Source organism: Eupeodes corollae, chromosome 3, assembly GCF_945859685.1.
Source record: "Eupeodes corollae chromosome 3, idEupCoro1.1, whole genome shotgun sequence".
Taxonomy (NCBI): domain Eukaryota; kingdom Metazoa; phylum Arthropoda; class Insecta; order Diptera; family Syrphidae; genus Eupeodes; species Eupeodes corollae.
In genome coordinates this window covers 16,157,451-16,301,629 of record NC_079149.1, presented here as the reverse complement: position 1 = coordinate 16,301,629, position 144,179 = coordinate 16,157,451, and the positions used below count along the sequence as shown (strand labels likewise).

The 144,179-nt window shown below is 35.1% G+C and overlaps 9 protein-coding genes and 1 non-coding gene across 14 annotated transcripts; 3 read left to right on the top strand and 7 right to left on the bottom strand.

Annotated features, from left to right (window-relative positions):
* The first annotated feature begins 424 nt into the window (after nucleotides 1–424).
* On the top strand, nucleotides 425–11,240 carry LOC129952944 (glutathione S-transferase 1). Its single transcript, XM_056065926.1, has 6 exons — nucleotides 425–651; nucleotides 744–792; nucleotides 6,077–6,135; nucleotides 6,196–6,337; nucleotides 10,763–10,956; nucleotides 11,014–11,240. Exons 1-6 carry the CDS (start codon nucleotides 557–559, stop codon nucleotides 11,144–11,146), a joined length of 672 nt encoding a protein of 223 aa, XP_055921901.1. The 5' UTR covers nucleotides 425–556; the 3' UTR covers nucleotides 11,147–11,240.
* Nucleotides 11,241–17,192: 5,952 nt separating this feature from the next.
* Nucleotides 17,193–17,751, bottom strand: LOC129952954 (uncharacterized). Its single transcript, XM_056065936.1, has 3 exons — nucleotides 17,642–17,751; nucleotides 17,445–17,586; nucleotides 17,193–17,380 (listed from the first exon to the last, which is right to left on the bottom strand). Exons 1-3 carry the CDS (start codon nucleotides 17,645–17,647, stop codon nucleotides 17,265–17,267), a joined length of 264 nt encoding a protein of 87 aa, XP_055921911.1. The 5' UTR covers nucleotides 17,648–17,751; the 3' UTR covers nucleotides 17,193–17,264.
* A 506-nt stretch (nucleotides 17,752–18,257) lies between these two features.
* On the bottom strand, nucleotides 18,258–20,108 carry LOC129949185 (uncharacterized). The gene has a single exon (XM_056060468.1). The coding sequence runs from the start codon at nucleotides 20,106–20,108 to the stop codon at nucleotides 18,258–18,260; it is 1,851 nt and encodes a 616-aa protein (XP_055916443.1).
* Nucleotides 20,109–20,281: 173 nt separating this feature from the next.
* Nucleotides 20,282–23,384, bottom strand: LOC129949183 (uncharacterized). Its single transcript, XM_056060467.1, has 2 exons — nucleotides 20,352–23,384; nucleotides 20,282–20,293 (listed from the first exon to the last, which is right to left on the bottom strand). The coding sequence occupies exons 1-2, from the start codon at nucleotides 23,382–23,384 to the stop codon at nucleotides 20,282–20,284; spliced, it is 3,045 nt and encodes a 1,014-aa protein (XP_055916442.1).
* A 5,044-nt stretch (nucleotides 23,385–28,428) lies between these two features.
* LOC129952932 (DENN domain-containing protein 1B) lies at nucleotides 28,429–75,821 on the bottom strand. 5 transcript variants are annotated; one of them, XM_056065909.1, is made up of 11 exons: nucleotides 75,459–75,821; nucleotides 74,982–75,146; nucleotides 66,346–66,610; nucleotides 66,234–66,287; nucleotides 65,918–66,178; nucleotides 65,387–65,851; nucleotides 55,411–55,449; nucleotides 44,924–44,956; nucleotides 44,306–44,755; nucleotides 43,496–44,011; nucleotides 28,429–29,100 (listed from the first exon to the last, which is right to left on the bottom strand). In XM_056065909.1, exons 1-11 carry the CDS (start codon nucleotides 75,473–75,475, stop codon nucleotides 28,576–28,578), a joined length of 2,790 nt encoding a protein of 929 aa, XP_055921884.1. In that variant the 5' UTR covers nucleotides 75,476–75,821; the 3' UTR covers nucleotides 28,429–28,575. The 5 variants fall into 5 exon arrangements, with proteins under 5 accessions (XP_055921884.1, XP_055921885.1, XP_055921887.1 ...); XM_056065910.1 differs by lacking the exon at nucleotides 55,411–55,449 and having other exon boundaries at nucleotides 75,459–75,820; XM_056065912.1 differs by lacking the exon at nucleotides 43,496–44,011 and having other exon boundaries at nucleotides 75,459–75,819.
* Nucleotides 75,822–82,412: 6,591 nt separating this feature from the next.
* On the top strand, nucleotides 82,413–83,416 carry LOC129952941 (probable palmitoyltransferase ZDHHC24). Its single transcript, XM_056065923.1, has 2 exons — nucleotides 82,413–82,710; nucleotides 82,777–83,416. Exons 1-2 carry the CDS (start codon nucleotides 82,476–82,478, stop codon nucleotides 83,385–83,387), a joined length of 846 nt encoding a protein of 281 aa, XP_055921898.1. The 5' UTR covers nucleotides 82,413–82,475; the 3' UTR covers nucleotides 83,388–83,416.
* Nucleotides 83,417–88,225: 4,809 nt separating this feature from the next.
* On the top strand, nucleotides 88,226–89,508 carry LOC129952940 (probable palmitoyltransferase ZDHHC24). The gene is made up of 2 exons (XM_056065922.1): nucleotides 88,226–88,714; nucleotides 88,779–89,508. Exons 1-2 carry the CDS (start codon nucleotides 88,483–88,485, stop codon nucleotides 89,390–89,392), a joined length of 846 nt encoding a protein of 281 aa, XP_055921897.1. The 5' UTR covers nucleotides 88,226–88,482; the 3' UTR covers nucleotides 89,393–89,508.
* Nucleotides 89,509–89,512: 4 nt separating this feature from the next.
* On the bottom strand, nucleotides 89,513–91,746 carry LOC129952934 (protein PTCD3 homolog, mitochondrial). The gene is made up of 2 exons (XM_056065914.1): nucleotides 91,260–91,746; nucleotides 89,513–91,204 (listed from the first exon to the last, which is right to left on the bottom strand). Exons 1-2 carry the CDS (start codon nucleotides 91,626–91,628, stop codon nucleotides 89,564–89,566), a joined length of 2,010 nt encoding a protein of 669 aa, XP_055921889.1. The 5' UTR covers nucleotides 91,629–91,746; the 3' UTR covers nucleotides 89,513–89,563.
* Nucleotides 91,747–99,997: 8,251 nt separating this feature from the next.
* On the bottom strand, nucleotides 99,998–107,030 carry LOC129952943 (glutathione S-transferase E14). Its single transcript, XM_056065925.1, has 4 exons — nucleotides 106,854–107,030; nucleotides 106,561–106,761; nucleotides 101,083–101,205; nucleotides 99,998–100,351 (listed from the first exon to the last, which is right to left on the bottom strand). Exons 1-4 carry the CDS (start codon nucleotides 106,992–106,994, stop codon nucleotides 100,130–100,132), a joined length of 687 nt encoding a protein of 228 aa, XP_055921900.1. The 5' UTR covers nucleotides 106,995–107,030; the 3' UTR covers nucleotides 99,998–100,129.
* Trnaa-agc (transfer RNA alanine (anticodon AGC)) lies at nucleotides 106,097–106,169 on the bottom strand. Its single transcript has one exon. It is a non-coding gene; the product is annotated as a tRNA-Ala (tRNA).
* Nucleotides 107,031–144,179: the final 37,149 nt, after the last annotated feature.

Genomic DNA, 144,179 nt, shown 5'->3' with positions numbered 1-144,179 from the left:
CCTGTGGACGCTTGTGTCCTCTTGAATGCACATGTCTACCATTTGAACATCGATTTTTTCAATTAATATGGATTATATACAGACTGATTAAAATCGCTTTTGATTCAAAGTGATAACCTTAAAACTAGACAAGAGTCATACTTTTACAGCTTAGATTAGTATTCATAAAAATAAATATTGAAAGTCTATGAATTTGAGTATTTATAGAATTCAACCACTTAGATTTTTAATAATAATTAATCGCTAAGATTTTGATAGAAACCGCAACAACTTATATTTAAAAAAATATTCTTGTACAGCTTTGAAAGCAATATGCACAAGTACCCTATTCAAGTTTATTATTATACAAAATATGCAAAGCTTTTAATGTCCACAGCTTAATTGTAAAGTTCAGCACATGGCAATATGACATAAAATAAAACAGCTGTAGTAACGATTTGTGATTCTTGGTGCTTAAACCGTCATCAACTTTATCAGTTGTTTTTGTTATTAAAAAATATCAATTTTTATTTCCTATAATTTGATAATTCTAGAATTGTATTCAACTTTTAACGGAATGACGAAACCTACACTTTATTATGCATTGTTTAGCCCTCCAGCAAGAGCTTGTATGATAACTGCTAAATTAATTGGTCTAGACATAGACCTAAGGTACGGTATTTATGTGCATAAATTAAAAATATACATCTTGTGACTTATCTTATGCAAATGCATTTTCTGTTTTTGTTTCACTTTTAATATAGATTTGTTGATTTTGCTAAGAAAGAACACCTGAGTGAAGAATTCATCAAGGTTAGTAGCCATAATTTCGCATGCATTTTCCTATAAAAATGAAAGTATCATTTTGTAATCAGTTCAAAAATATTAATCAACAATCGAACGACCCTGATTTGTTGTGGTCTAGATTCTAGAACTCCATCAACGAGAAAAACCTCTGTTTAAACACGCACCTGCTGTATGTCAATTTTTTATAATTAATATTTGTTTGCAATTTTTTAATTACATTGTTGGACTCGAGAAGCAAATTTTAAGGTGGTAAAATCTTGAAAATTACTCGAAAATTATAGATTTAAAAAGAAAAATTGGCTCAACTTTCCACTACCCTAGCACGAATTTCGACGTGTGGTTTTATTTATTTGATAGATATGTGCAAATAAATAATAATTATAGCAATTTTATAGGAGGAAACATTGGTCGCATTCACAAAGCTAGTGACTTCATAGTCAAGGGATTCTGATTGGCTAAATCTAACTATAAAAATAGTTGAAATTTCCCCTTCGACGCACGTAGTGTAACAAATTCGGCTACAAAGTTAGTGGGGAATGATTTTGACGTTTCAGAATCAGCTGCTCGGTAAAGTAACACGAATTCAAAATGAAATAAATCGTTCAGTAATTAAATACAAATATAAATCCAAATCATTCAAATTGTGTCTTAAATTTTACTTTATTGAATTTAAAAACACAAAAGATAAGTAAAGTTATCAAATCAAAAATGTTTCTTATTTTATAAATCTGCATTTGTCAAAATTATGATAGTTCCAGATTGACTAGCTTTGTAGTGTAGTTTCGCATTTACAAAGCTAAGTAGTTGAATTTTGTCTACGTAGCCACTAGTTTTGTGAATGCAACCATTTATTTCTATTTTAAATTAATTTTCAAAGTTCACTTTTTCACATACAAAACACGCAAAAATTGTTGATTTTGGAATTTCTCCCCTGTTTTTTGTTCAGTATTAACATACTTGATTTTTATTTTAAGGATTTCTTTGATTTTAGAGCTCAAATGCAAAAAGTACTTTGCATATACCCAAACTCGCACCCACCTCAAATCCTAAGGCTACGTTCAGACGACCATATTTTTCTCGTACACCGTATACGGGATTTTATCGAATAGAGTAGTGGCAGCAAGTGTTATATTTGTTCGTTCACAAGAAACCCAAGCGGGAAAATCCCGTATTAGTGAAATATTTTTGTCACTACTTTTCGATAAATCTCGAATGTATTTTTATTAATAGCGCTTATCTTTATATTATGTCGTTCACATGAACAAAATTTCATCGAATTCGTTCATTACGTGGAGGAGTAGAATCCTTTTCTAGTCTTAATAATAGATTGTCAAAACTAGCCATAGACATACGAAAATAATTATAAAATTTCTGTTCGTCATTTCTCAGGCTTAGGTAAAATTTTTAACTTCCCATAGGAAGTTACTGTAATGGGTCCGATTTGTCAAATTGAAAATTTTGACATTTCTCTTTGACATGTCTGTGCGTGCGTGTGTACGTACGTTTGTACGTCCGTACGTCCGTACGTTCGCGACGTTTTTTTCGTCGTCCATAGCTCAAGAAACAGAAGAGATATCGACTTCAAATAAATTTTGTTATACAGATAATAAGGCAGAAAGATGCAGAAAGGGCTCTCAAGAAAATTGAGTGGGTGGTTTTTTACCATAGCAGTTTGAAAAAAAGGTGAAAATTTTGGTTAACCTTAAATATCTTACGAACCAAAGACACTAGAGACTTGAATTAAATTTTATATAATTTATTGTAACGTGATACCAAACAGGTATATTTTTTGAAAAAAAATCAATATAACGGTTTTTTTATAAATCAATAAAACTGAAAAAAAAATGTGTCGCCTCCAAAATTTTACGAAAATTTTTTGTGCAACGAAGAATAATGTTTTTGACATCTGATAAAATTTTGAGAAAAATCTAATTGACAGTTTTTTTATAAAAAATAAAAATCTAAAAAAAAACTTTACTCAAAGTTGGTAAAAATTGAATATCGATTCAAATATCTTTTCAAAAACTTGAAATTTAGACTTCAAGCTTATTTTATCTTATAAGAAATATTGTTTTCAACATTTTGAAAAATGTTGAGAAAAATCGAATTGACAGTTTTTTTTTACAAAAAATAAAAACCTAAAAAAATTTATAAAAGTTGTTAAAAGTTGATTTTCGACTCAAATATCTTTTCAAAACTTTGAGATATTGGCTTTAAATTACTTTTATCTTTCAAAGATCTTGTTGTCAACATTCAGTTAAAGTTTGAAAAAAATATATAAAAGTTGGTAAAAATTGATTTTCGACTCAAATATCTCTTCAAAAATTTTAAATATTGGCTTCAAACTAATTTTATCTTATAAGAAATATTGTTTTCAACATTTGGTAAAATTTAAAAAAAATTCGAATTGACAGTTTTTTTACAAAAAATAAAACTCTAAAAAAATACTAAAACTTGGTAAAAATTTACTTTTGGCTCAAATAGCTTTTCAAAACTTAAAAATATTGGCTTTAAACTTATTTTATTTCAAAGAAAATATTGTTTTTGATATTCAGTAATTTTTATAAAAAAAATCCAACAGTCCGTTAAAAAAAATTGATACGAGTACATATAGACAAACTTTTAAGCAAGACAAATCGACAGACGGGATGGAAAGTTATCAGTGTGGGTCGCATCCCAGCCTCTTTTTTTCTATTTTAAATTAATTCTCAAAGTTCATTTTTTCACATGTAAAACACGCAAAAATGGTTGGGCTCATCAGAAGATAACCATTACACCTTGTCTTGACACATATTCTCTCAAATAAATCGAGATTCCATATAATCCGAACTACATAGAGCAACTGCGAATTATATAGTAGATAGTTGCTAGCTGTAGCTTGGATTATATGAATCTCGATTTATTCGAGAAAATTTGCGTTAAGACAAGGTGTAATGGTCATCTTCTGATGAGCCCAACCATTACATCGGTACGAAACGCATATATAGTCGTGCCATAAATACTGTTGCAACTATTTAAACCAGTATAATTTGACATTCAGCTGCATACAACAAGTCACATTAATTGTTTTGTATGTAGGTTTAAAATAAAGTATAGTCTTAGTTCTACTTTACAAGTGCAAAGATGGAGTCCTCAACAGATGAAAAGAGAATTGCAGTTGTTGCGCTGCATAAAGCTGAAAAATCCAATTCTTTTATTTGCAAGTTGTTAAAAAACCTCGGTATTGATCGAATGTTTGTGTGGCGTACAATTAAACGTTATATGGATACTTTAAGCTTAAAAGATAAGCCTCGACCCGGTGGTCCACTAAGTGTGAGGTCAAAATATGCCGTTCGGGCAGTGGCAGCTCGAATACGCCGAAATCCCCTTCGTAAGCAGAAAATCATGTCACGAGAGATGGATATTTCAAGAAGAACTATGTCGCGGCTAATTAAAAATGACCTTGGGATGGGTGCCTACCGCCGAGTGACTGGGTAGAGATTGAACAATGCCTTGAAAAAAATTAGGCTGGAAAGAGCAAAAGCATTGCTCAGACGTTACGGTGATGGAAGGTATCGCAAAATCATTTTTCCGATGAGAAAATGTTCACTATTGAAGAAAAATATAATCGCCAAAATGACAAAGTCTTTGCTCGGAGTTCACTGGAGGCAAAAGATAAAATTGGTAGAGTCGAAAGGAGCCATCATCCAAGTTCGGTCATGGTTTGATGGGGAGTGAGTTACGAAGTCACCACAAAGTTGCATTTTTGTGAACAAGGTGTAAAAACAAAAGCAAAAAACTACCAAGAAGACGTTTTAGAGAAAGTGGTGAAACCACTCAACAATACTCTATTCAATAAAAAACAGCGACCAAGCCAAATCGACCCAGTTGTGGCTTGAAAAGAGTTCATCAAGGCATCAGGTTGGCCCTCAGGCAGTCCCGATCTCAATCCTCTAGATTATTCTTTTTGAACAGAGCTAGAGCTAATGACTTGCCACAGAGGACATCCGGATTTGAAAAGTCTGAAATCAAGTCTTGTCCGAGCAGTGGGGAATTTTCCTGAGGAAAAGGTGAGTGCTGCCATAGACGATTGGCCGAAGCGACTCAAGGCATGTGTAAAGACTTTGAGTAGCAAGTCAAAAATATTATTAAAATGAGTGTTCCTTAACGCAAACGTTGCGCGCATTGCGCCCATTTTACAATAGACGTGGTGGCCCTTTACAGTCGACTCTTCAACGTTTGGTGGCCAAATGTGAGACGACGACTGGTCCAGTAAACAATCAGTTAACAGCAATACGTTCAAGGAACTCAAGATTGGCCGAAAACATCGCAGCGGTCCGTTAAAGTGTACAGCAGAACCCGAGGCAGTCTACTCCTCACCATGCTCAAGAACTGGGCCTTTCGCAGACTTCAGCTTAGCGAAGGTTCGTCGGGACTTGGGCCTACACCCGTACAAAATCCAACTTTCCTAGAACGTCAAAGTTCATGACCATAAACAACGTCGTTTGTTCGCTGACTTGGCTTCGAATCGTTTAAAAGAGGATCAAAATTTTGGCCGAAAAATCATCTTTAGTGACGAGGTGCATTCTTAGACGAATAGTTGTGTTAAGAAGCAAAATTGTTGTATATGGGACGAAACCAACCCAAAAGAGGATCGCCAGGTGATAATGCACCCTCAAAAGGTTGTATATGGGACGACACCAACCCAAAAGAGGTTCGCCAGGTGATAATGCACCCTCAAAAGGTTACCGTTTGGTGTGGATTTTGGGCCGGGCAGCGTAATTGGTCCGTACTTTTTTGAAAACAACGTTAGTGAGGCGGTGAGGCATCGTCAACAGCGAGCGCTACATGACGATGTTAACTAATTTCTATATGGACCTAGACGACATGTGGGTTCAGCAGGACGGCGGCGGCGCTACGTGCCTCACAACAAACGCCACGACATCTACATACAACATCTAAAATAAAAGACGTCTAGCGCGATGACAGTTTTTGGGGCAAATATTCCGAGAGTACTTCTTGGAAATTATTTTTCAAGGACTTTAAGTTTCTGAGAGATTTGATTTTTCTTTAAATACTCCAAATCTACCGTTATAAGAAAAAGTAAAACAGTATTAGGGTTACCAACCTTCGTCGATGTAAACAAGATTTTCACAGGGTTTTTAAAATTTAAATTTCAATTTCTCAAACGGGAAAAATAACCATTATTTTCTTTTAAAAAGTTGATCTTTTTGAACGATTCCTGCACAAAATATCCTTTTAAGTGAAGTTTGTCAACCTCTGTAACATCTTTTTTAAATATTTTTTACAGTTAAACCCACAACATCAGATACCAGTTTTGGTCGATGAAAATGAACCATATTGGGATAGGTAACAAATAGTTTATATTATTTTTTTTGTTTATTAATAAATTTAACTTTTTATTCAAAGTCATGCAATAATGGCATACATCGTTTCGAAATATGCCAAAACTGATAGTCTTTATCCTAAGGACTTATCGAAACGGGCTCGAGTTGATCAAAGGATGCATTATGAGAACGGTGTTCTCTTTCAAGTGATAAAAGATTTGGTGGTAAGTTCCTATGTTTAAAAATGTTATTACTATTAGTTAGTAGCAAAGGTGCCCGAAGAAAACGAACGACTTAAAATAAATTTAAAGGGCGTGTTCATACATACAGTTGTGTTCATAAAAATAGCAGTGCTCTCCAAATTAAACCAAAAGGCCTTCAATTTCAACGTTTTAATATATTTCATTAAACTTCTAACAACAAACTAAAATATTTTATTCATAATAACAGAACATAAGTACTATCGATTTTTTACCGTTCGCTTTGTCCTATAAAAAAACGTTTTTTAAATAAACGGCGATTTTTTAAGAGCTTGAGAACTTTAAAAAAAAAACGCATAAAATTTGCAAAATCTCATCGATTCTTTATTTGAAACGTTGGATTCATTGACATTTACTTTTTGAAGATAATTTCATTTAAATGTTGACCGCGGCTGCGTCTTAGGTGGTCCATTCGGAAAGTCCAATTTTGGGTAACTTTTTCGAGCATTTCGGCCGGAATAGCCCGAATTTCTTCGGAAATGTTGTCTTCCAAAGCTGGAATAGTTGCTGGCTTATTTGTGTAGACTTTAGACTTGACGTAGCCCCACAAAAAATAGTCTAAAGGCGTCAAATCGCATGATCTTGGTGGCCAACTTACCGGTCCATTCCTTGAGATGAATTGTTCTCCGAAGTTTTCCCTCAAAATGGCCATAGAATCGGGAGCTGTGTGGCATGTAGCGCCATCTTGTTGAAACCACATGTCAACCAAGTTCAGTTCTTCCATTTTTGGCAACAAAAAGTTTGTTAGCATTGAACGATAGCGATCGCCATTCACCGTAACGTTGCGTCCAACAGCATCTTTGAAAAAATACGGTCCAATGATTCCACCAGCGTACAAACCACACCAAACAGTGCATTTTTCGGGATGCATGGGCAGTTCTTGAACGGCTTCTGGTTGCTCTTGACTCCAAATGCGGCAATTTTGCTTATTTACGTAGCCATTCAACCAGAAATGAGCCTCATCGCTGAACAAAATTTGTCGATAAAAAAGCGGATTTTCTGCCAACTTTTCTAGGGCACATTCACTGAAAATTCGACGTTGTGGCAGATCGTTCGGCTTCAGTTCTTGCACGAGCTGTATTTTATACGGTTTTACACCAAGATCTTTGCGTAAAATCTTCCATGTGGTCGAATAACACAAACCCAATTGCTGCGAACGGCGACGAATCGACATTTCACGGTCTTCAGCAACACTCTCAGAAACAGACGCAATATTCTCTTCTGTACGCACTTTACGCATTCGTGTGGTTGGTTTAATGTCCAATAAAGTAAACTGAGTGCGAAACTTGGTAACAATCGCATTAATTGTTTGCTCACTTGGTCGATTATGTAGACCATAAATCGGACGTAAAGCGCGGAACACATTTCGAACCGAACACTGATTTTGGTAATAAAATTCAATGATTTGCAAGCGTTGCTCGTTAGTAAGTCTATTCATGATGAAATGTCAAAGCATATTGAGCATCTTTCTCTTTGACACCATGTCTGAAATCCCGCGTGATCTGTCAAATACTAATGCATGAAAATTCTAACCTCAAAAAAATCACCCTTTATAATTTTTTATAATGAATTAAGCGCAGGCACTAAAAACGTTTCCGAACTTAAAGAGTTTATGGAATGGTGCAATGAGGAATGGTCCGAGCTTTTGAGACACATCCTTCTCGTTGGTTGTCATTAGTTCCTGCCGTCGACAGGCTTCTTAAACATTACAGTTCAGTTAAATGTTATTTTCCTTCACACAAAAAAGTTCGACCATACTTAAAGAAGTTTTTTGAATTCGAAACAGACGAAGCTTTTTGGCATTTATATCCAATGTCGGTGGAATTTTTAATAATGCAATAATAGTTCTTGAGAGCGAAGACACATCTTTTGTTTTTATATGAGATAATGAATGATCTAAGAAATTTACTAAAACAGAAAGAGAACATACGTTTTTTGAAGCCTTAGATCGCTCTGTGTTACTGAAATGCAACAATGATCGAATTGTAAAACAATTTGTCAAAGAAATTGATGCATTTTATGGGAACGCTTTCGAATATTTAGAGAATAAATTAGATTTTTGTTATAAGATAAAATGTTTGTCAGGGTTAAGTTTTAAAAACAAACCCGATTTTGATAATTACTTAAAAATTGTTGACTGCTTTAAACTGAAAAATAAAGACGTTGATTTGCTTTTTCATGAATTCGTAAGCCTCGAAAATGTTTATGAAAAAGGATATGATAATGATATTAAAATTTGTGATTTTGTTTTTTCTTTGTCAATCTCCTAAGCTCTGAAAGATACTCTTGATGTTTATAGTATTGAAAAATCCGTTCATACTTGGGTAAACTTTTTTAAGAAAAACAAGGCCTCAAATTTAAAAAAAAATTGTGATTTTGTTTGTTCTTTGCGGGAAGAAATAAATAAAATATTAATGTCTGTGTTAGAAGTAAAGCTTATGATAGCAAAATTTCGATATGTCTTTTTAAGAATTTAAAGAATTCAGTTTAAGGAAATACGGCTTTTAAACGAAATAATTAAAAAAATTGTTATATTTTACAGTTTCAACTAACTGTTTTTTTTTCTGAAGAATGCTAATCTTTATTTATTTATTTAATTACAATAAGGAAGTAAATCAACACATATTTTTAAACTAAAAAACAATTTTGTTTTTCATTCACTGAAATATTTGTTTGTCCCGCGCAGACATTTTTCAAATCTGGCATCTCTAATCTGTATAGGCATGGGCTTTAACATAGCCTCACAAAAAATAGTCTTAAGGCGTTAAATCGCACGATCTAGCCGGAAAATTGAACGGTCCCGAACGTGAAATTAAATGTTCACCGAACTCGCCTCTCAATAAGTCCATTGTTGCGCGTGCTGTTTGGCATGTGGCACGGTCTTGCTGAAACCACATGTCATGCAAGTCAAACTCTTGAATTTTGCATCATCTAGGAAGAAGTACGGTCCAATGATGCCACCAGCCCATAAACCGCACCAAACTGTGACTTTTTTGTGGATGCATTGGTAGCTTTTGCAATGCTTCTGGCTGATATTCACTCCAAAATCGACAATTTTGCATATTTGAGACAAAAAAGAGCTCCGTCGCTGAATACAATTTTTCGGTAAAAAAGTGGATCTTCGGCCAACTTTCCAAGGCATCACACCTAAATCCTTCCGCAAAATTGTCTACGTTGTTGAGTAATGGAGGCCCAATTGCTGCGATAGGCGACTTATCGATAATTGATGGTCGTCATTAACACTGGCCGATACAGCTGGATATTTTCTTCAGGTTTAATGTCCAACAATGTAAATTTGGTGCGAAATTTAGTCACAATAGCCCAAATAGCCGCTTCAGTGGGTCGATTAAACAGGCCATAAAATGGAAGAAGAACGCGATAAACTTTGATGTTTGACATTGCATAAAAACACGAAACGTGAATCAGCTGTTTAATCCAGTATTACAAAAAAAAATAACAGCTAAAAAATTACCCTCCATTTTCTTTTTTTCTCTTTTCATTGGAAAAAAAATAAGTTGATTAACATATTTTTGATTCAAAACCAGATTTTGAAGGTCTTAATTTTTGTAAGTATGTATCCTTCCAATACACATGGAAGCAGTGTTTTTATTCCAATGAAAATTTGACACCCTTACGGTCACGAAAAAATCATTTGCCAAAGAAAATTTTATAAAATTTTTAGATCGTTAAAATTAGTATACCTTGTCCCGAATTTTAAGTCAATACTCTTTTGTTAAAATTAAATAAATTGAGGGCCGCAACAGTCCGTTGTGAACCAGGGCGTAGTGACTTACAACTCTCAACCATTCCTGTGTGCGAGTACTGTTGTGAGGAATGGAAGGGACCTACAATTTTTTAGGCCGAATCCGAACGGCTAATTTTAGAAAGCACTTTTTCATGACAAGAATTACTTTTGAAGGATTTGTCAATTCCTCGCTAGAGGCAGTACCCGCGAAAATTAATTTTTTTTAAATTAAGGTGGCACAGGCAGGGATTGAACCCAAGACCCCTTGCATGATAGTCCAACGCACTTTTTTTCTTTTTTTAAATTCATTTTTATTAGTTTATTCTTAAACCTGTCTTAAAGCTAGACAAAAATTCATAAAACTAGCCTAATTATTCATAACTTACAACTAACTTAATGGTCCCATAGTCCAACGCACTTACCATCATGCTACGGGTACTTCAATACTCTTTTGTAGTAAATGTAAGAACCAAAGTGGTAACATTCAAAAAAGTTAGTTTCCACCTTCACATTTTAAACAAAGTTTTAAAAAAATGTGATTTTAGTTTTTAAAAACCTGTTTTTAATATATTGTTACAATAAAAATTTTATGTGACTGTAAATCGAATCAATTGCCTTAATCCTAAGTTTTACATCTTCCACAGGCTCGTATTATTTATGGTGGCGAAACTGAATACAATGAGAAGACAATTCAAAATTGTCACACGGCTTATGACTTTTTAGAAAAATTCCTCGAAAATCAAAACTATGTTGTTGGATCTGAATTGACAATAGCCGATGTATCAATCAATACAACTCTTATCACCCTTCATCGTTTGATTCCGGTTGAGAAGGAAAAGTTAGTATTTTAGTTTGTTTTTCGTTCACAATTAAAAATATGTTATTTTACTTTCAGATATCCCAAAATAACTGCATGGATGGAACGTTTAAAATCACTTCCAGATTATGATGAAGTCAACGAAAAAGGTGCTGAACAATTGGCTATTCGTATAAAAACTTGCCTCGCTGATAATCAGGCCAAAGCTTAGTGTAATCATGGTTTTATAATTTTAATTTGAGGCTTGTTGAAATAATTTTTAAGGGATACAAAAATATATATGTATTTGGTTTTAAAGAATTAAAGATTGAGAGGTAATTTTTTTAGGACTTGACCATTTAAAAAATGGACAGGTTCAGGTGACATAATGGACTTGAAAATAAGGTTTCTAATATTTGATTGGCCAGCTGCCAAAACTTACCTTCCAACTTCTTTCAGAATGACAGTTGATTATGTTTTTTCACTCAACTGAAAGCTGAACTTTATTACTCTAGGATTCATTTATTTTCTGCAAAACATCATTTATTGCTTTCTGTAAAAGGGTTCCTTGTCAATTTGGAAAAGAAATAACTAATTTTTCTTTACAATACAAAATTCAAATCGTGATGGAGTCGTAGCTTGCCTGAGGAGTGTTTTGTAGACTTAATTTATTTTGTTGGTACTTTTTGTACTATAAACTTAAAGTAGAGGTTTGCGAAGTGAAGTTCTGGATTTGAAATGTATAACTAGTTTCCTTGGTGAAAATTTACGTTCTAAGAATAAAGTTGACTGCAAATGAAGTCCTTTATGTTCCATTCCTTTCCAGTAGCAAATAGAAAATACTGTCCTTAATAGTATCCTACAACTTGACGAATGTTTTAGTCCTTGTCCCGACGATGTACCATCATTCATTAAAAAGAAATGGGCTGCGTATTTAGCACACCCGTTATGTTTTCTTTTCAACACGTCTCTAAGTAGCTCGCTGTTTCCTTTTATCTGAAAGAGCTCCTTCATAATACCAGTACAAAAAAAGGTCCTAAAAACGAAATAATGAACTACCGACCTGTGATAACCAGCATGGTTTTGTTAAAAATTCAACTGTTACTAATCTATTTTACTTTATGTCCTTTTGTTTAGATGTATTTGAAAAACGTAAACAAGTAGATTGTATCTTTACTGAGTTCAGCAAGTCCTTTGACAAATTGTGTCATGTATCATTACTTTTAAAACTATCACAGCGAGGTTTTAACGACTGTTTCATAAACTGGATCTTCTCGTATTTGACGTTATAGTGTTAAATTTAGTAATGAGTGTTTAAGTTGATTTGTTGTGAATTCTGGTGTCCCCCAGGGTAGTCACCTTGGTCCTATTCTATTTGTTTGATTTATAAATGACTTGGTTTCGATTATACAAAATTCGTCTGTCCTAATATACATATATGCTGATGAAATTAAAATTAAAAACAAATTTAACTCTACATTTGACTATCGTCTCTTGCAAAAAGACTGAATATTTTTCAGGGAATGGTGAAATAATAATCGTCTTGTTTAAAATGTAAAACCATGAGTTATACACACAAAAAAGTTCCAATCGTTTTTAGTTACATGACTTTCTGACTTGAGTGTTCTCTTAGATCCTAAACTAACATTTAATGAACATACTCGTATTAACTTCATAGTTAAAAAAGCAAATAGAGTTCTGGGTTTCATAAAGAGATTTAGACGTGATTTCCGTGACCCATATGTTTTAAAACTACTTTTCGTTTCATTTGTGAGACCAGTCGTTGGATATGCCTGTACACGTACAGTCAGTATGGTCATCTTACTACACCTCACACGTCACAAGATTCGAAGCCATTCAGAAAAGATTTTTGCGTTTTTGCTACGATCCCATCGATTGAGAAAATTATTGCTATATGTGCGATTTTCAAGTTTTGATGCGGTTTTGACAAACAAAAAATAATCTTTCAAGTGCTGTTTTGCATGTTTTAATATGTATTTTAATTACAGAGATAATTTATATTAATTTTGTCGTATGTGCAAGGTCGAATGCGTTTGGGTATTTCTTTTGTCGTATTTGTTTAATTTTGGCAGATACGACATTTTTAAAATTAAAAATCCTGCACATACCACAGTAAGAATCGTTTTGTGGGACAAGAATCTCCGTAGAAACATAAGCTGTCAAAAACATATGTTGTCAATTGTAGTTTTTGATGTGAATTTTTATTTTTTTTTATTGATAATTCTTTGTTACTTTTGGAAAAAAAAGTATTAAAATGGACAACAAACAAGAACAATTTTTGCGTCAAATTTTAAGGATACTGAAAAAAAAACTGGAACCACAAACACGAAATACCTATACCAAGAAGCAAACAAAAAGTACAAAACGCTGTGTGAACAAAAACAAAAAGCATACATTCTCACACTAGCATTGAAACTAAAGGATGTTAACGATAGCAGATCCTTCTGGAAGATTGTGAAGACAATAAACGGCACAACTCTTGGGCAGAATATAAAAGTTGATGCTTCTATGCAAAAATACTCCATTTACTAATGGAGTATTTTTGCTTCTATGTTAGCAACCCATTTCGAAAAACTCCTGAAAAACAATATCAATATGAACGAATTTCACTTTGCGCTGCCATTTTTGAAAGTAGAAGAGCTAGATCGCTCAATAATTGCACAAGATGTAAGCAGAGTCATTTCCCGCTGCAACACTAACAAAGCTCCTGGTGAAGATCGTATTCCATATGAATTCTTCATAAATTCAACCGAAACTTTTCTAGAAGAGCTTACAAAGGCTAACAGATCTATTTTTAATTTTGGAAAGGCACCGGAAAGCTTCAAGAAAAGTATAATATTTCCTTTACTAAAGAAGAGTGACCGAAAAGATCCAAGCAATTACAAAAACAGAAGTCAAGCAGAGATACCTTCTGAGCCCAATACTCTTATCAATTTTTCTTAATGATCTCAAAGATTCCCTACTTGGTGGTATAATGTTTGATGGTCTTGCAATAAAGCTACTACTATATGCTGATGACATTGTCATGATAGCAGGGAGCCCCAACATGATGCAGTTGATGATCAACAAACTACAGCAATACCTATTGCTACTTATGGAATCTTCAACTCAATACGAACAAATCGAAAATCATGATTTTTCGCAACGGACGAGGACGATTTGCTGGAAACGAAAAATGGACTTGGAACAATGAAGAGGTGTACTTATGACACCACAACTGTCCGAGCAACCCTCTCCCTCACAAAGTACTGAAGTATCTCCAAAGGGGAAATCTGCAATTTTTTAATGAAAGTGCTAGGCTAAGCAGCGTCCACAGCGACATTTTGGAATACAATAACGAGATGCCCTCAAGGAGTAAGATACAAGATCTAATATCAAAAATATAAGAGTCTACACGAAACAAATACATTGTCGAACTTCCTTTTCGCCAAAAGGACATCGTTTTTAGTAACACCCTCTCCGGAGCTTTATCCAGATTGTTCTCAATGGAACGCCGTTTTGCTCGTCAGCCAAATCTACAATTTGAATATTGTTGTTTAATGAGGGCATATTTGCAATTAGGTCATATGGAGAAAATTCCGGAAGCTGAAATTGAACCATCTTCGGGGAAGATTTATTATTTGCCGCATCATGCATTGGTTACAAACAAGCTACGCGTTGTCTTTGATGGGTCTCATTGAGAAGCAAAGGGTGTCAGTCTAAATGAGGTCCTCCATGTAGGACCTCCTCTCCAGCGGAACCTCATCAACGTTTGATTGCGGTTTAGGGTGCACAGATATGTTTTTGGAACTAATATCGTAAAGATGTTCAGGCAAATTTGGATTGACCCAAATAATAGGGATTTTCAGCGTATTGTGTGGAGAGAGAATTCTACGGAACCAGTTAGTCATTACCGATTGCGTACCGATATTTACGGTACTTCACCTGTTCCTTTTTGGCAATGAGAGTTTTGAAACAGCTTGCCTTGGAATACAAGAAACAGTTTCCTATTGCTTCACTCTCTATTTGCATGATTATGTTGATGACATGACCGGGGCAGAATCGGTTACTAAAATGTTGGAGCTTAAAAATGATTGAACCATCTTCGGCTTGTGGCGGCTAAGAGTTAAGCAAATGGAGTTCTAATTGATGGCCAGTCTTAGAAGGAACTAGTTCCGAACCCACAATTTCTCTTGACCGTGACTCCTCTAATAATTGGACAAAAGTACTTGGATTAATTTGGAATCCTCATCGGGACATTTTCTCTTACAAAATCTCTATTAATGATTCGTCGTCAACGCCCACAAAGAGGAAACTGTTGTCAGAGATTTCCAAAATCTTTGATCCACTTGGCTTTCTGGCTCCTTCTACAATTTTGTTAAAAGTGCTATTCCAGGAGTTATGGGCACATTCAATGAAAATTGGATGGGATGATCCCCTTCCTATTGAGGTAGCCGAAAAATGGATTTTGCCAGCGACCACCAACGAGTTAACAGCTCATCCTCTCTACATAAATTTTGTCATACATATTAGCTATTGAAAGTACATTTTGTCTTGGTCTATAATAGAAATAGTTTTTTTAAAGTCTAATAAATAAAAATTATTATAACGTTGATGAAAATTTTGAGTTTTTTTATTATTGCTAATCACACCGAATTAATTTTTTCTATGTATTTTATCAATATTTTTAATTAGGGCCGTATTATCACTCGCGAGTCGCCTATTCAAATAAGCGAATGTGATTTTTTCGCATTACTGTTTGCGATTCGCCAAGTTGACGTTCGCCTTAAACTTCAAAAATTTGGCGAATTGAAATGTCGTTCTATTACAATTGGCGAATGCTCGCCTTTATCTGTCATAATCGGTCGAACTGTAATTCTTGGTGACTTTGAAAAAAACACAGTTTTTTTTTGAATTCGAAATACATACATACATACATTTTTTGTTGCGACATAAAAAAAATGAGTGAAAATCGACAAAGGTAAGAACAAATTAAATAATTATTAAACAAATTATAATTACAACTTTTATTAGTATAGCATTAAAAGAACCAACAACGCCCAGTTCTCAAAGTTGGTGGAGGTAATGGAGGCAAACCCCGACATTGCCAAGGGTGTCGGGACGTTTGGATCATCCAAAAAAAACCAAGCCCAATATTGGGATTCGTTTGCCCTTGAGCTAAACGCATTGGGACCTCCTATACGAGAGGGTAAAGAGTGGCATAAGGCACGTAACAAAGAATATTACAAAACGGTTTTATAAAATAAAATATTATAGGTTTGGCTAGACTATAAATTGAAATTGAAGAAGAAAATCGCGACAAATAAAAAGGATGTAGTCGCAACAGTTGGAGGACCTTTTCGGCAGTTGACTTTGTCACCTTTGGAACAGGCAGTTGACAATTTGCTAAGTTTGCAGCAAGCTGTAAATCCAATGGGTAATACATTTGGAACAAATTCAACTGCAACAGTGGAACAACCCGACTCAAATAATGCAGACGTTGAAGTTGAAGATGCTCCCATGGCAATGACATCAGCCCAGTCAACAAAAATCAACGAATGTCGTAGAAGCAGGGGAAAGTTTGTGGATGAACGAGTCAAACTCCTCAAAAACAAACGGAGACTCAAGAAAAACTTCTTGTTGCGTCGGATTCAATTCAAAAATCTCTTTCCGAAATGGCAAGATATTCAAGAAAGAATTATGAAGTAAACAAGGAACATGTTGAGATACTGAAAGCAAAGGAAAAACGGAAGGAGAGAGAAAATGTGCAGAAGGCGCAACAACATAAAGATCTTCTGGATTTGAAAATAAAAAAACTGGAATGTAAATTACAATACCACCCAAAATAGTATAAGAAAGTAGAATTAGAACAAATGTATATAAATGTATGAAATCGTTTTTTTTTTCACTAAACTAAATTCTTTATTTATTTTCATTATTATTTTCATTTTATTAATATTTATCATCTGTGTATATATTATGAATTTTTTAATAGATTTTTTTAACTTCTTTACTTCATTATTCTACTGTATCTTATTATTAGCTTTAAGTATAAAATAGAAAAATAAAAAAAAAACATTTCCTAAAGAGAAAATAATATTTCATTTCTTATTCGGGTACCTTCTGATGATAAATTAGCAGTGTCCAATTCCGTTGGTTCATTTTCAATCTCATTGGATTGCAAGGTTTCTTCTTCCACTGCCTCTGGATCTGGAATGTTGTACTTTCTACAAATATTATGCAGTGCACAAGAAGCGTTAACTATTTTGATGGCTTTCTGTGGACTGTAGTGCAGTTTTCGCTCATTCAAAACTGACCTGAATCTACTTTTTAAAACGCCAATTGTTCTCTCAATAATGTTTCTTGCCTTCGCATGTTTTTTTATTGAATAGTCCTTCTCTAGACCCTGAGGAGGCATTTCTAAATGGAACGATTAAATACGGCAGTAGAGGATAACCTGAATCTCCTAGAATTTTTAAAAACAAAAAATTGTTTAAACATATGCTAATATAAGAGTATGATTCACATACCAAGATATCTTGACCGCTCTCCATTTATCCAATACCTTTCCAACAAATCCTTTAACGCACTATGATTCCACACAAACGAGTCATGCGTAGAACCAGGATATCTAGCATCAATAAATCGTATTACTCCATTATTGTCACAAGCCTTAAAAAGAAAAAGTTTTACCTAAACATCAAGATTCAATTTTGAAGTACTTTACCACCATCGCATTTAAGCTGTAAAAACCTTTTCTATTTAAATATTGGTGTTGTAACTGAGCAGGAGCTATGATACCAATGTGAGTTCCGTCTACACATCCAACTATCCCTGGTAAGCCTGCTCTTTGAAAAAAATAGTTTCTCGCTTTGAACGATCAAATGAAACTGACCGTCAACCCGGGATCTCTATATGTGTTCTTTTCGATACAAAAGATAGATTAGATCCTGATTGATGCGTTAACTAATTAACGGTAGCGAAATATGCGAAATTGACAAGTCTTTATAGCGAGCGACGTTTAAAAGTAAAAGACAGTGATTTCCCAGTAGGGTTTAATACAAGAAGGAGCTTTTATTTCATTTATAAGCTTCTATTTATACACACATTTTTCAAGAGAGAAGTTACGTTAAATTTAAAAATACAATTTTTAGGGCGAATTCAAATGTAAAAATTATGGCGATTGGTATAATTTAGGCGCTTAATTTGAATGAAAATAAAAGCAAGTTTATAGTAATTGAATGGTTTAAGTACAAATACAAATTAAGATAGTTATTAATAGTAAATATTTTTTGATGATTTGATTGGCTCCAACATTCCGCCTCCTTTGAAAGGACTTCCTTTTAAGACGGTATCGCTGCTAGTTTTCGAATTGGCCTTCGAAACTCTCCTCGTGACGTTTTAACATCGGCTACACGTACATGACCATCAGGACCCTTGATTAGTTTTACGACTTTTCCCATAAGCCACTTTTGGGGTGGCAAGTTATCTTCATGGATTATGACGAGACTACCAATTTCGAGGTTTGGAGTTGAAGTTGTCCATTTGGCACGATTTTGGAGTTCTAGGACGTATTCCGATGACCACCGCTTCCAGAAGTGGGTTTTTACGGCATTGATTCGACGCCACCTTTCCAGATGGCTTATGTCAGACACTTCGTGACTTGGTTCCGGAATCGCTCTGAGAGAAGACCCAACTAGGAAATGAGCTGGCGTTAACGCTTCCAGATCGTTGGGATCAGGAGACATTGGAGTAATTGGCCTGGAGTTCATTATGGCCTCGATCTCTACCAGTGCCGTTGTCAGCTCTTCAAAGTTCAGTTTTGCACCGCCGAGACTGCGATAAAGATGGCCTTTTGCTGTTTTTACGGCCGCTTCCCAAATTCCACCGAAATTAGGTGCCCTGGGGGGTATAAAATGAAAGTTTATGGAAGCATTAGAACAGAAATTTATAATATTTTCTTGAATAGAACGTTTGAACAACATATCGCGCAGTTCTTTTAATTTTGACTGCGCGCCAACAAAATTTGTGGCATTGTCACAATGAATGGTTTTAGGGAGACCTCTACGACCTATCATCCTTTTTAAGGCAGCTATAAAGGCATCCGCTGAAAGGTCAGACACAGCTTCTAAATGGACTGCTTTTGACGAAAAACAAACAAAGACAGCCACATATGTTTTGTATGGCACCTTGCCACGAATTTTGTAATAAGTGTATATTGGACCACAAAAGTCCACCCCGCAACATAAAAATGGGCGAGATTGGGTTAATCTAGCTGCAGGCAAATCTCCCATTACCTGCTCGAATAGTTTTGGCCTGTACCTGGCACAGTGTGGGCACTTTCGGACGACCCATCGTGCTACCTCACGAACATTAACAATCCAAAAGGTTTGTCTCGACAAAGCAACAAGAGCCTTTGGACCAGCATGGTAATTTAAGTGATGAAGATGTCTGACGAGAGTTTTGGTGAAATTGCAATCCTTTGGCAGTAAAAGTGGATGTTTGCTTTCCTCTGGGATATTCGCATGCTTTAATCGGCCTCCGACTCTTAACAAACGAATCCCCCTTAACTCTTCATCCTCGATGAACGGACTTAAGGATTTAATAGAACCTTTTAGTGATTTATTTGCATTGATTGCTGCAATTTCTTGCGAAAAATACTTCTTTTGTATTAAATAAACGATAATTTTAAGCGAGTTTTCTAGCTCGTAAGCTGTCAGGTATTCACTTGGAAATGGCATTCTCCATACTCGAAGATTGAGATATCTATTGACGTATGCGAAGATTCGTATAAGTTTTGTATACGAGCTTACTCTTTCTATCAGGTCGAGATAATAGTTTGGTTTGAGCTGTTGACAGCTCAGCGCTGTTTTTCTTTTCTCTAATGAAACTTCTTCTGGAGAAAGAACGATTTCTGCTGTGGATGGCCATTCTTCTTCTGCTTTGGCCAGAAATGATGGACCCTCAATCCAAATGGAATTTCTTATTTCATCTACCGTGCATCCTCGCGAAACTACATCTGCAGGATTGTCGTGTGTTGGAACATGTCTCCAAACCACCTCTTTTGTCGTATCCTGGATTTCCGCTACTCGATTTCCAACAAACGTGTTTAATTTCGACGAATGTGTAGAAATCCAATGCAACACGATTGTCGAATCAGTCCAAAAGTACGCCTTCGAGTAGTTTGTATCCATTATTTTTTGAATTTTGACCCAGAGTTTCGATAAAAGGTGTGCTGCACAAAGTTCAAGTCTGGGAAGTTGTTTCTTTTTTGCGGGTGCAACTCGAGATTTTGCGACTAACAGCTTCACATTTACTGACCCGTAGGAATCTAAACTTCGCAAATATATACAACACCCATAAGCCTTCATTGACGCGTCTGCAAAACCATGGACTTCACAACTTATTTTGTTTTCAAAAAAAACATATCGAGGAACATTCAAATTTTGTAGTGAGTGAAGATCATTGATGAATTGACGCCATTCTGCTTCGATTGCTTCTGGAATGGAGTCATCCCAATCCAGCTTTTCTATCCAAAGCTGCTGGAGAACTATCTTTGCTCGAATGATGATGGGACTAAGCAAACCCATTGGATCAAAAAGTGAAGACGCAAGTGAGAGAATCGATCTTTTAGTATACCTCGTATATGTTTGGTTCGGTTTGTACGAAAAACTGAACTGATCAGTACTAGGATTCCAAGCTATACCTAAAGTACTTGTAAGGTTTGATTCGGTAAGCTTAAATTCTTTTCTTGTAGCTTCTTGAATCAAGGAACAATGATTGCTGTTCCATTTTGACAGCTCTAATCCAGCAGAATTCAAGATGGCGACTACTTCGTTCCTTTTGCGAGTTAACGTTTCTAAATCGTCTGCCCCAGTTAGCATATCGTCCACATAAAAGTCTGTTCTAAGACATGAAGCACCTAAACTGAAGCGATCTTGGTTGGTATCTGCCAAGAATTTCAAACAACGAATTGCCAGGAACGGAGCCGATGAAGTACCATATGTGATGGTGTTTAATTGGTATGTTTTTATAGGAGTTTGTGGATTTTCTCTCCACAAAATGTATTGCAAACTTCTATGCGATGGATGAACCAAGACTTGTCGATACATTTTGACTATGTCTGCAGTCAAGGCATATCTGTATAATCGAAAACGAAGTAGTGTGATGAGAAGTTCATCCTGTATTGTAGGACCGACCATGAGGATTCCGTTTAAGGAAATTTGCGAAGAAGTGCGACAAGACGCGTCGAAAACTACGCGTAATTTTGTAGACACGCTATCAGGACGTACTACACATTGATGTGGCAAATAATAATGAGTTTGTTCAAGATTTGGATTGGATACCAGCGACATATGACCTAAAGACTCATATTCTTTCATGAAGTCGACATATTGTGTTTTCAAAGCTGTATTTTTAGATAATCTGCGCTCAAGAGATAAAAACCTTCGAAATGCGATGTCATAAGAAGCTCCAAGACAAGAAGGATCTTTCTTCAAAGGCAGTTGAACCATAAGACGACCACTTGGAAGAACCTCCACAGTATTTCTGAAATGATATTCACATTCAGTTTGCTCCTCAGACCATTTGCATTTAAGATCCTGAATCTCTTCTAGTTCAAAGAATTTTTCAACGTATCTATGAAGTGAATCTTCTTTTGAATTGATGAAGCATGATTTTCTCTTGTTGTTGAGTTCTGTCCTGTATCTTCCCGATACAATCCATCCTAGAGCTGTTTTTTGCAATGACGGCAGTCCATCGCCCAGTTTAACTTGACCTGATTCGAGTAATTCAAAAAATGCTTCTGCCCCTAACAACAAATCTATTTGACCAGGTTGATTAAAACTCTCATCGGCAAGCTCTGAGTTCAGCGGAAGATTCCAATTGCTAACATTAAGCGCTGCTTCAGGCTGATATCCAGTAATTGATGGAGCGACTAAAAATTCAAGAGTTATTTCAAAATTGGAATATCTTGAGCGAATTGTAGTTTGTGTTTGATGTTTTGTTTTTGTTTCTGTTGTACCAATTCCTATGATGTCCACTACCTTTTTGTCCTTTTGTAGTCCAAGTGAGTTAGCGAATTTCTCATTTATAAAATTTACCTGAGAACCTGAATCAAGTAGAGTCCTACCCAACTGAAAACCTCCTGATGCATCTTTTACGAGAACTAAAGCAGTTGCCAGTATGACTTGCCCTTCAGGAATACGCTCCCTTTGCAGTGCCGAGTGCACTGCAGCTGACGAAGTTGGCTGAGGTGTGTGTTGTTGAGCATCAGTACCAACAATAACAGGATCTGTTTTATTTCTATGTAAAAGACTATGATGTGGTTGTTTACAAACTTGGCACTTAAAATGCGATGGACACCTAGAAACATTATGCCCTTTAACTAAGCAATTCAAACATAGACCTAATTTTTTGGATTTCCAAAAGCGATCCATGACCGACAGCTCGAGAAAAGTTTTACAACTTGTAATCAAATGGGTCTTGTCTCCGCAATGAGTGCAGGATCGTTGGCTAACAGCTAGCGAAGTTTGAGGTCGATGATGGTTCACGAAAGTTGGCCTTGATTTGATGGCTGGTTTTAAAGTTGAATCCGAACGACTTTGTTTACTATCTCTAGCCTCCAGGAACTGACACCGTTTGTTGAGCACGCTTGCACATTCCTTCCATTCAGGCAACTTCCTGTAGTCAAGTTGCTCATCCCATTTAGACTGTGTGTCTTGGTCCACCTTTGATATGGCAATGTGGATTATAATTGCATTGCATATATTTTCGTATGAACCTATCGAAAGCAAGGAACTGAATAGTGCAGAAATATCGTCCACTAAACTCCGTAACGAAACTGAAGAAGCCTTTGAAACCTTTGGTAATTCAATAAGTTGCGAAATGTATTCTAAGAAGATCAGACAGTCATTATCATAACGATCCTTTAAACTTTGAAGCGCTTTCGAATAATTATCTTCTGTAACTTGATAGGCCTTAACCGTACCAAGAGCTTGATCGGTCAGACACGACAACAAATAATTAAATTTCTCAATTTTTGTTAAACTTGAATCGTTTTCTACAAGATTGTTAAAAGAATTTATAAAATTCTTGTAATCCGAATATTTCCCACTGAACCTTGGTAAACGTTGTTTCGGAAGATGGCTAGTTGAATGTGGAATACCTAAAGTCATATCTGCAACACTACTCCGCCTATTTGTTCCCAAAAGTGAAAGAATTTTTGTTTTTGCTGTGATATATAAATCTTCTATTTCGCCTCTGCTAGTGTCATTAGGAACTAAAACTTCAATTTTTGTTTGATAAACTAAAATTTGTTTGAAATAGGATTCTAAAATCCCAAGGCGGCACTCCAGTTCAGTTGCAGTTAAGACGTTTGAACTGGATTCCACGATATTTTTAATACGGGTAATGCTTCCCCTGGTTGAAGCACGTTGTTGTTTCAATTCATCGAGAGTTGGTTCAGTCATTTTAAAATATAACTATTTCTCGAAGAGCGACAGTAGAAATTAAAACGATTTAATTTTAAATAAAAATCAATTAAATTCGTTCTTCCCTATTAAAAAACACTAGCTGGCAACCCTGCTCAAGACTAGTTTCTCCCAACAAAATCTGTCTGAACAATTTAAATCCCGTCGCGAATCAACTTCAAAAGATTGATTGTGGAAGTTAAAAATATTTTCGTTGAGTTATAGCAAGTAGCGAATTTATTTTAAAATAAACGTTAAGTTCAAGCGAATCAAATTTTATTGCAATCAGCGACAAAAATCCAATTTGACCAAAAGCACTTTCAGTGCATTGATCATGAAGCAAGATCTCCCGCGACGACGACGACGTTGACGATGTTGACAACAAAGTTCAATGGGTGATGATGTGTGGGCGAAATGAAGATCGATGCACTGAGAGCAAGTTGTAATCGAATAAGGTGTGTATACTATGGACCGAAATTGTGGATGAAAGCTTATGACTGCTGCAACAGGTAAGCGCGAATTTAAGATCGAATAGAGCGAAACGACGATAAATGAATGGTGTGGTGGTGGGTAGGCGGCGATTAAAAAGAATTTTGAATTTCGAAAGTGAGAGAAAGCTTATCCACTTTTAAATTATGTTGTGGATCGTGTATTTTTCTTGTGGATTATATCAAGTTTAATCCAATGAAAGCACTAACGAATGTGCAGCAAAATTACGAAATTAAAAGACTATTTGATGTTAAATGATTTGTAGATTTAATTTTGAATTTGTATTTTAAATAAATTTGCGATATGTTGTTCGATAAATATGTATATGTATGTAGAATATATTTATATATATGTAGTTTAAATATGTAGGTATTTAGTTTAAATATAAGCAATTTTTCTGTCCTTTTTATATCGAAGGTGCGTTTTTGTTTTAATTAGTTTAGGATAGACGTTTTATGTGTTTGATTTTTAGATTTTTGTCAAGCAGCAACGCACATTAGAATAAAATTGGACAAACGTACCTTGGTGGAAGATGTAATACTTATCTTCCACAATTTTTTTTTTTTTTTTTTTTTTTTTTTTTTTTGTAGCTTCTCTTATGGTTTCTTCCTTCTGGGGATGTTGCTGGGATTTTTCCTGGACTTTGCTTCTCGTTTGTCCTTGCAATTTTCACCTGCACCATGCACTCACGAAACCGAAACCGAAACCGAAGCGCGACGATAAAATGTTCAATGTCTTTTTATATGTATAGTTTTTAATGAAGTTTATAGTTTTTTAACACTCTTTTGTCTTTTGTCTATATATATATATAAATGGACGATTTTTCAAATAACACTAGTATAATGTCTTATACTGTTTTTTACGTGGATTTCGACTTTTTAACACGTTGGGCGCCAAAAAATGAACGATCAAATGAAACTGACCGTCAACCCGGGATCTCTATATGTGTTCTTTTCGATACAAAAGATAGATTAGATCCTGATTGATGCGTTAACTAATTAACGGTAGCGAAATATGCGAAATTGACAAGTCTTTATAGCGAGCGACGTTTAAAAGTAAAAGACAGTGATTTCCCAGTAGGGTTTAATACAAGAAGGAGCTTTTATTTCATTTATAAGCTTCTATTTATACACACATTTTTCAAGAGAGAAGTTACGTTAAATTTAAAAATACAATTTTTAGGGCGAATTCAAATGTAAAAATTATGGCGATTGGTATAATTTAGGCGCTTAATTTGAATGAAAATAAAAGCAAGTTTATAGTAATTGAATGGTTTAAGTACAAATACAAATTAAGATAGTTATTAATAGTAAATATTTTTTGATGATTTGATTGGCTCCAACACGCTTCTTGCTTTTCATTAGTGGACATATCTGCATTAATCCAAACTGGGCAGATTCTTGCTTCAAGCAAATTAAGAACTTCGCTTAAAACTTTTGAAACCGTAGGTTGGGAGAAACCTAGCTCAAAGTCATTTCCTACACTGTTTTGATAACTTCCACATCCGAGAAATCGTAGTGCGCACGCAAGTTTTAAAATTGGTGGAATTGCAGAAATTTGAGTCGTTTAAAATCCTGAACTTATCTGACTTAAAACATATTGAAATGCGTGTTTGCTAAGCCGAAAGTATAACACAAATCTATGAAAAAAAATTGTTAAATTTTATCAAAGTAATTGCTAATTTTATTACAAATTATCTGGTACTTCCAGTGGGTTGGAAGCATCTCTTAAACTTCTCCTCAATCTGCAGATCATGATTTTTTCTTCTTTATTTGTTACTTCTTCATTTTCATTCTCGAAAAACAGTTCAACGCTGCTAATCATCTTTATTTTTATTTACTTTTTTTTCACAAAAAACAATGTTCTTCAATCTGACTTTATAAATATTTATGACAATGAATGACATTTCACTTTCAGTTTTTAATGTTTTCAGTTTTGTTTTGAAAGAGGAACTACGGAGTTCGCCATTGGTAATACCACCAAACTTTTAATTCGCCAAAACATTCGACTTTAAGCGAATTTTCGACTCGCGAGTGATAATACGCCCCTTAATATCATTTTAAGAATAAGAATTTATTTATTTAAAATTTTTATTTTGAATCGATTTCGAATTTGTTTCAAGTGGATGTGAAATGCACAATCTAGTTTATAGTATAGGGCATTTAGGTTTTTTAAACATTCATAAAGAATATTCGATCTACAAAACAAAAAAATAGAAATACAATTTGAAAAGCGTTGTTTTCTCTCTTGACAAGTCGATCAAATAGTGGCAAAAGTTTAAAACACTTAACCCTCTATCTTTATTCTTTTTTAAGCTCAACGTATTTTGTTTAAAAAAAGGTAATACTTTGTTGTTTTTGAAATATTTTATTATTTTCTCTATATAGTTATTTTTGTTTGTTCGTTTTCGACACCATATATGACATGATTGTGAGTCTTAGTAGCTAAACATTAAAATAAAAATCTAATGTGCCTGCTTTAAAGAAATGTTAAAAGATTAAATGTGATTTATTTAATTTTGAATTTTTTTTAGACATTATTTAGTTTTTCATTTTCTTTTCATTTAAATATTAAAATACATATTTGTTTTGTTTTTTTACAGAACGCATAAATATGCGCATATATATGATACATATATAAATGTGAATGTATCTAATGTATATAATGTATGTTTATTATTTATATTTTATGTATAATATATAGAATATATATATATATAAATAGTGATTGATTATCTACAATTAGTTAACAAATTCTCGAGCAATTTAATTTCTGTTTGTGTGGTTTACCTACATTATGTAATGTATTAGGAGTACATTTAAAAATTTAAACTAATAAAAGCGAATTTAATATTTTTAAATTTGTCAGTATTTATATATATATGTGTGTATGTAATAAATTATTTCGATTGATTTTAATAATCTTTGATTTATGTTTTGTTTTTAGGTTTTTTTTTATTATAGTATCAAATATGACTGAAAATTCACATTCATTTTTATTGTATCATGAAATTTAAACTATTTTTTAATGTAAACTACTTTATTTCCATGATGCTTTTTTGATTATTAAGTTTAGCTAAAACGTTTGCTTGAAAATATTGAATATAAAGATTGGATGTAAATTTTAACTATAATTTTTTGTTCGAAATGTTTTTTTTTTCTTTATTTCAAGCAAACTTGTACTTTTTTTCTAATTGCTGGGAAAATGAGAAGCAAAGGGTTGGGATAATTTGAGATATTCATATTTAGTTTAATTTATTGGGGGATGGAAGAGGGGTTGATTAGTTTAAAGCATTTTTTGAAGATCAGGTTAAACACATTTCTAGCACAATCCTACAGTTTCCTTTTATTTATAAACACTACATACCTCAAATAGCGTAGAAATAATAATTTTTTAATTTATTCAAGCCTTGAATTTTTTTTTCAATATTCATTAATTTTAAACGAAAATCAAAATTATTTAATATTTCATTTGTTTTAATTTCAAAAATTAAAATATCTTCACAATTCTTTAGCACGCGATTTTCTCATTCGATCACCAAGTTACATACAAACATGCATCCATTAAATTATGTACATTATTTAACTTAAATTGCTAAACAAAAATATAAATGAAATATCAGTTTACTTTAACGGAATTGAAAATTGTCTAGTCTAAAAGCTCATAGCTAGTTTTTTGGTGTGGAAATTAAAATTTTAGCCAACACTGTTAAAGTCAAAATGTTATCGCATCAGAATCAGAAAAATATTTAAAAAATTAGTGGAATCATTAATTCAATTAAATGAAGATTAAGAAGTAGTTTGCTGTTGTTGGTAGTTGAATAAAAGAATTAATCATTACTGAAATGAAAACTTAAACAAATATTTACTCTTATCGTTGAATCCAATTAAAAATAATTGTAAAATCTTTTACAATCGTGGTCGAGAAACTTTCAACATACTTTATTTTATATAACATAGTTAGTGTTTGTAAGCCACAATTTTATTTAAAAAAACTCAATGAGGCTTACATTTACAACGACCTTCTAACTAACCGACGAACGGTCAAAAATAACTTAAAAAAAAAAATTAAATGCAATATTTGGAATTTTTGTTTGTTTGTCGAATTTCAAGAGAAGAGGAATTTTACAAAGAAAACATATCACAACCCTAATAACTTGTGTTCCATCAAATAATTTCATTCTGTATGAAGTTTTTGGATTATAAAGGACAATAATTTATTAAGCATGTTTTATAGCCACTTTAAAAACTTATCACCTCTTCGGTAGGATACTGCTACATTAATAGGTATACTTTATTATTTGTTGAATCAATATCAAACTATTTGCTATTTAAAAACTAAAATTAAGTTTTTGGGTTATTATTATTATTTTTGTTCAATAACATAATTTTATATTTGAAAAGCATAATAATAATAATAATAATAATTTAATTCAACGGTAATTAATATAAACAGCAGACTTCTAAAATCAATCTTCTTCTACTAAGCAAATTCTCGTCACAAATAGCAAACAATATATATTTTTGTATACATTTTTCTTTTTCTATTTTTTCGATTTAAATAACTTTTTTTTGAAACAAAAAAAAATATATATATTATATAATTACAGATAATTTAACAAGAACATTGTTTAAAGCATTATGGTTTTTTTGTTGTTTTTAATCTATCTTACACACACAGTCATACTAAATAATAATTTGAATTATTCAAAAGTTGTCCAATTATTCATACTGGCGGCGGCGGTAGCCGTTGCCTGTGGCATTCTATTCAAAGTTGAGCTACTCAATCCACTTGAAGTGCTGGGTTCGCTTGTAAAGGAAAACTGATCAAGACCATATTTGCGTAAGAGTTCGAAATCATCATCCCTGGCGTTGTTGGTGCCATTCATGTCCGATGGCAGGGTACTTCGATGTTGTGGTGTAAAGTAGGGATAGAGAGGATTGCTTACACCGGATATATTCGAGGCTGATGAAGCTGGAAGCGTTGTGGATTTTGTACTCTGGCCAGCAGGCGAAGCATGTGGCGGCGGTGGTGGTGCTAGAAAACGTGTTTTCAATGCCATCGTTGATGATGCTGTTGATGTTGGCAATGGTTTGGCATTTTGATTCAGTGGATCGAAGTCTTCCAGATCAAAACTTGTGCTACTGCTATCGTCCAGCGATATAAGATCATTCATCACAGCTGTGTGGCTGGCTGAATGGGTGATGGGATATCCTTGCCTTTGTTTCTATTCAGAATCAATAGTTTAAATAAAATCAGATTAATTATTTTGTTTAAATTAAAGATTCAGAAAAATAATAATAAATAGTAAATAAAAACATCAAGCATTTAAGGATTAGGAGAGGCTAAGGTCACAGAACATTTAGTACATAAGTAAATGCAAAATATCAAGATAAACTTAAAATTTAAATTATGAGTTCCAGATAAGAATTTTTAAGTAAGTTATTGAGACAGAGGAAATTTGTTTAAAATATAGAGAGAGACATAGAGGGAGATAGGCAGAGAAAAAGAGAGAGAGAGATAGACAGTTTTAAGGAAGCATGATGAGTAGGAGGAAAAAGTGTGTGCTTTTGAAATCGAGTTACATTATCGAGTTTTTACAAAGATTCAACCACACATCATGTTAATGCAACGAAACGGACCAAAGTAAAATATGATGACATGATTGGATTGTTATTGCGAATAAAATTTTGTTTTTCGTTTAAACATAAAATAAAAAGAAATATTAAGAACAAAAAAGAAACAGTTAAAATTTAACAATTTTGTGTGCAATATGCGATGATTTTGAATGTTTTTTTCAATGTATGTAGGTAAGTTGGAGTATGGAGAATTATTTCTTAGGAGAATATTTCATGCTTAACCAATTTTCAAGGAGTTGAAGATAATGTTACCCTTTATACAAAACAAGACAGCTATGGCCAAAATCTTATGAACGCTTAATACTTTTGTGCTTAACCATATTTTTTACTAACCAGAGCTAACACGTCATGAAAAAGCTTTTGATTTAGTATCTTATGAGTACAGAAACGATATGTACCATACACTACTGCGCACTTAAGGGCCTATTATTCAAGATAACTCAATTTGAAGACAACTACAAACAAAATTCGTATTATGGGAGACAACGGGCAGGTTCAGACAACATTAGAACTTCATTTGCAGTCAACTGCATTCTCTGAACGTAAATTTTGACCAAGGCAACTAGTTAGTTTTTCAACTGTCATAATCTTCAAACTTGGAACTTTACTTCACTAACCTCATCTTTCAGTTTATTGTACAAAAACTATCAAAAACATTATTGTCTACAAAACACTTCTCAGGCAAGATACAAATCTATCACGATTTGTATTTTGTATTGTAGAGAAATATTACTTATTTCTCTTCCAATTTGACATTTATGGAGTGATAAAGTTCAACTTTAAGTTGAATTAAAAAATATCATCAATTGTCATTGTGACATAAATTCAATTGACTTGATTGTTAGGGAGATTTTTTTGGACTAAATTTCCAGTCGACTTTCCAATAAAGTTTCCTTAATTGGAAGGCAATTTTTTGGCAGCTGGCCAATCAGATACTAGAAACTTGCCTTACTTTCAATTCCTTTATGTCGCCTGACCATGCCCAACTTTTTCTAGTTGAGTTGACCAAATACATTGCCTACTTTTATGTGATTGTTTTTGTCAAAATCAGCTGTGTAAAGTAAAATACGTACATAGGTATTTCAAAGTTTTGTTTTTAGTGCAAAATTTTATAAAAGAGACAAAATAATACAAAATGGAGAGTTCTATTGATTTGTTTCTTGTAAATTAGGAAGAAGAAAATCCCCTCAATGTTGCGCTGCTGGTGAGAAAAAATATTCGAGATCACTAAAATCCATTGGAACTTCCAAACAAAAATTATAATTTGTAAACAAATTCTTTGATGAGAAGTGTTGATTTAATGTCTTCGTTTTGTTGCAGACTTATAAGATATTTTAGACTTAACGAAGACGCATTTATTTATGTGCTAAACGAAACCAAAGATTATTTGAAACAATCACAGCATTCGGCCGCAATCCCACAAATTCTCAAGCTCTGCACTACGTTTCATGGTGGTAGAAGGAAGTTACCAAAAGTGCAGTGGTAATGATTTTAATTTAGGACTTGCTCAGCCAGCAGTTTCGGCAGTATTAAAAGAAGTGCTAGATTTAGTAGAAGAACGTATCTGTCCACAATGGATTAAGGCTCATATGACAAATGACGAGATGAATTTATAGAAGATTAATTTTTACCAGAAAACCAGATTTACTTGAGTATAAGGATGCATCGATGTTCTAATCATAGAACCAACAAAAATAATCTTCAACATCTCTCTTTAAATAGAAAAGGTTACTATAATCTCAATGTCATGATTATAAGTGTATATCCCATCTTTAGAAATATTTTTATAAGAACATTTATGATCGACAGGTTTGTGACTACAAAATTTATGTGCGTTCCATAGATTCCAGATATTACGGTGCTAATCACGATTCATTCGTTGATAATTTAAGTGAACGTAAGGGAATGTTTAATGAATTGGATGAGAACACTTTTGTTTTGGGAGATGCTGGATATCCTTTAGAGAAAGTGAGAGTCCAAAATCATGTTTCACGAAACATTATTGAAAAAACGAACGAATTGGCGTGATCAAAAGTAAATTCAGGTGCCTTCTATCTGCTCGAGGACTGCATTACAGACTTGAAAGAGCTGCGAAATTTGTCAATGCAAGTTGTGGCTTACATAACATAAGTCAACATTTTAAAGTATTATATCAATTCAAATGATCATGATGTCAATGATTTTGTCCATGGAGTTACTGAATCAGGAGCAAGAGAAATCAGAAACAACATAATGAATTAATTTTAGTTAACGTATTTTTAATTTACATACAAATTTTTGTAAATATCAGTTGGTGAATTTTGACAACAATCACAACAGAGAGACAACTCAACGTGGCTTACATAATACCCCGAACACACCTAAAAAGTCAACCATTTTTTAGTTGACTACTGGTTGACTTGTGACAGTCAACTAGATGTGATGGTAATACCGATTGCCGGGTTACAACTCAACTTTTAGTTGCCTTACATAATAGGCCCATTAATTTAAAGAGATTAATAATAATGCTTATCGGTATAATAGGGACACTTGAAGAAAAATCTCATAAAATAGACTATATTGGTTAAAAGACAAAATTGTTGGTAGAATTTTTAATCTGGTATCGATTTTACAATTAGTGAAACTCTTTCCACTAAACACGTCTTGTGTTTGTGTTCATAATAATAATGAAAATAGTAGAGACATATTTTTAAGTAAGATTGTGAATAAAGACCTAAATTTTGTAACAATGTTTTGCTGGTCATACAAATGGAAAAAATCTAAGGAAAATATCGATTTAAATAAAGAACTTTTAAAGACATAACAACTTTAATAAAAATACCTAAAACGAATCTATTTTTGTCATCAAAAAATTGCAGCTAGATGTTGACACCCAGCTCAATCTTATAACGGTTCTACGACGAACACTTCGACCTAACTTTTATCATAAGATTCCTGTTGTAATAAAATGGAAAGACCTTAAAATGTAACTAAATTTCTTACAAATAAAAGGTCTGAATCACGTAACTTATACTACAGTTCATGTCGGATTGAATTTCTATAAATTTTTGAATTAAATTTTGGAAAAGATCGTCAACTTAAAAAACTAATAATTCGAAAACAACAATTTAAGTAATTATGTTCTCGAGACAAATCAGTGGAAGGATTCGTTTCACTTTTGAACATAAAAGTATCAGGAGGGTCATTCCGTAAAACGATAATCGTTAGACGATATCGTTTAGACGATAGTCTCACTTCACGTAAGACGATAATCGTCAAAGTGATATCGTCAAAACGATAGCATTTGCACGATAGCTAAGTAGGTATCGTCTGCTATTAATTTCCATTGATAACTAAGCAAATTGAAGTAAAAAAGTTTCGGTGTAGTTTAGTTTTTTGTTAGCATTTTTTTTTATATATTTAACCTTTGGGCGGAGGAAAATTGGTATATTCGAAGGGCAACAATTTTAGTATCGCTCTTGCACAAAGCACTAATCCAAAGAAGTTTTGGAAACAACAAATATTTTTGAAGCCAAGTAATGTTCTCTGTGGATAAAATGGAGTCTTCACTTTCTTCCCTGGCACAAAATTGGGATTATTACTGCAGCTGAACAAAATTTTTGATATTATAGTTTATTCTTCGGTGGCAAAAAAATAAAACACAAAAAGTGACAATAACAATAAACATCACAAAATAGTTGGCATGTTTATTAACAATACATATTTTATAAATTTTCAAATTTTTCCATAGAGAAAAACCAAGTTTAATAACATTTTCAAGTTATTGAACAAGCTTATCTTTCGTTGAGTTCATTTTGAATATACTCAACGAACTTATACTGAACACGATTGAACGAGACGATAGTGATAAAGTTACGTGAAGCAAATTATTGACGATATCGTTAATGATAATCGTTTTGACAATTATCGTTTTAAAAATTACGGAATGACTACTCAGGTGTTCAAGGAAATGAATTCCTGTCCAGAAAATAGAACGCACAATAACAATGCAGGGAAAAACTGCACCAACAATATCTTGAAGTATTTTATAAGATAGTAGTGCATAATGGAGACATACATATTTATAAGTGTGCTTGAGAAAGTAGACAAAGTTTTGCAACAATGAAGAACACTTTTTGTATAAGAACATCTAAACCTTTAATCTTTTTATGCAATTAACATCTTTTTATGAAAACAATTGTCGCATTCACAAAGCTAGTGGCTACGTAGTCAAGGGATTCTGATTGGCTTAATCTAACTACAAAAGTAGTTGAAATTTCCCTTCCGACGTAATGTACAAATTTCGGCTACAAAATTAGTGCACACTGATTTTGACGTTTCACAATCAGCTGCTCGGTAAGGACACAAGAATTCAAATTGAAATGAATGGGCCAGTGGCGATTCCTCTCAGTTGGCTAGGTTGGCTGCGCCAACCCTAACATTTCAGCTTAAATAGACACACAAATTATTTCTATAAAGATTGAATGCATAAAACAAAAAAACATAACTTCCCAATGTGCTTAAATCATTATAAAACCAGCAAAACCTATATAAATAGAGCCATTTACTGCAACCCGTACGTGCTATATTAATCCCATACAAAGTTACTTTTTAATGTTTTTAATTTCAGTCTAGAGTTGGCGATACAATTTGTCGCCATCAAATGACATTCAAAACTATATTATTATTCCCGATGTGCCGATATGCTATCTCATTCTATCTTTAAGAACAGACCAAAAAAATATTCACAAAAGTTGGCGCTACTAATATGCGCCAACGCAACAAGTAGAAAAATGCGAGAAGAAAATGTGTGTTTCTGCTTGGTCGTTTGTAGCGAGACAGTCTCAGTGCGAAAATCATAAAAACTAGGCATGCTGCTAGGTTGCCAGAGTCCAAATTACATCCTTTTTTTAGTGCGATATAGGCTTATAAAAATCTGGCAAGCCTGAACCTGTGGAGAAAAACATAAGAAAACAATGCATTGGGACTGTAGCTGTGGGATATGGTTTTCTCTATTTGGGTAGAAAAACCCGAGAAAAAAATTGATGGTGTGTGCTTACTGCTTACTGCTTGGTCGTTTAACCTAAACCTAATTTTCAGTTAATGAATGTTCTGTTTGAATGAATTTATCTTGAAACTTAATTGTAGTTTTCTTTTCAGTGGCGGAATTATTTAACTGTCATAAATTAAATTATACGTATTAACATTTTCGGTACATTTCTCAATATTTACAAGCATTTTAAAGGCAAAAAAAGTGGTCAATGAATCTGTTTAATTTTATTTTTTTCATTTTTTTTTTGATAGTACGTTATTTAAAAGTTCTTATTAGCGTGGCGATTTAATGTGGCAGTACTTTATAGGCGAATTTGAACTTTCCTTTTAAATTTATTATCAAAAACTTTTTTCTTAAAATAAATAAGCTTTATAGGTATAGATAAAACCTACGTGTTTTAAAACATAATTCAATTGTTACAAAAAAATGGGTGTCAATGTGTTTCATGTAAGTTTTTTAACATATACAATTTAGTCCAGCAAAATAAGGGTTCTTATATTAATAAAAAAAAATGTATAGGTACCTACCAACCGAGCATAGATTTCATAATTTTATTTCGATGATTCTTTTTACTTTTGATAACCTACACTACATAGGTACATAGATACAGTGCGATTTTCATACAAATAATCTATCCAAAACGATGTGTATGGGCGGGTGGGGTATGTGTTAGTAGCGTAGGGCTGTATTTTTCTTTGGGGTTATGCAATCTTGTACATTACTGCTCTAAAATAAGAAAATATCATTTGATCTTGCTGGGTTTCACAGATTATTCGGCATAGATAGTCCAGTCAACGAAATAATTTTGCTTGCAAGAAATAATGTTCTCTTGGTTATTTTTGTATATGCTAAGCGTTACCTCCAGGTATGCATAACATTCCTAAACTCTTCAGCCCAGGGGCCGGAAACTGGACCTAAGAGTGGGGTAAATGTCGCCCTTTTTAACTTGTTGTAAATGCTTGTTAAACGAATCATATGAGTGGAAAAGTTAAAAGCAAGTTACTAGCAAATTAAATTGCCTTTAAAAAGGATATTTTTATATTTTAGCTAGAATCATTTATAAGGGAGATGCGGGAAGTAGAAATGTCAATAAATCTGAAAAAACATGTTAAGGGTATCTACATAACCTTTTTTATAGGAAATTTATTTTACTCTAATTTTGTAATTTAATCTTTTCAGCTCAATGTGCAAATATTCACAAAAATATAAAAAGAGGTATATCAAACCCCCCTCCTGTACTAAGCTCGTGGCCCTTGACTTTTGGTATGTTATACCTGTGACATTTAGAACACTATTTTTTGGCTTGTCGTTGACTGGACTATTAGAAAGTGAAGCCTAAGCGGGAACACAGAAAACCACCATTTTAAGGCTATTGAACATTAAAACAACTGTATTTTACTATGTATTGTAAAGAAAAAACATTTGTTTTTTTTTTACCTATGCAAAAGCTAGGGGGTAATCTCTGAGTTTCTGAATGTACCTATTCTTAAAATTCTCTCGCTATTTAAAAGCCACAATGTCCACGCTTAGATACAAATATGCTTAAGAGCGTCCTTTTTCTCACACATAGAACAAAAGAACATCAAAAAAGAATATCTTGGACACTTGCCTATTTGCAAGGACATTTCTCATGTTTTATTTTTATATTTCTAAATCTTAAGAAGAAAAATGGATTTTGCTACAGCTGAAGAACATTTACGGAAAAACTATTAATAATTAAAATTTGCGTCCTTGTCCTAAATCGGGGAGTTTAAAAACAACGTATAAAGACTCTAAAAGAGAGTGTATACGAAGTTTTAATATACAACTCAATATTCACTTTATCCGTGGTTAGCAGGGTGTGAAAACAAAATTGCACTGTTCTGTTGGCCTTGTTTACTTTTTTCCTCTCTTTGAATCGAGGAAACTACGAGTATGTTGAAACTCTCAACCTGTTGAAACGTAACGACTCTATCATAGCTCAACACTTTGAAACTGCTACAGTTTTTAAAGGAACATCAATGGCGATTCAGAATGATTAAATCAAAGCGGTTGGAGAGGTACTCAGTTCAGCTCAAATATAACGAAACAATTACAGCAAGCAACATTTGTTGCCATAATGCTCGATGAGTCATCTGACATCTAAGATAAAAGTAATGCGAGACGGGTTTGATCAATTTTGGCAGTATACCATCGAAATTCTTCCATTAAACGCTGAAAAAGGAGCGGTTCCAAACGAAGATTTGTGTTCAAACGAAATTAAATCCAAGAAATTATTTTTCGAAGTAATTGACAACCTAAGCATGCAGGTTTCAGAGAGATTTTCATCTTTTGAAAAATTGAAGTTTTTCAATCTGATGAACGGCAAAAAAATATTAGAATATCGCCAAAATCAATATTTTCCTGATGATTTGATAACAAAACTGATTGAATTCTACCCAGAAAAATTTGAATTCAGTTAACTGATAAATGAATTGACCGTATTATATGCCAACTATACCGAAATTAAACTGCCGGAAAATACATCAACAACAGCGAAAACTTTGAATCCATATGACGTTCTTCTCTGGTTGGAGTCCAAAAATATTTCTGGAAGCTTTGAACAAGTTTATTCACTTTCAAAACTTATCTATACCATTCCAGCTACAACCGCTTCAGTCGAACGTATTTTTTCTGCGTTGAAAAGAATAAAGATGTATCTTAGAAGCACACAAGGCCAGGAAAGATTGAGCAACTTAGCTCTTATTTCAATAGAAAAACAAATTTTGTCAGAGTTAAGAAAAAATGAAAGCTTTTATGAGCAAGTTCTTGAAAAATTTTTGAAAATAGAGCAACGACTTGATTTTTTATATAAATAAATAAGTTTTTAATCAAAATAAAAATAACTTAAAAAATAAATAAAATTGTTTGTTTTTATTACGTTTAGCTTTGATCAAAGTAGCCAACCCAGAACTGAAGACCAGGAACCGCCACTGGAATGGGCAGGTTTAGACAACATAAGGGACTTCATTTGCAGTCAACTGCATTTCTTGAACGTACAGTTTGACCAAGTCAGTTAGGTAGTTTTTCAAGTGTCATAAACTTTAAACTCAAAACTTTACTTCCCTAACTTCTACCTTCAGTTTATACGGTAAAAGGAAAAACTATGAAATACATTATTGTCTACAAAACACTCCTCAATCAAACTACAAGTCCATCCCATATTACTTACATATTTCTTTTCCAATTTGACGAGAATCCCTTTTACACAAAATATTAAATGAAATTGTGCGAAAAATAAATAAATCGTAGAGGAATAAAGTTCCACTTTCAGTTAATTAAAAAAAATGATCGATTGACATTTACATAAGTTTACCTGTCTTGAAGTGAGGGAGATTTTTCTTGACTACCTTTCCAGTCAAGTTTCCAATAAAGTTGCCTTAATTGGAAAGCAATTTTTGGCAGCTGGCCAATCAGATGCTAGAAACTTGCCTTTCTTTCAAGTCTCTTATGTCGCCTGAATCTGCCCAATCTTTCGGTATTTAAATACAAATATAAATCAATTATATCTTCTATTTGGTTTTATTGAATTTAAAGTTCTGAAAGCACATATATTCCTGATTTTATATTGTATTTGCTTTAATATTACAGTTCCGAATTGACTAGCTTTGTAGTGCAATTTTGCATTTAGTCTTTGAGTCTTTTAGGGGCCAGGTATAGCTAACTATGATTTTCCCATAGTGAAACCAATCATTGGAATTTGATTGGCAGGTCGTTTATAGCGATTTTAAAAATGTCTATCATTGAAAAACATTTCCTGACTAAAATGCACCGAGAAATGTTGAGGGACCAGTTATAGCTATCATTAGGCAGGTTCAGACAACATAAGGGACTTCATTTGCAGCAAATGCTTTCTTTAAACGCACATGCTAAAAAACTCCAATAATTGCTTTCAATATTGAAAACCAATCATAGCTTTATTTCTTTTCGCAATGAGAAGTAAAAACATTCAACATTTGGTTTTTGTAGATCGAGATTAAAAAGAAATTGATTTTTTTTCCCATGGAAAATCCAATTATTTGTTAGGGAGATTTTTCTTGGCTAACGTTCCAATAAGTTGGCTTAATTGGAAGAACATTTTTCGGCAGCTGACTAATCACATACTAGAAACTTGTTTTATCGTCACGTCCCTTATGTCGTCTGAACCTGCTCAAGATTAGTAAATGTCCGAAGAAACCAGAAGATATGACCTAAAACCATCAAGGTGCAGAATTGGCTTTGCTAGCAATTTAATGTCTTAAATCTTGAATTAATGAAGGAAAAAAAATAAAATACTAAAACTAACGTCTTTCATGTGTCCATCAAAAAATATAAATTATTAATAAACTAAATCTTAAATAAAATCAATATACACCCATAGAAAATCATTTCGGGAACGCATCCTAATGTACAATCTTCAACAACAACAAGTCCAAAATGTAATTGAAAAACTTAAGGTATTTAACCCCGGTCATTACCTAATACACCTTTTTTTTATACAAAATCTAGGTTTAGAAAGTCTACTAAAAGATTATTTATTTTTAACTATAAAAATGTAAAAATTGTTTGTCTACATATTATTTCAGTGAACATATCGATAATCGATAAAAATAATTTTAAGTAAATGCACCCAATCGCACAGTGGGACGACTCATAGCAATAAATAAAAAAATAAAATGTTATAGCGGTACTTTTGAGTGATTGGTAAGTCATCACAAATATTTATAGGTTCTAACTGCATCAAAATTTTTTGCATTGACCAATTAGTGCAAAAGTTATACGGAGACAAAGAAGGTCAAGTTTATTTTTTTTTTGTGGTGAAAAAATCAAGTGGTTTAAAATTCAATTTTGTTTTGCTCGTAACATTTTTTGTGCGCTGATAAATTAATTCAATTATGGATAATAACACTGTTCAAGGTATTTTAATTAATATTAAACAATAGAAACATCTTTTATTTTTGTTCTATTTTTTTTATTCGTAATTTTCCAAGTGAGGGTGGAAGTTAAAAAAAAAAAAAAAAATGACTTTGATTAAGCTTTTCTTTTTTAGGCCTAAAAGGCCCTCTGAGGTTTTTATGGTTTTGTACTCAGTAAAGTGTCCTTTAAGTGAATCAAGAAAAAAATCTTGCTACAATTTTGCTCCAAGTACTTAAAATCACGTTTTTTAGGTTCAACTCCCTGTATCAAAAATGCTGACATTTTTGAAACGTGGCTGGATAGTGATAGAACCAGGAAATTTGACAATGTTTGTCAACAAATTCAGAAACTTCTTGGCTTAAAAGAGCCAATGGAAGAGTTGGACAGGCAAATTAAGGAAGTTGCTAAATTTTATTGCCTCAAGGTAAAGCAGAAGTGGGAGCAGTCTTGTAGAAGACTTAATCGGTTCATGACCGCTAATGAAACATGGCTTAATTCCAATCTGAGTTTACCTAAAGCTTTACTTGATTGCGTAAGTGATAAAATCCTATTTGATCCAATAATTTCAAAAAAAACTTCAAAAAGCATACTGAACATTGTGAAAGAAAATGAAAAGGCACATGAAAATACAAGCCAATCTTTTAATCTTGTTTGTAAGTGGGGCTTTGATGGCAGCTCCGGACACAGCAACTACAAACAAACTTTTGAAAATGCTCGAACCGATACAGATAGCTTTTTATTTGTTACAGCTCTAGTGCCACTTAAATTATTGGATTCTGTAGATGGCAAAGAAATTTGGGTGAATTCTCGTCCAGGCTCGACCCTTTTCTGCAGGCCAATAAAATTAATCTTTGCAAAAGAAAATAGCGCGCTTGTTAGATCTGAGCAAAGTAAAATGGAAAAGGCTATTTCAGAACTTGAAAACTTTGAAACCTTAATTGATAACAAACATATTTCGGTTTCCTTTAAAATGTTGTTGACAATGCTTGATGGAAGTGCCATAAATGCATTGAGTGGAGCAAATGCAGCTCAAAACTGTTGTGGAGCAAAACCCTCTCAAATGAACTTGTCTTCAATTGCAGAACGAGCGCCAAATGCCCAAAATTACAAATACGGCCTATCTTCTCTTCATTCCTGGATAAGATGCTTTGAGTGTTTGCTGCACATCTCGTACAGATTACCAATTCAAACTTGGGCAGTTCGTGGCAAAGAAAATAAATTGATATTTGATGAGAGGAAAAAGAAGATTCAAGAAAATTTCAGGGAAAAAATGGGGCTCCTTGTCGACATTCCAAAGCCTAGATATGGAACAACCAATGACGGAAATACTGCGAGAAGGTTTTTCTCAAACCCAAGGCTTAGTTTTGAAATTACTGGTGTGGACAAAGACCTGATTTTTAATTTTGGAATTATTCTTCGAACAGTTGCATCTGGTCGTCAGATAAACATGGACAATTTTGTTAAGCTGTTGGAAGAAACAAAAAGCATATACTTAACAAAATACAGTTGGTATTACATGCCAAGCAGCGTGCACAAGCTTCTTATTCATGCAAAGGACATAATAAGCTTCTTCGAATTACCAATTGGCGTTCTTTCCGAAGAAGCCTTAGAAGCAAACCATAAGGAAATCAGAAAAGCTAGACTTGATCACACTAGAAAAACGAAGAGAAATCATACAATGAGTGATTTAATTAATCATTTACTGATTTCATCTGATCCGCAGCTTTCGAATTTGCGGTCAAAAAATTGCAATATATCAAAATATGACCAAGATATATTCCCATATTTATCATTAGATGAAACAAATATAAGTTTTCTCGATGAATCTAACCCGGAAGACTTAAATTATATATCCGAAACCGACACCGAATAATAAGTATTGTATATATGTATATAATAAGTTTAGAAATAGTTTTTTTTTTATTTTCGTATTCAAATGAAATTGTTATTTATTGTTCCATTCAAGAAATTTAATTATTTGTTATTAAAAGAATATATAAAATTAATAATAAAATGAAAATCCTAAAAAAAAAGTTCGCTGCTCAACTCTTTTGATGAAATTAACTTTAATTTCATTGCTAAAACTTTTCCATTTACTTGGTTTTCATGTTTAATTCATAGATTTAGGTCTAAAAAGACGTCCCAATGCAACTTTACGTGATTTCAATAACTTAAACAAAAGATATGATTTTTGCCGATTTCCCCATACATTCGTCCCACTGTGAATCGGTGTCAAACGTCAGTCGAGTAAGAGAACAATAACAAAGCCGGCTGTCAGAGTATTTAACGTCAAATAAATTATATCTTAATGGTAGATACCTTTCTATTCATTATTCATAGAGCGTACATCAATAGTCTGTCAATTCGTGAACGTATTTAATACAATTATTGATGAAATTCTTTTTACTACACGAAATAACAAAGTTACCTCAAATATTTTCCTGTTGACAAAGTCAGATCGCATTGAAGATGGCCACTGTATAATCAAAGGGCGTTCTTATTTGAAATCGTCATTTCGTGAACGGTCATTTCGGGAACGTTCCCGAACATGATTTGACGTATTTTACTTGTAGAAGATTTTGTATGTATAAAAAAAAATTAATTAGTCATGGCAAAAGGAAAAAAGAAGTTTGATCTTGAAAATGAAGTCAAAACGGCGGACGGTAACAGACATTTTTAAGTTGTTAGAATGCTCCAGGAAGCTGGTTTATAATGCCCTTCGTCATTTCAAAATGTTTGGAGTGATTGAAAACGTTAAACAAAACCCCCGGACCAGAAAGACAACTACAAATGAAGATAGAATTATTTATAGGTTATCGACCAAGGATACCATTAAGAGGGTGAAACACGGTGGAGGCAACATTATGGTCTGGGCTGCTTTTTCATGGCACGGCGTTGGCCTCATCGTAAAAATTGACACCAAAATGGACCAGAACCTGTACAAAGATAACCTCTTGGATCATACGATACCCTAAGCAGAAGACAATTTGCCATTATTGTGGCGCTTCATGCCCGACAATGACCCTAAACACACTTTAAACTTAGTGAAGTCTACTTAGAGGTGAATAAAATCGACGTTTGGAAGTGTCCAGGTCTATCACCCGATTTTAACCCGATCGAGAATGTGTGGAATGATGTTAAACATCACATTAATCAAAATAAAAAAAAAAACAATTCAACACAATTGTGGCCTCACGATGTGAGGCTTTGATTGAAAGTTTGCCAAGAAGAATTGCTTCTGTACTGCAAAATAAAGGATTCCCTACCAAATACTAAGAAAAACTTAGAATTGATAGCGGTAAGTAAAATTTTATCAAGAAACTGTTGAATTCGTGTCCAGGCGAAAAATTGATGTTTCAACATTCCATGCTTTTTTCTTCTTACATATGTTAAACATATTTGATAAAGTACTATGAAAAAATAGTGATATGTTTATGTAATGTAAATAAAATATAACTAATTTCATAATAAGAAAAAAATTGAAAATCAAATGGTTTTTATTTTCTCCACCACTGTATTTGTACATTAGCTTTAAAAACAAGAGAAAGAGTTATGCATTTTTTAGGATTTAAAAGGAGATGTGTTTTTAAAACTCAGCATGATAGAAAACCTTTGTAAATTTAAATTATATTCTACTTTTTGCAACATAAATAAAGCCTTATTTGGTTGAATAGGGTTTTTAGACGTCTGTTTAAGAATTTTTGATTTGGGAAATTATGTTATGTTGTAAGACAAAAATGACACCATATTTTTCCACTTCTCTGACTAGGATCTTCCAATCAATGTTAAACTCAAGGGTAAGATCAATTTGTAGTACGGAAAGGAGGTTGTAAGCTAAGCAAAGCATCAAATCGTTCATAGGAGAAAACATTAATATTCTAAATAGGGAAAGTCAGAAAACACACATCGAAGACACAGTAAAAACTCGACAATGTAAGCCTCCGATTTTGTTTGGATGTTTGAAAGAAAAATAAGTAAAGAATTTTCCGATTCGCGTCCATGCGATTTGGTGAATGTGTGAGCGTGTTGTGTAGTACCTCTTTTTTAAGTCGCGGTGCCGGAACTGGCGGCTGACCATTTGCCGGACCATCGAATCCAATCCAAGTGCGTTCGGTCCGCGACGATGTGTGCCTACGGAGTCCCACACCCCCATTCCGACGTGGCGGCACCGGTGGTGACATCATATTTGGCGGACTATCAAACGCAGAATCTGTTGTCACAAATTTACACACCACCGATTGCCGTTCCTCTTGAATTGTGTTGTTTGTGTTGTTGTTATATTTTTGTCCACCAACAACAACTGATCGATGACTATTTGGTTGGTTGGGAGTTTGTGCTTGTGCCACTTGTTGTTGACTGCTTGTGGTGGTAGTCGTAGAAGTACTAGTCATGATTGGGGGTGCTGGCGCCTGCTGCGCCGGTGAATGGGAATAATGGTTGTGGTATTGATGGTAATGATGATTGTTATGTGGAGGCAGTGTACGAACAATTGGAGCACCACTTTTAACAGCACTTGATCGGTAGTTAAGATCTAGACTGCTACTGGGCTTTAGCTATTTTTGTTTGTTGAAACAATATGTATGAATGTAAAAATATGTGATGTTTTGTGTTTAATGCGTGTGCAGTAACGAAATAAAAAACATATAATACATAATGTAACACAAAAAGTGTAAATAGGCTAACAAATACAAAAAAAAACTAAATAAATAAACACAAGTACAAAGGACTCGCAAAAAATCTTTCTAAAAATTTAAACAGAAAGAAACCATCCAATACGATGTCTCCGTCTGGTTTTCGGTTTTCTTAACAACAAAAATCAAACTCAAAATCAAATTGATCAGACTTACACTTCTATCGACCGTTGGACTCTTGAAGAGCGGATGATTCTGCAGCTCTTGGGAGAGATTCATCTCCGACGAACACATCGAACCAGCCGGACTTATTGTTGGACTCGTATCGAGGTGATTATTGTAGACAGGAGCACTGTTCGCATAGTTGGCGAAACCATTCTGTGTGATTTTCGAATTTGAACTTGACATGGCCAGTGGTTTTCGAATGGCAGTGGCTGCTCCGCTGATTACATCGGGCGTAGCATAGGCGAAACCACTTCGCTTATTGAAGATCGGCGAACTTGGCGCCGAATGGGGCCCAGCCTTTCTGCCACTGAGGCCATCGATACCGTCGTGATGTGAACTCGATACGTGCGATTGGAAATTCGTATTCGGTGGTGTTATGTCACGGAATTTCGACTTGAGATCTTTGTAAGCTGTCTTCACTCCCCGAGAGCCTTCTTTCACCTACAACAAAATTCATATTAATATATGTACAATGTGAATATTAAATTTAATTAACATCTACTTCTAAATATTCTACTGTGAGCATATTATTAATTGCAAATAATATAATTATGCTTTCGCTAAAACAACAACAAGAACAACAACAAAAACAGAAATAACACCACTCACCGATTTCACAGCAGATTTAACAGCTGGATTAGTCTGTAAAATAACAACAACAACCCAAATGAGATAAATCAATGAATTTGTTATAAATGTATGTAAAAAGCATAATGAATGATATAAAACTAATATTTATAATTTATTTATGTATGTACAATACTTGATATCAAAAAATGTGTATGAAATAGGTTTGCAGAATGTTTTCCAGTTGAACTTCAATAAATATTTTACAAAAACCAAAATGAAAGCAACGAATACAAAATAGCGAATTTCTAACTTATGTTTTGCATAGTGTGAATGAGGCGTGTGTTTGTGTTGGCAGAAGGTTAAAAAATAAGCTGTAGGAACTCTAAAGGTAATTTACACTAAATTGCTTGGTAAACATGGCTACGTCTTTAAATATACGAAGAGCGAAGAGAAAAAGAAAGTGTTACTTTTATTTTTTTTAGTGAGCTGTTTCTTGAAGCTTTACTAAAATTCACCATTGAACATTTGGAACAGAAATGCTATTTTAAATGTTAGTACCAAACAAAAGATTCTGTCCAGAATTATCATTCATAATTTTTTGTTCCTAAGGTTTAAGTTCAAAACCGACTTCAATATCGATCTTTAGCGTCAGGTTTCAGAGAATTTTCAAAAATCGGAAGTAAACTTTAATGATTTTCTAAATCTATAATCTTCATCTTCAACATTCTGTTTGAATATTTGCAGTAGTTAATTACTCTTTTAAAAAATTCTCATTACTTTTAAGTCTTCGCTTGTCCTCCATTCATTTTAAAAAAAGGTTGGACTATTTACTCTTAAACGGTTTTAAAGAGTAAAAAGCAAAACAATGTGAAAGTAATTTTTGTTTTTTTGAACAAATCCTACTAAACAAGGTTAAGGTTTTGAAATAAATTGAACAAATATAAAACTAATATTGAAAATGGGTAGAAGAACCTAATTGACGGGTCTCCATCTTGCAGTGGTAAGGGGGCTTACGTTTGCATCCCAATCAAATAGAAGACCCTCGGCTATGCGGCGAAGAACACAAACAACTAAGAGGGATCTTACCAATGATAGTGGAATTTAACAAAAGCAATACCTATGGTGGCGGGGTAGAAATTACAGCTGCCAGCATTGGCATAGGCTCTCGATCTTAACATCGACAGGAGAAGTCGCGAGTGACGAAGCGATATTTTCAATGGATATTTTTTAAAAATATTAAAACTATAGAAAATAAAAAATCTTTTTAACTTCATTTTAAGGTATTAAGATTTGCGTTTTAATTGATAAAATAGCAAAATTTAAAAGAATGAATTGGTCGTCACGAATTGCAATGGTCGCATTTACAAAGCTAGTGGCTATGTAGTCAAGGGATTCTGATTGGTTAAATCTAACTACAAAAGTAGTTGAAATTTCCCCTCCGACGTAGTATAAAATATTCGGCTACAAAGTTAGTGGTGAATAATTTTGACGTTTCACAATCAGCTGCTCGGTAAAGTTACACGAATTCAAAATGAAATAAATTGTTCAATATTTAAATACACACATAAATCATTCAAATTGTGTCTTAAATTTGATTTTATTGAATTTAAAAACACAAAAGATAAGTTAAAGTTTTCAAATCAAAAATGTTTCTTATTTTATATATTTGCATTTGTCAATAACATGACAGTTCTACATTGACTAGCTTTGTAGTGCAGTTTTGCATTCACAAAGCTAGTTCAATTCTGACTACGTAGCCACTAGCTTTGTGAATGCGACCAATCTGATTGTTACGAACTGTCAAACTTTATTCGCTAGCGAATAACCTCAAAATCGTACATGTTTTTGTTTACTTGGTGATTGGTCATGGCTCAAACACACATGGATAAAAATGTATTTTACATTCAATAAAAACTTATAAAAATGTTTAAGAATATTTTGAACACTGAAATAATGTTAATAATTCTAGAAATTTGATGGAAGATTAATTTTGGAAGTAAAAGCAAATCCATCATTCTACAACAAGGTCGATCGTCCTTATTCAGATAGGTGAAAAAAGAAGAAGGATGACAAAATATTGCTTTTATTTTAAATACTGACGGTAACATAAACATATTTTGTTAAATGTATTCAGTTTTGTAAACACTTTTTAAAATTATTTCGAAACTTATCAAGTAAATTGTCAAAGTAAAACGTTATTTGCGACGAATAAAAAAATGTCATGTGAACAAAATGTCAAAATGAATGATGTTCCTTCATTCGCCGGTCGTTTGTCGCTCTCATGTGAATAGCCCTTAACACAACTACTTTTCTGAACCCGACATACGAGGGGCGTTCAATATATTCTCGGTATCGGGGTGAAGCTGTGGTTATATATATAAAATGACTTATTTATCAAGTAATACTATTATTTTAGTGCATTCATGTAAAATTTCATATAAATGTGATTATTATTTACCGTTAAATCTCTATTTAAACAGAATCATAATGGCAACTGAGACGATGATGGTGAAAATTGAGCATCGCGCTGTAATTAAATTTCTCACTAAGCAAGGAAAAAGTCAAAAAACTATTCATGAAGAAATGGTGGCAGTTTACCAGGGTTCCGCACCTTTATTATCAACTGTGCAAAAGTGGTCAAGTGATTTCAAGAGAGGCAGAGAGAGCATTGAAGACGACCCCCGCTCCGGCGCCACGGCTAGTGCATGTACGGGAGAAAGCATCAAAGAAGTCGAAAAACTTGTTCTCGAGGATGCCCGAATAAAGGTGAAAATGATGGCAGAGATCACCAAGATTTCGACTGGTACCATTTACACCATCCTTCATGACCATCTTAACCTTTCAAAGGTCAGTGCAAGGTGGGTGCCACGAATGCTCACAGCGCCTCAGAAAAAAGTGAGAATCGCATGCTGTAGAGAGCTTTTGGAGATGTGTAGTGAGAACGCGGACGGTGTTATGCATCGGATTGTTACTGGGGACGAAACATGGGTTCACCACTATGACCCTGAAAGAAACAAGAGTCCATGCAGTGGCATAAAAAAGGAACAGACCCCCCGAAGAAGTTCAAAGTCACTCCGTCTGCCGGGAAGCTCATGGCCACAATTTTTTGGGACTCAAAGGGAATCTTACTCATTGAGTACAAAAAAAAGGTGAAACCATCAACGCCAAATCCTACGCTTCCACTTTGCATAATTTGCGGGAGGAAATTAAAAAGAAAAGACGGGGTAAACTCGCAGCGGTGTGTTGCTTCTTCATGACAACGCTTCTGTTCACACGGCGCGAGTTTCCAAGGCTGCTGTGCGAGATTGTGGTTTTGAAGAAATTCAACATCCACCCTATAGTCCAGACCTTGCCCCTAGTGATTACTTCCTGTTTCCGGATTTGAAAAAATGTCATCGTGGAAAATGATTTTCGGATGATGAAGAACTCAAGTCGGCAATAAATGGGTATTTTGCAGGGAAAGAGGAAATTTATTTTTTTGAGGGTTTAAAAAAGCTTATCTAAAGATGTAACAAATGCATTGAGGGAGATTATATTGAAAAATAAAAACAATTTAAATTGAATTCGTATTTTCCTTCATATCGATACCGAGAATATATTGAACGCCTCTCGTAAGAGATGAGGCTAGCATAGGAGCAATTGAGGTTGTCAGTGTCAGTGACCACTGACCATTGCTAGCTCTAACCACTCTGGTGTATCAACCACATCTAAACGGAGCAAGATCACAAACTAAAAGAGAACGCTGAGCAGGTTGGGTTAGTTGAACGGCGACAACATGAGAGAACTGGAACTGAAACGACTGCACTATGCTAGGGCCTGCCTTGACAGAGAATGCCCGGGATTCAGTTCGTTCTCGGCCACATGCTCTTCCAATGGAGGTTCCTGGCAAGATTAAGAAATGACTGTATTATGATAGGGCCTGCCTTGACAGAGAATGCCCGGGGTTCAGTTCGTTTTCGGCCACATGCTCCTCCAATGGAGTTCCCTGGCAAGATATTGATATTGCCACCACTATTTACAGCTGGTTTTCAGTTAAGAAAAAGGTTCAACATATGAATGGCTAGTGCTATCTTGACAAATAGCACGAACTAACCACCGGACCCTTTAACTCTACTACCCAGCTTGGAGCCTACCACACTATCTTGCAAGGAAGTAAAGACAAGGGATAAGACGGGGGAGGAATTGTTCTGACATCACTAAGTACATTACTACGGTACAAATCCAAACACCAACTAGCTCGGCAACTGGCACAATCATGGGGTGTCCCTTCGATTATGCACCTGGAAAAGTTGCTAAAAGATTTGTATTCTTATTTTAAATATTTCCAAGATCGCATGAAATTGAAACTGTGATAACTTTTTTGAAACATTATAGTTGAAATAAATAAGGCTTAAACGTGTCAACTAGACTCAAAAGAAGGAGGCTTAATGATATGAAACCGAAAAAAAGACGCTTTCAGGCAAAATAATTTGAGATCACATAACATTTGCTAAAAGCGTTTAATCAAAAACATATATTTTTGGAAAAGAGAACTCTGGTGTGACCAAAAAAATGTTAACCGTATGGAAGCGATAGCAAAACATTTGTTAATGGACTTAAATGTGAAACATACTTAGTATATTCTGAAGACGGTGAAAAATCAAGGAAGAAGTTTCATGGTCGGTGTTTTCTTGGCGTGGAGTGGGGAATACTACAAAACCATATTCCCTTGAATTTATTCCTCTTTATTTTTTATGCATACATGATTGTCAAACCTCCATCAAATTTCGTAAAAAATGCTAAAAATATAATTGAAGTTCTCACCTGAGCTGATCACCTGGCCAGCTCAAAGTCACCATCTTCAACCCATATAATAAATTTTGAAATCTTAAGAATTATTGGCTGAGAACTTGTTTTTTTAACGATTATAACCTTTTGGCCTATCAGATCATCACTTCGAAATATATATTTTGTTTAAAAGCATAAAATCAAATTTACGTCTTGAAATGGGAAAACAATTACTTAATCTTAAAAGTCAAAAATGCATGAATTAAATAATTTAAACTTTGCTATTTCTTTGTCGATACCTGTACATTTTTGATGCAAACTAATTGTAAAATGGGAGGTATAGAGGTACAGCAGTGTTCAAAATAATAGGAGTGCTTTTACAAAATTTGCTCAAGTGTTTTTTACCATGTGTAATGTGTATACTGGTAATCAGCCCATTTCTCTACCGGTAAGTATAACGGGACATTAAAGATGATAAAACAATGAACTGGTTTGCAGTTCATAAAGGAGGGACTATCTGTTACTAGATCAATTCTGCCTCCTCAAGTTAAATTAAAGCTGGTTAAATCACTTATCATACCAATAGTAACGTATGGGTGTGAGATATTTGCAGATCCTGACTCCAACTCGCTTCGTAAGCTAAAGGTAGCATTGAATGCCATTGCTCGGTTTGTTTTCAACCTCCGAAGATAAGATCACGTTTCGTTTCAGGCTCGTTGATATAATGCTGCCTTATGCGAGTTAGAATATGCCGGTTAAATGGGTATTTCAACAAGACAATGACCCGAAGCACACCAGTAAGTCTGCCAAGGAATGGTTTCGGGTCAATGGGGTTGAGGTCATGGAGTGGCCAGCTCAGTCGCCTGACCTCAATCCCATAGAAAATTCATGGGTGAAAAAGGGTGTTTCTCGACGAAGACCCTTGAATTCGAGGCAGTTGTGGGACGTAGTCGAGGAAACATGGAACCAAATTCCAGTTGAGCGTTGTCAGGCCCTTGTGAACTCTATGCCACGCAGATGTGCAGCAATTATAAAAAACAAAGGACTTTCCACAAAATGTTCAAATGGTAGACATGTGCATTCAAGAGGACACAAGCGTCCACAGGTTTTTCTCAAAACCCACCTCTGTCTATCAACTCCTACTCTCACCTCCCCGCGGTGAACATCGGGTGCCTAGTACCTCAACTGGAGATTGGGTTCCAACCCCAGTGGAAAGTTGTTGGGGGTAGCAAACGAGAGAGGGGGGGAGAGGTGTTTCCACTAAGGCACCTCTCCTTATCCAGGCGGCAGCGGACGAATTCTCGAGATAGAATCAACGGTGGCGTCTACAGTTCCAGTATGGTCGAACTACTTAGTGAACACCTTATAGGGCTTCTTCGACATATTCGGAGCCCAGGCCTATAAGGAGCGGTTCATCCGGCTCCCCTTCCTTGGAGTTATACTAAGGATCTGGCCCTCCAGGTTGGGGGTTGTGCCGTCGGGGTGACTTCCTGGCCACGTAAAAACATCATACTTTCGAAGCAACAACAAGCCTCGGATACGGACAGATTCACTGTTGACAACCCACGCAAACGAAATAAGGACAACGAACTTCGGATATGTACGTGGAATGTTAAGTCCCTTAACAGACCACGTGCAGCCGAACAATTAGCGGAAGCCCTAAACTGCTGCAAGGCAGATATTACAGCCATTCAAGAAGTGCGATGGGATGGACCGGGCAAACGCAAACTAAAAGACTGCGATATCTACTACGGCGACTGCTACCGAGAACAAAGACAGCGTCTATTTGGGTGTGGATTTGTTGTTGGAACTAGGCTCAGGCAAAAAGTCTTGAGTTTCAACAGTGTGAGCGAGCGCATCACGACAATCCGCATCAAGGCTAAATTCGCCAACATAAGCCTAATATGCGCGCATGCCCCAACAGAGGAGAAAGATGAAGACACCAAAGACATATTCTTCGAGCTCTTGGACAAGACATATGAGCAGTGCCCTGGCTATGACATTAAAATTGTCTTAGGAGATTTTAATGCCAAGCTAGGAAGAGAAGACATCTTTGGTGGGATAATCGGGAGATACAGCCTGCACGACACTACCTCCGACAACGGATTCAGGCTGGTCGATTTCGCTGCGTGGCGAGACGTTCTGGTAGCTAGTACGCAGTTCACACATCTCAATATCCACAAGGGGACATGGAAATCTCCTGATCAATCAACCGTCAACCAGATTGACCACATTGCGATCGACGCACGACACTTCTCCAGTATCCAGGATATCCGAACATTCCGAGACGCCAACATTGACTCGGACCACTACCTCGTTGTAGCCAAGGTACGGCTACGGATATCCCGATCCAAGCCAAAACAAGGAAGTACTGTGAGAAGATTCGACGTTAGAAGGCTACAATCGCAAGAGACTGCCATGTCCTTTTCCGATCGAGTCTCTAATAACCTCCTAAGGAGTCCTATGCTTCCTGCATTAAGCATTGAAAACCAGTGGCAACATTGCCTTGCAGCCATCAGAGATGCCGCCTCTGAAGTACTAGGTTTCACACGGCCACCACAGCGAAACCCCTGGTTTGACGACGAATGCCGGCAAGCTCACGCAGCGAAACAAGAGGCATATAAAACCGCGCTGCACAAAAGGACTAGAGCTGCTCGCGAGCTCTACGGGCAGAAGAGGAGAGAGGAACACTGGCTTCTTAGACGGAAAAAAAGAGAGCATGAGAAGCGCGCGATCGAGTAGATAGAGGGATGTCACAACAGGAATAAGGTTCGTAAATTTTACCAAAAGGTAAAAACAACCCCCCAAGGGTACCAGCCACGAACCAAAGCCTGTAAAGACGATCAAGGGAACATCGTAGTAGAACCACAGTCGATGCTGAGAATATGGAAAGATCACTTCTCCAAATTATATAACGGCGATGACGAACCGAATTCCGCTGTAAGGGAGATAAAACCACTCAACTTCGGCGACGCAGATCAACAATTCCGCCTACTCGACCTTGACGAAGTGAAGGTAGCTATATCTAAACTTAAGTCAAACAAAGCTGCTGGAGCTGACGGCATCACCGCCGAACTATTCAAAGCAGCAGGCGATGACTTGGTACGGAGCATGCACCAACTCCAACAAGTGTGCCCGATACATATGAAAGGAGACCCTCGAAACTGCGCCAACTACAGAGGCATTCTTAACATTGCATATAAGATCCTCTCTGCCGTATTATGTGAACGTCTGAAGCCATTCGTCAACAACCTGATTGGTCCTTATCAGTGTGGCTTCAGACCAGGAAAGTCCACTATCGACCAAATATTCACACTATGGCAGATCTTGGAAAAAACCCAGGAGCTTCAAATCGATACCCACCATCTATTTATCGATTTTAAAGCCACGTATGACAGCATCTATAGGGAAGAGCTCTACCGAGCAATGTCTAGTTTTGGCATCCCTGTCAAACTTATCCGTTTGTGCAGAATGACGATGGAGAATGCACGCTGCTCTATCAAGGTCGGAAAAGATCTTACCGATGCATTTGATGTCAAAAAAGGTTTTAGACAAGGCGATGCACTGTCATGCGACTTCTTCAACATCGTTCTGGAAAGAATTGTGCAAAACTCAACCGTCAACACTAGAGACACAATCTTCCAAAGATCCATCCAATTACTCGGATACGCAGATGATATTGACATAATTGGAAGATCAAAGCGTGATGTCAGTGGAGCGTTTTTGAGCATTGGGACGGAAGCGAAGAAGATGGGTTTAGTGGTCAATGAGGGCAAGACCAAGTATATGCTGTCATCAAAAAAGGACACTGAACGACGACGTATTGGACAAAACGTCACCATGGACAGCTATAACTTTGATGTAGTTAAGGACTTTGTCTAGTTAGGCACCGCTATTAATGCAGACAACGACCGACACCAGCGCTGAAATCAAACGAACAATAACTCTTGCAAATCGCTGCTTCTTTGGACTTAGAAAGCAATTTAGAAGTAAAGTCCTCTCTCGAGCATGTAAAATCACCATCTATAAGACACTCATCATTTATGGCGCTGAGGCCTGGATCCTGTCAAAGAAAGATGAGAGCGTCTTAGGATGCTTCGAGAGAAAAATTCTTCGGGTGATTTTTGGTCCCGTACGCATAGATGGAGAATGGAGGAGAAGATATAACGACGAACTGTACGGGCTGTACAGCGACACTGACCTAGTAAACAGAATTAAAGTCCAACGGCTTAGATGGCTAGGTCATGTAGAGCGGATGAACATCAACGCTCCAGCCCGGAAGGTCTTCGAATCCAACCCCGAGGGACGGCGCAGTAGAGGAAGACCGCGACTCAGGTGGCGCACCCAGGTGGGAGAGGATCTCAACCAACTTGGCGTGCGAAACTGGAGACAGCTAGCTAGGGACCGAGCTGGCTGGAGACGCTTGTTGGTTGAGGCCCAGGTCCGCCCCGGACTGTAGCGCCACCTTAAGTAAGTAAGTAAGTACTTTCCACAAAATACTGACAAAAAAATCTTAATATTGAATATTTTTCTTTAGTTTTTTATACTTTATTTTGTTTACTCCTATTATTTTGAACAATTCGTTGTTGGCTTTATTTTGATAAAATTCATGTTTTTACTACCTTATTTGTTTTAAACAAAGTAGTCTTTAAGCATAATAATTACATTACCATGGATTACCTATTTTGTACAAAAGAAAAAATAAATTTAAAAAAATTATACAACTTTTGAGGCACTCCTATTTTTTTGAACACAACTGTACATTATATTGGAATTTTCAGTTAACAGTGGAAATATTCAAGCAAATGGACAAGGATCAAAGATTTTCACTTCGGTATTGGCAATGAGCCAACCTTTGTAGCTTTTACACTTGAATTCGAAAGTTGAATAATTCGAATCTCTATTATCCGAATTTTGTTAGAGATTCTAAACAAACTTATTTTACACCGACCTTCTTTGAAAATACTCTAAACTGATCAAAAAATATAAACTTAATTGCTATTGTTAGGTAAAGAAATATGAAAATAAGAGAATATTGAGGAAAAGTGAATTTACAATCTACATTTTGTTAAAGCTTGTTTTCCTTTAAGGGATATTTCATGGGAAATATATAATATCTACAAAAGAAACATAACATGTTTATATTTACAGAAGTTCTTAATCATATAAATATTAATACTAACTTCTAAAACAACACTAAGTGCAATTCTAATATAAATACAACAAATTAAGTGAATTAAGACCCAAAGGAAGATAAAATAAAGTGTCTACAAGATTGCATAATATTAAACCAAAAAAAAAAAACTAAATAATGTGAAGAAACTAACTAACTTAAAAATGTTCCCACTTAGTTACAAGAATAACAAAAAAGGGAAGAAAAGCAAGGGACATTTAAACAACAACTTTGTGAACTAAATTTAAAGAAAAAAATAAAATCAACCATAATCACTTTAAATTTTAGATGTGTGTTTCGTTGTGGAATGAACTGTGTGATCATTCTAAATTATATTTTTGTCTACATGTCTTGCATTGCTTATTGTGGACACCACCAACAAACTGAAAAAAGAATTAATTAATTTTTGCAAATCAAAATCAAAACAATCAATCTAAAGGTAAGGTATACAAAATAATAAGTTAAAGTTATAAAAATAAAAAACAACTAAGAGGCTTTTTTTTGTTTGATTATTATTTGTCAATTTGTGATTATTTATTTTTGTACGGCAATTTATATTTTTGTTTCTTTTTAATTTGCAGCTTACCGCTTTTAGTCTCTTCATCCATATTGTTCTTAATAAAAGCTTAAATAAAATATTCAATACAGGTTTTATTTGATTTAAAGGTCAAAATCATTGAAGATTTAAACAGAAACCAAATAAACAAAAACCAAAAACCAAAAACAAAGAAACTGCCAACAATTACACGAAATTTTGAATTAACAAACCAATTGAGTAATTTTTATTATATTCATTTTTATTACACTAAATTATACTCAAGCTTTAAGGTTTATTAAAAACAAAACAACCTGAACAAATACATTCCAATAAGGTTTTTTTTTTTATATTTTTGTAGGCCTATTTTTTGAATTGGAATGAATGGAACTTTTTTGGAGCATTTTGTTGAACTGCTCGTACGAGGTTTATGAAAATGAAGAAGAAATTCAAATAAAGTTAAGGTTAAATTGTCGATAAACACTTCGAATTTACCTTCAAAGATCGGCGCCAGCACCGAGGGGATTGTAATAACTAGCATAGATGGAACCCTACTCTACTTTACTACTAATGGAAAAAAATCTTTAGAAGAACCTGAGGACCAAATTTTTCGTGGATGTACACGGCAATCATCAGGGCAGTAATAAAATATTCGACTTTAGTCAAAGAATTTACTCAAAGTCAAAAACAGGGTGTTTCTTTGAAAAACAAATCAAAAAACTTAACAGGCTTGCGCTCTTCTACCAAAACGTAAGGGGACTTCGTAGCAAGACTACTGACATTTTTCTTAGCTCCCAATCATTTCCACACGACGTATTCGTTTTGACAGAAACGTGGCTTAATTCAAGCTTTTCCGACACAGAACTCTTTAGTCAAGAGTTCGAAGTTTACAGAAACGATCGTCATGTTGGTAATGCAAAGGACTTAGGTGGGGGTGTTCTTTCCATTTGTATTATCAATTGAACTTGTATGTGTAAAGATAATGGTACAGACTAAGACTTTTTTCATTTTAAACGTTTACATTCCTCCAAAAAGTTTGGAGTCTGTCATAACGATCTCTCCTTGGCATTATCTTATAAATTTGTCCAGCTCTAACACCAATATCTTACTTTTAGGTGATTTTAATTTAACACACATTGACTGGATTCAATCCGAAGACGAATCCTGCCTTGAAGCCTCTCCTTCTTCTTCACAAATGGAACTATCTCTTCTCGATAAAGTCCTTCTTACTGACTTACAGCAAACAAGCTGTATTAAAAACTCTTTTCTCTTTTAGTACTTTTGTTCTAGAATCTAGATCAGGAATTACTAATATTGACAAATATCACCCCCCCTTGGACATTTTTTTTGACTTAAGTAATCACCTTACTAATCACAGTAATTCTTTTGATTGCTTATATAATTTTGATTTCAGAAGAGCCAATTTCCAGCAGTTGTCTGAAGATTTAACCATTTCTGGAATTGCTGATACTTAAACATTTTTTAACATTGACGAAGCAGTTTCAACTTTTTATAGGATCCTTAATTATTGTTTTGAAAAAAATGTACCGATAAAGAAATCAAGAAATACAAACTTTAGCCATCCTTGGTACTCGAAAGAATTGCGTTTAAGGCATGGAAAACGTATCTCAAAACTCTGTCTCCAGTCAACTTCTCTTTTTATGTTGAACTCTTTAACCAATTTAAATCTCTTTCAAATTTTTTATATGCTTGTTATGTTACTGATATGGGCACCTCTTTGAAAGAGAATCCTAAAAAATTTTGGAATTTTGTAAACTCAAACAAAAAATCAGATGGCTTTCCAGTTAACTTCACTTACACGAACCTTTCGTTAGATAAAACTTTTGATATCTGTAACGCTTTCGCAACAAATTTCCGTGAGTCATTTGTTAATAGCCCTCAAGAAGTTGATGAAGTATATTTTCATAATCTTCACACTTTTTCGCAAACTAGCTGTAGTCACATACCTGTGCTACAGAGTACGGTCCTTGATCTTTTATCTGCGTTGAGTGATGACTGCTCAGCCGGTCCTGATGATATTCCCCCGATAGTACTAAAAAAGTGTAGTAATGCTTTAGTTGAACCCCTTACGTTTTTATTCAAACTTTCTCTAAAAACAGGAAAATTTCCCAGTATATGGAAGAAGTCATTTCTAACACCAATCTTCAAGAAAGGTAACAAGTCGGATATAAGCAACTACAGGCCCATTGCAAAGCTTTCTTGCATTCCTAAAGTATTTGAACAAGTTGTTTGTGAAAGCGTAGCATATTTTAGTAAAAATATCATTTGCGAACAGCAACATGGTTTTGTGAAAAAAAGATCAACCGTTACTAATCTCCTCACATTCTCAAACATATGTTCAAATGCTTTAGAACAAGGTTATGAAGTTGACTGTGTATACACTGACTTTTCTAAAGCTTTTGACCAACTTAGCCACGGAATTATTTTATTTAAACTTAAGGCTCTTGGTTTTCCACCATTTTTCTTAGCTTGGATTAAGTCATACCTTAAAAACAGATCCTACGAGGTAAAATTTAGAAAATGTCATTCTGAACCTTTTGTTGCTCAATCTCGTGTTCCCCAGGGAAGCCATCTTGGCCCTTTTCTGTTCATCCTGTCTATTAATGATGTATCGTCATGTCTACGTTCAAGTGAACTTCTCATTTTTGCTGACGATATGAAGATTTTCAAAATAATAAAGTCCAACCATGATCGTATTCTTTTACAAGCCGACATTGATAGTTTCACATTTTGGTGTGGGAAAAATAGCCTCTTACTCAACCCTTTAAAATGCCAGACTATAACCTTCACTAAAAAACTAAGCAGTAACGTATTTGACTACTGTATATCACAGCAAAAACTCTGTCGTGTCTCCACATTTAAAGATTTAGGTGTACATTTCTGTTCCAACTTAGAGTTTACACATCACATTAATGTTATTGTTAATAAGGCAAGTTCTATGCTTGGTTTTATAAAACGCTGGGCAAAGGAGTTCAATGATCCCTATGCTACCCTTTCTTTGTATAATTGCCATGTTCGTCCTCATATTGAATATGTTTCGCAGGTATGGACTCCCTATTACGAAATTCATAGAAAACGTATTGAATCAATTCAACATAATTTCATTCGCTTTGCCCTAAAAGGTCTTCCTTGGGAAGATCCCTATGATCTGCCTCCCTATGAACATCGTATTCTACTTCTTCAAATGCAATCTCTCCATCAAAGGCGTGTTAATAATGACTTAGTATTTTTTCATCAACTCATTAATGGTGAAATTGATGCACCTTATTTGCTATCTTGTGTACATTTGAATTACCGGGGCGGAACTCATTACCTGCGCACATTTGATTTTATACATATTGACTTCCATAGAACTAACTATGGCAAGAATGAAGCTTTAAGTCGAATGAGCATTTTATATACCTAACTTAAACTGTTCATCGATAGATTTAAATTTAAATAAGGTGGGATTAAAATCATTGTTTAGAACCAGTGCTCCACTATCGTAAACGTTCTCATTTTATTTTTTGTTCCGTAATAGTTAAATGCTAATTTTGTTTTGTATTTTGTGCGTGTGTTAGGCTATATTTGTATTATTTTTTACTAACAACTAACACATGCACTTATGATGAGCCTCTGATCGTAGTTTGACGCTTGCTATAAGCTTACTACTTTCTGATTGTGAAGTGTAAAAAAAAAAAAAAAAATTGTAATGTGGTATTAAAAGCTATAAGGTTAGAAGCAGGCATTTTTAAGAATGAAAATCGATATTTCTCCCGTTACAGTAGATTAGAAAAAAACAACTCTAGTAAATGAAAGACTACTTTGTTAACAACAAAATGTAAAATTTGGGAATATTAGAGAATTAGCTAACAGATCTTTTATGACAAATTGTCAATTGAGTCGAAAATATGCGAAAATAAATCGGGTCATAAGATTAGAAGCAGTGAACATATAAACGTTGTCTTGTGAAGTGAATTCATTTTACTTTCGGTTCATTTCATAAATTAATCGTTGTTTATTGAGTTGTAATAAAAATGGGCAAGAAAAAATGTTTGACAGTGGAGGAAATGGCAAGAATAGATGTTTATTACTCTGAAGGTCTTTCATGCCGTGCTATAGCCCGAAAAATAAATCGAAGTGATCATTGTGTCAGCAACTATTTAAAAAATCCATCGTCGTATCTAAAAAATTATAAAGGAAATACATCCTCTGACTTAACACTTCGCGAAACGCGAAATATACTTAGAATAGCGTCAAATTCATCTTTTTATCGGCAGCTAAAATTAGGGATAACGCTAATGTTAAGGCCAGCTTATAGACTGTCAAACGCACGATCCGCAATGCTAAATACATAAAACGTCTGAAGCTTAAAAAAAAACTACCACTTAATAACGCAAGGAAGAAGCAACGCTTGTGTTTGAAACATCACATGAGCTGGGATGTGCAGAATTCAATGACTACAAATGATTGACGGAAGGTTATTTTTTCCGACGAAAAAAAATTTAACCTAGATGGGCCAGATTGTTATAATTATTATTTCCATGACATGAGGAAAGAGGAGCGGTTTTTAAACCGTCACAATAGCAGAGAAGGAGGCGTTATGGTCTGGGGCTCAATTTCGTTTTATGGCACTATAGACTTGGTAGTCCAAGAGAGTAAAATGACTGGAAAAACCTACAAAGCCTTGCTGGAATCAGTATTCCCCAAAATTACCAAGCTTTTTGGACCAATTTCATGGATTTTTCAGCAGGACAACGCTCCGATACACACAGCCCGAGAGGTAAAATCCTTCATTGCAAACCAAAACATCTACTTGCTGCCTTGGCCACTATATTCCCCGGACCTTAACATAATTGAAAATGTGTGGGGCTGGCTTACACGTAAGGTGTATGAGGGAGGGAAGCAATACAATGACAAGGAAGCGCTTAATCATAATATCAAATTGGCCTGGAGTGAGATTTCACTGGACTACTTGATAAATAGGATTTTTGAAGTTATTTTAAAGGCTGGTGCCAGCACACATTATTAAATATTTAATAAAACCCAAAAAACTTAAACAAAATATGAATAACTGCATTTTATTTTCATTTATTTTATGTGCTTCTAATCTAATGACCCGATTTATTTTCGCATATTCTTGACTTAATTAACAATTTGTCTTAGAAGTTCAGTTAGCTTAATCTCTTCTATACCCAAAATGGATGTTGTGTTGTTAACAAAATATGTTAAAGAGACTAGTGACATCATAAATATCACATTCAATAATATTATAAGTCTATTCACAGATATTCAACCAACAATGAAGAAACAACTATAATGGTGAATCATGAGTTCTTTTTAACTATGATAGACGGAAAAGTGTTAAACAAATTAACGGAAACAATGTCTACGGGGTCATGTCCCATATGCAAAAGGACACAAAAGAACTTCAAAAAAGATGAGTCAATTGACGAAAATAACAACGAATATGGAATCTATCTCCACTGCCCGCTAGAATCAGATGCTGGGAATTTATTTTGAAGCTTATGTATATTCTTCGACAAGAAGGAGAAGGTACTGATGAATCGATTGGGACCAAGGAGGCGGAAAAAAGAAGAAAACAAGAGATCCAAATGCGTTTTTGCGATGAGCTTGGCCTTGATGTGGATAAACCAAAGTTTGAAAACACTAATGATGGAAACACGCAAGGAGATTTTTTTGAACAGTCAGATGCAACCGCTCGAATAACTGGAGTCAGTGGAGAAGTTATAATGAGGCTCAAAGTAATATTGAACGTTTTCAATTGCAGAGAAGAGTGAATGCAGTTAAATTTGGGGATTATATTAAGAAAACGGCAGAGCTTTTAAAACATAAGTATCCTGAAAAACTACTCACACTCTACACAATCAATATCAATCACTACCACTTGAAGAAGCTCAGGAATGCAAAAATAAACACTACAAGAAATATCGATATCAGAATACGTGTAAAGTTTCAAAGATTGGGCAGAATGAGGACCTATTTTACATGCTTACTACCTCTTCGGATCTACTTATTTCTTTTTTAAGACATGTGAGAAGACAAAAAGATCTGAAAGAACGATATTCTCTAGAAATTATGAGTTTATTACACATTTCCCCGGATTTAGATGATAGTTTTTTTGAGGATTGCATATTAAAATACCGTTATGTTTGTCACCCTTGGTAAAACTTCTTATTTAAACTTGGAAATTTCCTTCAAGAAAAAAAATAATGTAAGCAATATCTTTATTCGTTTAGGAGACATGATTTTTGCAACCAAAAAAGTCCAAACAGGCCACTGTGAGACGGCTAAAAAATAGATGTTATAGTAGGTGCCGCCAACATTAGACTCTGCTGGAAACAAGGCCACATTACTGTGCCTGGGACTAAAGAGATTGCGAGGAATAGTACAACACTGAACCAGTCCTGTATAGAATCGACTATAAGCGCCTCATTCTGTGAATTTAAAGATCTCCCTGGTAAGAAAATACTATAATAAACCAAAGAAAGATAGCAGAGCTTTGAAATATACATCTTTACGATTTCTTGTCTGCATATAAGCAGATCACAACCGAAGCGATAAGATAATAAACCCGGTCACTTTCTATGTCACTGCCAAGCTTTCTGCCACACAAGTTATATATATTCTTAGAGTAATACTTCTTCAATAATTTCGAATAAATTGGAAGCCTCCCAAGAAGTAATGTCTTAGGCTCTGCCAAAGTCTCTTAATGTTTCGAAAATGGCAACCCATACATATCACAGGTTAAGAATTTACTTTCAGGGAATTACAATACTCCACTGAGGTGATCAAATCAAATGGGGTGGCGCAACAGTCCGTTGTGAACCAGGGCCTAGTGGCTTACAACTCTCAACCATTCCTGTGTGCGAGTACTGTTGTCAGGAATGGAAGGGACCTACAATTTTAGGCCGAATCCGAACGGCTAGTTTGAGAAAGCACTTTTTCATGACAAGAATTACTCTTGAAGGATTTGTCAATTCCTCGCAAGAGGCAGTACCCGCGAAAATTATTTTTTTTAAATTAAGGTCGCACAGGCAGGGATTGAACCCAAGACCCCTTGCATGACAGTCCAACGCACTAACCATCATGCCACGGGTACTACACTGAGGTGATAAAAAATCAATTTACAGCCCATTCACTTGAAGGTTGCCTTGAAGTTCTGCCAAGAGCCACTAAGTTTTCTATCCTTGACTTTTCGTATCTTTATTTCTTCCAAACAATCTTGTTTTTGGGTACACGCTACTTCTAAAAAAGTCAACCCGACATAAAATTAATTTTATTTTTATCAATTAAATTTCGCCCCGTATGTGGCTTTGAAAACTATCCGTTTTAAGGGAATATCTATATTATTGTGTATACAAGACAAATTTATAATTCCTCTCAAACAAACCTAAATTGTGAATCATCACTTTTTTGAGTGCCGGATTATAGAGACATTATAACAAATTTTAAAATTACAAACTTATAAAAAATGTATATATTTTACATTTGCTGACAAACCAATCTAACACCTACAGAGCCTTACCTTCTATGGTAAAGCAATATCAAATTATTTATATTGTTTCTTTTTATGGTTGCACCTTTATGTCATTATAATTTAGAATTAAGTAAGTACTTTACTATTCTTTCCACCACCAGAGGTAAAAGGTCTTTGATTTAATAGTTTTCAGCTTAGCATTGGTCCTTCGACCCGGATTCATTTATTGTAAAACAAATGAAAGACTGACTTACACCACCACTTGTCTGTTAAAAGAACACTGATTTGAGCAAAGTTTAATGCTAAATGCTTAAAAGAACTCATTTATTTTGCTATTATCTCCGTTACATTTCAATTTGTAGCTTCTGCAAATGATTGTTATTGCATAGAAGAAGAGGAGGATGCACATTCTCACATTCTATCCAGGGCCAAATACTCCACTTAAGTGACTTTTACGAAAATGATCCCAACGATCTTATGAGATTGGGCATCTTTTGTCTTAAACTCCAAATGGCTTAACGAAGAAGAGAAGATCTTTTTTAAGATAGAGGATGTATCACAATAGATCAACTTCTGGCCTATTGGGATTTGTCAGGCAACAGCCACTTTTACCATAAGTGAGGTTAGGTTAGTTTAAAGTGGCTGCGGGTACAGAACCCACACACATATGCCAAAAGAAAAGGCCCATTGTGATACCACATGAATCTAGAGAATTACTTCTTACTAGTCGAACCATTTTGAGCTTTTTATAAAGCGAAGAAGATATTTTATAACCATATTAGCTAGTTCACTGGGATTATCAATAAGGTAGTCTCCCAGATGAAGTCTGCGTCTTAGTGAAAGTGCAGGGCAAGTGCAGAGAAGGTGAGAGATTGTTTCCTCTTCTTCCCCATCCATACAGCTCCTGCAGAAGCCATTTGAGGTTACACCAAGTCGTATTACGTGTCGGCCTATAAGAAAGTGCCCCGTAAGGACACCTATTAGGAAGCTAATATGAAGTCTGCTTTGAGATAACAAGTCTTTAGAGCGCTTTAGGTCCAGTGAAGGCCATATGAGTTTTGTGGCTGCAGTGCAGTCCACTATACTGCAACCCCCTACATAAGCATTGGTCGGATGACCGATGTGTATGGCCAATAGGTTATGCGAGGTTAAAAAACCCCATTTGCTTCCTATAGCTTTCTTGCAAATGAAAAGAGCTGCTGTAGCTCTCTTAACTCTTTCCTGAATATTAGGTTTCCAATTTAATTTTTTGTCTAATATCACACCAAGATATTTGGCTTCATTGGTAAAAATTAGTGGTGCAACTTTTATTGAAGGAGGTACAATTACTGGTATCTTGTATTTCCGTGTAAAAAGGACAAGGTCTGTTTTTTGAGGATTAATACTAAGTCCGCAGTGATCAGCCCATCTAGTGAGCATATTGAGTGCGTTTTGGAGGCGGTCTCTCAGTGTATTAGGATGTTCTCCTGTGACGGCGATAGCAACATCATCGGCATACGCAACCACTCTGTAGCCTTCCCTTCCAAGGGATATTAGTAGTTTGTTAACCACTATGTTCCACAAGAGACAAACCTTTTCGAACAAAAATACCCCATCTTATAGTTGATAATCCTGCTTTTAAGCATTAGATTAATCAACTCACTGAGTGAGTATTCGACGTCGGGTCGTCATAGCAGAAGTGATAGCGGATATATCAACGTTATTGAAAGCGCCTTCAATATCCAGGAAGGCTTCAAGTGTATATTCTTTTTGCTCTAGGGAGTATTAAATTGTTCTTGCCAGAGTGTACAAGGCTACCTAACCCAATTTTTTGATTCAAAAGCTTCTTGCCTTTATGGAGGAAAGACAAGTTTAACATTATGCAAATTACAGGGACACTTCATACTGTTGGTGTATTTAAATAAATACATTTAAATGTTTGCATGTTTGGGATCTTTTTTTTTAATCTTAAATTTGAAGGTTTTTGTTTTATTTTCAGAAACCACCTTTCGATAACAACTTGATTTAGCTATCAAAAGCCCTTGAGTTACATATTTCCTAGTGAGACCTCAATAATCAGACTATTTTAATTGTAATGATTAGGTTTAGATATTTTTTGAAACTCAAATATTATTATCAAACTCCAAAACAATGTGAATTATCTTTGAACAAGCAAGTATGACATCATTATTGTTCATGGATTAAAATCTTAATTAAATACACGATAATACTGTTTAAAAAAATGAAAAACTACTGCAGACCAAGCCAGAGGAAACATGCCTACATAGTTAGATAAAAACAAAATCGAAGAAAACACATGCTCTGGAATGTACTTGAAGTTAAAAGCGTTGCAAATAAAATAAACCATCATAACTCTTAGAAAAAAAGCATAGCTAGCTAAAGATACAAATAGATTATGTTTTTAATTAATTTAAATTTTGTTTTTTTCTTTTCACATTAAATAAAAAAAAAAAAACAAAACAAAATTCATAAAAGCATCATAATAATAAGTTTCAAATAATAAGTTAATAATAAAATAGAACTCACCCTATCTTTGACATTTTTCAAGAAATAATAATTTCTCCCCCGTTTCTTTATCTTCTCCGAATATCTCACAGTTTCCAATTCGAATTCATCGGAAAATCCTAAACCAGTATTGAGCATTTGCAATCGTTCATCAATGAATTGTTGGAATAATTGTAAATCCATCATTCGGCCTAAGAACGGCCTCAAATGATGTGGCCGTGTTTCGATGAAACGATCTCGATTGAATGTTTTCTTATCGCCAAATTCTACAGCATCTCGCCAGCCTCCAATTAATTGCACTAAAACTCCCAAAAATATCTTCGAAACACGATCGTTGACATGCTCATGGGAATTACTATTATTTAAGTGTTTCTTTAAATGCGAGACTATCTCTGGTGGCATATCGTGCACATCATCGAATGGGCTCTCGAATATTTTTGTATCACAGTTTAAAATTGCAACTTCACCCAATTCTTCCGGTGTCATCTTAAAAAAAAAAAAAACAATATCATTCATATTTAGGATCATTTATAAATCAACGTGGTGTCTTACAGTTTCGAGTACTGCTTCAGGTACTCCAATTAAATAGGGCATCGGAGCACTCAAGAAGTCCTTGAGTTTCATTGGAAGAAGTGGAATAAAAATATGTTGCCACACCATTGGATATAGAAAGGCATTGGCCGCTTGCACACAAGACGACAATTTATCCAAACTTCGTGATGTAAAAATTATTCTACGTTCCGCTAACATAGAAGCGAATACTGATATCATGTTCTTTGGAGTCGCAAAGTTATAATAGAGACTTAAATTGTGCTAAAAAAAAAAACAAGTTAAACTTTTTTTCTCGCAATATACAATTCAAACTTACGTTATCGGGAATACTTGGTAATTTGAACTGCAATGGTCTTTGGAACGTAAAATGCTGTAAATTAGAAATAAGAATTTAAATTGTTTTATATAAAATAAAAAGTTATTCTTACATCACGTCCACCATTGTAAAAGATATTCAAAGTACCGCCGAGATCGGGAACACCTCTGTTATAAGCTTCGGATAGAAATGTTTGGAAGTTGGAATTATCATTTCGCCGCAGGGTTACCAGCACTCCCATTAGCTTAAGGAACGTATCATGCCATGGCAGGTAGGTGATGATGACCATAGCCGTTTCTGTCTTTGGGTCATGACGACAAAAGCCAAAACGCCAAACTTCACTCGTTAACACAAATGAATAAGTTTCAACAGATTCACTAGAAAAGAGAAAGACATATAATTAGAATTTTTATTTAATTGTTTAAATATTTGCATTTCTCCTTAAAATAAAAATCCGAACTTTCATATTTTTGAAATAATAACAAAGTGAAGTTTTTATAATTTTGTATAAATATTTAATACTAAGCTATATTCCATTTGAAGAAGCTTTCTAGTGTGAGGTTAATGATGGTAGTTCAAATCAAGAAAGATAAACAAGTAAGTTTGTAGATCAGGGGGAGAAAGGGAAAGGGGAAAGTACAAGGGGAATAATATCTCATTTGGATCTACACGTTATTCTTTTTAAGTTTGCTCCTCTTATAGAGAGGAAGAAGAAACATTATTGAACCAGGATTTTGAGAACATTAAAACCACTGTTCGTTAATAAAAGGAAGTCTAGAAAAGGAAAAATAGGAAGAAACATGTGTTGAAAAGGACACCACTGCAATACACCTAATCAAAACAAGGTGACTAGATAAAAAAGGACACTTAATTTCTTACTATGTTTACAAATTTGCTCCAACTACAAAGGCATCAGTCTCCTTAACATTGCATACAAGATCCTTTTTGCTGTATTATGTGAACGTCTGAAGCCGTTCGTCAACAACCTGATAGGTCCTTATCAGTGTGGCTTCAGACCAGGAAAATCCACTATCCACCAAATATTCACACTACGGCGGATCTTGGAAAAAACTCTTTATCGATTTTAAAGCCGCGTATGACAGCATCTATAGGGAAGAGCTCTACCGAGCAATGTCTAGTTTTGGCATCCCTGTCAAACTTTTCCGTTTATGCAGAATGACGAAAGATCTCACCGATGCATTTGATGTCAAAAAAGTTTTTGACAAGGCGATGCACTGTCATGCGACTTCTTCAATATCATTCTGGACGACGAAAGCGAAGAAGATGGGTTTAGTGGTCAATGAGGGCAAGTATATGCTGTCATCAAAAAAGGGCATTAAACATAGACGTGTTTGACAAAACTATAACTTTGAGGTAGTTAAGGACTTTGTCTACCTAGGCACCACTATTAACACAGACGACGACACCAGCGCTAAAATTAAAGGAAGAATAACTCTTGCAAATCGCTGCTTTTTTGGACTTAGAAGGCAATTGAGAAGTAAAGTCCTCTCTCGAGCATCTAAAATCACTATCTAAAAGACACTCATCATCCCGGTTCTCATATATGGCGCTAAGGCCTGGACCCTGTCAAAGAAAGATGAGGGCGTCTTAGATGGCTAGATCATGTAGAACGAATGGACATCAACGCTCCAGCCCGGAAGGTCTTCGAATCCAATCCCGAGGGACGGCGCAGTAGATGAAGACCGCGACTAAGGTGGCGCATTCAGGTGGGTGAAGACCTCAACTAACTTGGCGTGCGCCACTGGAGACAGCTAGCTAGGGACCGAACTGGCTGGAGGTTAGGTTAAAAGTGGTGAAACATCTATTGTCTGCCCTAGGATTTGATAAAGTTTTGAGTTGATAACAAAGAAGAGTGATAAAAAATATGATTGATGGTGCCTTACTGTATTTTGGGTGAATTTCAAGGCCTTTTCAGTTAAAAGGTAGGTTATTTATAATAGGCGTTTTTTTGCCACAATCAGTGGTGTAAAATGATTGTTAAGAATTTGTTCCGATAATATAATTGAATTTTTATATAGATGACCAAAACGACAAGATTCGTGAAATATACAAACGAAATTGCTTTATTCTTACTTTCTAAGAACAGGAAAAGAGGATTGGGATAAGAAAGCAGATACCACTGCACATTGTCTTTTTTTTATTTATTTATTACATATTATTTAGTCTTGCACAATAAGATACAATATCTTTTAAGGTAGTACAAGCTTCAGTTTTACTATTGGTTTACATGAAATGAATGAAATACTAAATTTTAAACAAAAATTGCTGATAGGGATGTGAAATTGGTATTCAGCTCATCACAATCAATGATAGTAGAAACACTGTTGAAGTGCTTACCAACACCAATTTCTTTTAAATTTTTCAAAAGTCTATGACCGGCTTATGAAGGGTTAAGTCGAGGAGCATGGAAACGTTTCTTAGCTTTCCTAATCTCAGTACAGCTTTATTTCTTAAGTATAGACCTTATGAAGTTCGTCTAAAACGGTTCCAAACTTTGTAAGCTAGATTGCGCTTATTTATTAAAACTTGCATTTAAAGGTTTTTGTTTAGTAGGGAACGTGAATATTAAAAAAAAAAAAGAGCTAAACTTTCCTTTAATAAAAGAAACTTGGTCGTCGACAGACTCCATAAAGAAAACTCAAGACCATTCAAAAGATCTTATGTCATGTTCTAGAAGGTTATAATTAATGCTTTTAAAATCTCTATAGCAATAACTGCTGCTTGAAGCAAGAGGTTCGCACAGGTAAGTTAAGTGCAATAGGTCATGGTGTGAAAAACAGGATGCAGAAAGTTGGTTAAAGCGAAGAACTTTGCTCAATTCACTAATAAATAATACATCAAGAAGGCTACTTGTGCTCTTGGCAAAGTGAATAGAAGTGGATGTGTTTACTGGATGTAGGTTAAGAACTTTCATGTCATTAAGTGGATTCTGAAAAAAGGTTGCTATTAAAATCTCCACTTAAAATAATATAAGGTGAAACATGGTCCAATTCATCCAATTTGGTTAGTAATAGTGTTGTATCAATGTGGTTATTTGGTCTATATGCTGAACCCAGTAGAATCTTGTTTTCTTTGCATGTTATTTCAATTAATATAAAATCAATTTAACTACCAGGAAGGAATTCACATACAAATTGTGGCTTTAACCCACTACACTTCGTGCATAAAAGGCCACTCCGCCTCCATGCGCCCCACTATATCTCGTCTAAATAATTTAAATCCTTTAACTTCACACAATGAGTCATTTAGTTCAGGATAAAACCATGTTTCTGTCACACATATCCACCTTAGAACCCGCAAATAGATACCTGAATTCATCAATTTTTGGAACTAAACTCTGAGCATTTAAGGAGCAGACCTGTAGACCAGTACGCTGACCACACAAAATATAAATCATTAAACGAGAGTTATAATTATAATTATTATAATTATCAGCGGTTTGTCTTTGAATGTTTTCACATTGCGATGAGTGGGATATATTGAGTCTTGCAAAACATTACACATTCGTGCAGTCCGGCTAAGGAACAATATCTCTACGTGTGGAATTGGGCTTAATGTAATTACGGCTGAATTGTTTGTTTGCTTCAATTACAAAACCCAAATATGAGAATTGTACTGGAGTTTCGGACGAGTAAAGGTGTCATAGAAATGATCACTCCACTAAGTACATACTTAGAACTGATAGCTGGTTAATGGAAAGTGGCGTTGGGGAAGGTTACGCTTTAACGACAGTAGATAGCATTACATTTACATGCTTTATAATTTCCAGTTGGACGAATACTGTTTTCATCGGAATTAAATGAGCTTATTGCACGCTGCCGTTGCTTGTCTGCATCAAAAAGGATAAGGACGCAAATCTAAAATCAAATATGAAAAATCGAGGGTATTATCATCAGGGTCAAAATAATTAAGGGGATCACCAGCATATGTTTTGTGGATACCAGATGTAATGCCGTGGCGTATCGGTTAGTGGGTAGGACTGTCATGGAATTGGGTGTGATTTTTTACTGTGCTACCTAATGTTTTTCTTTTCACAGTTACTGTCTCTTGCGATGAATCCTCAAACAATAACTACATCCTCCATAACCATAAAAACTGACATTACTCGCGCATAGGAATGATTGAGAGTTGTAAGTCATAAGGCCTTGGTTCTGCAGGAGTTATAGCACTAAATAATTCTTATATTATTGCAAACTATTTTTCTTCAAAATAAAAAGCTTTTTATAATAAAAAGGTTTCAACATTTTGTTAAAAAAAAACTTGTTAATTTGAATTCTTCTTTTCAGGTCTAAATTTGAGCTCACACTTTATTTATTATGTAACTATTTTAATACAGTTTAACCTTATAAATCTGCTTCTAATCAAGTCACTGGTAGTGAAAGCCGAATTCAATAGGGTGGGCGATATTAAACTTATTGAAATCCAACATATACTTTGCTTTTTAGATGGCAGCAAAAACAAAAAAGTTGTTACTCATTAACATCATTGGAAACTTCTGTTGAAGTACCCAAGTTCTTTAAGAACTCCAGACTGTTTACGCATCGATCTGTTAGAGCTTCATAGTCTGAAGAATCCCAACACAGTCTTAATATGTTTAATATGGCCGCCCTATATATTCATATTTTTCTCGAAACAAAACCGTCTTTTTATTCAAAGTTTGAATTTCATATTTAAATCCATCATGCACTTAGAAAAGGCAATTTTTACCAGCTGTCTTTACCTGGTCCATATTCCTTCGGCATGGAGAGAAGTTAAAGTTGTTTTTATACCCAAAACAGGTAATTGCTTTCAAGTCGCTCCTAAAGATCTACGACCTATAAGTCTATTTAAGGGCAAGTATTGATACAAGACTTCTGTCTTCGTCGCAACATGCCTACTGTAAAGGTAAATCGGTGGAAACAGCGTTACACACCTTAGTACGCACCATCTCCATCATAAAGAGTTCACTATGGTTGCTCTACTTGACATCGAAGGTGCCTTTAACAAAGTGGACACATCTGCAATCACATCTCTAAACGTAGAGAATTCGTTTGGGGAGTTAATTCATTTAATGCTGACTAGCAGAATAATTAACTCAAATTTGAGCAACTCTTCTGGCAGACGATTCGTTAGTAGAGGGACACCAAAAGGTGGTGTGCTACCCCTCCCAACTAGTCTAGATGCGGAGGGTTTCAGAGTGATCGTCTATGCGGACGACGTTGCTATAGCAGTTTCAGGAAAGCATCTTAACACCTTAAAAGAACCCTTACAAAATACCTTAGACAGACTAATACTTTGGGTTGATAGGTGTGTACTGGGTGTTAACCCACACAAAAGCAATTTAGTCTTAGTTTCGAGGAGATACAAGATTTCATTTTTCAACCCTCCCTATATTATAGGAATCCAATTAAAATTCTCAGACGAGACTTAATACCTGGGTCTTGTTTTAGATAAAAACTAAATTGGAAAAGCAATGTACAGTAAGGCATCAAAAAAGCTACTGTAACTCTCTTTTCTTGCAAAAAGCTATTGATAATAAATGGGGTTCACAACCCAGAATCACGCATTGGCTATACACATCGGTAATCAGACCAATTTAAATGTACGATGTGGCTTTAGAGAAAGCTATAAACCGCGACAAATTAAATAATGTCCAAAGTTTAGCTTGCCTATGTATAAGCGGATCGCTTCGCACTGCCCCATTTGCAGCACTGAACACCTTACCTCTTGACATATTTAGCAAAAAATAGCTGCATCCTCTGCTATTCGCCTCAAAGCTTCGTCTCAGTGGAGTGACAACAACATTGGCCACTTCGTAATTCTTAGGTATTTAGAATCAATTCCAAAGCGAACAGACTACACCATCCCCCAACTGAAATTCGACAGATGGGACATTCTTGGAGGATGAGTCAATCCATTTTTACATAACTAATAATAATATAAAAGCCCATAACTGTCGATCATCTCTAATGGAGATGACACAGCAGTTTAATATTCACCTTTGCTGGTGCCGGGCCATAGAGACATTAGAGGTAATTGTAAGGCAAATGAACTTAACAGGAACGGTACTGGCATACCAATCGCTAATTGTAAACTGTTGCTAATGCAGGACGCTGTGAGAAGGGCAGGCACCAGGTGGAACAACATCACCACATGTCAAGTCACAAAGAACATCTGGCAAACACTGGATTTAAAACGTTCAAGGTGCTTGCTCTCTCTAAGCAAATCGCATATAAGCTCGATAATAGGAAAGCACGCCACGAGACTAGGCGTATTTCAAATGACTTTTGCAGAAGCTGTATGGTCGAGGAAAAAACGGTTCTTTATCTTTTCTGCACATGCCCTGCTCTAGCTCGAAAACGCAAGAATTACCTAGGAGAATTCTTCTTTAACGACCTAAACGATCTAAATCATATCAGTATAATCAGCCTCTCACGTTTCGTAAGGGACTTTAGCTGGTTCCATTGAGCTTAGGAGGAAGCCTCAAGATTCATGTGGTATCACAATGGGCCACTAAACTGGCCTAAGTGTGTCCGTTTCCATCTTGGACAGCCACTATAACCTAACCTAGCCTATCACAATCGACTTCACCAATAGGCTTTTTAGATTGTTTGCCAATACCGATTTCATGCAGGTTTTTGCATAATTTTTTGTCAGAGGTTAAAGAACCAAGTTCATTTGAATTTGCCGTTCTGACCATTAGACAACTTAATTACGCAGTCTGCAATACAAACATATTTAAAAAAATGTTCGCGACAAAAATGTTTGAATACCATATCCTTGAAAATTTTAGTAAAACAGTTAACAACATTGGAGTTATAGAAACTTACTTTCTGCCATTACAAGACTCTTGTTACGATTGTAATATCAACTGAGTTTTGCAAATCTATCTACTTCTAATTTAGTCACAGCTAGTGTATAAATAAATTATATGATGTGATTATACATAAAACAAAACTAACTTTTTATTTAAGCTTTGAATTATATACCAAAAACCATCATGCACTTAGAAAGCTACAAACTTTATCCATTAACTTATATCCATAAATTATTATTTCCGTGTGCATATCGCTTACTGTTAATGAACCTTACACAATTTTAATTCACTTGAGTTGTTTTGTGGCCTTTGTTCCAAACAAAATAAATAATTAAGCAAAGCTCTCAACTACGTAATAAGAAAACAGTTAAATTCGTATATATAACATTTATTGAAACACATATTTGAATTAAAATTAATAAAACAGACAATAAAGATCGTATTAGAATAGCAATTTATTCGTCAACCTTCTCCCCACCCAACATATTTACTGTCGAATCAGAATTCAAAGAAATCACAAAACTACAACTACGACGATGAACGTGACGACGACGCCAAGACTCCAGTCAGCACGATCGTCTACAATTTATTACGTCAAACATCTTACATCAAGTTACTATTCCATTTTCCCCAAACCTATGCAATGACCAACATACAACTTATTACCTACGTTATGTCTGATTACTTGTCTTTATCTTCTCTTATTCAATATTAGTCATCACAGAAATACCACCTAACTATTGTTTTGTTTGCCAAAACTTATCATAACCACTTGTATTTCAAAGTAGTGCCTCTGAGCTTCGAGGAAGCAAAATAAAAAGAGATAATCAAAAATGAATTTGCAAACAAAAAAACCAAAAATCTAAACCAGTTGACAGCTCAAATCTCAAATTATCAAGAGTCCGAGGAGTTCCGAATGTGTTTTGTGTTGCTGCGTTTTGCGTTTATCGTTTTTTTTTTGGAGGGTGGGAGGTGGCAGGGAAGTAGCCAGAGCAGCATGGAATATGAGTATATACAAAAACATTGAAACACAAATCTCTCCAAGGTCAAGTGAACTAATATACAAACAAAATATGTGTCGAAAGTTGTTATAAAACACACAATAAAATGTTATGCATTCCGTTTTATTAACTATACATTTATTTGTTTTTGTTTTATAAAAAGGGTGAAAATATAAATAATAATAAATAATTTCCGCCAAATAGTTTTCGTGTTGAATGCAAACAACAAACAAACAAACAATAGAATTTTCTAGGTTTTATCATCGTCGTTTAATTTGCTTCTAGGTGTGGTTTTCATTTTCATCAACCTCAACCTCAACCCTCACTTCACTTTACATTTTTGTTTCGTTGGTGTTGTTGTTGTTTTATTCAACTCGAATACGAGTACCTACATTCCGATATGAGGGAGTAGTAGGTAATTCTTTTTATTAATAAAGGGGCATGTAGGAATTCGTTTAATTGAAGAAGCTATGTTCGACCGCAAAAGCACCAACTCCAGACCCAGATGCGCCCGCAACAAGATAAAAACAGCGAACTAAAGAAAAAACATTCTACAAAAACTTGTTGTGCGTATTCCAGATGGTGGAATTGTTGGGTTGGGGGAGGGAAGAGAAAGGGAGGGGAGTTGAGTATTTGTTGTACATGAAAATAGGAAACGGAAACTTTGATTGCGTAGTTTATACTTCTTGTGTTCGGTCAGTGGTTTGTTCGTTTGGTGCTAGAGGTTGGTTTCGTCTACTTCACCAGAATTCAGAAGCCTACTTAACAGAGAAGAGTCACACAGAAGAGAAGAAAGAACACAGAAATCGCATAATTGATGCATTTGCGATTAGAGAATTAAAAAGACGGAACTAAAAACGCGAACATAATCAATTTGAAGTTGGGACGCATTTGGAGTTACTAATCTGTGAAGTGTCTATCTACACTTACCTTTCACAATCACAGGGATAAGCAAAATCTGGGATTTTCGATATGATCTCTTGATCGTTGAAACTCTCCGGAAACGATTCGATGATTACACCAGAGTTTTTTGAAGCTGGATCCTTGACTCGTGTCACTTCGCACCAGAACTCGAATATTTTTTTCACATCCTCCCTAGAAAAATACGAGAGATAATTTTTGTGTACATCTTTTCAATTCAATTCTTTTATTTTTTTTTTCTCGGAATTTTGGAATTTTCTCGCCCAACTTAACAAATGGGAATTAAAATTAATCATTAATTGAAAGAATAACCGTGGTGTCATCACTACCGCCTCTCTTTTCACATTTATTTTTATTAATTTTGCATTTATTTTGCATTGGAATGATGATTTGGACACATATGAATTTTTCATTCTTTAAGGGTGGTGGCCTGGTCAAGTTTTATTCTTGATCTTTTTGGATTTTTGCATTTTTGGAAAAACTTACTTGATTCTTGAACTCATATTGCAAAGAAGAAGGAGGAGGACGGACACGGAGACCTGATGTGCGACGACGATGACGACGGGGATTGTAATTTGCTATTATTTTAATTCACAATTTTTCAACATTCTACGCACAATTTGTATCGTGTTTTTTATGATTTGGGGAGAATTTAATTGACTTTTTAATATGGATTTTGTTAGATTTTGATGAAAGGTTTTCTTTTAATTTAATTGGAAAAATATAAATTTAGAAAAATTGACGAAAACACAGAAGTTAACTACGCTCACTTTACTTTAACTTCTCGTCACGGTTCACGTAAAATAATTCAAGTGCCAAAAAATTTATTAATTGTGTGAAACAAGAAACTAAAATGAAACGTCAAATAGTTTTTCTTCTTTGATGAGGGGGAAATTGAGAAAATTGAAAGGAGAATCAAAAATAAAAACAGAGGGAGTGATAAATTTGCAGAATTGAGAAAACATGAGAAATGTCATCGCTCGGATGTGTTCGTGAGGTTTAAACGTTAGGTAACGTAATGTTCATGAGTGTACTTAAGTTACGTTAAGTGTCGTAGTAGGTAATTACTGCAAAACTAATAAAAAACGTTTATGACTGAAACACAAACACACTTCGGCTTCGTCTGCGTTATAGGCTTTTCACAACAAACCCAAAACCCGGTTTTCATGAAAATATCGGTTTTCGCCGAAATCCTAAATCCTAAATAAAATCATGTTTTCCCATACATTTTTGGTAAACCACAAGTTTTATATAAAACCTCTCGAAAACTAGTTGCAATTCAAAGTTGAACTAAGCAAACAAACCTTTCGAGACATTTAGCGCTAAAATTTATGTAAACAAAACAGCTGATGGCTGTTGTCAAAACAAATATATTTTTTGAAATAAATTTGATCCTGATAGTAATATTATTTATACAATTTCCTTACAAAATAAGAATTATTGCTTTTTGTTTTTTATTTACGGAATATGGAAAATTTTCCAACGTCGAGAATAAAAACCCCGGTGACTATTTGCGGCACTGGCTGTTCTTTTATGATCCTTTAGAGTTTCAAACGCTCTTTGTTAAGCGTCTTCGAACTCGTCGATACAAATATGTTTGACGCTGGAGAAAGGTAGTAAGTGAAACGAGGGTTTAGGGAGATATGAGAGAGGTGATAAGTTCATTTGTGGAGGAGAAAAAAAATTTGAAAGGAAATCTCTGATGGAGGCTAAGTCGCAGCGAGCTAGGACAATTTGCGCCAAAACATTCCACAATGTGGGAATCGTTGTTCCAGTGAATAAAACCACAACAGTGGCCTATCGCCCCTTGATGGACAGCGATGCCAACATCAAGAAGATCCATAGTGCTTTGGGCAAGCCAGGCGAGTGTGATTTTGGTACGAATCTGGAACTAGGAATTGACCTTTTTTGCTCCGGCCATAGAGATCTACACGAAATCATTCAGAATGTTCTGAATCCCGCCTATAATGGCTGAAACACATACACGCTTCAGCTTCGGCTTCGTCTGCGTTACGTTAGGCCTGCTTCGGGGTTGCTTTGAATGACATTTCTATTATTTCATCCCTCCAAAGAGCAAATATTTTGTTTGTTGACATCAGACAAAGCAAATGTTCAGATAATTGAACTAGAGCTTCCGTTTGGAGTCATATTACGTTACATTACGTTCTTTTCCTTACGATTGTCAAACGAAACGTGAGGTCGAAGCTCCATTGTGATAGCATGCGTTAAATTCCTATGGCTGAACTCGTAAACGTCAGGCGAAGCCGAAGCTGAAGCGTGTTTGTGTTTCAGCCATAAGCTGCTTGGACGGCCACAATACATGCCAATTCTGAAGGCACATTTGGCCAACAGAAGCAATATTCATAAGCAGTATTTTAGATTGAGTTTTGTTGTGAAAGAAAAAATAAAATTAATCCTATACGGTGGGTGGTGATATACTGGGAGTTTTTTGTATGTTCGTATCGAAACGTTTCTTAAACCACTCAATGACGGGATCCCATTCGTTCTTTTGGAGCTCGTTTAGATCTTTACCTTCCTTAAAATCAACTTGATAAATACCTACATAAGGCTTAAGTTTGTATCTTGCATTTCCAGATCCTTTAGTTTAGTTCATTGCAGATTATATCGAAAGTACTGCTACTCATTCTGAAATGTTTTTTTCATCAATATAAAATTTGACAGCCGGTGTTAAACAAATTTAAATGTCAAATAAAAACGTTTAAATGTTCGATGGGAACGAATTTCGGGTTTTCGAAAACTTTTTGCCGAAAACCCGCTTTTGGGTTTCGTGTGAAAACTCTATTACGTTGGATCTGCTTTGAGGTTGCTTTGAATGACACTTCCAATATGACATTTCTAAGATATCACATCTGTCATTACCAGCTATTATTTTTTCTTAACATAAAAAAAGTATGAGGTTTGAAATCAAACAAATTAAATTTATCGCGGAAGTAACTTACACAGCCTATAATAACCAAATGTAAAGCAAATGTATTTTGTTTGTTGACTTTTTTACAGCAGTTGAGCTGTCAGACAAAGCAAATGTTTGGCAAATTTGAACTAGAGCTTCCGTTTGGAGTCAAATTACATAACATTACGTTCGTTTCCTTCTTTTGCAAATGAAACGTGAGGTCGAAGCTTTATTGGCTGCGTTCAATGTCAGACAGATAGGGTATCCGGATACCTTTTTGTTAGTGTTTTACGCTTTAACAGCTGATCAAAAACAGCTGAGATGTCAAAAAAGGAATCCAAAGGTATCCAAGAATTTCTGGGATATGTAGGTATCTGACAGAACAGCTGATTCAACACATTGTTGAATTTGAAGAAACTTGAAAATTGATTTCAGCTTTTGTATTTGTTGGTAAGCAAAAAGATTATTATTCCACCTTTACTCCACGTGTTTACTAAATCGAGGAATAAGAGTTAAGCTGTGGGTAAAAATGTTCCATGCATATAACCAAAAATTTTCGTGGAATAGTAAAGTGACGGTTACCAAAAATCCCTTACGATAAACATAATTCCTGTTGGAGGTTTTTTGTATGAAATTTTATACTCACAGTTTAAGGCAGCTGCTTGCCGAATTTATAATTGAATATAAGAATGAAACAACAACAACTTGTGTGTGCTACCACCAATTCCTGTTTAGTAACTTGAAATTTCCACTAACTTCCACAGACTTGGGTTTTTTCGTATAGGATTTGACAGCAAATTGTTTATATGTGTTTTAAAATTACTATAATTTTTCAATTGCTTGTTTTGTATCTATTTTCTGATCTTCTGACCCCTTCTTTTGCCCCTATTTAGGTCATCTTTAACAACCGCAGTAAGTTTCCTCACATTTTTATTGGAAAACCTACATTTCTTCCTGAAATCCTCCTCGCTAAGCACTTGCGCCCGATCGTACCAGTTTTTGTATGTTTTTGTGTTTCAGTTACTTGATGTCTGATTGTCAAATAATTGAAAAACTTGACAAGTCTAGCACACATTATTAAAACAAAATTATATATTCACTTATTTTTTTAGTTCGGAATAAATTTGACAGATTTGGATCTTATTCCTTCACTAAACTACCTTATTTGGTGGTTTAACTTATTAAACGTCACATAGTAGGGATTTTGTTTTATTCAAATCATTTTGAATTTAGTCCATGGAATAATACCTAATCCTTCGTTATTTCACGTTTATTGATTTGGCTGTTAATTTTTAGTTATTCGTGTCGATTAGAGACTTCGATTAATGAGTTGGATGGACTTAGAGTGTTTTTTTCCGATACTTTGCTGTGGTGGAATGTTGAATTTGACACCTCTTCGGCTTCCGTTATTGATGGATTATGTACTTTCTTTTGCAAGAGAAACTACATTAATCTGTCTATCTGTTTTCCTCTTAACGCGTTCTAAGCCTGCATTTAGTTGCAGGGAGCTTAATAGCCAAATGTGCCTTCGGAATCGCCATATTATTGTGGCCATTCAAACAACTGATTGATAGCCATGGTTGAAAACGATTTCATGAAGGTCCTTATGGTCGGAGCAGAAAAGGTCAATTCCTAGTACCACATTCGTACTAAAATCACATATATCCAAAGCGATCACTGAAGCTGTTAAGATACGCTGCAATTTCTCCATTACTATCTCTTTGGCTTCTTCCTTTGAGGACTCGCCTGGTTTGTAAAATGCACTGAGGATCTTCATTATGTTGGCCGGCTGATCATTAAGCTGCGATAGCCCACTGTTGTGGTTTTATTCACTGGAACAACGATTCCCACATTGTGGAATGTTTTGTTGCAAATTTTCGCAGCCCGCTGCGAAATAGCCTCTCCACCAGACATTTTTTTATACATATTCTCCTCCACAATTGAACTTATCGCCTTTCTCATATCTCCCAAACCCTTGTGATTGAACGGAATTACCGGAAAGTCTTTCTCCAGGTAGTAAGTGAAAGCGTCGAACATATTTGTGGCGACGAGTGCGAAGATGCATCCCTTAGAAACGTAATCACGAACTATGACTTTGGCAAATTTTCTCGCAATTTTTTCTGCTGCCACGCAGCCCTCCCAAAGTTTCCTTTTTTTGTTTTTTTTTACTCTCTATATTCTGTAAATAAAAAACAAAAGCAATAATTCTTACTTTGTAAGGAAATTTTATAAATAATGTTACTTACCACGACTAAATTTATTTTAAAATGAAATATTTGTTTTGAGAGCAGCCATTGGCTGTTTTGTTTACATTAATTTGAGCGCTGAATGTTTCAAAAGGTTTGTTTGTTTACTTCAACTTTGCATTGCTACTAGTTTTCGAGTAAAACTTGTGGCTTACGAAAACTTGAGGTTTACCAAAAATGTATGGAAAAACTTGGTTTTCGGAGAAAACCGATAATTTCGCGAAAACCGGGTTTTGGACTTTGCGTGAAAAGCCTTTCAAAGTAAAGTGCAATTCATGTCGTGGTTTTGAGTTGGTAGCGCTGACATATGCCATCTGACAAATTCAGAATGTTTGCCATTTGGGTCATTATAAAACATGGGTTATTATAAAACCTGTGCCTATGTTCTGCAACTTAGTCAAGAACTTCTGGCATTAAGAAAGTCAAGTGCGATTTAGAGATTAATAAATTAATTCCAAAAAATTGACTTTTAGATGAGAATTGAGTCCTGACAACTTCGTGATATAAATGATCTTTTGAAAATAATCTTTATTGACATATTTCCAGGTTTCCAAATAGATTTTGTTATTTTGTAACTTAGATTTTTTACTTAACATGGGTTATTTTGGAACTTGGATTATTTAATATCTAGGTTATTTTTGAACCTTGGCTACTTTTAAACCTTGTTTATTTTCAAATCTAGGTTATTTTATAATCTCATTTGTTTGCATCCTTAGTTATTTCTTAAAGCATTTTTTTATAAAGTAGGTTGTTTTATAAGCTGGGTTATTTTTGTATAACCTTCGTTTATATTTCAACCTCAGTTATTTTTGTAATTCGGTTGTTTTCTTAACATGGTTTATGTCATTCTCTGCGTTTAATCCCTAGTTATTTTTCAAATGATCATTTTTAACATCGGTTATTTTTTAACATCATTTTCTTCTGAGATTTTGTAACCTTATTAATTTTTAAACCAGGTTATTATTTAAAGCCGTAGTACCCGTCGCATGATAGTTAGTGCGTTGGATGATCCCTGCCTATGCCGACTAAAGTTTTTTCACGGGTACTGCCTCTTGGATGGAATTGACAAATTCTCAAAGAGTAATTCTTGTCATAAAAAGTTCTTTCTCAAAATAAGCCGTTCGGATTCCATCCCTGACAACAGTACTCGCACACAGGAATGGTGTGCGGCCCTAGTTCTCAAACGGACTGTTGTGCCACCCAATTTATTTATTTAATTTTATTATTTATAACCCATGTTGTTTTTGAACTTACGTTATTTCTTCTTAAAAATTGGTTATTTCTTAACATTGGTTAACTTTTAGCATCGGCATTTTTTCCAGCGTCATTAGATGGACGATATGACCAATTATGTCTCAATTGCCTGAAAAAGTTTCCTGACCAAGTAATTTAACGCTTTCACTTAGTCCAACATTAATTCGATTTATGCGGGACCACGCAGAAGGCCGTTTTTACGTCAATAATCCCATATACCGAAATACAAACAATACTCAAGCAACAGGTATTGAAATGTATGAAAAATCTGTGATAACTTAAATCCTGCAAATCTTTCCAGGGATAGCTATTTAAACGATATCTTAAGGAACTTGAAATTTTAACATATTATCAAGCTTACAGTAGGACATTAAAACAAAAGCAGATCGGAGTATAAAATATGTAGAGGCTGTTCGGCTGAAAATTCATATAAAACGTAACTTAACGTACGTAAATGTCATACAATGTTTGACAGCTGGCTTATCAAACACTTTTAAAAATACAATGTCTAAAACTTCAATGGTGAATTCTAATGTATTCACCTTCCGCATAATAAAAACTAGCTGGAACTTTAAACTCTCTTCCTAAATATAATTCAATATGCATTTGGTGTGATTTTATTACATCTAAAACATCTATGCCAAATTTTCCTATTCCAATCAAGATTCCTCGTGAATTCGTGAAGTACTTAGAGCCACACACGGGTGACTAAAACAAATATATATTTATTTCTCTTTAAATGTACTATTTTCTTGGATATCTAAATAAAATCTTGTAGCAGACACCCTATACAAATCTAAAAGTGAAAGTACACTCTAAATATTTATGTATTTACTCAGCTTTTTACACATACCTATTTGACTAACAAACCTCAAATTAACCCTGTCATAGCACTTATTAACTTCCCTCAAAAGCTTATAAGCTTATCAGATACCTTTACCATAAAGTTATTTACAACTTTTGGTTAGATAAGATTATTAGCGTGACATATATTCATGTGATTTAAAAGTTTAGTATTACCAAATCTCTCATCACGTAAACATCACAAAATTTGAATTTCGGTGGTGACCGGTATAGATATCTCACATCACAATGTCAAAACTTCGCCGAAATATCTTACCTCGACGAGTCATTGACATTGCTTGTTTTCTTTTAATATTCATATTTACCCCAGTGACATATATTTTCGAGATGACAGTTGTGCTGCCGGTTTTCCATGAGTTTGGTGGATTTTTTCACACCTTCACCATGATTGCTGCACTGTTTTTGGTCTTTCAAATAAAAGGCAATATGATAGCTTGCATGATGTTGGATACAAGTGTCGATAGTAAGAGAGTTTCACAGTCAGTCTCGTGATAAAAATAGAAACAAATTAATACTCAATTAATTTTAGCCATCACATTGAAACCACCAACAGAGAATGATAAACTAAAACTTTGGCGAAATTGTGACATTTGTAAGAAACTAGTTCCACCACGGTCCTGGCACTGCAAGGTGTGTAAGATTTGCATTGTCAAACGAGATCACCATTGTCTTTTCACAGGATGTTGCATTGGTCATTTGAATCATAGATATTTTATGATGTTTGTTGTTTATTTACTTATTGGTTCCACATACGCCCTAGTTTACAATAGTTTGTACTTATGGTATGTCAAAGCAGCTATCTATAGAAACTGTCTGACAGTGCTTAAAATGACATGTCCTTTGTTAATGCTTGTGACAGGATCATTTTGGAGTAATCTGACATTGATTATTTATAATTTGAATATTTTGGCATTTGTTTATTCGGTATTGCTGTTTGTTTACCATGGGAGTATAATTCTACAAGGTGGAGTTTGTCATGAACGCGGAAAGTATAAATACAATCTTGGTTGGCGGAGAAATCTTGAAATTGTTTTTGGAGGGAATATGAGTAGAGTTTGGATGTCACCTCTCATAAAAAGTCAATTACCACATAATGGAGTCGAATGGGAAATGCAACATGAAGGAAACAAAGACAGTTGAGAAATGTTTATTGAATAAATTCTTTGAAAGAAAAAAATGTGTTAAATATTTGTTCTTGGAGTCGAATAATTTTTTTAATCTAAAGACACGTACAAAATGATGAAAAAGAGTCGATGGTGTCAGAACCAAACATGTTCTTTGAAGAGCCGTGCAATAAACATCGGAATATAAAAAGGGTTTTAAAATTTTTGATACACTGACAGAACTTAAGGACACAGAAAATAACACAATTTGAGTGGAGTTAGAATGGAGTTGACTATTTAAAATTGAAGTGTATTGTTATTTTTTTTTCTGTCTCTTGACATTTGAAGAAATTTTTAATTTTTGAAAATTGATTAAAATTTAAATATAATGATGGTATTTTAAAAAGAATAGCCCAAAAAGAATTACATATGAACACCATCATATAAAATTATATCTGTTCCTTTACTTTAAATTTTTGTGATATGTCATGTGCTATGTAGTCTAAAGTTATTCAAATTCTTAAACAAAAATTAAAGAAAGTTAGGAATAAAAAAATAGACTTATACAATTTTTACTATAACAGAAACGGGATGTTATTATATATAACACAGTGATAACTTTTTTCCGAAATGCCGGCTCTACAGTGTTTTTATGATGACGTCTACTTTTTTCCAGAGTCTCCAGCTGGACTAACAGAGCTTCTCTAATTTTTTAATAATAATGAACCAATAATTTTTATTTTATCATATATACTAATTTTTAACTTTCATTTCACAGGTGCTTCATTTGTCAAAAAATTGCTGGAAACTGTCAAAAAGTTGTTGATAACACACGTACTTTCAAAGACAATGTACACATTTTTAGAGACATATTCAAGTCAATCTGTTAAAAATCCTCTAAGTTATGAGCTTTACTTACTCAACGTGGCACTACAGTCCGGGGGGGACCTGGGTCTCAACCAACATTCGTCTCCAGCCGGCTCTGTCCCTAGCTAGCTGTATCGAGTCTTTTTTCTGCCACCATTTTTTTGGAGGAACACTTTCGGGGTCTTAGGAGACTATTTGAAATAAAAAAATCGATTTTAAACGAAAATTTAAAAGACAGGGCCAAGTTCTTTTTTCTTCTTTCGGTTATTTAATTTATGCAATAACATAAATTTATCTTAAGTTCTCCTATTGTTTAAAAGTTCAACAAATGTCCTTGAGTGACAGTTGCAATTCATTTCTGAAAATTGTACCAAGAATCGCCAAAACAAGGATAAAATATGAACGACTAACGAAATTTGTATGGTTTTGCAGAAAATTTCGATGTCAAAAGGAAATTTCAAAATGTATTAAATGTATGTAAAGGGTGGTTAAATTTTAAGGGCCAATGTTAATTTTGAACAAAATACAACTAATTTAATAAATTATTTGCATTTTTTTTATTATGATAATATTGGTATGGTTCAATTATTTATGAAACAAAATACTGGCAAAATAACAGCCCCAACCTCGGCAGATCTCCTCCAAATTTTAGATGACACTGAGGAATAATTGACGTTCTATTCCGTCATTTGCAGAAATATCCCATCCATTAGCTCTTGAATTATTGCTGACTTATCGACGTTTTGTTTTTCTTTCAAATAACCAAAAAGAAAGAAGTCCAACGATATCAAATCAGATGAAATTACATATCGTCCACATCCATATCTTCCAACTCGGACCGTAAAGAGTGTTCTGACGATAGCGAACATCATTCGCAGTAAATACCTGACCAGCCTCATTTTAGAAAAAATACGGCCCGATTATGCCACCAGCCCATAAACCACACCAAACAGTCATTCTTTGTGCACTGTTTTTTTGACAATTCTGCTTATTGATGAATCCACTGGGTTGAAAATTTGCATCATTTCTTTTAGAAAATTAATCATTAAATGAAGATCAAAAGGCTATAATCCTTGAGTCAATTGCACCTTGTAAGCGTATAAATGCAGGTCTTTATGCATAATGTCCATCAACGATGACGTTGAGGTGGACTATCGCGAACAGCAGCAATATTTTGTGCAATTGAGAAATGTCAAATGAAACACGGAAAAAAAATTGAACGTTTAGGTATAGTTCACATTAAGCATTGAGCCCCTTAAAATTTAACGAGTAATTCAGCAATATATTCGTTTCTACTTCTTATTGATATCTTCGTAATACCAACAATAATATTAACAAAAACGAAGTCATTTCAGAAAAAATGTCAAATATTTACATTTTCTTCAGTGTTGCGTAAGATTTAAAAATGCGTTCACTAAGGTTAACAAAACTTTGCAGTTTTACTAAACTTCTTGCATCTAATCGTGAGTATGCCTCATATCTTTAAATTCTTGAATCGATTATGAAGTTTGGGCATAGACCACGTTTTTCCAATAGCCCCACAGAAAAAAGTTTTAAAAAATATAACACTGTCAAAAGCGTTTTTTATAAAATTAGAATGGATTCTATGGTTTTTAGCTAACTTTAATATTTTCAATGAGCCTTACCAATAATTAAAATTCAATTAAAAATTTAACTGGATTTTAAATATTTTGACTTACCAATAAACATTTTAATAGTTAGGTTTAGGGCTAAATCCTCAACTATACTAGACTTAACCGAGCTTAAGCCAGCTTAAGGGAACGAACCAATACGCAGGCTTATATGTCACTAACCATAATAAACTTTCTGCCATGTTTCGTTTAATTTCGCTAACTTTCGCGCAAGAGCAATTTAAATGGCTCGAGCTTAAGCAAATGTCAAATTTGAAACGCATTTCGTTTGGCATTTGCTTAAGTTATTTGAATCCATTATGGTTACTTTTTGTTTTGACGAAAACTTCTGATAACTTTTCGTTTGGTTTTGACATTAGCTTACTTTCGGTTAAGTCTATTATATCTGGGACTTAAGGCCCAGTTAAATTTTATTGTTGTGAAACTCAATTAAAGTTAAATTTATCTGCACACGCAACAAATTCTTTTCAGATCACAAGAGTTAAGATTTGTTGTGATTGTCGTCTGCTGATTTTTCGTGGCAATATTTTGATTAAAAAGTAAATCGAATAATACTTATTTTAATATGTAATTGTGACTTTTTTTTAAATATATATCCTTCATTTTAGAAATGGCTGAAAAACAAAGTTTAAAACGTAGCAGATCATCAAATTGGACGATGGCAATGAAGGAGCTACTGGTCGAAGTAGCTAGACCACTTGTGGCAAAATATTGCTGGAATGTTTTAGGCAAGTAGCTTTGAATTGACGTCGAAACAAGTAATGGCTGAATCACAAACACGCTTCAGCATCCGCTTCACCTGACGTTTACGAGTTCAGTCATAGAAACTCAATGCATGGTACCAGAATGGAGCTTTGTCCTCACGGTTTGTTTGACAACCGTAAGGAAAAGAACGTAATGTCACCTAATGTGACTACAAACGGAAGCTCTAGTTTAATTATTTGAAAATTTACTTTGTTTGGCAGCTCAACAGCTGTACAAAAATGTCAACAAACAGAATATTTGCTCTTTGAAGGGATGAAATAATAGAAATAATGTCATTCAAAGCATCCTCGAAGCAGGCCCACCGTAACGCAGACGAAGGCGAAGCTGAAGCGTGTTTGTGATTCGGCTATAAGGGACCGATGGAGCCGCTACAAGCAGCAAGCGCCGACCAATTTAAGTTTAATTGATCTCAGAGGGAGACCGTAGTGGAAAACCTTCTGAGGAACCTTCTGAGATCGGCTATGAAATTGATGAAATTTTCACTCTGGATTATGTTGAAGATACTGCAGAATTTGATTGCGATGCAATATGGCTTGATAATTATGAAGACAAGTAGAATATTGTCATTTATTGTAATAAATAATTGTTACTCAAAAATTTGTTTTGTTCTTATTTTATCGGTTCGAGAGAAAAGTTTTTCGTGTGATCTACGGTCCCGTATGCATCGAAGAGGAGTGGAGGAGGAGGTGGAACGACGAGCTGTAAGGACTGTACAGCGACGATTAAGATGGCTGGGTCACGTAGAACGCATTTAAACCAATGCTCCGGCCCGGAAGTCTTCGAATCCTCACCCACAGGACAGCGCGTAGAGGAAGACCGCGCATAAGAGGAAAGTGACCTCTCCCAACTTAGAGCGTGAAACAGGAGGCATAAAGCTAGAGACCAAGTTAGATGGAGAAGTTTGTTAGGTGAGGCCTTAGTTCACACAGGACTGTAGCGCCACCTTAAGTAAGTGAGTCTTATTTTATCTCTCAAAAATTTCAAACCATTTATTATTTCCAACTCTCAATAATTTCAATTTAAATATTGTATAACTTAATTTTAACCAAATATTTTTGATTTGTTTATGTTTGCCAAATTTACTAATGTCAATTCAATGCTGTCTTTTTGACAGAGAATGTAGTAGATATTGTAATAGAAGGTTAATTAGTAAAAGCCTTGTTTATATTGGTTATTAGTATACACGCAAATTTAACTCAAAGATACCCAAACGCGTGTTTAGCGATTTATTATTGGTAAGGCCCAATAATTCCAATTTGTGTAACAGCATAGTTTTTACGTCTCAAATACGAAATGATGACAACCTCAAATTTGACAGCTGTCCAGATAGCGTATTATTCAAAATAAAATCTATGATTAGACAACCCTAAACAAAATAATTCTCTTTTCTAATTTATAAATTTAATTTTAATCACAACTCCTTGAAAAAATTCAAATCTTAATTTAATAGTCCTGAAATAGGAAGGATATTACCACTCTTACGTACTTACGTTACGTTTCAAGTTTAATCCAAAACACCCTATTTAAAAAAAATTCGCATTACACTCTTCTCTTCTTCTTAAAACATACACATAACTGTGCAATGTGTAATAAGATATAAACAAAAAAGAAAACTCATTCATTATTTTCATAATCCATTAGATCAAATTTATCAACAAAATTTTACTATCAAATGTTTAAAATGATAGCAACAATTATCAATAAACAATAAAATCACATAAAAAAGATAAAAAGTATTTCACTTTAACTCCAAAACCTAAAGAATCTCACATGACTTTTTAATTTCTCTACAAAACTTTTTAATTCTGATTTTTGGATTCTATTCAATTCCAAAAATCGCCGTAAAAGATGCGCCTGCGAAAGAATTTCTTGCCACGCACTTTTGCCGACATTGGATGTTTCCTATTAATCGCTACATTCATTCCAATAACGTTTGTCTTTGAGCTGGCGGTGGTTCTGCCGGAATTCCATGAGTTTGGAGGTCTCTTCTACTGGATCACCCTGGTAGCTGGAGTCTTCCTCATAATGAACATCAAAGGCAACATGTTGGCGTGCATGTTAGTCGATACCAGTATTAAAAGTAAGACGATTCATCTTTCAATCATGATTTCCAACTCCTAATCAACGTTCTCAATTGATTTCAGATGAAATGCTCATTCCACCCACCGATGATGATCTCAGAAAAATGTGGCGTATGTGCTCCGTGTGCGAGACAATGGCTCCACCTCGCTCCTGGCACTGCAGCACCTGTAAAACCTGCATCCTCAAACGCGACCATCACTGTTTCTTCACCGGCTGTTGCGTGGGACACCGAAACCATCGATACTTTCTCATGTTCCTGATCTTCCTCATGATCGGCTCTCTCTACACAACAGTCTACAATTCTGTCTACTTATGGTGGCTGCATGCAGAAACCTACGCCAACTTCTTTACCCTATTCAAAATGGTCTTTCCCATGTTGATGTTCACGGTGGATTCGTCGTGGACGAATTTCTATTTGCTCATCTACGAGTTGAATGTCATTGCCTTTGCCTACTCGTTGGTTTTGATTGTCTATCATGGACAGATTGTGTTGAGAGGAGGCGTTATCCATGAGAAAGGAGCGTGCAAGTATGATCTGGGTTGGAAGAAGAACCTTGAAATGGTTTTGGGGACAAGAATGAAGATGGTTTGGATGTCGCCGTTTGTGGAGAGTCCATTGCCTCATGATGGCATCAACTGGGAGGGATTCTTAAAAACAACTCAGAAGAATCGGTAGTCGCTTGTTTGGACATTCTTTTTTTTCAATCCTAGTCATTTCTCTGCACTCGAGTTTCTTAGTTCAAATATTTTAATAAAATCTTTTTAAAAACATCTCAAAGAAAAACCAACAAATTCCTTAAATTTTTACAACAAAACTTTATTTTCTCTCTTTCGATCTCTTAAATGCCTACTCCGCCAGGAATCCCTCGCCCACTAAACTCTTCAGCTTGGACAAATGCACCTCGTTCAGGGTGAATCCCTTGTTGATGATCCTCGCCAGCTGCATCGACTCCATGTTGTTCTCGACGGCATATTGCAAACAAGTCACGGCCAAACTTGGTGCCTTATTGGCCACACAAGCCTGCACGAATTCCAGCAACGATTGCTCCGACGGTGATCCGGGAATCTTGTGCTGATCCCTGTCGATAATTTCAAACATCTTGGTGGCATTCTCGAAGTCGTCGCCACGAACGAACAGCGTTAGGATGTCGCCAACCATTTTCCCCGAGAATTGGAGCTTCTTGGTGAAGCGCATGTCGGCTGCGGCTTCAGATACCTTTGTGAAGATGTCCAGGGCGATGCGGGCGAAGTGTTCATTGAGGCCATTGTGGTCTGGATTCTCGGGGTTGGGTCTGTTCTCGGTGATGATTTTGAGGGTCTTGTGGATGATGTTCTCGCGGTTGGCGAGGTCAAAGGCAACAATGTCGGACCACATGCGAGGCATTAGGTCAATAGCTCCATTCACTTCCACCGATTTGAGGATTTCCTCCATGATACCGGGTTCTGGGATGTATATATTCGGGACTAGGCGATCATAAGTGACCATGAATTCCTCGAGTGGCTCGGTTTGAGAGAGCAGGGCGAACATGTGGCGGTAGTAGATGCCTTCCTTGTAGGAATCTCCAATAAGATCGTAGTTGTTTCCAGTGTGCAAAAGGTCATCGATTCGTTTGGCCACATTTTTATCATGCAGTTGATTCCTGCTCACTTCCATGGCTGCGAGGAAGAAATAGACGTCTTTGGGGTGGGCTATGGTGAAGGACTTGCCTTCAATTTCATTCAGAATGTCCACAAGGACATGAGAAACGGGAGCACGATCGCGACAGAAGTTGTTCAACACGTAGTAGTAGGTTCCCAGGCTGGGTTCTATTCCGAGTGCCTTGAATGTACTCAAGATCTTCAGCGTGCTTCCTCGGGCCATCTTAAAGTTGCCGAACGTCCCAACCACTTCGAGAAAGGAGTTTAAGGTTCCCAAATCGGGCTTAATTTGGAGTTGATTCATTTGCTGGAGCATTTCTTGGCAAAAATCCCATCGTAAGTCGGCGGTTTCTTTCAGGAGACCTCCAACAGAGATGACGTAATTGAACGTTTTTGTGTCCAGTTCGATTTGCTTCTCGGTAGCATCCTGCAGAAGGGCATATGCCCTCTCTGCTTGACCATACTTGGCCATTCCACGAATTATGGCAGCGTAGGATTCGGGTGTTCGTGGTTCGATTTCGTTGAAGAGTTGTTCGGCTAAATCACCATCTTTCCAGGTCTTTTTAACGCGATTGTATCGGTTCTGTGAATCATTGAACCATTTCTCTTCGATGAATTCGTCGGGAACTGGTTCTTCGTTGTTGTAAAAGCAAATGAGTTCGAGGAGACTTTGTTTGGTCTCATCGGCAATTGGTAGGCCTTTGGTCTTCATTAAATTGTAGACGAAAACTGCATCAGTGACTTCCGAGTTTTGAATTAAGCCCTGTAGGGATGTTTCATCGACTTCAGATTCCTCGGTGAAAACCATCTTAGGTGCAAATGCTTCTACTCGTGGTTGGGCTTCTTCGTGCTACAAATGGGAATCGTGATCAATCTGGAATCAACTTAAAGTGTTAAAAACTCACCATGAAAAATCGACCATGTTCGTTTCTAATCCATTTTGCTGCTTTGCGTCCAGCTTCCTGTGCCATTGCGAAGGTTCTCTTGGTGACATTGGACATGGGAATGAGGTAAGGATCATCGTGGAACTTGAAGTGGGCAGCTGTCGGATCAGGCTTCACTGTACTGGACAGAGCCAAGAGAATATCTGTTGAGCTGCGAGGAATGCGATTGGGAATCTCAATGTGTTCTTCCACCGCCGCCGAAGACGACGATGACTTTGCTGTGGAAGTGTTGCTGCTGCTGTTGGTTGTTTTCAGGTGCGTTTTAGCCGAAGTGGAGAGTAATTGACACCGCAAACGGGTTAATTTGTTGAAAGGTCGTGACAAAAACATTTTACTTTTGATGCTAAATTTATTTTATGTTAATTAAAGCCAGAAAATGATTAAAAAACTCCAATTTCGTGTGTGAAAAATTGCAGCTTTTCACAACATGACAGATAGAAAATGGTTATGTTTGATTTCAAGTGACATAACACAAAACAGCTGTAAGAATGAATTCGTGTATATTGAATGAATGTTTTGGCTAAGGGAGCGATCACATTGCTATAGATTCATTTTATAAGGGTAAATTGCTTTCTTTATTTGACTTTTAGATAAAAACGATCGTATTCACAAATATACAAGAATTATTGAAAAAAAAAATTATCAGGTTAATACTTATTACAAACAATAAAAGCTTTCAAACTATTTACAAGAAATATCAAATATTATGTATGTAATGAAGAAAACAGTTAACATAACTGCATGTGAATGGATTTGAATGTCTATTTCTTATCACCGATATATTTTTGTTTAAATTTTATTTACGATTGATTCTAAATTTTTCTCATAGCTTGAAGAGTCAAATGAGTCAAATAAACATTGTGTTGGGATAGTTATATCTGAATGACAGATGCCTGAAAACAGCTTTGATTTCAATTTTATATTGTAAAATCTTTAAATCATTCATATTGATACAGAATGTGTTATATGCAATGATTTCGGTTCAACATTAAATATTCTTGACGCTCGATCCATCAATGCACCACAAACAACGTTTGCGATCAACAGGCCTTATAGAAACAGTAACATTTCCAATTTCTTCAGAATTTTAGAGAATGCCTGGCAAACGTTCAACTTATTTTATATTTTCAAATTAAAGTTGAGTTTGACAGGTGTCAAATGCCAGTGCTAACAACTTATAATTATGAAATTAATATTCTTTTGAAGTCTTAGTATTGAAACTCTAACAAACATTTTATAGTCTATTAGATTTTAAAATTACTAACTTTGTTATTTTAAAGACACTCTTTGGGTCTGTTTCACAAAGCGAAAAGTAAAGTGCTGAAAAGCTATCCAACACTTAAATTACTTACCAAATACATCAATTAGGTGGTGTAAAATGGTACCGTCACCTCCTAGTGGTGCCCGCTGGATAGCCGAAAGGTGAACTAACGACGAACGTTGGATCCATCGGATCCAGAGCTGTGTCACCTGAGTTAGCTTCTCAGGAAGTAGGAGCAAAGGAGCAGATATGGCTCTGAAGAACCAGCTCTAACGATCTCAGCCATGCGCATTGCGCAGGCCTCACAAGCCGGTCATGAAAGGAAATTTTAAAGCGTGATGAAAGCACAAGTAATAGCCTCGAATGAACGGACTGATAATGTTGACAACCCACCCCCCGCAAACGAAAAACGGATGACGATTTACGTGTATGTACATGGAATGTGCTTACACTCAACCGACCACGCAAGGCAGAGCAGCTTGCCGATGAACTCGCCGAAATCAAAGCTGATGTGACAGCCCTCCAGGAAATGCGATGGAATGGGCCAGGTAGGGGGAAGATTAAAGGCTGTGATTTCTACTATGGGAAATGTCTACTCGATGGGAGGAAACTCTTATTTGGATGTGGTTTTGCTTTCAGAGGGAAACTAAGGCAAAGAGTTTTAAGCTTTCGGGAAGTAAGCGAAAGAGTGACGACCATCCGCATAAAGGCCAAGTTCCACCAACTGAGCCTTATCAGCGCGCATGCCCCGACGGAAGAAAAGGATGACAATAAAAAAGAAGAATTTTACGAACTCCTCGCCAAAACATACGAGCAATGTCCCAAAAACGATGTTAAAATTCTCCTGGGAGATTTTAACGCCAAAATTGGTAAAGAAGGCATCTTTGGTAGAATCGGAAGACGAAGCCTACACGACATAACATCTAGAAACGGACTCAGGCTTTCAAGGGCGGATCCAGCCTTTTCATCAGGGGGGGGGTCACACACTTAGATAAGTTCTTACTCACCGCTTAAAAATGTTCTTTAATGTTTTATAAAGGATGCTAACAAAATTTTATAATTGCTTGGTTATCAAATTATTTAGAACACTGTTGTCCAGCAAGTTATGGTGTAACTATTTGATTTGGATGACTCATATGAAAGCATTCCAAGATTCGAATAGTTGTCAAAATATGCCATATAGGTAAGGTATATAAGAGCTAAAATACAATAGTTTAGAGGGTTTTTGGTACATTTCGCGCTGAAATGTAGGAAATTTATTTGAAACGTTGCTTTTTTCCAAAAACAAAACTCACTTTTCTTGTTTTCATTTCTATTAATGCGAAGAACGCTAAAAACATTTAAAATCCAGAAAATGAGAGATGATCTGATATGTTAAAATGTCGATCTCTTTTTGAGGTAGTTTTTTTGAAACCAATTTCCGGGAGTCTCTTATTACTATCGTTATCAATCTGCTTACTCGTATTTGGATCTTATAAAGGCGTCAACAAAACTTAAAAATTGTAGAGACAAAAAGGTTTGGTTCTTGTATTTAACGAAATAGTTGCATTTAAGAACATAATTTCTCTAAAAATAAACTAAATTAAAACAAAGTAAGGTAAGTAAACAAATAAGTTGGGAAGAAAAGTTTTGTAGCACTCACAAATTACACGTTTCAAAGCTTTTATTTCAATGGATATGAAACGTTTATTATGTTTTTACCTAACCAATAGTTTAACAAAAGTGTCACTTGATTTTTTAGGACATTTATATTATTGAAATTCATGTTTGAATCTCGGTTCTAGACCATCCAAAGCAAATTGACTTCAAAAGTAGATTTATTTAATTTTTTAAGATCTTTTGTATTCAACAGAAAAACAATTTTCAACAATGCACGACTGGGTCGCAAGAACTTGATAATTTCTTCCAAAAAGTCTGTTTATAAATATTGCCTATATTTTAAGATTTAAAAATGTACCTCCAAAATAAGTTCTTCTCAAAAATTTAAATGCCATTTTATTTGTCAAAAAATCTAGATTAACCTATTTTTTTCGAAGATCATTTTAAATTTTGTCTAAAAAATATTTTTGGTATAAGCACTTAATAAAGAGCTTATAAATATATGAACATTTAAATTTCGTAAAAAAATGTTGTCGCCTTTCTGAGATATCGAGTTTTGTAAACGAAATTGGTATTTTATTAAAAATAAAAAAAAATACATTTTTGATCATAAAAAAGCCAAATTAAGAACACACAATTTTGAGTCCCCACCAAAAAATTTGTGTGGGCACTGCTGATATTTTTTTATTAATAAAATGGTAAAAACTCCTTACATTACTAAGCTGAAAATCTTAATTTCAATCAACACAATCGTTTGGACTGTAGGGGCCACGAAAGACAGACAGACGGAAGGAAGGAATCGAGGTACCCACTTTGTTCGTCTTCTTCGTAATGTCATACTTGATTAAAAACTCTAGTTTGAAATTGTTTACTAATGCAAGACTTGCTATATAGTTCCTATATGTCGTAGTACAAATCACGTCAATAATCACTATTTATATGTGTGTCAAAAAAATGTAATAATAAAATTGAGGGCTAGTTTCAGGCATTCAAAGGCAACTTAATATAAAATTGACGATATCTTATTTAAGGTTTCTTCTTAAGAACCTGAATATTTGCTCTTTATCTTCGAAACAATTTTTATGAAAATAATTTATAGCATGACTAAAGTTTTTTAGCGTTCTAAATTGAGCGAACATCTAAATTTGAGTTGTTTTTTGACAGCAAACCGCTTTTGGGTGAATGTCGTTAAATAACTAATAAATATTTAAATGAAATCTTTACTTATACAACTTAACTGTATAAGCTTTTTGGCTCATATGACCCCCCCTGGATCGTCAATTGGTCAAAAGTTGATGAATTTGTGCTGTGTTTTTGAAATAGGGCTGAATATCCGATTCATATTATGTTCTTGGTCCAATCTTCAGTGAAAAGTAGTACTTTTAGCAACAAATTTTAAGGAAGTAAAATACAATATGGTTTTCATATACAAAAAATAAATAATTCAAAATATAATGGGGGTCTTATTCATTAACGCAATACGATTAGTTTTGAATTGAATGGAATTCCTATGAAAAAGCAAACAAATTATCTCCCAGGGGGGGGGGGTCATGACCCCCATGACCCCCCCCCCCCGTGGATCCGCCATTGCAGGCTTTTCGACTTCCTAGCCTAGAAAAACATGGTGTTGAGTAGCACCAGATTCCCAAGCCCAGATATCCACAAAGGTATTTGGCGGTCCCCCGATGATCGAACATGCAACCATCTAGCATACTTGGAGTTCGTACGTACAGATCAGCCAAGATAGATTCAGACTAGTACCTAGTTGGTGCTAAACTGCGCGTTCGAATATTCATGGAAGCTCTTAGGCGAACAACAACCTCGAGGAGAAGATTCAACGTTGGAAGACTACTGCAGGTGGATACCGCCAATGCCTTTCCCTATCGAGTATCCCTAGAGCTTGCGAGAAACCCTACAACGGACGAGATGTGCTCAGAGACCCTCTGGCAGCTTTGCAAACAATCCATAAGGAATGCTGTAGAAGAGGTGCTCTCACAGCCGCCACCAAGGAACCCCTGGTTTGACTCTGAATGAGTTTAGGTAAACAAAGCCAAAACGGAGGCATACAGATTGTGGCAGCAAAGGAGAACGCGATCTTCCCGCCAACTCTACGTCGACAAGAAAAGGCATCAGAACCGCTTACTCAGAAGAAAGAAAAAAGCACATGAACAGCATGAAATCGAGGAGATCCAGGGATGTTTTAACATTAAACAGGTGTGGAGCTTTTATACAAGAGTCAAAAAGAAACAACGGGATTCACTAGCCGCCCTGGCGCCTACACAACTAAGAAGGGGAATACCTTAGTCGAAACGCACTCAATGCTAAAAATCTGGAGTGATCATTTCAACCAGCTGCTCAATGGTAATGAAGTCAATGATTCCGCCAGCGAGCAGCAACGTCAAATCCATTTGGTTGACGATCTAGAGTTCCACCCAACCGACCAGAGTCAGATCAAACTAGCCATCACCAGGCTGAAGTCTATCAAAGCGGCTGGTGATGCAAGCGGAACTTTTTAAGTACGCTGGAGCAGATATGGTGAGGAGCATGCCCCAGCTAGTTTCTGAAATTTGGTCGGAAAAAAGCATGCCCGACGAGTGGAACTTAAGCACAATCAGCCCGATCCATAAAAAAGGTGAATGCCTTCTCTGGGTCAACTACAGAGGCATTAGCCTTTTAAACATCGTGTACAAGATCTTGTTTAGTGTGGCTTCAGGCCTGGACAATCTACCATCAAAAAATTTTCACTCTACGCCAAATCTTGGAAAAGACCCAAGAACATAACATCGAAACACACCATCTTTTCATCGATTTTAATGCAGCTTATGTAAGTGTAGACAGGAACGAACTATACCGTGCCATGTTGAGTTTTGGTATCCCTACCAAACGACTACGATTTATCAGGATGACGTCAAAATTGAAAGAGACTCGATCGAAACCTTCGAAACCACCAGAGGAATTCGACAAGGCGATGCGCTGTCATGTAACTGCTTCAATATTGTTCTTGAAAGAGTGGTGTGCAACACCAACGCCAATACAAGTGGCGCCATCTTTCAAAAATCCACACAATATCTTGGATATGCAAATGACATCGACATTGTGGGAAGAACCAAACGAGCAGTGACGGGTGCTTTCTCTAATGTCGAGTCTGAGAAGAAGAAAATGGGTCTTTACATTAACGAAGACAAAACGAAGTATTTACTGTCATCAAATTATATTCACACCGTAGACTTGGTCAAAATATGACAATTGACAAGTACAACTTCGAGGTGGTAAACCAATTTGTTTATGTGGGCACTGCTGTTAACTGTGCAAATGACATCAGCGCGGAGATCAAACGCAGAATTACCCTTGCTAATCGCTGTTTCTTTGGCCTAAGTAAGCAGTTGAGGAATAAGGCCCTTTAGCGATGTACCAAAGAGACACTGTACAAAACTTTAATCATCCCAGTCTTGCTGTATGATGCAGAAGCATGGAACCTCTCCCAGGCGGATGAAGGATCTCTTGGTTTCTTCGAGAGGAAGGTTCTACGTACGATCTATAATCCGGTTTGTGTCGACAGGCAAAGTTCTACGAGCTGTACAGCGACTTGCCACTGGTCAAAAACTGCGTATACAACTCTTAAGATGGCTAGGGCATGTCGAGCGAATGAACATCGAAGGTCCGGCCCGTAAGGTATTCAACGCCAAGCCTGAGGGAACAAGGAGCAGAGGCGGGCCTCATCTCCGGTGGAGTGATCAAGTTGAGGCCGCCGCACGTCAACTTGGTATTCGAAACTGAAGGCAGTTAGCTAGAGATCGAGTAAGCTGGCGAAAGTTATTACTTGAGGCCCAGAAGCACAATGCGTTGTAGCGCCAACTAATGTAAAGTAAGTTAATACATCAATTCTTTTCATAAATGTATATATTAGGTAACTACTTAATAATTATTCCAACATTCCAGTTGGGAAGCTTTTGACAATTGGAAACTAAGAAAAAATGTAAAATCGTTCATCATGCCTGCAATTGTTTGAACTTTTCGAAGGATGAAATTGATCTTCTGATTATTACTTGTCGAGTACAGGGTTATCCATTATGCGGTTTCAAAAGTAAAAGTAAATAAAACACGTATATTTTTTTGTACGGTATTTCTTTTCAAGGACGTTGACATTTTGAATGAAAAACTACATTATTTAAATGACCACCACGCGAATTGTTGCAAGCATCGATTCTTTTGAGGTAATTTTCGACCACTTATAGAAACATAGTGGGCGGTATCTCAGCCATAACTCGACGAATGTTGGTTCTTAAGTGCTCAAGAGTTATAGGTATATCTGCATAAACACGGTCTTTCGCGTAGCCCCACAAAAAAAGTACAACTGTGTCAAATCACATGATCTTGGTGGCCAGCTGATAGAAATGTGTGTCGTCGCTAAAGAAAATTTTATTCGAAAAATCGCCGTCCACCGCTTGTTGTTCAAGCACAGATTCCACGTATCTACAATGTTGTGAATGGTCAGCTGGCTTCAGTTGTTGTGTGAACTGGACTTTGTTTTTCAAGCCACCATTCGACGTATTTGCGTGGTGACGTTGTGAATGGTCAGTTTTTGTTTGAGCTGGACTTTATAAAGATTTAGGTACAAATGCAAAACACGCCATAAGGTTCCGTAAAGGACTATTCACATGAGCACGACCAACGACCAACGAATGAACGAATATTCGTCGATTTTGACGTTCCTTTCACATGAGAGTTTTTAATTCGTCGCGAATGAAGCCACAGCCGAACACCATTCACCACCGAAACCAAAATAAGAATGATTTTTAGGTTAAGTACGCGCAATTATTTTATTCGTTGCGAGTGTGGATAATGTGGAACGCGAATAAAGTTTGACAGTTCGAATCAACTATAATTTTTTTCGCGACGAATAAATTTGTTTTCTTAAATTTATTAATATATTATGTTGAAAAGTAAAAGTATGTATCATAAATCAAGTAGAAACTATATTGCTATCGTTTTGTTAAGAATTTGTGTGGAAATATGTCTTCAAACGTATATAAACTCACATTTTGTAATTCATTCGTCGTTCGTTGGTCGCGCTCATGTGAATACTACTTAAGACAGTCCTTATTCATGAGAACGACGAGGAATCGACACATTTTGGTCTTTGGCAACACTTCAGCAGCGATATTTTCAGTGGTACGAGCGAAACGAGTGAAGGCCTTACAATATCTGTAAAAAATCCAGTCTCTTGAAATGTCTTCACAATTTAGCCAGTTGCTTGTGTAGTTTGACGATTATGTAAACCATAGTCTCCTCTTAATGCACGATGCGTGGTTGTGACAGAATCACAGTATGCGTTGTGGAATAGTTTTCGTAAATGTCAGACTTTCAACTGAAAAAAAAATTGATTTGACAACTTAGCTTGACAGATACCGAATTCCCTATACTTTTGAAACCGCAAAATGGATGACCCGTTGCAATTATTCTTATATGAGCAGTGGATAGAATGGCCAACAGCCAACAGTTGCGAACTTCAATTAATAGGTCAGTTTAATCGTATTTGCTTCGTTTTTTACGAACTGTCATTTTTTAGGCATGTTTGGATGTTTGTTTTTTAATAAAAGACAATTAAGCAATTTACTAGTTAGCAAAACAAAAAAGAAAGGTTAAAAATGTTTGGACTTCTCGAGTAAATTGTCAAATATTGAACAAATTCCTAACTAATAAATTGTTAAGCCCTTAACAATAGGTTGTTTTAAATTGTTCGCCATAGGTTTTATAGTCAAAGCATTCAGTACCTGGTTATAAGGTTGAAAATTTAAAATAGACTCTTTGTATAACATCATTAAGGAACAATTTTCGATTCAGCTTTTCAATGTCGAGCTTTGTTTATTTAGAATTTCAAAAGAAATAACAAGATTCATACAAACTTCATTTTAAATAATATGTATGTACTCTTGTCAAAGAGAAAATTACATTTACGTGTTTTCAAAAATTAATTATTTCCTCTTGTTGGAAACTTAAACTTTCCCATCTTTTCTATCATATCTCTCAATTTTTCTAATCCAGTGACATTGCATTCGCTATATGTTGCTCCAAGTGTATGTTTCATGTCTTTAAACCATTCATTTAAGCGAGGCCACTTCTCTGCTGTTATTGGAAACATGAGATCCACGGTGCTTAATGTGGTCAGGAATGATAAATCTGCGATTGACATCTAAAAAAAGAAAAAGAAGAACAAGAAAATAAAACCGTCATAGCATCCAATGGATAAATAGATTATAATACTTGTAGCTATCATTTCGATTTTGAGGATACGAGTCGAGTATATGTCGTATGGAATATGGTCACGTAAAAAATATTCTAAAAGAACTATAATTTCGGTCCACTTTGGACTTTATACTCAAACAAATGCCAAAGGGGAATACATAATTAAAATTCAATAGTATTTAAAGGCGAATTAATTAAAATGTAGTCTCTCTGTACATACGACGACAGAGCAGCTTCTGTTTCTCCTTCTGAAGGTAATATTTTATTGATGGAGATAAGGATTGCCAGATGGCGCTATAAAATTGTCACTAAATATTACAATGACAGCCCGATATTAATTTTGCTATAAGTAGCCCAAATCTATTGGTATACGTTATTGTTTATCGTATTAATAAACTATATAAACAGAATATTTTTAAATAAATAATTAAACTTATGTGATTTCCATGACGAGAATGAGAATTATTAGAACTGGGATAAGACATGAGGATATCACTGCTTTTTATCAGCTAAATTGAAAGTGGGCTATTATTTGGGCTACTTTTTTGGATTGCATTTTGGGCTACAAATGTTATTCAATTGAGCTAACGAGTTGTTTCACGATTTGGCAACTCTAATAGAGACGGATGGATAGTTAAATAAATTCGATCTATCTATACACGAGTGCATGTTACTTACTTTGCTTCCAGACATATATCGGTCCATTGACAGATTCTTCTCCAGACCAGAATAAACCTCGAGAATTTTCCTCTCATGGAATGCCAAATCGATATTATCGAATCCCTTCCTTACAATTTCCGACTAAAACAAAAATTAATAAACACAAAGTGGACGTATCAGTTAAGAATTACAAATAATTAAAAAAAAGATAATATCTGTTTAATTGAAATTACGTAGTAATGGACAGAAAACCAATCTACTTATTTTTTCTTTGTCAATTTATCGTATCGAATGGAAGATTACAACGCGTTAAAATATTTGTCTTTAAGCAAACCTAAATGAAAAGAAAGCTATCTTCCATTACGAGTATTTAATTGCTGAATTATACATTTGAATGTATTTGGGAATTGGTTTCATCAAATTATAGGAACTTACGTCTCTTCGTCGTTTTCGAATATCGACTTTAATATCAGATCCGGATCCTAGATTAAAAGCAAGTTTAAAATTTATGACAGAAATTATTTCAATAAAACTCGGACACGCTGCTGCTGAATTATTGGTAAATAAATGTATGTTTATGATATGCAATAAACATTATGGAAGAGGAGTTATAGATGGGTTATAGGACAAATATTATGGTGTAGGAAAATTATACTCTTAATTTATTTGAATAATCAAACAGAACCATGACTTTATTTATAATTCAGATACAATTTGCAATGACATGCAGAACAGGGTCATATAGTATTTTAAAATACCGTCAAAACGGAAACAGGATGAAAAATGTAATGCATAATGTATCTACACCGCAAGCCTAAAAATATATGAATGGCTATATTTTAGAATATGAAATGAAATTAATTTTATAGGAGTGATATGAAAAGAGTTATATTCAATGGGAGATTTTATTTCATTTGATTTTCTTTTCATATGATTGTATCTGATAGTTAATAGAGAATGAGTTTTTTGAATGGAATTTTTATTTTATTTGGAAAGTTTTTAGAAACTCCATTTTTAGAATGACTTACAAATGAGCAACAAAAGTTGCGGGTCTACATTTCTTGACAGATCTGCAACTCTTTTTACTTCAACTAATTGTCTTGTCAGTTTGACAAGATATTCGTTTACACATATGAATATGTTAAAAACACTATGAATATATAAATAAATTTTGTAATCTTACTCTATTAAAAACAAATGCAAAATAATTTTCAACTGTCAAAAGATTCAAGAACTGAACTTGAGATAAAATTTGAAACATCTTTAGCCAGAATCACACGCGATATTTTGTTATGAGGTGATGGACTTGCTTGTATAAGTCAGTAGAGTGAGACACATGACAAACTAAATGTGTAAAAGAGTGAGTCCACAAAGATAAACATGGTTGCCTTCATATCTTCATGATGACACTTCCTATAACCTGCATTCCACATTCTTGTAGTGCGGCTAAGGAATGTGGGTTGTACATAACAGTACGTCCGAAATTGGGCTCGAGGGTAAATTGACGGGCATTTCTAGCAATACGGGTACTAGGGTTGAATTGTTTAAGGGGAGGTAACTGGCTATTTCGGTAGAGCATTGTTTATAAATATAACAATAAAACGATGACAGGCATGAGACCTTGCGACAGTTTCAAGAGAAGTAAATGTCTCGGTGAGAGAACGATCTTCTATCATTTTTAGAGCTCTTTTTTCAATTCTATCCAGAAAAACTTAAGTACGTTATTGGGGCCCCAGCCAAAATATGAGAGTTATACTCGAGTTTAGGACGAATAAAAGCTTTGTAAATTATAGCCAGATCAGAAGGAGTAAACACTTGGCAGCATTTTTGGTGATGTCAAATATGTGATGACTCCACAACAAGTGGTTTGTGATGCAAATATCTAGGACTGATAGTCCTAGATGGTGGCATTGCGGGAGGGTTACGCTTTTGTGACAGTAAATAGTATTGAGTTTTCGAAGTATTAATTTCTACACGGTTTTTGATTCGCCAAGCTGTCAAGATCAGAATTTAATGAGCTTATCATATGAGAATCTAAAAACGAATATGAAAAGCAGAGGGTATTGTCATCAGCGAAAGAATGTTGTGGGTAAGAATTTTCAGACAAAAGATCATTTATGAATATAAGGAAGAGAGTCGGAGACAAAACGGAACCCTGTGGCACACCAGCGGTTATTTTGTGGGTATCAGATTTGAACCCATTCAATACTACTTAAATTGAGCGGTCCGAAAGCTAATTTCTAACCCAACAAAGAAGAGATTCAGCAATACCAAAACCACGCATTTTCGATAAGAGTGCTTGATGCCAAACTCTATCAACTGCCTTTGAGATATCAAGTGCAATAATCTTACTTTCTACAAAACAATATAAAGATTTGTTCTACTGTTCGGTGAGGTAAACCATGAGATCACCAGTGAACTTATTACAACGAAAGCCTTACTGCCGGTCATTATAAAGTTTCCGTTCTTCAAGATATTTCTTAAGCTGAAAATTTATCAGCGTTTCCATGACCTTGGAAAGAAGGGACGTAACTGCAATTGGACAATAGTTAGAGTTGGAGGAGAGTTCGCCTTTTTTAGGGACAGGCTGGACAAATGCATTTTTTTATCCATTCGGAAAGAGACCAGTAGAAAAGGAGAGTTGGAAAAGCTTACGCAGTGGTTTTGCCATCGTTAAAGAACACCTCTTCAGAAGAATAGAAGGTATACTAATAGGGCCAGCGGATTTGTCAAGATCTGTTAAGAAAGAAGATTCGTCCCTTGGAATAGTTTACGCTTCCTAGTACAGGAGGAGTCATGTCACTCATTGGCAGCATCCAATTAACAGAATTAACAAACTGTGCTGCATCTCTTCATTTTTGTTCAAATATCACTTTTCAACAAATGTTTATTTATTTTGTGCAGTTTTGAAAATGCAGAACCGGGTGAATCCTTAACAATTCAGACACACAATTTTTGTATGAGACTTTTGAGACAACTAATTTTGGCGCTTCACTCTTTCAATGTTTGTTTTCTTTGTTTAATGAGTGCAAAATAGACTTGAAACTTCAAAAGGAGTGTAATATGAAGGACCAAATTAATACGGTATTTATTGAAAAGTGATTGAGACAAAAATGTATTTACTACAATAAGAATGGGCACATTCACAAATCTAGTGGCTACGTTGTAAAAATTCAGCTAGCTTTGTGAATGCAAAACTACACTACAAAGCTAGTCAATCTGGAACTGTCATATCATTGACAAATTCAAATATGCAAAACAAGAAGCATTTTTGATTTGATAACTTTAACTTATTTTTTGTGTTTTTAAATTCAATACAATCAAAAATTTAAGACACAAGTTGAATGATTTATATTTGTATTTAAATAATGAAAGATTATTTAATTTTGAATGCTTGTTGATTGTGAAAGGTCAAAATCATTCTCCCTTAACTTTGTAGGCACATTTTTTTACACTACGACGGAGGGGAAATTTAAACTAATTTTGAAGTTAGATTTAGCCAATCAGAATCCCTTGACTACGTAGCCACTATAGCATTGTGAATGCGACCATTGTTATAAATTTTGTTTTTATGGAATGTTTTGACATTGACATATGACATGTCAATACCATTCCGTTTAGTCACAGTAAGAGCTTTCAATCGGAATTGGGTTCTGAATTTTCATACATTTTTATATTTTTAAACGTTCGCCAAAAAGTGAATCTGAATGTTAACAAGTATAGTTCAGTTGAAATAGATTTTAGGCCGTGATTTCTTTTGACGTAACTGGTTTTAATGTCTCACAATTAAAAATATAAACTAAGAATATGTCAATTTAAAAGAGGATACAAATTTATTTCCTATGACCGAGGTAAAATAATGAAATGTCAAAATGAGTCACATTGTCCTATACATTGGCAGCGTTCAATCTCGTGTTGGATAGGGAATCTTACATAGGTGAATTTTTAGATAGCTTGTTGAACGAGTTGGATAGCTGTATTGAAATAGTTGTCAAAAAATAAAAACGACTTTCAGCTGTTCACAAAAAGCAGAAAAACAGTTCATCTACAAAACGAGAACAAAATAATTTAATTTTGAAGTTTAAAAAAATAGATCATAATTACCTTCTAAAATTCAGAGGCTTCTTTACAGTCTATTATTTACAGAACATCCTCAAATACAACTTTAATTAACATTTTTATCTTTTTGTTTACCAACAAATACAAAAAGCTGAAATTAATTTTCAAGTTTCTTGAAATTCAACCCTGTGTTGAATCAGCTGTTCTGTCAGATATCAACATACCCCAGAAATTCTTCAATACCCTTGGATTCCTTTTTTGACATCTCAGCTGTCATTTTACACATAAAACACTAACAATACTCTATCTGTCTGAGATTAAATGCAGCCATTTACAAAAGTCAACACTTGCATATCTGATGGGAATTTTGAACTAAAGGTCACTAAAAGTCAGATAATTTTGTATGACAGCTGACAAATCAGACACTATAAAAATGTGTATATCAGAAAGACTTTGAAGATATTCGGCTTTGTTCTGGAAATTTAGAGGTTTCATTTCGAATAGCAGCTTGCTATTTGGGCAACGGTCACTGGCAGCTATGTTTTGACATTTGACAGTACTAAGTCATTCCAATCGGAAAAATGTTACTTTACCCGCTTCAATAAAGCATTGACATTTTTGAAATTGACTATAAAATCGGTAAAAATGATCTACGTTCTAAAGATGCAAATCGAGAAGTAATCGGGGTAGCAAACGTGGCCACGAAAAGGATAAGAAGTTTCAGCAATAGCTTTGGTAACCATTTGGCCGATATCGTTTTCCATTGAAATAAACATAAATTGATTTCTCAAAATGCTAGTTTTATTTTCAAATATGTATCAAATTTAAACCTCTTATTGGAAAACCTATAGGCATAACATGAAATTAAAGTATTGTCAATAAGGTGCTCTTAGAAATATGAATCACCCAGGACAATTTGTTTTTGGTCGTCAACAAGCAATCAATTATTTAAAAAAAAATATAAAAAGTATCTTGGAGATGCGGGGCATCGATCCCCGTACCTCTCACATGCTAAGCGAGCGCTCTACCATCTGAGCTACATCCCCGATGAAAAATTGGCTACAACAATAACTACAAAACAATATTTCCTAAAGTATGTATTTCTAGTTCAAAAATAAATCCACGTTTAAGTTGTTTTAAATATATAATTCCGAATATTGAAAATGTACAAATTTGCAAGTCATGTTTATTTTCCCAAGAAGTAGGTATCACCATTTTATTAAACATTCAAATGGATGAACTTTGTTATCAAAATGTTTTTAATACGTTATAGGAAAATATTACAATCCCGATGTTTGTTTAGGAACCTTATAATCTTGTATATTCATTCAAGATATCTAAAAGAACGTTTTTAAAGCAGTTATGAATATTTATACATAGATATAGATAGATAGTCTGTTTCGGCACTAAATTGTAATGTATTGTTATTAAACTTACCATCATATCACTATCTCTTCGAAATAAAAATGAACATTCAAGAAATAATTTGTTAATAACTTTAATCCGTTCGAGTTTATCTTCGGGCCACCAATCAGCTCCGCCATCAAAGTATTCACATAAATAAATTAAAATTGCATGACTATCATTTAGAGTGAGTCCATTGTGCTGCAATACCGGCACTGAGTGTGCTGGATTTATCTGAAAGATAAAGAAAGATATTTTGTTTATTTAAATTGATTTCAATTTATTCCCAGATAGGTAGAGGTATACCTTAAGATCTATTTACATACCTCTAAGAAATCTGGCTTCAATTGTTCGCCTTTAAATAAATCTATAAATTTTAATTCAACGTCAATGTTTAGAATCTTAATGAGAAGCAAACAACTTCGAACCGGTGGACTTCGGTCGTCGTAGTAGAGCGTGGGTTTCATGTTGCCTCGTCTGAATCTAGACAAAAACTGCGAGCTAGTTTAATCTTCAACCGCCGCCGCCGCCGCAAGGGCTTTGGTTTTTGTTTTTGTTTGGCTTAGGTGAAATTTAAGATGTACAGTGAATCAAAGGAGTTATTGTAGTAAAGGAACATTTTCGATGATGATTGAAATCATAACATACTATTAAAAATCAAATTCAGTAGCAAGTAAAATTTGTCTATAAATTAATTGTGTCCGTATTTTTTTAATTTAACATACATACTCGTATTTCAATATAAAATTTGAAACTGTTTTACTTATTAAAATTTATTGTAGTTTTAAGCAAGAGTACGATAACTCAGGCGACAAGATTTTATAACGGATTTGTATAGAACAGTTAAAAACGAGCATTTTTTTTTGGTAATTTTGAATTTTCTCAAGAACTAGAAGACATAAAATCGTCTAGTTTTCAGTTTTTGATCAACAACAAATAAGAGCAATAAATTCTTAAGAAAAACAATAGTAGATAATATACAGTTTTGAAAAATTACACTTTAAACTTTTTTTTAATCTTTTTTTTGCACAAATTTTGAGTTTAAAACAGTTTTTTCAAGAACTATGCATAGTTTTGACTTGATTTAAAAACAAGCTAATAGACAAAAAAGTTGGCCTTAAAAAAATGTATAAAACTGAGTTGTAAGTATTACCAATATTTTGTTATAATTTGTATCCATTTAACTTAAATATTTTTTTAAATTGCTTCTACCGCCTAAAGGGAGAGAGATAGACCCCCCTTTCATAGTAACAAATGCTTGTTTTTAACTGTTCTATACAAATCCGCCATTAAACTTTGTCGCCTGAGTTATCGTACTCTCCCCTAGTTTTAAAATTAAATATATTTTTTATTGCTTTTTGAGTACTTAAATTTTGTTTTGTTTCAATTTTTTGTTTTTATAAGTATAGGGGTTTTCATTAAGAGGTTTCAGTTTGATATTCAAAAATCAAATATTTTTAATGAAAAATCAGTAACGGATGTTCATTTCTTGGTAAGGAGCAAGCTTTTTCATTAACAATAGAAATTGCCAACTACAAAATAGTAGCGGGCCAAAGGACTGTTTTCAGAATTGATTTTGATCAAAATTCTGAAAAATACAGTAATGGAAAAAATAGTAGAAACAAGTTTCGTATTCATTCGTTAAGACACATAAAAAGGTATTTTTTGAAGAGTAGGAACATAAAAACTACGCAAATAGATTTTTAATATTATACTGCTTAAATGCAACATTTTGTCTTTAAATATAATAATGGGAAATAATAAAAAAAAGTAGATTTATGATTATTATGTTGTCTCGTCTTGGAAAAAATAATAGAAACAAAATAAGAATGGTACTCTTTTTGTAGTGAGAAAAAACTTAACGGTAAAAGTATTTCAAATTCTATGAGTATTTTGTAGTGGCACCCTTATTGTTAATAACTTCTTCCACTGTTCAACCCATCAAATTCACCAATTTGGCAAATGTCTCTACGGGTATGGAGTACAATTCCCTTTGAATTTTTGAAAACAACTCGTCTTTCTTTTTGGTTTTACAATCTTCGATCCTTCGCTTTAGGATGTCTCATAAGTGTTCAATTGGGTTTAGGCCGAGAGATTGTGATGGCCCTTTCATTACATTAATTTCGTTTTGTTTTAAGTATGTGTTATCCAATTTGGAGATGTGCTTCGGCTCATTATCCTGCAAGAACTCTCATTTGATTGGCACTTCCTCTTCAGTTTATGGTAGCATAGCTGAATTTAAGATGCTGATATAATCCATATAATTTACATCAAATTCTGAAAAATACCCTGAATTCATTATATTCCCACCACCGTGGTTCACTGTCTTCTGTTTGTAATTTTTGAGTTAATCTTCTCGTTTTTTAGCCTTCTCACATACATTTTCCGTTCCATCAGAAGTAAACAAATTGACCTTCGTTTTATCCCACCAAGAAGCGAAGTCTTTGTATAATGGTTTTCTTGGTTAAAAAATGGCACTTTTCGTGGAGTTCTACCAGGAAGACTTGTATCTATAAGTAGGTTTCTTATTGTTTTAGCTTTGACTCACTGGTTCGTTTTTAAGTTGTCTTAAAGAAAGAAATGGTTTCTTCTTAAATATTCTTACCAATAGTGCATCAAAACGAGTGAATGTAAAGTTGCAAATACTTTTTTCTTTGAACAGTTTAAGGTTTTTGCAATTTCAACCATCATTTTTTCAACTTGTCCTAGTTTTTTCATCACTTCGCGTTTTTGTTTCTTTAATTTTTTCAGGATGAAATCGTCATTAGCCTCCATTAAGTGAAAACAAAAAGTTGTTTCAACAAAACAGCTTTGCCATTTGAGAGCATTATTAGGTGCTATTAAAATATAGAAAGCCTAACGACAAAAGTTTAATCTCTAAAAATATATTGTGCATTGAAAATGATGAAGACACTTGTTCCTTTTTTTTTTCCAACACTGTACTTAATAATAATGTTTGGTCATAAATCTGTGTGAACTAAATGTAAACTTAGAATACTGTTAATGTATTAAAAAATGTTGTATAAACAAAGAAGTGCATGTCATAATATTGTATCTGCGAATTTCTCAACACAAAATACTGTTTCCTTACAAAGTGTATTTTTATAGTTTTTAATTATCAGTAGAAAAACAGCCAGCACTTTATTAAATATATTTTTGTTTTGGAAATTGGAACAAATTTTGTATCAGCATTCAATAAAAATGTATATAGAAGATGATAAATAATATAAAGCATTGAATACATGTAACTAATTTTATACAAGTTTACAAAATTACAATCTAATAGAATAAAAGCAATTCAAAATATTGAAACATTCATTAAAAAAGTTCATTAAACATTAAAAACGACTTCCTTTTTATTAACATAAAACTCGTGTTTAGTAATAAAAAGTGTTTGCAAAGCAGAGTTGAGGAAAAATTGTTATGATACCTTATTTTTAAAAATATTTAGTTTTCAAAAAATTCCTCACTTCAAAATATTGTAAATGGACTAAAAAGAAAACTCGTTTTGATGATGTAAGAAATTGCACACTTTTTGAAAAGGCAGAATTTTGAAATACAGAATTTTGTCCTAATGAATTTTTAAGATACTGACTTTTGTTAATAAAATCTTGCAATACAGATTTTTCACATGCAATTTTTTAAATACAGTATTATAACCAATATAGCATTTGGACCTTTACCCCTGTAAACTGCTACGGTTTCACTACCATATCTTTTTCATAAAATTTTCCATGAACAATTCGCTCATTAGCAGATGCATGTACATACATTATGTTCTTAATACATATTTCTCGAATTCAATCTTTCAGGATTTAAATTGATTCATTGAGTGTTGAAGTGTGTATCGATCTATTTTTTAGAAATGGCATAGTTTTTAATTATTCAATGTCAAAAGATAATAACTCTTCAAATTGCTTATTATTTTTTTGTAATTAAAATAAAAATAAAAGAACAATATAAAATATAACAATTCGAAAGAATATTTTAAGCGTATATTTAAAATCTTTAGTAAATTTTCATTTAATTTAATACCTTAATACTTAAAGTTATAATATATAAACAAAAATGCAAAGATGATTTTTTAGCTATTATCTTCTTGGCAACACTGGTTAAAACAGCTGATACACGCTTCGTGTTTTGTTTCACTGTCAAACATCTTCAGGTCTATAATTTAACCATGAATCGTCTTACAAACAAACAACGCTTGCGATTATTGAATTTTATTATCAAAATGCATGCTCTGATAAGAAAGTTCATCGTACGCTTCTTCCATTTCATGGTCAGTTTAGACGAAGCTCATTTTTGGCTCAATGGGTACGTAAATAAGCAGAATTGTCGATTTTGGATTGAATATCAGCCAGAAGTATTGTAAGAGCTACCAGTGCATCCAGAACAAAGGAACAATTTGGTGTGGTGTATGGGCTGTTGGCATTATTGGACCGTACTTCTTCAAAGATGATGCGAATCGTAAGGTAACTGTGAATGGTGAGCGCTACCGTGAGATGATATCCAACCTTTTTTTGCCTAAAATACAAGAACTTGACTTGAACGACATGTGGTTTCAACATGACGGTGCCACATGCCACATAGCACGCACAACAATGGACTTATTAAGAGGCGAGTTCGGTGAACATTTCATTTCACGTTCGGGGCCGGTCAATTGGCCGCCTGTATCGTGCGATTTAATGCCTTTAGACCATTTTTTGTAGGGCTATGTTAAAACTCATGTCTATACAGGCAAGCAGACGGCAAATATATTTTTTGCCATGCTAATGTTCTTATTTAATTTTTCAAATGTATTTCGAGTCTTGTTTAAATAAAGAATTTATAATAAAGCCCGTTTCAATTGACGTATTGGAAGACAACATTGAAGCATTTATTCGTGAGATACCGGCCGAAATGTTTGGGAAGAGAATGACAAAATTGAACTAAGCGCCAAGCGGATGGATAAGTCAAGGTCAACATTTGCATGAAATAATCTTCAAAAATTAAATTATATATGGACCGTAATATCGATTCAAATAAAGATTTCATGCATTTTTCTGAATTTTATGTTTTTTTTTTTTAAAACTTTCCTATAGCTTTTAAAAAATCACCCTTTATATTCTTTTCAATCAACAATAATTATATGAATGTAAAAGTTATTTATACAAAGTTTTATAAATAATTCCTACAAAACAATTTTTTTGACTCGCTGTACTCAATTGAAATTTCCAGCTCATTTAAATGAGGAACGCTTAGGAGTATCTATATTTCTATAATTTTAAAGTATTTGTTATAGGATCATTTTACAAAAAAAGAAAATGAATGCGGTTTGCTACAGTCATAACATTTGGGATAGCCATCAGTTGATGGGAACTGAACTTGAATGACTTATTGGTTTGGAGAGTTATTTATTTTAGTCGTAAAGGGCCAGCTTTAGATTTATCTTATTTAGACCACTTTGGCGAACTTTAGTTTACATATAAAGGGTGATTTTTTTGAGGTTAGGATTTGTATGCATTAGTATTTGACAGATCACGCGGGATTTCAGACATGGTGTCAAAGAGAAAGATGCTCAATATGCTTTGACATTTCATCATGAATAGACTTACTAACGAGCAACGCTTGCAAATCATTGAATTTTATTACCAAAATCAGTGTTCGGTTCGAAATGTGTTCCGCGCTTTACGTCCGATTTATGGTCTACATAATCGACCAAGTGAGCAAACAATTAATGCGATTGTGACCAAGTTTCGCACTCAGTTTACTTTATTGGACATTAAACCAACTACACGAATGCGTACTGTGCGTACAGAAGAGAATATTGCGTCTGTTTCTGAGAGTGTTGCTGAAGACCGTGAAATGTCGATTCGTCGCCGTTCGCAGCAATTGGGTTTGTGTTATTCGACCACATGGAAGATTTTATGCAAAAATCTTGGTGTAAAACCGTATAAAATACAGCTCGTGCAAGAACTGAAGCCGAACGATCTGCCACAACGTCGAATTTTCAGTGATTGGGCCCTAGAAAAGTTGGCAGAAAATCCTCTTTTTTATCGACAAATTTTGTTCAGCGATGAGGCTCATTTCTGGTTGAATGGCTACGTAAATAAGCAAAATTGCCGCATTTGGAGTGAAGAGCAACCAGAAGCCGTTCAAGAACTGCCCATGCATCCCGAAAAATGCACTGTTTGGTGTGGTTTGTACGCTGGTGGAATCATTGGACCGTATTTTTTCAAAGATGCTGTTGGACGCAACGTTACGGTGAATGGCGATCGCTATCGTTCAATGCTAACAAACTTTTTGTTGCCAAAAATGGAAGAACTGAACTTGGTTGACATGTGGTTTCAACAAGATGGCGCTACATGCCACACAGCTCGCGATTCTATGGCCATTTTGAGGGAAAACTTCGGAGAACAATTCATCTCAAGGAATGGACCGGTAAGTTGGCCACCAAGATCATGCGATTTGACGCCTTTAGACTACCTTTAGGCTACGTCAAGTCTAAAGTCTACACAAATAAGCCAGCAACTATTCCAGCTTTGGAAGACAACATTTCCGAAGAAATTCGGGCTATTCCGGCCGAAATGCTCGAAAAAGTTACCCAAAATTGGACTTTCCGAATGGACCACCTAAGACGCAGCCGCGGTCAACATTTAAATGAAATTATCTTCAAAAAGTAAATGTCATGGACCAATCTTACGTTTCAAATAAAGAATCGATGAGATTTTGCAAATTTTATGCGTTTTTTTTTTAAAAAAGTTCTCAAGCTCTTAAAAAATCACCGTTTACATACATAGCGTTATAAGTCTTTTAAGGAAAGGATATTGAACAATACATATCTGACAGTCAATTAGTAATTTGAGAATCATTTTAATTACGTACTATATAGTTCTTCTTCCTAAATAAATATGTACATATATGTATATATTAATAACAAGGTATAGCATTGTTTCACGTACGAGTACGTCCTATAATTTTCATTCTATGCTTTGCATATTCTAAAGATAAGTTATACAGTTTGATTAAATACAAACGATAAATTCTAATTTAGACATTTTGTATTGAAGTATTAATTACTATTGCAATTAAAAATAATTATAGTATTTCTATACCAATCGAACTATTATTTAGCTTAAGTGTAGTTTCAAATTATATTGATGTAGATGTTGTTTATTTATAGGGTTTTCCAATAAGAGGTTTCAATTTGATCTAAAATAAAGCAGTGTTTTTTGGAGAGAAATCAATGGATATGTATTTCAAGGTAAAACGATATCAGCCACATGACAACGGTTTTGAATTTTAACTATTGCAATTTGTAGTTGAAGAGGGTTGATGAATTGAATTGAAAACGCAAAAGTTTATTTTAATAAAAGAGAAACAAGAAAAGAATGAAATGACATATTCAGTCGTTATTGAATTTAAAAAGCAACAGTGTTGCCAAATATAATATAAATGTTCTGTCATTGGCGGGGCATTGCCAGAGCGCTGGTTGGTGCCTCTTAGTTCTAACACGCCTTCCTCAATCAGCGCATTTAACAAGTTGATGTACCGATGTCTTCCATACATCTGTAGTGGGCTGGTACAGGAAGTGGCTTGGTGAACACATCCGCTGGCATCTTATCAGTTGGGGTGTAGAAGATTGTTATTTTTCCATCATGTAGGAGCTGCCGGACAAAATGGTATCTGATCGCAATATGCTTTGTTCCTGAATGACAAACTGCATTCTCAGATATGTGTTTTGCGCCTTGGTTGTTTGTTCCAATACTTATCTTCGTAAGTTGAGGCAAATTCATCTCGGTCATAAGATATGTTGCATCTCTTGATGACTCTGAAAGCGCAACGTACTTGAAATAGCTATTGACCTTTGATTCTGGGAACACCAGGTAATTGCAGCTTCGCTCAATATAAAAATATATGCGGTGTATGATATTCTATCGGTCTCGTCGTTAGCATGATCAGCATCCGAGTATCCTCGAAGACCCAAAGTGTCCTTCGTATAAGTGAGCCCGTATGTTTCCGTTCCTCGTAAATAGCGTAGAACACGCTTCGCAGCTGACCAGTGCATGCCTTGATAGGTTTCGTTGTACTGCGCTAAACGACGAACTGTGAAGGCTATGTCTGGCCTTGTCGCAATTGCCAAATACTTAAGCGATCCGATAAGTTGACGATAGGGTTTTTCGCTTTGACGCCGTTCAGTGTTAACTTTCCCAGGAGGTAATTTTGACTTTGAGTCGCTCGGTTTATTTATTGGTTTCGACTCGCCATGTTGAACTTTTTTAATATTTCTTTGATGTATGCTTGCTGCTTCAGTTTAATCTGGACTTCACTTTGAATGATTTCGACGCCCAAACAAAATCGCGCCAGACCTAGATTCTTCACTTCAAATGCTGCAGCAAGTCTATCACGTATGTGTTTCAATGTATTTTGACTTCTTGAGGCGTACAGGATATCGTCGACGTACACTGCAACGATGGTGAATTCTTCTCCACTTGTGTTGAAGTAAAAACATGTATCGTTAGCAGCTGGTTACAAGCCAAGTCGCGAATGTGTCCTCATAATCGATTCCTTTGCACTGCGTGAAGCCTCGAGCAACGACACGAGCCTTCTGCGTTCATTTTATTTCGTAGAATAATTTTGCTTGTCACAACACTTCTGTTCTCTGGACGCTCGATTAGGTCCCAAGTAGTGTTCTTGATAAGCGCTCGAATCTCTTCTTTGATTGCTTTCAACCAGTCTTGTGCTTCTGCTCCAGACATTGTATCCTCGAGCGACAACTCTCCAATGTCATCTCCGTCTACAGCATCATCGTAATCTTCATCTTCGCTTTCGTCTTCAACATCAGCATCGTTTTCTGTTGGTTGTTCGACTTGTCTCTGCTTGGCCGACTTCGAAACAGACCACGTTTGATAATCTTGATAATCTCCATCGGAGGCTCAAACTCCTTATGTGGCTCCAAATCCATCGAAGCTAACTCCAGTTCAATTGTAGTTTCATCACTTGGAATAGTTTTAACTGTTTCTCTTGACTCTTCACAGAAACTAAATCATGTTCTACAACCTTGACGTCTCCCGTAATGACTACCTTTTGTTTTTCAGGGATCCATACACGATAACCCTTGGATGCTTCGGAGTAACCAACCAGCATGCCCTCCATTGAATGCGCTTCGAATTTGTCCTTACCAGAAGTTTTATCAAGAACAAAAGTCTTTGCGCCGAAAACCTTCAGGTGTCTCAGGTCTGGCAATCTTTTGTTCCAGAACTCAAACGGTGTGCGTCCATCCAAACTGCTTGTAGGGCATCGGTCCCCCAAGTAATTTGATGCTGCAATTGCTTCTGCCCAAAAGTCGTTTTTAACACCAGATTGAATTCGGAGAATTCACACCATTTTGCTGTGGCGTATGCGGATTTGTGAGTTGTCTTTTTATTTCGTTCAATCGTAGAAACTCGTCAAATTCATGGTTGCAGAACTCTCCTCCGTTGTCTGACATCAAGAATTTTATTTTTCGACCAGTTTGCTTCTCAACTTGAGCTATGTAATCCTTAAAAGCGCGAAAAACTTCATTTTCATGCTTCAAAAATCTTATTTCGCACCAACGGCTGCAATCGTCGATGAAAGTGACGAAGTATCTCGACTTTACTAACGAATCAACTCTGGAGGGTCCCCACACATCAGTGTGCACAAGATCCAAAAAGTTTGTGCTTCTATGTGACTTCTTGGGAAACGGCAACCTCGTCATCTTTCCGCTGAGACACAAAGAATTCCATTAAATTCTTTCGCAGATCGTCGCCTTCCTGGATTTTATATGTCGCCACGTTTCAGCAATGTTGCCTTTTTCGTTGGTCCCTCGGAAGCAAATTCAGACTTCAATCGTTCCCAGGCACCCTTTGCCGTGTCCAATCCTTAAACGAGACGCAATAGACTCGGATCGATGGCAATAATCAAGTCTGACTTCGCTTTCGCGTCGTCATCCACTTCCGCAGATCCTTTTTAGACTTCTTGTTGTTTTCAAGAAGTTCTGGTTGTGGTGCTGCTCCATTCACATGCTTCCATGTTCCAGCTTTCACCATCAGGGCCTCCGATTTGCATGACCCACGTATCATAGTTATAACTGACGAGTGGCCTGATGAAATTCAAGCTGTTCGACATTGTTTCTTACTTTTTAACAATTTATACTTCGCGTTGGGACTGGGCCCATAACCTAATGAATTGAATTGAAAACGCAAAAGTTTATTTTAATAAAAGAGAAACAAGAAAAGAATGAAATGACATATTCAGTCGTTATTGAATTTAAAAAGCAACAGTGTTGCCAAATATAATATAAATGTTCTGTCATTGGCAGGGCATTGCCAGAGCGCTGGTTGATACCTCTTAGTTCTTACAAGGGTATTGTTCCATTGTAAGTAATTGTGTAGTTTCAACTTGTCAAATGTCAAAAAATGATGGCCTCCAAAGGCATAATATTTAAAACTAGTACGTACGAGTGTTACAATTATCAAGTTAACAAAAAGATTGAAGAAAAACATAGAAAAAGTAATATTTCAAATTTTATATTGTCTGAACTCATTCACAACTGACCACAGACAAATTTATTAAACAGCAAACAATTCAATATTTTAATTCTTAGTGATTTTCCGTAGGGTGCTTTGCAAAGTTAAGAAAGCAGGAAAAAACATTGAAAAAAAACATCGAAAGTGTAACAATTATTAAATGACTTATCAAAAACTTTCCGAACTTATTAAAAAACAGTATAGGTTATGCCCAAAACTTAATTTTATCGAACAAGCTTGCCACTAAATAACAATTTATTTTAAAGTCCATATGCAAATGATATTTAATTTCAAAATACAATACCGCACAAAGGATAATTTTCATAAAAGCAGTCCTCGCTGAAACATCAGGCACAGTGAATGTGCAGATGAAGAAAGGACGTGTTCTAAAAGAAAAGCAATTAATGAAAGGACATTATTTCTGCTTTGTTCTTCAAAATCCAGTTTCAGAGGCAACTATAAAATGCATTCCATTTTTTAATTGCCATTTTATCTTTGTTGTTTTTGAGCTTGATTCAAACAATAATAATGTTGTTGCTAATTTCTTGTGTGTGTTTTTTAGGGGAAGGACTTACAGCTACAAAAACACAAAAACACAACAACATCAACAAAATCTGGGTCAGAATGTTTAGTTTTTCATGAAAAGGTAGCTGACAGAGAGATGTGTTGAAATTCATGAAAATTAAGTTGAGTGGATTTTTTAAGTACCTTGAACTTTGTCAAAAAAGAATGTAATCTTTTTTGCCAACAAAACAACAGCCAAATGGGATCACCATGCAATTAGTTTTTTTCTAATTATTTACTAGACTATAGACCAACCATTCTCAACCTTTTTTTTTAATGGGCCACATTGATACTTTTGTAACGCTACCCCGGGCCACAAGAAGATAGATAGTCGTTATTTCCAGATGCCATGGGTTTTCTACAAGCGTTAAGCATTTTTTTATTTTTCTGATATCATGAAACCTTTTTTCAAATACTTTTGACAGTGCTGTTAAGTAATTTAATATTGTTGAGCAGTTTTCTTCAGAGATGCCGATGAGGTACTTTGTAGCTATTACCATCGTTGGAAAATTTTGTAGCTGTTTACTTCTTATTTCTTAATGAAAAATATTAAGCTTTTCTTCAAAATAAAATATTTTACTTTTATTTAGTTGTGAAAACTTTTCATGGCATTGAAGGGAGTGACATCTGATTTAGAATATTTGTTTTTAAAACACACGATGTCTAGTACTGCTTCCATTTTGAAAACTCAAAAGCATATATTTTTCTCACGTTTTTCTGCAGTCACTCGATATTTTAAGAATTTATTAAACCACGCTGCGGGTCAACTTTTATAAGCTCGATGGCCTCAAGCGGCCCGCGGGCCTCAGGTTGAGTATTACTGCTATAGACGAAGACATTAGTTTAAAAGTGTCTTTGTCAACATAATGATGGTTTAACGATTCAGTCGTTCCTTGACTTTCAAAGTGAGAAGAATAATAAATAGTTAATTAAATAAAGTGCATTTGTAGTGTTTGAAGATTAAGAAGGCAGTTTGCAGCTGTTTAAAATAACCAATCGGTAGCCCAGTGGAGGTGGCGCCCGAGAGGTGGCGAGAGAACTACGTTCGAGTGACATAGCCCCACCGAACAACAGAAACCTGACTAATACAGAAATTGACCAACATTTACAGCTGATGGATAAAACAATAAAACGAACGATGAAACAGACACGGAACCAAATGGACGCTTACAGAAACGCGACTACTACGTAACCACAACAGTGGGTTACTGACAAGACTCAAAAACTTGTACAGACTAACAGACCCACACGACTTGGAGGTTAGGACACTGAAGTCGTCAATAAAAAATGTCAATTTGTTAATTAAGGAGAACTACAGGTTATCAATTAACAAGTACTGGGACCGTAAGATCTAGTTAGTTAATTCCAGTGACCCTAGCATGTTCTCTAAAATCAACAACATATTCAGGAAAAACGACGATAATGACTTTCCGTGTCTAAAACTCCAAAGAAGCTAAGAGAACAGTTACGAACTCAGGACAGCACAAATAGATTCAGAAGAAGCCATCTTTGAAGATGACTTTTACGTAATTGAAGATCCGAAGAAAAAAGTGTACAAGGTTAATGTTAGCATTCGCCCCAAAGCACGACCTGGAAAACAGAGTCCTACTTAATCACTTTTACCTTCGAAATGGTATGACACAATGGTGAACTGAGAACCACAGTTTCATGCGGTTCGATGACGATTCCTTGGCAAATGCCATAATCGCCAAGCAAACGGGACCAAGTCCCTTGTTAGTGACGAAGGTTGAGCTTCAACTCATCTTTAATTCAATAAAAAATAAAAAGTCAGCAGGTGTCGATGGTATATCCAACGTTGTACTAAGACATTTACCGACGGAAGCAATTGACATTTACACCACACTCTTCAATAATGCCCTGAATAATGCATATTATCCAGTGTATTGGAAGACCGCTGTGGTTCATCCTCTCCCGAAAAAGGGAAAGCCCGTCAAATCTTTGGTCGATAAGTCTTCTTCCGAGCATCAGCAAAGTTTTCGAAAAGATCATCAATAGGGCTCTGACTAAGTGGGCTGCGGAAAACAAAATAATTCCGGTGGGTCGTGACACAATTCATGCTGCGTCTTAACTCGTTTCTGATATCCAATAGAATAAATCAAAACAACAATGCACAGGTGCTGTTCTGGTTTATTTGGAAAAGGCCTTTGACACCGTATGGTTAGAGGGTCTTTACCTAAAACTGAGCAGGCTTGGCAGAAGCAAGCCATTGTTTTATATACTTTATGATATGGTTAACGGTAGAAAGTTTGTTGTAAAAAGTGGCAATGTAACTTCTACCACAACATTCTCAATTAAAAATGGTTTTCAACAGGGAGCGGTGAATTCGCCGATTCTCTTCAGTATTAACACCAGCGATCTAAAAGGTAGTCTTACAAAGGCAACTGCGTACGCCGACGATCTAATTGCGTACAGAACGGTCCGAAAGGTTGAGGTCATTAGAATTCTCTTGCAGCATGATTTCGACAAGATTCAGCAATATTGCGACGACTGGAAATTGAAAATAAATGTCTAGAAGTCGGAGACAATTCTGTTCCGGACTCCGTTGGCTAGGGCCACGAGGGATACGTGCAAGAATTGGCTCAAGATGGTCATCGTTGATCTTCACGGGCAGCCATTAGCGAGCAAAAGTGTAGTGAAGTACCTCGGTATCTGGTTAGATCAGTATTTATATTTCGACAGACATATAAATGCTGCTCTGACCAGGGCCAGAGGAGCCTTCGCTCTGACGAAACGGCTGTTTTTTAGCAGCCAGCTTGACCCCAGAGTGAAGGTAATTTGCTACATGGCCCTCATACCTCATCCTGTTCCAGAGGTAGATTAAAATTCAGGCAAATATATATTAAATAAATCTAACTCGTTTGTTTTTATGTATAAAAGCAGACAGAGGCGGACAGCTTGTTCAACTACAAGCAAATAAGGTCGCTGAAAGGAAAGGTAAGTTACTCTCCCAGATGATTCAAACCCCCAAAGAAGAACCACTCTATTTCCTTTTTTTATGGTTGGGAATATAAATCTATTCTGCTCTTCTTGGAGAAGTGTAGAAATTTGCCTCAGTGAGGCACAAGTTAGTGACATCGAAACAGTAAGTTCCCTTGTGCCATCCTCTGGGGTCTATCCGAGTTTGCCCTCGACTTCATCTTCGGTTGAAAGCCCTAGTCTACATTCAAGAAAAAGAAGTAGTGGAATGTCTGATTTTAAAAATAAAATTCTCGACATACATAAAAGAAAAACAATTACAAGTAGCCGAAGATATACTTTGCTGAGAAAATTTAACATAACTCCTTTATTTTTGAATTTTTTGTTAAAAACTCATTTAAACTTGGCAGTAGTAAGGTAGATAATATACCAATCTCTGTAAATTGTGCAATATATATTTAAGATAAAGATATAATGTAATATTTTTAGCTACAATAAAAATCAAATCAAAAATCAAATCATAACTCGTTCAGCAAGGTATCTAAAAATCCACCTATCCAACACGAGATTGAACGCAGCCATAGAGTAATAACGTTTGGCGTCTTCATGTAATAGTGTTTTTGGCTTTGACATTGACAATTTGGTCATTATACGTCAAAAAGTGCGTATAGAATAAAATTTGAAATGTAAAAATCCTAAAATGTATGGCATTTTTTGAATCGGTCTGCCAGAATCCTTCAGAACACTAGAAAATGAGAGTTCTTCTTCTCTAGATAGAAGAGAAAACGCGTATGGTTCGAATACAGAGTTGGCTCTAAGTGCACTATTGAAATGTCAATTTTTCTTAAATGTATAATCAAATCGAAAAAATCGGATACCTATTTGCGTTTAAGGTTGTTATTGACGTTTTTTCGACTGTTTTCAATTCTGTGTTTTTGGTATATACGTAGGCTATCTTTGTTATACTCATTTTTAAAAACCTTCCTGAACGAATTGGATAACTAAATTGAGATAGTTGTCAAAAAATAAAAACAACTTCTAGTTGTGCACGAAAAGCAAACAAATATTTAGATTTCCAGGACACAAGTAATTTTAAATTTCAACGGGCGTCTTTTATTTTGTTTAATAAAGCATTTAAAAATTTAGTCTCAATTTTCAGGTTCCTCCGAACTCAACCAGCTGTTCTGATAGCTACCAGGAATTCTGGCATAGCTTTGAACTTATTTTTGAAAAGCCCAGCGTTTTTGGATAAGAGTTATTTTACATGTAAAAAACGAACAAAAAGTTACGTACATTTGATCGCATTGATTTTGAATAGTAGTTATATCCGTAGCGTTATGGTTAGTGCGTAGGACTGTCATGCTAGAGTTCTTAGGTTAGATCCCTGCCTGTGCTATCTGAAGTTTTTCAGGGGTACTACTTCTTTCGAGGAAAAGACAAATCCTTTAAGAGTAATTTTTGTCATGAAAAGTGGTTTCTCAAATTAGCCGATCTGATTTGATGTTCAAATGGTAGACATTTGCATTCAAGAGGACACAAGCGTAGACAGGTTTTTCTCAAAACCCACCTCTGTCTATCAACTCCTACTCTCACCTCCCCGTGGTGAACATCGGGTGCCTAGTACCTCAACTGGAGATTGGGTTCCAACCCCAGTGTAAAGTTGTTGAGGGCAGCAAACGAGAGAGGGGAGAGAGGTGTTTCCACTAAGGCACTTCTCCTTATCCGGACGGCCGGCGGCGGAGGAATTCCCGAGATGGAGTCTACAGTTCCAGTAAGGTTGAACTACTTAGTGAACATCTTATAGGGCTTCTTCGACTTATTCGGAGCCCAGGCCTATAAGGAGCGGTTTTATCCGGCTCCCCGATGTTTGCCCGATCCTGAAAAAAGGAGACCCTCTAAACTGCACCAACTATAGAGGAATCAGTGTACTAAACATCGCCTATAAAATCTTCTCTGCCGTAATGTGTGAACGTCTTAAGCCCATCGTCAATAACCTGATAGGTCCTTACCAGTGTGGTCTTAGACCAAGAAAGTCCACAGTCGATCAAATATTCACATTACGGCAAATCCTGGAAAAAACACAGGAACGCCAAATCTACACCCACCATCTTTTCATCGATTTCAAGGCCGAATATGATAGCATCTGCAGGGACGAGCTGTATAGAGCCATGTCTAGTTTTGGCATCCCTGCCAAACTCGTCCGTTTGTGCAGGATGACCATGGAGAACTCACGCTGCTCCATAAAGGTTGGAAACAACTTAACAGAACCTTTCGATGTCAAAAAATGTTGTAGACAAGGCGTTGCGCTGTCATGTGAATTGTTTAACATCGTGCTTGAAAGAATAGTGCAGAGCTCACACGTCAACACTAGAGACACTATCTTTCAAAAGTCTGTTCAATGAACTATGACAAAAGCGGATGAAAGCATCTTGGGTCGGTTCGCGAGAAAAGTTCTCCGTCTGATCTACGGTCCCGTATACATCGAAGGGGAGTGGAGGAGAAGATGGAACGTAATGGACGAACTTTTGGATCGTCGTGAAGTACTTTCTCAGCCGGTTGGAGTAAAATTAGTGGACGAATTAAAACTGTTGGGGCAAAGTTGTGATGTGAAGAATCGAAACTGTGCACTTTTCTCAAGAACAATTGAGAACATTGGTGATGTAGCCAATACCCCTTGTGTATATAAAAAAGGGTTGGTTGATTCTTCGTTTTTTTTTTTTTTGATGGAACTAAGCGTTCCAAAAACAACAATTCACTGTATTTTGCATGAAGACTTAGGTCTTACGGCTTATGTTGATACTTTATTGCAAACTACTGCTTTTCTATAATTACAAGGTATCGAATTATGTTAATTGAAAGTAAAAGAATATCTAGGATAATATATCAACGTAAAAGAGATCCTATTTCATTTCAAACAAAATTAGCTCCTTATCGTTAGCTCGGTTATTTGTATCTACTCGTATGTCATCAAAGCCATATTTTGTAACCCGTAATTAGTTAAAAAATATATTTGTTTGAAGGTTAATACACAAAATATTGACATACCAAGTATCTATGACAATTTAATTCACTTCTTATTGAAAAGTTAATTTCAAAAACACAAAAAACTATACACAAAGGAAGGTTTACGCCCAAATTATCATATCTAATCATAACCTTACCCCCTAACGACTCATGTCTTCACATTGTGTTTCTAATTTTCTGTCTTTATTCGTTTTTCAAATTAATTTGTAAATTTGAATAATTATGTTGAAAGGGTTGATTTTACTTTCAACTCGAACCGGGGTAAGTATTAAGCTCATAATTTCAGCTAAGGGCTATATGAACTTAACGAGTATTGTACGAGTACATATGGTGAAGAGAATACGATACTTAAAGGGAGTTATAGTTTGTGGCTTGGTTTTTCGTGTGAATGATATGATAATGAGAATGTAGAGGGAGCTTATTACTTTAATCATTAATCTTATAGTTAAGTATGTAAAAACATGGACGAATTAACTATACATAAATTATTCAATATAATATTATTCCAAATGACTATCAAGAGCTTAAGTTAAAGTAAAAGTTTTAAACCTTTTAGCTGTCAAAAAAAAGATAAGATTCATTAAGAAAGTTCAAGAATTAACCCTAAAATGTACTTAAAAGCTACCAAATTTTAGGCTTGGTTGGTATATAATTTTCTGTGGTGTGAAATTTGTGAAAGTAAAAGCAATAAATATTTGATGTTCAATGAATTATAACTTCTTGATGCGCATTTATTGAAGATTCATATATTTTCACTTGAATTTTTAATGGAAAAGAAAAAAATTGTATATATAAGTTTCTTTTTTTAATTGTCTGTCAATCATTTAATTCATTTCAATACAAAAAGAAACGAAATGATAAATGAACGTCTGACATTCGAATTTTCAAAACAAAAGGAATATCTAAAATCAAATTAGCCGGAAATTGGTTTGGAACGGAAACATTATTGGTTTGAAGTGAAAAGGTCATATTTTTCTTAATTTATTTGCTCTCTTCTATTCAGGATACAAGATGAATAATAGCAATATAAGGAGGGATAGAAAATGAGTTATGAACAGCTGAACTTTGACCTATTATTAGGCACTTAAAAACATAACATCGAGTTACAGAGTAATTGTTAATAGATTATATTTTCTAGGGTTTGAGTTAATAGGTTTTTCTGAATAACCACAGCCTAAATGTCAAAATGCGCACAAGAACCAAAAATGCGTAGTTCTCTATTCTCAGACCAAACCGAACTATTGGAGGAATGAAATTCCATTGTAGTCTCAAGATTTCAGTGAAAAATTCTTTGTATTCTATGTAAATTATTGTTCTGCCAAAACTTAATTTAAAAGTAATAGCTCAATATTTTAAACAATCTATTGTTAAGGGAGGAGTTTTAAGCTTTCGGGAAGTAAGCGAAAGAGTGACGACAATCCGCATTAAAGCTAAATTCCACAACCTGAGCCTTATCAGCTCGCATGCCCCAACGGAAAAAAGGTATGACAATACCAAAGAAGAATTCTATGAGCTCCTCGCCAAAACATACGAGCAATGTCCCAAAAACGATGTTAAAATTCTCCTGGGAAGTTTTAATGTTAAAATTGGTAAAGAAGGCATCTTTGGTAGGTCAATCGAAAGACAAAACCTACACGACATCACATCTGGAAGCGCACTCAGGCATATCGACTTCCTAGCCGAAAAAACATGGTGTTGAGCAGCATCAGATTCCCTCGCCCAGATATCCACAAAGGTACTTAGCGGTCCCCCCATGATCGAACATGCAATCGAGCATGTTGCTATTGATGGAAGACACTCTTCTAGCATACTTGGCGTTCGTACATAAATGCCGACCACTACCTTGTTGGTGCTAAACTGCGCGTACGAATATCCATGGAAGCTCTTAGGCGAACAACAACCTCGAGGAGAAGATTCAATGTTGGAAGACTGCAGCAGGAGGATACCGCCAATACCTTTGCCCACCGAGTATCCCTAGAGCTTGCGAGAAACCCTACAACGAACAATAAGTGCCCAGAGACCCACTGGCAGCTTTGCAAAAAATCCATCAGGAATGCTGCAGAAGAGGTGTTAGGTTTCTCACAGCCGCCACCAAGTAACCCCTGGTTTGACTCTTAATGTGCTCAGCAAAAAAAGCCAAAACAGAGGCATACAGATTGCGACAGCAAAGGAGGACACGATCTTCCCGCCAGCTCTACTTCGATAAGAAAAAATGATCAGAACCACTTGCTCAGAAGAAAGAAAAAAGCCCATGAGCAGCGTGAAGTCGAGGAGATTCGGGGATGTTTTAACAGGAAACAGGTGCGAAGCTTTTATAGAAGAGTCAAAAAGTAAACAACGGGATTCACTAGCCGCAATGGAGCCTGCAAAGATAAGGAGGGGAATACCGTAGTCGAGACGCAGTCAATGCTAAAAATATGGAAAGATCATTTCAACAAGCTGCTTAATGGTGATGAAGTCTACGATTCCGCCAGCGAGTGGCCACGTCAAATCCATTTGGCTGACGGTCTAGAGTTCCACCCACCCGACCAGATTCAGATCAAACTAGCCATCACTAGGCTGAAGTCGAACAAAGCGGACGGTGATAACGGTCTGCAGGCGGAGCTTTTTAAATACGCTGGAGCAGATCTGGTGAGGAGCATGCACCAGCTAGTTACTAAAATTTGGTCGGAAGAAAGCATGCCCGACGAGTGAAACCTAAGCACCATCTGCCCGATCCATTAAAAAGGTGACCACCTTCCCTAGGTCAACTACAGACGCATTAGCCTTTTAAACATCGCGTACAAGATCTAGTCCATCGTGTTGTGTGAACGCCTGAAGCCCAAATTTTCACTCTACTTCAAATCCTGGAAAAGACCTAAGAGCATTTCATCAAAACACACCATCTTTTCATCGGTTTTAAAACAGCTTATGACAGTGAAGACAGGAACGAACTATACCGTGCCATGTTGAATTTTGGTATCCCTACCGAACTGATACGACTTATCACGATTACGCTGGAAAATGCTCGTTGCTGCGTCAAAATTGGAAGAAACTCGACCGAAACCTTCGAAACCACCAGAGGACTTCGACAAGACGATGCTCTGTAATGTAGCTGCTTCAATATTGTTCTTGAAAGAGTGGTGTGCAACACCAACGCCAATACAAGTGGCGCCATCTTTTAAAAATCCACACAATATCTTGGATATGCCAAATGACATCGACATTGTGGGAAGAACCAAATGAGCAGTGACGGGTGCTTTCTCTAATGTCGAGTCTGAGATGAAGAAAATGGGTCTTGACATAAACGAGGACAAAACGAAGTATTTATTGTCATCAAATAGAGTCGATTCACACCGTAGACTTGGTCAAAATGTGACAATTGTAAGGGGCAACGTCGAGGTGGTAAACGAATTCGTTTATTTGGGCACTTCTGTTAACTCTGCAAATGACATCAGCGCGGAGATCAAACGCAGAATTACCCTTGCTAATCGCTGTTTCTTTGGCCTAAGTAAGCAGTTGAGGAATAAGGCCCTATCGCGAAGTATCAAAGAGACACTGTACAAAACTTTAACCATACCAGTCTTGCTGTATGGTCCATGGAAGCATGGACCCTCTCCCATTCGTATGAAGGATCACTTGGTATCTTCGAGAGGAAGGTTCTGCGTACGATCTATGGTCCGATTTGTGTCGACAGGCAAAGTAACATCTGGCGGAGAAGATTTAATCAGGAGTTATACGAGCTGTTCAGCGACTTGCCACTGGTAAAAAAAACTGCCTGTATAACGCTTAAGATGGCTAGGGAGTGTCGAGCGAATGAACATCGAACCTCCAGCCCGTAAGGTATTCAACGTCAAGCCTGAGGGAACAAGAAGCAGAGGCAGTCCTCATCTCCGGTGGAGTGATCAAGATGAGGTCGACGCACGTCAACTTGGTATTCGAAACTGGAGGCAGCAAGCTATAGATCAAGTAACCTGGCGATGTAGCGCCAACACAAGTAAAATAAGTAACTAGTAAACTGTTGATTTCTTTTTAATAAAAAAACAGTATCCAAACATGTCTAAAAAGTGACAGTTCGGAAAATATCCAAACAAGTACGCGTAAACGGACCTATTAATTGGAATCCCCAACTGTTGACTGGACCATTCCATCCACTGCTTTTATGGGAATAATTGTACAAATGTCATACGGATTAAGAAAATCGTAAAGTAGCCATTTCGTGATTTTAACTTTACCAAAATGTTAAGATATATTATGATGTTGAAATTGTTTAAAATAAGGTACATCATGTTTTAAGGTAAGTAAATTTCAAAAATGGCTTTGACATTTTACTAAATCGTTTAAATAGAAATTTTTTTTCGTTTTTATCGATGTTAATAATCAACTTATCGAGCACCCACACCAAGATACATTTATTGAATGATTAATTGTTTAATAATTCTACAATCATTGCATTTTCAGTAAGATGTTTTCATTGTTTTTTTTTCGAAAAAAAATAGTGCATTCAAAACCTGGTTATAAAACATGGATTCCGTAAGAAAATGACAATAAAATAGATGCATTGATAACATTCTTAAAGAAAATATACGATTTAAAAAAAAAACTTTTGGGAATCGATGGTTAGTCAAAGGTTCAGACTGATAGAAATAAAATATATGCTAGATTGCAAAATAATTCAAAAAAAATATTTAAAATTTAATTTTAAACACTACGAAAACAATATCAGAATGTTTTTCCAAATTCTACGTCTTTTTTGATATTTTAGAATACCAAAATGACAATGACCTTTTAATCATCCGTCTTTCCACCTTCAAGCACATTAAATTGATTTAATATGTTAAGAATTATTATTTTGACGAAATGAATTCTTTTGTTTTTCTCAAGACATTTTAAAATCATTCAATGTTGATTTTATACTACGTATCAAAAAAGTGATATAAATAGATTTTGAAAACAAAAGCCAAACAGACATTTTATTATGCATAATGAATAGAACAGTTTTTTGATTATTTTCAAGACATTTATTAATATAATGTGCGACTTTGTCCTCTAGACAAACATAATATTTATAAATATATATATTTTTTAATTTTAAAATTGTAGTTTCTATTTTTAAATAAAATTATACTAATTTAAAGTTTTCTTATATAGCGTCATTTAATTATTTTTAGTTCATTTTAAAATTTATTTCCTCAATGTGCAGAGGTGGATATATGTTTGTATATTTAATTTTTAAAATTAATCAAAATCAAAGACAAAATGTTAATGATGTCAAAGAAGCAAACATTTCATGCAAATAAATTATTTCGATATCAAATTTTTTAAAATTAGTTTTTATGTTTTAAGAAAATTTTTCTTTTTTCTTAAACCCTGAACGCACTCTGCCAAGGTCAATTTGGATATGTTGAGATTCCGAGATTATAGGTAAAAGGTGGAACTGTCAAAGTGACAGCAGTTGTGAAGTTTACACAATGGAATTTAAGAATACAGTATCTTATTTTATACAAAAAGAAAGCTTGTGTTTTTTGGCCTGAAACACAAAACTTCCTTAGAAGTTTCAAGAACTTAAATTTGACAGTTCTTGGGCTCTTTTCTAATGTAGTTTTAAGATAAACAAAAGTTTGACAAACGAATTAAAGTTATCACTGAGTTTGAATAGAGTTCTAAAAATCTTGATAACGACTTTAAGTGATATAATAAAAAGAAAATGTTTAGTTTATCTTTAATATTTATTGGAATTTTGTTTTTTTTTCTGTTGATTTTATAATGCTTTACTTATTTCTACATATCTAACTGGGTTGTTTTACATGTCTCTGCTGTGATGACAGTATATATGAATGTTATCGATTGAGTCACTAAAACCAACCCTGTTCAGCATCAGATCCCATTTCCATCTCTGACTGACTATCCGTATCAGAATGCAATCCAGAATCCACATCCGATTCAAAGTCATCTCTATCCGATTCTACAAAACTATTAGTTTCCACATCAGTTTCAGGATCAATTCCCGAATCATCTGAATACAGCCAATCGTCTTCTTCCTCTCCTCCTCCTCCTTCCATCAACAGGCCTTCGATATCGGCTTCTAGATCTTGATCTTCCCCATCATCGTCGAAATCAATCTGAAGTCTCGGTGATAGATGAACTTCTTCTTGCCGTCGAAAGACGCAAACTCTGCAATTTCTATCTTTGTATTCTTCTTTCAACTGGACAAATACATCGAATGCTGTATCCACAAGTAATTTATAATTATCCTGGAGTCGTTCGATTTTTCGTAGTCGTTCTCTAAGTCGTGGATCCACTTCCAGGACATCGACATGCCTCAATCCCATTCCGTCTTCCTCGAAGTCAACAAGATTCAGTATGAATCTTCTTCCCAAATCCGATCGTGGGTTATGTGGTTGGACAACTATTTCAAAATAAACACCTTCACAAAATTGCTGAACTCTTTCGTAAAGATCATTTACGGTATTGTAGAGGGAAATTTTTTGTTGACGATCTTCGAGTTCGTTATCCATCTTCTAATATATATTTTTTTTTAGTTAATCTTGATCTTTCTTCGTGTAAAGTTAAATATCGAATGATGATCTAATTGGCAGGACTTTCGTTTATAAGGATCCGATAGGTATTGATAATAATTAGATAAAATACCTAGCTTTGGAAATCCAAAAGGGACGAGGTGTTGAACCCTTAAGATCATTTTCCAGGTAAGAAATTCTTGGAAAAAGAATTGAGTTGTAAAATATTTTAAATAAGTTAATTAACACAATTATTTTATTGCCTGAAGGATTAAATTTGGAGAAACCGGGGAAACTTGCATTTTTAATAAAGGTTCAAGGTTCAGGTAGCTTTCCATATTAGGTGAGGACTTATATAAATGATACATCTAGATGATCCAGGTATATATATATAATACCTAGATCATCTACCTGTTAAGTCAACTTCTATCACAGCTTCTAGTTGTTTCTATAAATTGCCCTTTATGCACTTTGCGGTAATGACTTCTTTGAAAATTAGAAACTTGTAATAATGAATTTTTATTGAGAAATAAAGTTCAACAGTTGTAAAAAATCTTTAAGGACATTTCAAATAAATTAAAATTGTGTCACTTAGGCTTTATTACGATTAACTAGATTCTTGCGGAAAGTGTTAATTGAATTTTCAAAGTCATCTTTCGCCTACCACTCGCTGAGCAGCATTAGCGGTAATTTGATTCAGTAATTTTGTTTTGTATTTTGTGCGTGTGTTAGACTATAATTATATTATTATTTACTAACAACTAACACATGCATTCATGATGAGCCTCTGATCGTAGTTTGACGCTTGCTATAAGCTTACTACTTTCTGAAATTCTGAAGTGTAAAAAAAAAGAAAGCGCAGCGCCTCTGCTTCAGACGATGACAGATGTTCTACATTTGACACCTGTCCAACTCAGCTTGCACTTAAAGTGTCATAATCTTAGTTTTAAAAAATGAAAATGTCTTCCTTACTTCGTCTTTTTTATTTAGAGAAGATAGATAGGGAGTGATTATTGTTTTAATAAATGTCAATGTATCTAAGTTATAAACGGAAATAACTGTTTCATTTTATACTAACACAAAAAAACACACATTTTTTAGTAATTTTTGAACCTAAATATTGAACCTTTAAAATTATGACAAAAGCACAGAATAATTTAATATTTCACATGTCCTGTCCATGATTATTAAGTCTGTGTCTAAGTATGTAGAAAAATATTCTATCATATTTCGCTGCAAAATATAGCGCAGCGCTTCAGTACATTGGTTTTAAAAAACAAACCAAACGAATACCAAAACTTGGTTAGTTAATTTTCAAAAAGCTTTGTATGCAAATTCATATTCATTAAGACATGCAGTTGTACAGACAGGAAAGTTATTAGTATGGTTTGACCATATTTTCAGAATATTTGAAAAACTATTCTCCTTTTCTTTTAATTCAACAATTAATACAAATTCAAAAACTTAAGAATACATAAGTGCTATTAAAATTTAACGACGATAATCTTAAACAAAGAAAATCTTAACGAAAAATAACGAAATAATTAACTAATATTTAGTTCATGGGAACTTCTTGAAAGTTAATGAAAATTTTACATTTTTTGGAGACTTCTGTTAAAATTGTAAGAAAAAAAGAGGCTGGGATGCGACCCACACTGACAACTTCCCATCCCGTCTGTCGTAACAATTTTTACTAAATTTGAGTACTATTTTTTGTAGATTTTATTTTTTATGAAAAAACGGACTGTTGGATTTTTATATAAAAATTACTGAATATCGAAAACAATATTTTCTGTGAAATAAAATAAGTTTGAAGCCAATATTTTTAATTTTTGAAAAGCTATTTGTATAGTATTGTTTTTTTTTTTTTAGAGTTTTATTTTTCGTAAAAAAAACTGTCAATTCGGTTTTTGTCAAAATTTTATAGAATATTGAAAACAATATTTTTTTATAAGAAAAAATTAGTTGGAAGCTATTATCTCAAATTTTTTAAAAGATATTTGAGTCGAAAATCATTTTTTACCAACTTTTGTTATTTTTTTCCGGTTTTTAATTTTTTGTAAAAAAACTGTCAATTCGATTTTTTTTCAAAATTTTACTGAATGTTGACAACAATATTTTTTGAAAGATAAAAGTAAATTAAATCCAATATCTCAAAGTTTTGAAAAGATGTTCGAGTCGAAAATCAATTTTTACCAACTTTTATTAATTTTTTTTTTGTAAAAAAACAGTCAATTCGATTTTTCTCAAATTTTTCCTAATGTTGAAAACAATATTTCTTATAATATAAAATAAGTTTGAAGCCCAAATTTCAAGTTTTTGTAAAGGTATTTGAAACGATATTCAATTTTTACCAACTTTGAGTAGAATGTTTTTTTTTAGATTTTTATTGCTTATAAAAAAAAACTGTCAATTCGATTTTTCTCATAATTTTATCAGATGTCAAAAACATTATTCTTCGTTGCACAAAATTGTATTGGAGATGAAATCATATTTTAGTCATAAAATTTTGGATGTGATACATTTTTGTTTTCAGTTTTTTTTATTTATAAAAAAAAAAAACGTTAAATGGATTTTTTTCAAAAAACATATTTCTTTGATATGACGTAACAATATATTACATACAATTTAATTCAAGTCTCTAGCGTTTTTGGTTCGTAAGAAATTTAGGGTTAACCAAAATGTTCACCTTTTTTCAAACTGCTATGGTAAAAAAATCACCCATGCAATTTTCTTGAGAGCCTTTTCTGCATCTTTCTGCCTTCTTATCTGTATAACAACATTTATTTGAAGTCGATATCTCTTCTGGTTCTTGAGCTATGGACGACGAAAAAAACGTAGCGAACGTACGGACGTACGGACGCATACACGCGCGCACAGACATCTTTCTAAATATCTTTTATTTCGACTCTAGGGACCTTGAAACGTCGAGAAATGTCAAAATTTTCAATTTGACAAATCATTCCCATTACAATAACTTCCTATGGAAAGTTAATAAAATACTTTTTACTTTTACAAAGTACGAATTCAATTTAAAAATGGAAATGTGATCACTGGTCTGGTCACACTATTCCTGTTAGAAAAATAGTAAAAATTAAAATGTTCTCGAATAGACGACAACTGTTTCCCAGTGGTAGAGTTTTTCTTTTTTCATTTAAAATATTTCCTCGTTTTTCAGATGAAAATAGAAGAAAAAAGTTTGAAATTTTAATGAAACTGTTGTCAGTTTTAATTGAGACGGGAGGTAGTTAAATGTTGGTTCTTAAAAACGTTTTATACACATGAATACAGTTGTGGTCTACGATTTCATTATTATGTTTTAAAAAAACTTATGGAGATAAAACTGACTGTTGAATTAATGGCTTTCCATTAAGTTAGAGATTTTAATATCAATCAATCAAAAGTTCTTCGATTTCAGAATGATAGCTATTTATTTTTTTTAATACAATTTGAACGTTGATATTATGTGTGAAGCACTACATTTTTTAAATTACCACCATGCGAATTGTTGCAAGCATCAATTTTTGACCCATATTGGGCGGTATCGAAGCCATAACTTGACGAATATTGGTTTTTAAGTGCTCAAGAGTTAAAGATTTTGGATATGACCACATTCTAAGTTACTTTTAAAATTGAGTGTGCGACAGGTGGCCAAGGAGAAAAACATGAAGAGTTTACCCATGTTCAACGAATAGTGTGCACCCTCTCTCTAATTTGCACCCCACCCTTAAATTAGTATGGCTAAATGTCCAACCTAAAGTGTCGAAATACTAAGGAAGGTCACCTTGCGACGTGTTTTCCCTTCCCCTAAAATGGTCTGCATGGAGGTCTTAGGGTTTAGAGTCTAAATTGCGAAGTATCGGACCCTGGCTCTCAATCTTGAGAAATGCCAAGGTTTCTAGTTTCAAGAACGCTTTCCTCAAGTTATTAAACTGAACCGGTTTGGGCGAGGGGATTTTATTCGCGGACTCTCAATAATTTTTCGTTTACTTTTTTTTACACCAATTGGATTCAACGGATAAGATTTGAACTCTTCCATTAAGCCAAGGTTGGTGTTCAAATCACCAAGGTGAAGAGACCACAAAGGTTTGGCTGCTTTTCGAAATCGGCATGCATCCCAGCGAAAAAGCCGGGTGTTGGAGTTAGACCGAAAGAGAAAACCAGATCATAACAAAAGGTCAGAGTAGGGTGGCATACTTGTTGTGGCCTCTTGGATGGGGGAAGTTCGCCATTAATATGGTACTTTTTAGAAAAGCGAAGGAAAGTCGCTGAGGTCGTGTAAAAAAAAGTTAATTCGGTGAACATTTTTTGAAGAAGAAAAAAAAAGAAGACAAATCGTGGTTGATTGTTATTAAAACAAAAATCTGATAAACCAAACAAAATTTGTGAGGAAGGCGTTTTTGGAGGAGAGAGGGTAAGGAAGAGGCATGTCCGATTTTTCAAACAAAAGAAGCTTTTTTTTTGTTTCCTTTCGAGTGAGTTTTGTGTTTCTCATAATTTCTTGCAATTTCTGGTTGGCTATGAAGAGCCAAAAATTTAACCCGCTAGACTTTATGAGCATGCACCATCTTATCTGTAAGATATGGTCGAAAGAAAGCATGCCCGATGAATGGAACCTCAGTATTGTTTGCCCGATCCTGAAAAAAGGAGACCCTTTAAACTGCATCAACTATAGAGGAATCAGTCTACTTAACATCGCTTATAAATCTTTTCTGCCGTAATATGTGAACGTCTAAAGCCCATCGTCAACAACCTGATAGGTCCTTGTCAGTGTGGTCTTAGACCAGGAAAGTCCACAGTTGATCAAATATTCTTGGAAAAAAACCCAAGAACACCAAATCGACACCCACCATCTTTTCATTGATTTCAAGGCCGCATATGGCAGCATCTATAGGGACGAGCTGTATAGAGCCATGTCTAGTTTTGGCATCCCTGCCAAACTCGTCCATTCGGGCACGATAGCCATGGAGAATTCACGCTGCTCCATAAAGGTTGGAAACAACTTAACAGAACCTTCAACCTTTCGATGTCAAAAAAGGTTAAAGACAAGGTGATGCGCTGGCATGCGATTTTTTTAACATCGTGCTTGACAGAATAGTGCAAAGCTCACACGTCAACACCAGGGACACTATCTTTCAAAAGTCTGTTTAATTGCTAGCATATGATTATGATCGGAAGAACTCAGTGTGATGTCAATGGGGTGGCAAAAATGGGTTTAACGGTTAATGAGGGCAAAACAAAGTACATGCTGCCGTCAAAAAAGGACATACAACACCGACGTCTTGGTCAAAACGTCACCATCAACAGAGTTACTTTGAGTTAGTCAAGGACTTCGTCTACCTAGGCTCCGCTGTAAACGCAGAAAACAACAACAGCACTGAGATCAAACGCAGAATAACTCTTGCTAAACGCTGTTTCTTTGGGCTAAGAAATAGAGTGGTAAAGTTGTCTCTCGAGAGACCAAAGTGTAGCTTTATAGGACCCTCATCATCCCCGTCCTGCTATACGGTGCAGAAGCAAGGACTATGATAAAACTGGATAAAAGCACCTTTGGTCGGTTCGAGAGAAAAGGTATTCGTGTGATCTACGGTCCCGTATGTATCGAAAGGAAGTGGAGGAGAAGATAGGACGACGAGCTGTAGGGGCTGTACAGCGACGTACACTTAGCCAGAAGGGCTCCGGCCCGAAAAGTCTTCTAATCCACACCCCACAGGACAACGCAGTAGAGGAAGACCGTGGATCAGGTGGCGCACACAAGTGGAAATTGACCTCACCCAACTTGGAGCCTGAAATTGGAGACATCTAGCTAGGGACCGAGCTAGATGGAGAACTTTGTTGGTTGAGGCCCTAGTTCACACAGGACTGTAGCGCCACCTTAAGTAAGTAAGACTTTATGTCGATTCCTTTGTCTCCCGAGATTGCGGGACTGATTTTACACACATTGATTTTATCGTGATCTTATGTTTGATATAAATCTTGCTTGCCATAGATATTGTTCTTTTTTTTGCAATCAAAAATGACAGCTGGGTTTGACAGGTGTAAAACGCCAGCGCTACCAACTTGACACCAAGGAATGAGGCTGAGGCAATCGAATTCTAGTTTTCACATAAACTAAGTTTTAAGACTAGAATTTTGTTTGGAAATTTCCTGTAAGCAAAATGAAAGACTTTTGCAAATTGTAAAGAAGAAAAGTTGTAATAAAATTACTTCAAAAATCTCTGCTGGCAATTATAATTTCTTCTCAATAACTGAATTTTCACAGGACATTTCATTTATCAAGAAAAGTTAACGGGCGGAAGACGATGAGCGTCGCGCCATCTAGCAGCAATTTTCTTCATCTACGCCGATTATAAGTGTTTGAAGTACAAAATAAAGAACAACTTTTTCCGTATTTTGAAAGGATGCCATTTAAATAGAGCCATCAACTTTTTTCTTAAAAACATTTTCTTAGTTATCTTTTATACACAGTTATGTAGATATTTGAAAAACATGGTAGTTTGAAAGAAGAAGGAAAAGTTTTCCCATTTCTGCACTGAAAATCGATTATTTTTGTTGTGTTTTTGTCCTATATCAGACAAAAAGCTTTTTCCCAACTTGACAAAGGTAGAAAATTCGATTTCTTCTTTGTTCTTTTTAAACTTTTAAAGAAATCATAAGGTAGTGTAAGTAGGTCTTTTATTTGTTCTTTTGGATTTTTTTATTTTACATCCAGGGATTGTCCCCCGAGGGATTCAACTCAACCTTTCCTTGCATGACATTACCCAAAGAAAATTTTCTTCTTTTTTAAGAAGGCTGACCTTCAGGTTTTCTATGGCCTTGTTTTTTGGAGCAACAAGTCCTGATGAGATACTGATGGTTTGAGTAATAACCCTCAAAAAATGCTTGGGTACATTTATGTAGCTATTTACGAGAATTTGATCCTTGATAATGTTTTTGAGAGATTTGTTATTTTTGTACGTTATTTTGATACTCTGGGGAAAATTATTGTCAATGCCATATTCTTTGTTTTATAAAGGACATGTTTTGTGTTTTTGGTTTTTGAAAATAATTTTATCGGTGGAAGAGTAAAAGCATCTGTTTTTGTCATGGGAACTGTAATAAAATTAAAGTCAAAAGGTGCTTCAAGTATTTTTACAATTTTAAAAGAAAAATAGAATTATTTTGGAGTTCAGAAAAATAAGTGAAGGGTTCAAACAAAAGCAATTATATGTACAAGAGCCTTGATGTTAGGTTTTAATAAACGTCTTTATATAGATATTAAAATTGTATAAATAGAAATTTGTGTGACTTTGGAAATACCAAAGCTCTTGATAAAATTTCATTATGATCGTTCTGAAAATTATGAATATTCTGAAAATAAATTCCAAACGCATTTCAATGACGCACAAGTTACCAAGAGCCCAAATTTTTTGACAGCCGAAAAAGGGCTTTGGGTTGCGAATACAAAAATTCTTATGCCTGATATTGGTTTGAATCAAAAATGTTCATCGATGATACGAGCTCTGTATTTTATCCTTAACCAAAACCACTTTGAAATTTTCTTAGCTTGTTTTCATCTTGCACTTGAACTGTTCAGTCTTTCGTAAAGAACGAATGTGAATATTTTTAAGGCTGCATTCAGAAACGATATTCCTCTATAGTTTGTTTAACATCACCTTTCTTGTGGATTGCCATTATTAGGGCTTCAAAGAAGTGATCAGGGAACGTCAGCGCTTCTGTCAATTTAATCTTTAACAAAACTGAGTTTTTTTTAAAGAACACATCTGGTATACCATTTGACCCAGCGGCCTTGCCATCTTTAAGGCTGTGTAGAGCACAACTCACTTCATTTTAAGTTTTATTTTTATCAATTTATCAATCCAAGTTGATAATTTTGCATAACTCCAAGATATTTGTGTTGAAGAATTTAAAAGTAAAGCCAAATGATAACTTAACGCCTGCAATAACTTACTTACTTACTTAAAGTAGCACTACAGTCCTGTGTGAACTAGGGCCTCACCCGACAAACTTCTCCATCTAGCTCGGTCCCTAGCAAGATGTCTCCAGTTTCACTCTCCAAGTTAAGTAAGGTCAACTTCCACTTGTACGACTTGATCTACGGTCTTCCTCTACTGCGTTGTCCTGTTAGGTGTGGATTAGAAGACTTTCCGGGCCGGAGTATTGGTTTCCATGCGCTCTACGTGACCCAGCCATCTTAGTCGTTGGACTTTTACCCTTCTGGCTAAGTCTACGTCGCTGTACAGCCCGTACAGCTCGTCATCCCATCTTCTCCTTCAATGCGTACGGGACCGTAGATCACACGAATAACTTTCCTCTCGAACTGACCCAAGGTGCTTTCATCCAGTTTTGTCATAGTCTATGCTTCTGTACCGTATAGCAGGACGGGGATGATGAGGGTCTTATATAGCGACACTTTGGTCCCTCGAGAGGACTTTACCACTCAATTGCTTTCTTAGTCCAAAGAAACATCGGTTAGCAAGAGTTATTCTGCGTTTGATCTCAGCGCTGGTGTTGTTTTCTGGGTTTACAGCGGAGCCTAGGTAGACGAAACTTTGACTACCTCAAAGTTACGTCTGTCGATGGTGACGTTTTGACCAAGCCGTCCGTCGGTATTGTAGGTAGTTTCTTGAAAACAGCATGTACGTTGTTTAGTCATCATTAACCGTAAAACCTATTTTTGCCACCTCTGCCTAAATTTTCACAAAAGCCCCATTGACATCACGGTGAGTTCTTATAATTATGTCAATGTAATCAGCATATGCTAGTAATTGGACAGACTTTTGAAAGATAGTTGACGTGTGAGCTCTGCATTATTCTTTCAAGCACTATGTTAAAAAAATCACATGACAGCGCATTATCTTGTCTAAAACCTTTTTTGACATCGAAAGGTTCTGTTAAGTTGTTTCCAACGATTATTGAGCAGCGTTAATGCTCCATGGTCTGGTCATCCTGCACAAACGGACGAGTTTGACAGGGATGCCAAAAACAAGACATGCTTTATACAGCTCGTCCCTGTAGATGCTGTCATATGCAGCCCTGAAATCCATGAAAAGATGGTCTGTGTCGATTTGGTGTTCTTGGGTTTTATCCAGGATGTGCCGGAATGTGAATATTTGAACAACTGTGGACATTCCTGGTCTAGAATCACACTGATAAGGACCTATCAGGTTGCTGTTGATGGGCTTTAGACGTTCACATATAACGGCAGAAAAGATTTATAGTCGATGTTTAGTAAACTGATTCCTCTATAGTTGGTGCAGTTAAGAGGGGCTCCTTTTTTTAGGATCGGGCAAACAATAATGAGGTTCCATTCATCGGACATGCTCTCTTCCGACCATATCTTACAGATAAGTTGGTGCATGCTCGTAACAAACTTATCTTCAGCTGCTTTAAAGAGCTCGGCATTCAAGCCATCTTCTCCAGCGGCTTTATTAGACTTCAGCTTAGAGGTGCAATCCTTACTTCGTCTAAGTTGGGAGGACGGGATTGTTGGCTTTCGTCGTCTATGTTGATCATCCTGCCTGACAGCGGTATTCGGTTCGTCATTGCCATTATAGAGCCCGCAGAAGTGGTCCTCCCATATCCTCAGCATTGACTGCGGTTCAACTTTCGTCCTTGCAGCTTTCGGTTCTAGGTTTATGTATCTGTGAATTTCGTTTCACCTGTTCATAAAACTTTCGAACTTCATTCCTTCTATTAAACCTCTCAACATCTACGACCGCACGCTTCTCATACCCTCTCTTTTTCCTTCTGAGAAGTCGGTGTTCCTCTCGCCTCTTCTGATCATAGAGCTCATGAGCAGCTCTCGTCCTTTTATGCAGCTCCGCTTTGCGTGCCTGTTATTTGGCTGCATTTGCCTGCCGACATTCCTCATCAAACTAGGGGTTCCATGTTAGTGGCTGCTTGAAAACCAGCACATCAGAGGCAGCTTCTCTGATTGCATCTTGGCAATGTTGCCACTGGTTTTTCATACATGGTGTTGGTGGCAGAGAACTTTGAGAGGAGTAACTTGTACAACTTGAACGTTGTACCTTCTGCCAGCACCTCTCTGTTTAGCCTTGGGTCTGGAAACCCGAAGTGCTACCTTGGCTACAACGAGGTAGTGGTCCGAGTAATAACCGATGTTAGCTCCTCAGAAAGTCCGGACATCCATGATGCTGGAAGCGCGTCTGGTGTCAATCGCAATATGGTCAATCTGGTTGACGGTAGATTGTTCTGGAGAACTCCAAGTTCCTTTGTGGATTTTGAGGTGTGGAAAACGGGTACTGGATACCATGACGTTTCGCCCGCAGCAAAATCTATGACCCTGAATCCGTTGTCGGAAGTGTTGTCGTGAAGGCTGTTCTTCCCGATTATTCTACCAAAGATGTCTTCCCTTCCTAGCTTGGCATTAAAATCACCCAGGACAATTTTAATATCGTAGCTAGGACACTGCTCATGTTTTGTCTAAGAGCTCGAAGAACATATCTTTGGTGTTGCCGTCTTTTTCTTCTGTGGGGGCGTGCGCGCATATCAGCCTAATGTTGAATAATTTAGCTTTGATGCGTATGGTCATGAGGCGCTCATTGATACACCTAAAGCTCATGACTTCTTGCCTATGTCTGGCTCCAATGACAAAGCCGAATCCAAATAAGCACTTTTGGTTTTCATGGTAGCAGTCACCATAGTAAATATCGCAGTTTTTCATCCTCTTTTTGTCCGGCCCATCACATCGTACTTCCTGGATGGCGGTTATGTCTGCTTTATAGGAGTCTAGGGCCTCCTCCTCATTACTATGCAACCAATGTTTCCCTCTATTTTAACTTCAAACTTCGAAAGAATGTTCTTTTTTATTGACTTATTTGTAACCCGCAAAAACAGGAATATGATGGCAAATATTTGTCAAAGTTTTTATCTCTACCTTCTACTAAATGAGTTTCGAATAAAAAAAAACAAATGAAATTCTAACAAATATTGAAAAAAAATTCCGAGTAAAATATTTTGTTATTAAGTCCGCAAACATTGTATGCTTAAAATCGTAAGTATTATATATTACTAGAATTTCGTTCCTCCATGCCATCCCTGCGCTATTGGCGAGAGCCATTTGGCAGTACTAAAAGATTCTGAACACTGTTGACATTTTTTCTAAACCTTGAGTCTGTCATCGAGCTGTCATCTATTGCTTCCTTGGTTTTATTTTTTATATAAACACGATTTTAAAAAATCCTAAGGAAGTTGTAAGTAGTCGCATAGTTTTGAAAAACCATAATTGATTCAACTTTTAAGGCCGACAGAAAAGTCCCAAGTGTAAGAACATCCATCTACCCGCAACATATCCTCTTTCAGAACAACTTAAGTGCTCGTTTACATTCGTTTAATCAGTTTTCTGACTTGCAGAAGATGACCTCTTTTAGCTCTTATGTTCCGTGGATAATCTTTTTGAATTGAGATCTTTGTGTTTTTAAGTTTTCCTGCGGTTTTTTTTTTTAATATAGTATACAGTGTATCTTTCGTTTTAAGTTTGACAATACCTCAAGTTTTTAAATAAATGGAATACAAATCCATGATTTTACTTCTTTTATTTCGTCTATGATATGTTTCTGGCATGACAGTCCAACGCAGTAGACCATCATGCTTCGGGTACTAACCATTTTATAAATGGAATAACTTATTACTTTTCAAACGTCAAAATGTGACAGTTTCAAAAGTGACATTGACAGCTCTCACTGTAGCGAACTTTTCAAAATGAATTATCTTATTGTAAAATCCTTTACATGAAATCCTGCCATTATTTTAGGGAAGAAGACTTCGTTAATTCAATTTGACGTGACTTATTTAAGTTATAAATTTGAACAATTATGTCAAGTCTCCTTTGAAAATGGAACAAAGTTTTTATCTTATCGCTTTCGCACAATTTTCCCATTTCAAAAAGCCGAATAAATATTATAACAATGGATAGACCATAACCTTATTATGTTTCCTCTTTTTCCTGCATCTAAGCTGATACTCGCTTCCCTATAGAAGCATGTTCCTAGAGTCTTAAGTTTTCAAAGTTTCATAAAAAGGTATGTTTTCAGAAGCAAAAACACAAATAAGTTAAAGCTAATCCTCTGGGTGCAATTTTGGCGTCTTGTATACTATTACCATATTTTCTTATCAAATTTCGGGAACGATTTTATACGCACGACCCGACCTGACGCGACGCGATGCTCCGGTGAAAATGTGTGTTCTATTTTATTTATTATTTAACTTTTGTTCAGGAAAAGTTCGTGAGAAAAGGTAGATCTCATACGTTAGCTTAGATAGCATTTAGCTGACTGTTGAACACATCTGAGAGTTTTCGAAAAACAAATATTAAAACGTCCATCACCAACACGAACGCTCCTCTTTAGCTTTTATACAATAATTGGGTTTGTTTGTATTTCCGACCTGCTTATTTTCAAATTTAATTATAAATGACACTAAAATAATATAAAAATTAATGTAAATTAAATGATAAATAAAATATACCATTAACATATCAAAATTTGCAAGGTGATGAGAATATTATGGAACATATTTGATAAATAAAATAATTTCATTATTACCTCTCATTTATTTTGTTTGTTTTTAATATAAAATTAGAACGATGCATTTTATGTCTTCCTGTTGGGGTGACGCTGTTTTTATTATTACAAATTATTATTTGCGGATGCTTTGGGTTATCAATTTAAATATATAAAATTCATTTAAAATAAATATGTAATTAGTAAAAGAGTGAGAGACAAACGTCAAGTTGACTGGCTTTCAAATTATAATTAGTAACTTATGAAAGATAAATAAGATACGAATTACTAAAAATAAAAATATTGGACTGCCACCTTACAAAAAATCACATAGGCATAGAGAGTCATTCATTTGGCACCTGACAATTATTAAACGTGTCTGTCATTTGAAGTGTCATAATAGGTGCGTTCGCGTACTTTCTGCACTAAAATTCGTAAAACGAGACATTTTGAAGAGTGGGGATAAAATTCTTTCACAAAAAGAGCAAACTACAAAAAAGTAAGCGAACGGGAAAACAACAAACTTTTCACACAATTTACTGTCAAAAATATATAAATTTTAAAATATCATCTTTTCATTTTCATCATTCATCATTTTTATAAATGGATAAATTAAAACAACAACACTGCAAAGTGAGCAATTTATTTGAATTTCTATCAAATTTGACACTTTTTACAAATCAGCCCAAAGAAATTTCTTGGGCTAAAATTCGCAGTTTGGGGAAATATTTTACTTTTCCGTAAACGCTCATTTTAAGAAAAAATTATGAATTTTTTCAGTACGCGAACAGGATTTGGTCAAATTTCGTATTTCTTCGTAAAATTGGACTGTTTTAGCAGGGTACGCGAACGGACCTAATATCACTTGAATGTTTGCTATTACTCTAATAAAGGGTGATTTAATTTTAAGGGCTGATGTTGATTTTGAATAAAACACCAATTATTTACGAAATGTTGGTCATTTCTAACTTCAAATAGGAAATTATTGTAATGGGTCCAATTTGTCAAATTGAACATTTTGACGTTTCTCGACGTTTCAAGGTCCGTGGAGTCGACATAAAATATTTTTAGAAAGATGTCTGTGCGTGCGTGTACCTACTATCGTACGTCCGTACGTCCGTACGTCTGTGATGTTTTTTCGTTGTCCATAGCTCAAGAGCCAAAAGAGATATCGACTTCAAATAAATGTTGTTATACAGATAAGAAGGCAGAAAGATGCAGAAAAGGCTCTCAAGAAAATTGCATGGGCGATTTTTTTACCATAGCAGTTTAAAAAATGATGACAATTTTGGTTAACCGCAAATATCTTACGAGCCAAAAACGCTAGAGACTTGAATTAAATTTTATATAATATATTGTAACGTGATATCAAAGAAGTATAGTTTTTGAAAAAAATCCATAAAAAAATCCATAAATAAATTTTACAACTAAAATATGATTTCATCTCCAAAACAATTTTGTGCAACGAAGAATAATGTTTTTGACATCTGATAAAATTTTGAGAAAAATCGAATCGATAGTTTTTTTTCTTATAAAAAATAAAAATCTAAGAAAAAACATCACTCAAAGTTGGT

Coding starts and splice junctions, on each gene's coding strand:
- LOC129952944 (XM_056065926.1), top strand. CDS start 557: ATGACGAAACCTACACTTTATTATGCATTGTTTAGCCCTCCAGCAAGA. Junction 6,136..6,195: donor AATGAACCATATTGGGATAG/GTAACAAATAGT, acceptor TTTTATTCAAAG/TCATGCAATAATGGCATACA. Junction 10,957..11,013: donor ATTCCGGTTGAGAAGGAAAA/GTTAGTATTTTA, acceptor TTTTACTTTCAG/ATATCCCAAAATAACTGCAT.
- LOC129952954 (XM_056065936.1), bottom strand. Junction 17,381..17,444: donor AGAGCGGTCAAGATATCTTG/GTATGTGAATCA, acceptor TAAAAATTCTAG/GAGATTCAGGTTATCCTCTA.
- LOC129949185 (XM_056060468.1), bottom strand. CDS start 20,108: ATGGATACAAACTACTCGAAGGCGTACTTTTGGACTGATTCGACAATC.
- LOC129949183 (XM_056060467.1), bottom strand. CDS start 23,384: ATGACTGAACCAACTCTCGATGAATTGAAACAACAACGTGCTTCAACC.
- LOC129952932 (XM_056065909.1), bottom strand. Junction 66,611..74,981: donor TATCCCTGTGATTGTGAAAG/GTAAGTGTAGAT, acceptor TCTCTTTTCTAG/TGAATCTGTTGAAACTTATT. Junction 44,756..44,923: donor TTAAATCTGCTGTGAAATCG/GTGAGTGGTGTT, acceptor ATTTTGTTGTAG/GTGAAAGAAGGCTCTCGGGG.
- LOC129952941 (XM_056065923.1), top strand. CDS start 82,476: ATGTCAAAACTTCGCCGAAATATCTTACCTCGACGAGTCATTGACATT. Junction 82,711..82,776: donor GTTGGATACAAGTGTCGATA/GTAAGAGAGTTT, acceptor AATTAATTTTAG/CCATCACATTGAAACCACCA.
- LOC129952940 (XM_056065922.1), top strand. CDS start 88,483: ATGCGCCTGCGAAAGAATTTCTTGCCACGCACTTTTGCCGACATTGGA. Junction 88,715..88,778: donor AGTCGATACCAGTATTAAAA/GTAAGACGATTC, acceptor AATTGATTTCAG/ATGAAATGCTCATTCCACCC.
- LOC129952934 (XM_056065914.1), bottom strand. CDS start 91,628: ATGTTTTTGTCACGACCTTTCAACAAATTAACCCGTTTGCGGTGTCAA. Junction 91,205..91,259: donor AACATGGTCGATTTTTCATG/GTGAGTTTTTAA, acceptor TCCCATTTGTAG/CACGAAGAAGCCCAACCACG.
- LOC129952943 (XM_056065925.1), bottom strand. CDS start 106,994: ATGAAACCCACGCTCTACTACGACGACCGAAGTCCACCGGTTCGAAGT. Junction 106,762..106,853: donor TGAAGCCAGATTTCTTAGAG/GTATGTAAATAG, acceptor TTTATCTTTCAG/ATAAATCCAGCACACTCAGT. Junction 100,352..101,082: donor GATATATGTCTGGAAGCAAA/GTAAGTAACATG, acceptor TTCTTTTTTTAG/ATGTCAATCGCAGATTTATC.